This window comes from Papio anubis, chromosome 3 (genome assembly GCF_008728515.1).
Source record: "Papio anubis isolate 15944 chromosome 3, Panubis1.0, whole genome shotgun sequence".
In the NCBI taxonomy this organism is placed as follows: domain Eukaryota; kingdom Metazoa; phylum Chordata; class Mammalia; order Primates; family Cercopithecidae; genus Papio; species Papio anubis.
In genome coordinates this window covers 126,834,818-126,959,571 of record NC_044978.1, presented here as the reverse complement: position 1 = coordinate 126,959,571, position 124,754 = coordinate 126,834,818, and the positions used below count along the sequence as shown (strand labels likewise).

Here is a 124,754-nt window from a genome sequence, read left to right as displayed (position 1 = left end):
TGTATCACCTTATTTCCACACCCAGAATCCTGGTTCACAGCACATGAGGAATATTCCACAATTACTCATTTTATTCATCCATGTTATACACACAACAGCCTCAGAATAACAATACTTATACTACCATCCCCAATATGATTACTGATAACAATTAAATATTTTCCCACATTTCCTATTATAATAGCCATATTGTAAGCACATATAGCCATTACAAACTATATTGTCTTCCTTTTTTTATTTTTTGAGATAGGGTCTCACTCTGTTGTCCCAACTGGAGTTCAGTGCCATGATCTCAGGTCACGGTAGCCTTGACCACCTGGGCTCAAGTGATCCTTCCACCTCAGCCTCCCGAGTAGCTGCGACTACAGGCACGCCTCACCCATCACCATGCCTGGCTAATGTTTCAACTTTTTGTAGAGACAGGGTTTCACCACGTTGCCCAGGCTGGTCTCAAACTCTTGAGTTCAAGCAATCCACCTGCCTTTCTTCCCCAAATGCTGGGATTACAGGTGTGAGCCATGGCACCTGGCCTTATTTTCTTCCTTTTAATCATCATGTATTCTTTCCTTTTTCTTTTTTTTTTTTTTTTTTTTTTTTGAGACAGAGTCTCACTGTGTCTCCAGGCTGGAGTGCAGTGGTGTGATCTCGGCTCACTGCAACCTCCACCTCTCAGGTTCAAGCAATTCTCCTGCCTCAGCCTCCCAAGTAGCTGGGACTACAGGCTCCTGCCACCACACCCAGCTAATTTTTGTATTTTTAGTAGAGACGAGGTTTCACCATGTTGGCCAGAATGGTCTCGATCTTGACCTCATGATCTGCCCGCCTTGACCTCCCAAAATGCTGGGATTACAGGCGTGAGCCACCACGCCCAGCTAATCTTCATGTATTCTTAGGTCAGTAAGCACTACATATTGAATGTTCACCATCAGCTCTTTTATTGATATATCGCTAGTCTTTGGTTTTCTGTTAAAGAAGGCAGTTCTTTAATAGGTTGTTCAGACAGGACTCAGAATCCATATTCTTGCATGTTCTTGAATGTTGGTAACATCTTGTGCCTTTTATGTTTGTATCAGTCTTGTTGGATATAATAAACTTTGATTCACTTTTCTTAAGAACTTTAAGTAGGGTGCTTCATTTTTTTTTTTTTTTTTTTTTTGGCATAAAGCACCACTAAGAAATATCTGATGAGAGTCTAATTTTCTATCTCTGTGTTTTTTAAGAGACAGGGTCTTACTCTGTCACCCAGGCATTACCCCATTAATGTATTAATCCATTAATGAGGACAGACACCTCATGATCTCAGTTACCTCTTAAAGGTCCACCTCTCAATAATGCCACATTGGGGATTAAGTTTCAATATGAGTTTTGGAGGGGATAAACATTCAAATAATAGCATTATATGAGTGCAGTGGCATGATCATAGTCACTACAGCCTTGAACTTCTGGGCTCAAGCAGTCCTCCCACCTCAGCCTTCCAAGTAGCTGGGACTACAGGCATGCTGGCCACTACATCCAGCTAATTCTTTAAATTTTTTGTAAGGGTAGGGTCTTGTTTTGTTGCCCAGGCTGGCCTTGAATGCTTGGGCTCAAGCAGTTCTCCCACCTCAGCCCCCCAGAGCTCTGGGATTACAGTCATGAGCTACTGCACTCAGTTTTCTTTCTCTTATAAATCACTTACTCTTTTTGCTTAGATGCGTTAAGATTTTTTTCTCATGCCTGTAATCCCAGCACTTTGGGAGGCTGAGGCAGGCAGATTGCTTGATTTCAGGAGGTCAAGACCAGCCTGGGCAATGTGGCAAGACTCTATCTCTACAAAAAAATACAAAAATTAGCCAGGCATGGTGGCATGCACCTGTAGTCCCAGCTACTCGGGAGGCTGAGGTGGGAGGATGGCTTGAGCCTAGGAGGTTGATGCTGCAGTGAGCTGTGATCATGCCACTGCAGTCCAGCTTGGGCAACAGAGTGAGACCCTGTCTCTAAAAATAAAAAACAAAGATGTTGGGACTATCCAACAGGGAATTTAAGATAATTATGATACTGTGTTAAAGTTTCAATAAAAAATGTAGGCCAGGCACGGTGGCTCACACCAGTAATTCCAGCACTTTGGGAGGCCAAGGCAGGTGAATTGCTTGAGCTCAGGAGTTTGAGACCAACCTGGGAAACATGGCAAAACCCCATCTCTACAAAAAGTACACACATACACACAAAAAATTTAGTCAGTGTAGTGGCACGTGCATGTAGTCCCAGGTACTTGGAAGGCTGAGGTGAGAGGACCCTCTTAGCCCAGAAAGTTTGAGGATGCAGTGAGCCATGATTGTGCCACTGTACTCCAGCCTGGGCAACAGAGTGAGACCTTGTCTCAATAAAAAAAAAAAAAGAAAAAAAAAAGGAAAATGTATACAACATGAATGAACAGATGAGGAATTAAAACAGATGGTAGAAATGAAAAGAAAATGTTAAAAAGAAATGCTAAAAATACAAAGACGTGTCAACAGAGACAAAGAATGTTTTCAATGTGCTCATGAGTAGACTCAGCACAGCCAAAGAAAGAATTAGGGAACTTAAAGAAGGTCAAGAGAAAGAGCCCGGCCGGGTGCGGTGGCTCAAGCCTGTAATCTCAGCACTTTGGGAGGCCAAGACGGGGGAACACGAGGTCAGGAGATCGAGACCATCCTGGCGAACATGGTGAAACCCCGTCTCTACTAAAAAAAAAAAAATACAAAAAACTAGCCGGGCGAGGTGGCGGGTGCCTGTAGTCCCAGCTACTCGGGAGGCTGAGGCAGGAGAATGGCGTGAACCCGGGAGGCAGAGCTTGCAGTGAGCTGAGATCTGGCCACTGCACTCCAGCTCGGGAGAGAGAGCGAGACTCCGTCTCAAAAAAAAAAAAAAAAAAAAAGAGAAAGATCCCAAACTAAAAGAACTAAACTTCAAAAAAAGAAAAGTGGGAGCAGGTAGAGAAGGGAAAGTGCTGTGGTTTGGATGTTTGACTCCTTCAAACTTCATGTTGAAATCTGATCTCCATTGCTGAAGGTGGGGCCTAATGGCAACAGATCCTTCATGACTGGCGTGGTGTTGTCCTCATGGTAATGAGTGAGTTCTTGTTCTAGTAGTTTCCATTAGAGCTGGTTGTTAAAAAGAACCTGGCACCTCCCCGCTTCAGTCTCTTGTGTCTCCTCTTGCCATGTGATCTCTGCACATGCTGGCTTCCCTCCCCTTTCTTCCATGAGTGGAAGCAGCCTGAAGCCCTCACCAGGAGCAGATGCTGGTTCACTGTTTCTTATACAATCTGCAGAACTGTGAGTAAATCAGCCTTTTTTCTTTATGAATTACCCAGCCTTGGGTATTTCTTTTTTTTTTTTTTTTTTTTTTTTTTGAGATGGAGTCTCACTCTGTCGCCTAGGCTAGAGTGCAGTGGTGCAATCTCAGCTCACTGCAAGCTCCACCTCCCAGGTTCACACCATTCTCCTGCCTCAGCCTCCCTAGTAGCTGGGACTACAGGCACCAACTACCACGCCCGGCTAATTTTTTGTGTTTTTAGTAGGGATGGGGTTTCACTGTGTTAGCCAGGATGGTCTCGATCTCCTGACTTCGTGATCCACCTGCCTCAGCCTCTCAAAGTGCTGGGATTACAGGCAGGAGCCCCACACCCGGCTGGGTATTTCTTTATAGCAACACTAAGACAGACTAAGAAAGAAAGTATCTCCAAGAGCTGTGGAACAAAATGATTCAACATACGTATAATTGGAATCCAAGAAAGAAAAGAGAGGAAAAATGATGCAGAAAAAAAGATTTGAAGAGACAGTAGCAAAGAATTATCCAAAAACTTTTTTTTGAGATGGAGTCTCACTCTGTCGCCCAGGCTGGAGTGCAGTGGCACAATCTCAGCTCACTGCAAGCTCCGCCTCCCAGGTTCAAGGGATTCTCTTGCCTCAGCCTCCTGAGTAGCTGGATTACAGGTGCCCACCACCGTGCCCATCTAATTTTTGTATTTTTAGTAGAGATGGGGTTTCACCATGTTGGCCAGGCTGGTCTCAGACTCCTGACCTCAAGTGATCTGCCCACCTCAGCCTCCCAAATTGCTGGGATTACAGGCATGAGTCACTGTGTCCAGCCAAAAAGAAAATCTTAAAGGCAGTCAGAAAAAAAAAAAAAAAAAAAAAAAAAAAAAAGGCACATTACTTACAGAGGAATTACAACAGACTTCTGGTCACAAATTACAACAGAGTTCTGGTCACAAATTATACACCTCAGAAGGTAATGGAGTGACATGCTAGCAGTGGAAGGGAAGGCTTCTGGACCTTACATTCTGATGGTTCTCCCTTGAAATGTCCCTTCCATTTGGGGATTATTCACTTAAACATTATTGCCCCCATAAACAGAAACTAATGGCCATGGTTCTCTCATAACATTCTGACACACATGTGGACATTAACTCTTCCTTTAATTTACCTGAGCAGCAGTGAATAACAGTTTATTAGTCCATTTTCATATGGCTATAAAGAACTGCCTGAAACTGGGTTATTTATTTATTTATTTATTTTTAAATTTTACTTTAAGTTCTGGGATACACGTGCTGAATGTGCAGGTTAGATACATAGGTATACATGTGCCATAGTGGTTTGCTGCACCTATCAACCCGTCATCTATGTTTAAGCATGCATTAGGTATTTCTTCTGATGCTATCCCTCCCCTTGCCCCCCACCTCCTGACAGGCCCCGGTATGTGATATTCCCCTCCCTATGTCCATGTGTTTTCATTGTTCAACTCCCACTATGAGTGAGAACATGCAGTGTTTGGTTTTCTGTTCCTGTGTTAATTTGCTGAGAATGATGGTTTCCAGCTTCATCCATGTCCCTGCAAAGGAAATGAACTCATTCTTTTTTATGGTTACATAGTATTCCATGGTGTAAATGTGCCACATTTCATTTATCCAGTCTATCACTGATGGGCATTTGGGTTGGTTCCAAGTCTTTGCTATTGTAAATAGTGCTGCAATAAACACACGTGTACATGTGTCTTTATAGTAGAATGATTTATAATCCTTTGGGTATATACCCAGTAATGGGATTGCTGGGTCAAATGGTATTTCTGGTTCTAGATCCTTGAGGAATCACCACACTGTCTTCCACAATGGTTGAACTAATTTACACTCCCACCAACAGTGTAAAAGCATTCCTCTTTTCCTCTTTCTCTGCATCCTCACCAGCATCTGTTGTTTCCAGATTTTTAATGATCGCCATTCTAACTGGCGTGAGATGGTATCTCATTGTGGTTTTCATTTTCTCTAATGACTGAGACTGGGTAATTTATAAAGGAAAGAGGTTTCATTTATTCAGTTCAGCACGACTAGGGAGGCCTCAGGAAAATTACAATCAAAGGCAAAGGGGAAGCAAAGCACCTACTTCACAAGGTGGCAGCAAGGAGCAGTGCAGAGCAAAGAGGGAAGAGCCTCTTATGAAACCATCAGATCTCGTGAGAACTCACTCACTATTATGAGAACAGCATGGGGGAGCTGCTCCCATGATTCAGTTACCTCCCACCTGGTCTCTCCCTTGACACGTGGGGATTATGGGGATTATGGGGATTACAATTCAAGATGAGATTTGGGTGGGGACACAAAGCCTAATCATATCAAACAGGATCATTGAGCAGTGGTTAAGATTTTCCTCAGGGTTAGGGAAAGCAAAAGGAAATTACACACATATGATGTGGCTGACCCAATGCTGGCAATAGCCTTTCCTCACCTCCCAGGTGAATCATGACAGTTTACGCCAGAGACTGCAAACATTTTCTATAAAAGGCCAAATAAAAAATGTAGACTTTAGGCCACATGTGGTCTCTGTGGCTGCTGCTTCTTTTTCTTCTACAGTCCTTTCAACGTGTAAAAATCAAAACCAAAAATGTTTTTAGCTTATGGGCTGGACAAAAATCTAAGATTTTTATTTAGGCCACATATGGTCTCTTTAGTGTTGCAACAACTGCAGCAGTTGCTGCTATTGCTTTTTCCTCTATAATCCTTTAAAAATGTAAAACATACGTTCTTAGCTTGCAGTCTGGACAAAAATAGGCAATGAGCTGGATTTGGCCTGTGGGCCTTCCTTTGCTGACTCTTGCTCTAGGCCTTTTTTTTTTTTTTTTTTTTTTTGGCTACTGAATGATTTGAGAACACATATATGGTCCAGGTTTGACCAGCACATCATGATAGAGAGCCTTCTGGGGAGCAGGTTTAACTTGCTTATAGAAAGAAGCACATGGGATGAATACTCTTCCTCTGAGGCTGATATCTGTGTATTGTGTGTAGTATTTTTTCTTTCTTTCTTTCTTTTTGAGACAGAGTTTGCTTTGTTGCCCAGGCTGGAGTGCAGGGGCACAATCTGGGCTCACTGCAACCTCCCTCCCAGGTTCAAGCAATTCTCGTGCCTCAGCCTCCTGAGTAGTTGGGATTACAGGTGACCGCCACCATGCCCTGTTGATTTTTTGCATTTTAGTAGAGATGGGGTTTCACCATGTTGCCCAGGCTGGTCTCAAACTCTTGAGCTCAGGAAGTCTGCCTGTCTCGGCCTCCCAAAGTGCTAGGCATGAGCCAATGCACCTGGCTGTATGTAGTATTTCTATGTATGATACTAGATGACAACCATGAGAAAGCAAGCCTAAGAACGAAGGGAAAACCTTGAGGATGGTGGCATGCAAAGGAAGTCAATGTCTTTGATGACATCTTTTCTCTGTAGAACTATCTTAGAAAAGCCTATTTCTATGCTATTCATTTTATGAGATATAAAGTATAAGCTACTGAAAGCAGGTTAGTTACTATAGTTAGGAAGTTACAATTTTGTAGCAGAGAGTTTTGTGGGTAGCTTTGTGAGTTCCAGGCCCCAGAAGTTTTACACTGGAGGAGCAAAGAGCAGCAGTTTGATTGGATAAGAAAATTAATGCTATATAGGCATAGCAGTTTACATAAGACCAGTTACTTTTCTATGTCAAAGAAACGGGTGTTTTCATGGAGAGTTTAAGATGTCGGGCTGGGCGCGGTGGCTCAAGCCTGTAATCCCAGAACTTTGGGAGGCTGAGGTGGGCGGATCACGAGGTCAGGTGATCAAGACCATCCTGGATAACACGGTGAAACCCCGTCTCTACTAAAAATACTAAAATTAGCCAAAAGTGGTGGCACGTGCCTGTAGTCCCAGCTACTCAGGAGGCTGAGGCAGAAGAATTGCTTGAATCTGGGAGGTGGAGGTTGCAGTGAGCTGAGATCACGCCATTGCCCTCAGCCTGGGCAACAGAGTGAGACTCCGTCTCAAAAAAAAAAAAAAGAGATGTTAACATATTCTAATCCTCTCCTATCATGCAACACACCCAAGGGTCTTTATAGTTATCTTTTGTGGTTTGGATCTTTGCTCCCAAATCTTTATTTCCTCTCTGTGCTAGAATGATATATCTACACATTTTGCATGTACCTTTGCAGTACCTTTCAATAGAGTAGAAAGAATATATTTTTTCCACCTCACTGATGTTAGGCTTTGGACATAGGACTTGTTTTGGCCAATGTAATGTGGACCGAAGTTACGGTGCACCAGTTGGTTGGAGATAGGGTAGCCTTAAAAAGGACATCATGGGCAAGGTTTGGTGGCTTATGCCTGTAATCCCAGCACTTTGGGAGGCTGAGGCAGCGAGTGGATTGCTTGAGGACAGGACTTCAAGACCAGCCTGGCCAATAGGGTGAAACTCTGTCTCTACAAAAAGTAAAAAATTAGCCGGGCATGGTGGTGCACACCTATAGTCCCAGCAACTTGGCAGGCTGAGGCAGGAGAATCACTTGAATCCAGGAGGCAGAGATTGCAGTGAACTGAGATTGTACCACTGCACTCCAGCCTGGGTGACAGAGCGAGACTCTGTCTCAAAAAACAAAAATAAAAAAAATAAAAAGGACATCATATTTCCATTCACTGCTATGTTCTTGGGAACCACTAGAAGAAAGCATACCCCAGGTTGCTAATGCCCTATCAGCTTGGGCCCCAGAATTAAGATATGTGGAACCCAACCATAAGTCTGGATTCTAACCTGGCCTAGCTGAGCCCAGCCTAGATCTGTGAACCTAGCCAATTCATGAGAAAAATAAATGCTTGTGTTTATAAGCCATGAAGAATTTTAAGGTGTTTTGTAATAAAGCCTCTACCTAGTTTCCAGTCTCTCTAGGGGCAGATATCTTCTTCTCCTGCTGGGTAAAAAGATGGGCACATTATCAAGTCAGCTGATTAGCAAACTAAAAAAAAAAAAAAAGGTACATTCTTTCAAACACATTACATGCTTTGTGTCCAGATCCAGATAACCAAGGCTTACAGAGAGTAACCATTTTCCTCTCAGTCTGAGCTCCTGTATCATATCTCAAAATGTGTTTCTCTCTTCCCAGGATGACTGACATTAACCATATCTACTTCCTTCAAGGGAACCCACTCCTAACCACAGAAGTGGTTATACCCCTAGTAGCACAAGTACATCAGAACATTACAGAGAATCCTCTACTTCTATCCTTCTAATTAGAAAAACAAGCAAACAAAAACCTCTATTACATAGACAAATAAATCTTATTGTGAGAGGAAAAGCAAATGAATCCTACCTGCCATCAACAGATTATTTTAGTGGTTGATTTTATTTTTTGGGTGGCTTGACATTACTAATCACATTATATTACACAAAGTGAAAAACTTGGGGTATGTTCAAAGTGATACCAGTCTGCATTCCCTTATTCAAAACCTTTGGGGGCAAATGTGCTTTGGAATTGAAAATATTTTGGATTTTAGAGAAGAACATGCAGAAACCATTTTAACGTTCTCATTTTTTAAATCTTAAAACCAGTTTTAATGGGGTATAATTTATATGCTAAAATGCATCCATTTAAGTATATGCAATGAATTTAGGCCATTGTATACCCCAACACCCCAGAAAGTTCCTTCCAATCCCTTTGGTCATAATCAAATCCCACAATTAAACACACTGAGATTTCTACACTAACATATGTGAATATTGACACTAAATGGAATTAAGAATATTAATGCCTTATGTCATATTGGACCAGGTTTTCCCAATAAATAAGCTTGCCATAAGCTTTCAGAAACCTTTTAGTTTTCAAAACATCTTGGATCTTGAAATCATTGGTAAGAAATTATGGGCCTGTTGTAAAAAGAGTTATATCATAATGAAAAAGAAACAAAGGTGATAATTACTCTTACTTATACATGTTAACTGCTTGTATTAGAGACATCTGGGATTTATGAAAAACAAACTCAAGAACAAAGGACCTTCTGAATAATCTTTTGAAAACTAACCTATTTTAAGAAAATTTTATTAGTGTATACTATGTACCTAACAGTATACCTGGCACATAATAGATACCCAGTGATACCTTTTTATTTTTTTTCTGATGATTCTACCCAGCTCATTTCTCCATACTCCTGTCTTTATTTATTTATTATTATTTTTTTTGAGACAGAGTTTTGCTCTTGTCACCCAGGCTGGAGTGCAATGGCGCCATCTCTGCTCACTGCAACCTTCACTTTCCAGGTTCAAGTGATTCTCCTGTCTCAGCCTCCCGAGTAGCTGGGATTACAGGCATGCGCCACCACGCCCAGTTAATGTTTGTATTTTTAGTAGAGACGGGGTTTTACCATGTTGGTCAGGCTTGTCTCAAACTCCTGACCTCAGGTGATCTACCTGCCTTGGCCTCCTAAAGTGCTAGGATTACAGGTGTGATCCACTGTGCCCGGCCTCCTGTCTTTTTTAATATTAATATTTTCCTCAGAAACCTCCTCTGTTTATTTAAAAAGCTCTGATTTTTTTCTTGTTTATTATCTGTCACATCTTCTAGAACTGTCCAATACTGTCTATTTATTTTTTATAGAGACAGGGTCTCATTCTGTTATCCAGGTTGGAGTACAATGGTGTGATCATGGCTCACTGTAATCTTGAACTCCTGGGCTCAAGCCATCCTCTCACCTCAGCCTCCCAAGTAGCTAGGACTTTAGGCATGTGCCACCATGCCTGGCTAATTTTTTTATATCACTTTTTTTTTGTAGAGAGTGCTTCTCACTATGTTGCCGAGACTGGTCTTGAACTCCTGGGCTCAAGTGATCCTCCAGCCTCAGCCTCCCAGAGTGCTGGGATTATGGACGTAAACCACCATTCTGGCCATATGTGGCTATTTAAATTTAAATTAATGGCAATTAAAATGAAAAAGTCAGTTCTTTTAGCCACGCTAGCCACATTTCAGTTGCTTGATAGCCACATGTGGCTAGTGGCTACAGTATCAGATAGTGCAGAATAGTTCCACCATTGCAGAATGTTCCATTGGACAGAATTGTGCTGTCTTGTTCACCACATTATTTTTAGTGCCTTGCACAGACGTTGGGATCCAGTAGATAATCAACAAATATTTGCTGAATAAATGTTTTTAGTTCATCTGGAAACACCATCATGCAAATGTAAAGCACAGAGTTTCTTCTGAAATAGATGTTTGAATAGCAGAGGTTTTTGGTGTTTGTTTGTTTTTTGTTTGTTTGTTTGTTTGTTTGGGACAGAGTCTCGCTGTTGCCCAGGCTGGAGTTCTGTGGTGCAATTATAGTTCACTGCAACCTTAAACTGCTGGGTTCAAGCAATCTTCTGTCTTAGCTGCCACGTAGCTGGGACTACAGGTATGATTCACCATGGCCAACTAATTTTTTTTTTTTTTTTTTTTTTTTGAGACGGAGTTTCGCTCTGTCCCCCAGGCTGGAGTGCAGTGACCGGATCTCAGCTCACTGCAAGCTCCGCCTCCCGGGTTTACGCTATTCTCCTGCCTCAGCCTCCCGAGTAGCTGGGACTACAGGCGCCCGCCACCTCGCCCGGCTAGTTTTTTGTATTTTTTTAGTAGAGACGGGGTTTCACCGTGTAAGCCAGGGTGGTCTCGATCTCCTGACCCCGTGATCCGCCCGTCTCGGCCTCCCAAAGTGCTGGGATTACAGGCTTGAGCCACCGCGCCCGGCCAGGCCAACTAATTTTTAAATGTTTATTTTGTAGAGACAAGGTCTTGCTATGTTGAACAGGCTTTTTTTTTTTTTTTTTTTTTGAGACAGAGTCTTACTCTGTCGCCCAGGCTGGAGTGCAGTGGTGGGATCTCGGCTCATGGCAACCTCTGCCTTCCAGGTTCAAGTGATTCTCCTGCCTCAGCCTCCCTAGTAGCTGGGATTACAGGCACGCACCACCATGCCCAGCTAATATTTTGTATTTTAGTAGAGACAGGGTTTCACCATATTGGGCAGGCTGGTCTGGAATTCCTGACCTCAGGTGATCCACTTGCCTCGGCCTCCCAAAGTGCTGGGATTATAGGCATGAGCCACTGCATCTGATCTAAAATTATTTATTTGAGAAAGTAAGGCCGGTCGCAGTGTCTCACGCCTGTAATCCCAGCACTTTGGGAGGCTGAGGCAGGTGGATCATGAGGTCAGAAGACAGAGGTCATCCTGGCTAACGCAGTGAAACCCCATTTCTACTAAAAACACAAAAATTAGCCGGATGTGGTGGCACGCCCCTGTAGTCCCAGCTACTTGGAAGGCTGAGGCAGGAGAATCACTTGAACCCGGAAGGTGGAGGTTGCAGTGAGCCAAGATTGCGCCACTGCACTCCAGCTTGGGCGACAGAGAGAGACTCTGTTTGGAAAAAAAAAAAAAAAGTAAAAGATTAGATTAGATTTAGACTCTATTTAGTTTTGATTATTAATAGCTTTCACACATTGGGCGCTCACTATATGCCAGGCACTGTTCTCAGTGTTTTACACACATTACCTCATTAATTTTCACAATAACCTTGTGATGTATGCACTATTCTCAATTTACAGATAAGGACACTAAGACACAAGAGGAAAGTACACAAGAGGAAAGTTGCCCAAGTTCACAGAGCTATTATGTGGAGGGCCAGGATTTAAGCCTAGGCCGTCTGGCTCCAGGTGCCATGCAATTTACTGTAACACTTTGAACTCTTTATGATTATTTTTAATAAGGGCTTTTAAAATGAACGCTTTATGAGGCCGGATGCGGTGGCTCACACCTGAAATCCCAACACTTTGGGAGGCTGAGGAGGGTGGATCATGTGAGGTCAGGAGTTTGTGACCAACCTGGCCAACATGGTGAAACCCCATCTCTACTAAAAATATGAAAAAAAAAAAAAATTAGCTGTGTGTGGTGGCCCCTGAGCCTGTAATCCCAGCTACTTGGGACTCTGCCTGAGGCAGGAGAATCACTTGAACCCGGGAGGCGAAAGTTGCAGTGGGCCGAGATCGAAGAACTGCCTTCCAGCCTGGCCAGAGCAAGACTCAAAAAACAAAACAATACCATACAAAAACAGGAAAAATAACTATTTATGATTATTTTTATTTATTTATTTTTATTTTTAGATGGAATCTTGCTCTGTCCCAGGCTAGAGTGCAACGGTGTGATCTTAGCTCACTGCAACCTCTGCCTCCTGGATTCAAGCTATTCTCCTGCCTCAGCCACCTGAGTGGCTGGGATTACAGGAGCCTGCCACCACACCCGGATAATTTTTGTATTTTTAGTAGAGATGGGGTTTCACCATGTTGGCCAGGCTGGTCTTGAACTCCTGACCTCATGATCCACCTACCCCGGCCTCTCAAAGTGTTGGGATTACAGCGTCAGCCACCGCGCCTGGCCTCTATGATTATTATTTTTATTTTTATTTTTTGAGACAGAGTCTCACTCTGTCACCCAGGCTGGAATGCAGTGGCACCATCTTGGCTCACTGCAAACTTCACCTCCCGGGTTCAAGTAATTCTCCTGCCTCAGCCTCCCGAGTAGCTGGGATTACAGGTGTCCGTCACCACGCCTAGCTAATTTTTGTATTTTTAGTAGAGGCAGGGTTTCACTGTGTTGGTCAGGCTGGTCTGGAACCCCTGACCTCGTGATCCACCCGCCTCGGCCTCTCGGCCTCCCAAAGTGCTGGGATTACAGGCCTGAGCCACCGCCCCCGGCCTGATTGTTTTTAATAAGGACCATTTAGTCTCCTTCTTCCCATATATTACACCTCTTCTTTCTTTTTTTCTTATTTAACTTAGCTAGGATACCCTCAAAAATGGTAAATAATAGCTACTATATCCCTGCCTCCTTGTTGAGTCTCTGATTTTAAGGTGAATGCCTCTGCCATTTCACTGAAATGTATGGTGTTGCTCTCTGATGATTATCTTGCTCCAATTAAGGAAACATTCTTTTATTTCTAGTTTACTAAGAATTTTAAAAATTCAGAGTGGTTGCCGGGCGCGGTGGCTCACGCTTGTAATCCCAGCACTTTGGGAGGCCAAGGTGGGCAGATCACGAGGTCAGGAGATCAAGGCCATTCTGGCTAACACAGTGAAACCCCGTCTCTACTAAAAATACAAAAAAATTAGCTGGGCATGGTGGCGGGCGCCTGTAGTCCCAGCTACTCCGGAGACTGAGGCAGGAGAATGGCGTGAACCCGGGAGGCGGAGGTTCCAGTGAGCCGAGATCGCGCCACTGCACTCCAGCCTGGGTGAAAGGGTGAGACTCTGTCTCAAAAAAAAAAAAAAAAAAAAAAAAAAAAATTCAGAGTGGTTGTTGAATGTTATACAGTGTATCTCTAGAGACTATCATTTGGGTTTTCTCCTTCAGTCTAATAAATTATACTTGTAGATTTCTTAATGTTAGATCACTGTTTATGTTAAACCACATACTTTGTCATGATGTAAATTCTTTTTTTTTTTTGAGACGGAGTCTGGCTCTGTTGCCCAGGCTGGAGTGCAGTGGCGCTATCTCGGCTCACTGCAACCTCTGCCTCCCAGGTTCACGCCATTCTCCTGCCTCAGCCTCCCGAGTAGCTGGGACTACAGGCGCCCGACACCACGCCCAGCTAATTTTTTTTTATGTGTTTAGTAGATACGGGGTTTCACCGTGTTAGCCAGGATGGTCTCAATCTCCTGACCTCGTGATCCACCTGCCTCAGACTCCCAAAGTGCCCGGATTACAGGCATGAGCCACCGTGCCCAGCTTGTAAATTCTTTTTACTACCACATTGCTGGAATTTGATAACATTTTTTTTTTTTTTGAGAGTCTCACTCTGTTACCCAGGCTGGAGTGCACTGGTATGACCTCGGCTCACTGCAAACTCTGCTTCTCGGGTTCAAGTGATTCTCCTGCCTCAGCCTCCTGAGTAGCTGGTACTACAGGCGCATGCCACCATGCCCGGCTAATTTTTGTATTTTTAGTAGAGACAGGGTTTCCCCATGTTGGCCAGGCTGGTCTCAAACTCCTGACCTCAGGTGATCCACCTGCCTCAGCCTCCCAAAGCGCTGGGATTACAGGTGTGAGCCACTGCACCTGGTCTGATAACATCTTAATTCTTTTTATTTAAAAAAAATTATTTTGTAGAGATGGAATCTCACTACGTTGCCCAGGCTGGTCTCAAACTCCTGGCCTCAACCTATCCTCCTGCTTCGGTCTCCCAGAGTCCTGCGATTACAGGTGTGAGCCACAGCAGCAGACCAATAACATCTAAATAATCAATTTTCCCTTCATAACAAAATCATAGTGAGAAAGGAAGTTTCTCTTCTCTTTTTTGGGCACTGTTTGTCTTGGGTTTTAGTATGAGAGTTATGCTGCCTTGTAGAATAAACTGGGAAAGGGTCTCCCTTTTTTGAGATTTGTTTGGTCTCTCTAAAATCTAGCCAGTTTTGGGTACCCCATCGCACTCTCTTCTTCCTTCCAGTGGTGTGCCAACAGTACTATCAATCATTTTACCATGAGGATTTCTCACACTAGCTCTCAAGGTTGCTCATAAAGTGGGCTCACAATGCTGATCTCCAACAAAGCCTTTGTGTCTTTCAACTTTATCACATTCCTTGCACATGTCACAGACCTTACCATTTTCAAGGCTTTGCTAATTTCATGACATCTGCCTTGTTAAATCCTGACTATTAGTGTTTGGGCTGGTACTGGGTGTTGATTATGGCACAACGGAACTAACATTTTAGGCAGAGATAGTGTACCTGCTTAGCACCCTTCATTTTATTTAATCATCAGAATTCTGGGAAGTTTTGTTATTTTTATTTGCTGGATAGGAAAATAAACGTTATACACTAATAAACGGAGGTGCCACTAAATACCAGTACCTCTTGATTCCAAAGTGATTGCTGCCTCCACTAGTTTCACCTCCTCCATTGTGTTCCCTAGGTAGTCTCTGATGCTGACCTGTATGTCCTCCGTGCTCCATTAGCAAATTATACACTGTACCGCACCATCTTACATTTACACTCTTGTATTTTCTATTTTTTCATATCTGTAGTGCTTGTCTCACACACAGCAGTTAATAATCTCTCAGAATAATTTTTCTTTTTCCCCTCAGAATGATCTCTCAGCGTCTGGTCATCCGACTCCGTATTTGGATATCATATAAATCGCGGGAAAAAATAAAAGGTGATTAAATACAAATAATTTTGACTGTGTTAGTCTTAGCTGTGTGTTGCAAGAAAAAAACAAAAGGTCTCTTTCAAAATAAGTTTAACTCTCAATGATCTCCCTGGGGCTTTTTAGCGACCCCTGCAAAATTAGTGCCTAAAAACACAGTGACTTGGCATTTGTGACTACTGATCACCTCCTCACTCAAGCACATGAAACAGCGGGATATCCTGGAAGTCGCACCTACAGCTCACACTTCCTAACAAGGAAAGCTAGACGAAGGGACGGTCTTTCCCAACAGCAACGCGATGCGGGTCCTCCCCCCACCAGCTTCAGTGGGATGGAACATTCCGTGCGATCGCTTTGACCGGGCGCCACTCGGAGTCACGTGGAGCTGTAGCGCCCCGGCGGAGCCGGGCGGAATAGCGCGGGCTCGGGTTGCCAAGGGGAGGGGCGAGGCACCGCGGAAGAGGCGGAGCGAAGGAAGCCGGCCGTGGGGCGGGGTGCTGAGCGCAGGGGCGGGCAGAGAGGGGCGCGCGGGCGGGGAGGGCCCGGCGTATTATGGGATGCGGCGGTGGAATGGCGCTGGGCGCGTGATTTTGAACAAACCCTGGTCTGTGTCTCGGAGGCGCCGCCGCCGCCGCTGCTGCTGGGAGCCCAGGGAGCGCCGCGCGACCAGGAGGCGGCGGCGCCGCCGGCTTTGGTGAGTGTCAGCCGCCGGGATGGGGGCTACTGGGCGGGCGGGCGGGAAGGGGGTACCGGCCCCCGCTGCGAGTGGCTGCGCGGGCGGAGAGCGCTGGACCGCTCCCTCCGGGAGCCCGGGCCGGTGGGCCTTGGCGGGGAGCGGGAACCCGCCAGCGGGGTCAGCCGCGCCCCTTCCCTGGGCTGCGGGGGGCGGAGGATCCTCGGGGCTCCGTCTCTTCCCGCCGGCTCCCGGGAGGGTGGCTGTCACCCGGCAGGGCCAGCGCTCGGCCAGCCGCCTGCCTGACGGTCTGGAGGAAGGGCTCCCGCGGCTGTTGACACGCACACTGCGCGACCCAACAAGCCGGCCGTGGCGGCCCCGGGTTTCTGGGAACCGGTTTTGCTGCTGTGTCATTTGTGCCAGTCCCTCCTCTCCCTACTGCTCGCCGCCGCGTTCTTCCTATGCCCCTTTGTACAGGCTCTTGTTCGTGCGTGTCCGTTTTCCTCGCGAAGCCCACCAGCCAAATGTCATAATGTTCCCGAGGTGCACGGGGGAAGGGAGCGGGCCGGGACTTAGCTTGGCCAGCAACGGTAAACAACCAAGCAGAGTGCGGATGGACGGGGCCGTCAGTGGGGAAATGAAGTTTAAAGATGAAGTAACTGATAACACTTTATACTCTCAGCATCTGGCAGTCTGCATATAAAAACAGCAATTGGGGTGGGTGGTAGACAGCCCTTGTTGAAGGCTGAATCTACCGACTTTTATATGGAGTTGCCATTGAAACAAGGTAGGGAAATGAAATGACTTTTTCAACTTCAACCTTAATCTTCTTACACTAACTTAGACAGTAGAGTGGCCCTGTTCGCAGCCTTGAAATTCAGTTTGCCCAGAGCTTATATTGTAGTTGAATGATAAAGAATTAAGTTTTTGGTTGGTTAACTCTTTCTGAAATTGACAAAGGCAGCCAGTTTCCTTTTTTTTTTTTAAGTGTTGGTCTCAGAAGAAGCCTTGCAGCTTATGTTTTGTTATTTTTTAAATGATTAAGAATTACCTCTGTTCTCTTTTGGTTACTTATTCAACTGACTGATGACAGGAGCTGGTAACTCTTACTTAACCTAGTAGGTAACTCTAGGGTCTTGTTCTGAAGCAAGCTGTTTATTTTCACTGTATTGAACAAATATATCAGCAGCAGATGGTTTGTTTTTTTTTTAATTTGATGACTTAGATCCTAAAAACATTTGGCAAATACTTTTAGCTTAGAGTTGTATTTTCAATATTTTAGAAATTGATCATTCATGAATGTTTCTACAATTAGTTCAATACATTTTAAATCTAGTTGCGCTTTGACGTCTTAAACCGATGACAGATTGGAAGTCACAGTGTTCATGGACAGAAATGACCAGGTAAAATTAAGTTGGAGAGGAAGACAGCTCAGAACTTTATTTTTTAAAATGAAGTGTTTTGACCACCTCACCTGCATGAGGATTGCTGCCTGTAATTGACAAAAGTGTCAAAGGTCGAACATGCATATGGAAATAGCTCATCCTGTCAAAGTAGTTCCGCGGGTGGGGTAAAATGTCAAAGTTGGTGAATGACATTAAGGGTCTTCACAGTGTTTTTGGTACCTGAGATAGCCACAGTGAATAAAACGCATTCCACCATCTCTCTCAAGTTGCTGCTCTGAAAATAAAAGAGTTTGGGTTCTTTATTGTCCTTATGCCACCCTCCGCATGGCTTTTGGTCTTGCAAACAAAAATATGCCGGACTTGGGACCCCGCAGGTGGCGCGACTTCCTTTGGCGTCCCTGCGGGGGCCCGTGCTCCGCCCGGGGGTGAAAGGTCTCGGCGTAGCCGGTGTGCACTTGCACGGCCCTTGTGCGTTTGAAGGTTGGCGGGGCGGCGGGAGGCTTCCCCGGATATGTGGGTGTGCGCCTCCCGGGAGGGGCGGGCGGGGAGGGGAGGAGGAAGGGGGAGGTTACTGGTGGTGGCGGCGGCGGCGGCGGCCCGGGCTCCGGCTGTCGGGGAAGCTGCTGAGCTGTGATGGTGATGACGAGGTGAAAATGGCGGATCTTTCGAAATACAATCCCGGCCCCTGACATACCAGAGGCGGCGGCGGCGGCGACGTCGCCACCCCGGCTCCCTTCTCGGGCCCCGGGTACCCTGAAGCGCTCCAGTTTGGACAAACTGGGAAAGGAAGCTGTTGGCCAGAGCTATCGTGCACGGGCAAAACAAGCCCCGCCGGGGCTCGGGATTGCCCAGGACCTTCTGGAGCCCCCACCTCGGAGCCCGAGGGAGGAGAAAGCGGCAGCCGCTGGAGGTAGAGGATGAGGGGGTACCCGAGGGCTTCTCTGTCTGGAGATCTCTTTATTTGGGGGGATGGGGGTGGTTGGGGAAAGAACTGCGCTGTGGATCAAGGAATGACTTGTCCGGAGTGCGAAGAATCAGTAGCCTCGTCATGACATCAACATTATTCTTTGAGTGTTAAGAGGGCTCCAGTTTGCTCTTATACCTAAGGCTGCTGCTGAGGCCTAGAGGAACCGCTAGCACTTAGCATGATTTCCTGATACAATTTTTAAAACAGCCACTCTGGCGGGTGTTGCTTTGATGGTGTTCAGCAGTTCTTGGTGTTGTATGTTTCTTTAGGGAGGCGGAGCATTGGCATTTTATTCTGCATTTAAGGTCTGTGTCTTAGATCCTAGTCTGTAACTTGTTGGGGTGTGGATGTTCACATTTTATAGAATAGGGACCAGTTTTGTAAGAATTAGAAAAAAAATTTTTAATGCTCTGTTATCCATAGAGTAACCTCTTTGCCCCTGCCATTTGGCAAATAACAATTGAGATACTGTCAGTCATATTTTATACCCACGCTTTTCAGGGAAGTTCTTCTCTATACCCACCCTCCTGCCCCCGCCACTCTAGTTCATGAATTCAGAGAGTAAAGTTATGAAAAATTTTGCGGTAGATTTTATAATGCAAATGAAATACAGCTTTAGGAGCTCTCTTTTGGTCCTGAGTTTTACCTTCATTGTTAGGGAGAGTTGTGATGGCGTGACACAAGCATTTGTTGTGAGTACATTAAGTTGGTAAAGATAAATTGAGACCTCTGTTATTTCTAAATGCTGGAGTGTTTAGCCTAGCCCTTTTAGAGAGCTGTATTGATTGACTATAACAGCCACTGTTTTATTAGGTTATCTAAAGACCCATGTAAGTTTTAGGTTATGCTGAAAGATCCCTAAGGAGTCTGTGTCCTTGCACACAACACTAGTGTTACGGAAAAGTTACATGTGAAACAAATGTTTAGGCTGGGCAAAAAAATTTTTGTTTGTTAATTTGGACCCTATGCTTTTCCCCAAGCTTTTTTGAGTCAATGACATTGAGTGTATAATGAACAGAGAGATTAGTATTTGAGGAATGCCCATGGGTAATGTTTATGATTAGCCCTAAATTTCCTTATTCAAATTGTCTTCAGAGAGTATATGTGATATTATTTCCTTATTCAAATTGTCTACAGAGAGTATATGTGAACACACTATGCCATAGTGTGTCATTTATCACAAATTTTGTAGTGTACTTAGAGGGGAAAATTTTGTGTGAATGGATGTGTATAGTTTGGATGTCTGGCTTTCACTTACTAGAAGAATAAGAGACCCAAAAAATTTTTTAGGACAAATACCTGAGAGGTACTCAGAAGATTTAATGATAATGATAATGATTATTTTTTAAAAATAATTTGTCTGATGCTGTATTATTCAGTAGGTATTTGGTTTTGTCTTTTTAAAATTACAGTTTTTATGTTGCAGTTATTTAACCCATGCCTTATAGCTGCTGACTTAGTAGCAAGACTAAGAATTTTAAAAGTAATTAAAATAGGGGGATTAAAAAGCTTTTTCATTGACTTTCTTTTAATCACAGAGGGCTATTGTCTCTTTGTGATTCTTTGTGATTGTCTTTAAAGACCAGTTTTCATATTGTCCTGGTTAGAACAATTGTGTATTAATAATTAAAAATGTGTTAGAAAGAAATGAAGCAAGAATTATACCACCAGAGATAGTCCAGTGTTCATTTTTGGGGGAAGAGTATTACAGATTTTCACTACTTTTTCTTTTTTTTTTTTTATTTCGAGACAGAGTTTCGCTGTGTTGCCCAGGCTAGAGGGCAGTGGCGAGATCTCAGCTCACTGCAAGCTCCGCCTCCCGGGTTCAGCCATTCTCCTGCCTCAGCCTCCTGAGTAGCTGGGACTACAGGCGCCCACGACTGCACTTGGCTAATTTTTTGTATTTTTAGTAGAGATGATGTTTCACCATGTTAGCCAGGATGGTCTCGATCTCCTCACCTCATGATCCACCTGCCTCAGCCTCCCAAAGTGCTGGGATTACAGGCGTGAGCCACCGCGCCCGGCCGATTTTCACTGCTTTTTCAAACATTATTATTGGGTGTCTATTATGTGTCATATAGTATGCTAGGGATAGTGGATAAAATAACCTAAATATCATTACCTCAGGGAACTTACAGTTTAAGAATCACTGGAGGTGAAGTTGGAAGGATCTATTCAGTGGGGCGTTGCTGCAAAAGGCCTTAAGAGTTACAGAAAATGTAACTTAGTGTAGGAGAATGACAACCTCAGAGATATACTTCAGAAGATAAATCCTGTACATATAGCTTTTATGTAGAATGCATTACAGGTGAGAGGAGATGGAGGTAAAAACACCATAGTAGGCTTCAGGATTTAGAGATTTAGACACGATTGCTTACAGGCGGATAGAGTCATGGTGAAGGTGTAATCTGCATAATATATGACAGATTAATATTTCTATGGAAAGAAGAGATGTCAACGACCATACAATCGTAAGCCCTGGTGTTTGATATAATTTTTTTTTTTTTTTTTTTTAATGAGATGGGGTCTTACTCTGTCACCCAGGTGAGGGTGCAGTGGATCTCAGCTCACTGCAACCTCTGCCTCCCAGGCTCAAGAGATACTCCCACCTCAGCTTCATGAGTATTTGGGACCACAGGCATGGGCCACCACGCTCGGCTAATTTTTTGTATTTTTGGTAGAGACAGGGTTTCACCATGTTGGCCAGGCTGGTCTCAAACTCCTGAGCTCAGGCTATCTACCTGACTCACCCTCCCAAAGTGCTGGAATTACAGGCGTTAGCTACCACGTCCGGCCATTTGGTAGATTATTGAATGCTGTAAAACAATAGAGAAATCAGAAGGAGAAGCTAATTTAGATAAACAGGAAAATAACTTTGAGTTACAGCATACCTCATAACTATCTTCACAGTAGCCCTGTAAGTAAACTGAAGCTCAGAGATGTTATTATTGACTCGGATTACGTGATAAAGCAACTAGGAGAGCCATGATTTGGAAACAGATCTTTTCTGATTTTGAATCTCCATGTTTTTTCCATCATGTTAATCATAAGCATGAATAATATAGAGTTCCCTTTTTTATTTTTATATATTTGTTCAGTTTTATAGGCTGTGTTATTCTCATTCTTGGGTACGATGCCTATCCCTTGGTACATAACCCTATTCATTGAGTATGTGAATAAATGAATAGCATTTATTTGTTATTTCACTCAATTATATAATCTTTTTTTAAAATTTATTTTTATGTATTTATTTTTTGAGACGGAGTCTCATTCTGTTGCCCAGGCTGGAGGGTAGTGGTGTGATCTCTACTCACTGCAGCCTCTACCTCCTGGGTTCAAGCGATTCTCTTGCCTCAGCCTCTTGAGTAGCTGGGATTACAGGCACCCGCCACCATGCCCGGCTACTTTTTGTATTTTTACTAGAGATGGGGTTTCACCATGTTGGCCAGGCTGGTCTTGAACTCCTGACCTAAGGTGATCCACCAACCTCAGCCTCCCAAAGTGGTAGGATGTGAGCCATCATGCCTGGCCCATTTCTTTTTTTTATTATGGTGTTAATTCACACCCTTTGAAATACATTGTGAAATTCATGTAATTATCATGTAGCAAAGACTTTATGGAAAGTAAGTTACAAAGTTAAGGAAGCTCACCTAAATAGAATGGGAGTAGTGCAGCAGATACTTCATATACATTTAAATATGAGTGGCAGAAGCTCAAATTTAAATACTATATACTTGAACATAGTCTTTAAAGGTATGTGACTAATTTGGAATTCACCTTTTTTTCCAGCTTTTATTTTAGGTTCAAGGGGTACATGTGCAGTTCTGTTACCTGGGTATATTGCATGATACTGAGGTTTGCAGTATGAATGGTCCTGTCACCCAGGCACTGAGCATAGTATCCAATAGTTTTTCTTTTATTCTTTTTTTTTTTTTTTTTTTTTTTTTGAGACGGAGTCTCACTCTGTCGATTGCAGTGGTGCAATCTTGGCTCACTGTAACTTCTGCCTCCCAGGTCCGAGCTATTCTCCTGCCTCAGCCTCCGGAGTAGCTGGGACTACAGGTGCATGCCATCACGTCTGGCTAATTTTTTGTATTTTTAGTAGAGATGGGGTTTCACCATGTTAGCTGGGATGATCCTGATCTCCTGACCTCGTGATCCACCCGCGTCAGCCTCCCAAAGTGCTGGGGTTACAGGTGTGAGCCACTGTGCCCAGCCAATAGTTTTTCAACCCTTGACCCCCTCCCTATGTCCCCAGTAGTCCTCAGTTTCTTTTTTTTTTTTTTTTTTTTTTGGAGACGGAGTCTCGCTCTGTCGCCCGGGCTGGAGTGCAGTGGCCGGATCTCAGCTCACTGCCAGCTCCGCCTCCCGGGTTTACGCCATTCTCCTGCCTCAGCCTCCCAAGTAACTGGGACTACAGGCGCCCGCCATCTCGCCCGGCTAGTTTTTTGTATTTTTTAGTAGAGACGGGGTTTCACCGTGTTCGCCAGGATGGTCTCGATCTTCTGACCTCGTGATCCACCCGTCTCGGCCTCCCAAAGTGCTGGGATTACAGGCTTGAGCCACCGCGCCCGGCCTGTCCTCAGTTTCCATTGTTGCCATCTTTATGTTCATGAGTACCCAATGTTTAGCTCCCACTTATAAGTGAGAATTTGTGGTATTTAGTTTTCTGTTTCTATGTTAATTTGCTTAGGATAATGGCCTCCAGCTACATCCATGTTGCTGCAAAGGACGTGGTTTCTTTCATTTTTTTTTTTTTTTTTTTGAGACGGTGTCTTGCTCTGTCTCCCAGGCTGGAGTGCAGTGGCGCGATCTCGGCTCACTGCAAGCTCCGCCTCCCAGGTTCAGGCCGTTCTCCTGCCTCAGCCTCCCCAGTAGCTGGGACTACAGGCGCCCGCCACCATGCCCGGCTAATTTTTTTGTATTTTTAGTAGAGATGGGGTTTCACCGTGTTAGCCAGGATGGTCTTGATCTCCTGACCTCGTGATCCACCTGCCTCGGCCTCCCAAAGTGCTGGGATTACAGGCATGAGCCACCGCACCTGGCGGTTTCTTTCATTTTTATGGCTACGTAGTATTTCATATTGTATATGTACCACATTTTCCTTATCCAGTCACCATTGATGGGCACCCAGCTTGATTCCATGTCTTTGATGCTGTGAGTAGTGCTGCGATGACCATGCAGGTGCATGTGTCTTTCTGGTGTAAACATTTATTTTCTTTTAGGTATGTACCCAGTAATGTGATTGCTGGGTCAAACGGTAGTTCTCTTTCAAATTCTTTGAGAAGTCACCAAGCTGCTTTCTACAGTGGCTGAACTAATTTACATTTTCACCAACAGTGTGTAAGTGTTCCCATGACCTCTCCAGCATCTATTTTTTGACTTTTTTTTTTTCTGAGATGGAGTCTCACCCTGTTGCCCAGGCTGGCGTGCAGTGGTGTGATTTCAACTCACTGCAACCTCTGCCTCCCGTGTTCAAGTGATTGTCCTAGCTCAGCCCCCTGAGTAGTTGGGACTATAGGTCCGCTCCACCATGCCCAGCTAATTTTTGTAGAGGCGGACTTTCCCCATGTTGGCCAGGCTGTTCGCAAACTCCTGGCCTCAAGTGATCCGCCTGCCTTAGTCCTCCAAAGTGTTGGGATTACAAGCGTGAGTCACCATGCCTGGCCCCTGTTTTTTGATTTTTTAATAATAGCGATTTACAATTCCCTTTTAAAGGAAACAAAAATTGTGAATCCCCAGTATTTTATTAAAATATTTTATTAAAATATTTACTAACTTATTTTATTAAAATATTAAAATATTTACTTTCTAAGCTAGATATAAATATATAAAACCAGGATAAATCAAAAGTAAATTTATAGGCCAGGTGCGATGGCTCATGCCTGTAATCCCAGCACTTTGGAAGGCCAAGGTGAGCCGATCATCTGAGGTCAGGAGTTCGAGACCAGCCTGGCCAACATGGCAAAACCTCATCTCTACTAAAAGATACAAACATGAACTGGGTGTGGTGGTGGGTTCCTGTACGAAAATGCCAGCTGCTTCGGAGGCTGAGGCAGGAGAATCGTTTGAACCTGGAAGGCAGAGGTTGCAGAGAGCTGAGATTGTGCCACTGCACTCCAGCCTGGGCGACAGAGCCAGACTCTGTCTCAAAAACAAATGAACAAAAAGTAAATTTATGAATCTAGTATAAACAAAACTGTAAAACCAATGTAAAATAATTAAACTTAGGTGATGTTGTTTTGCTTAAACAGTCTTTAGGTCAGGCACAGTGGCTCACACCTGTAATCCCAGCACTTTGGGAGTCCAAAATGGGGGGAAAACTTGTGTCCACAAGTTCAAGACCAGCCTGGGCGACGTAGCAAGACCTTGTCTCTACAACAAATGTAAAGAAAATTGGCCAGAGTGTGATGGCTTGTGCCTGTTCTGTAGTCCCAGCTACTCGGGAGGCTGAGGTGGGAGGATCACTTGAGCCTAGGTGTCCAAGACTGCAGTGAGCCATGATCTTGGCGTTGCACTGTAGCCTGATGACAGAGCAAGACAGTCTCAATACAAAACAAAACAAAAATATATTTCTTTCCATAGTGAGTATACTAGGTTCTGCCTTAGTGCAGATGTGCAGTTTCTTTCTTTCTTTTTCTTCCTTTCCTGTCCTGTCCTGTCCTTTCCTGTCCAGTTTCCGACAGTCTCACTCTGTCACCCACACTGGAGTACAGTGGCGCGATCTTGGCTCGCTGCAACCTCTGCCTCCCAGGTTCAAGCGATTTTCCTGCCGCAGCCTCCCAAGTAGCTGGGACTACAGGCGCCCGCCACCATGCCTGGCTAATTTTTTTGTATTTTTAGTGGAGACGGGGTTTCACTATATTGGCCAGGCTGGTCTCGAACTCCTGACCTCGCAATCTGTCCCCCTCAGCCTCTGCAAAGTGCTGGGATTGCAGGCGTGAGCCACTGCACCCGGCCTGTTTTCTACATACTCTGTATCCTATGATGACTCAATTTCTACGCCACTCTTCTGTGTTTGAATGCTGCAAGGCTTTCCTTCTTAAATCTCAGGTTAAGTGGTTTGGCTTTTATTTGGCATAAATATGTCATTTATTTTATAAGTCCATTTTGTGCTTTTTTCTTTAGCTCATATGAATTCTTGTACATTGATTTTGGATGTGATGTGGTTATTCAAATGATCCAGAATGTACTTTATAAAAATACTATTGAAATGAAAATATAAACCTTTCTTTTTTTAAAAAAATTTAGGCCGAGTGCGGTAGCTCACGCCTGTAATTCCAGCACTCTGTGAGGCCGAGGTGGGTGGATGGCTTGAGCTCAGGAGTTTGAGACTAGCCTGGGCAATATGGTGAGACCCTGTCTCTAGAAAAACGAGACAAATTAGCTAGTTGTGGTGGCGCACACCTGTAGTCCCAGCTACTCCAGTGGCTGAGGTGGGAGGATAACTTGAGCCCCCAGGTGGAGGTTGCTGTAAGCCAAGATTGCGCCACTGCATTCCAGCCTGGGCAACAGAGTGAGACTCTGTCTCAAAAAAAAAATTTGTGTATTTAATTTGTTTTTTTCATGGAACACTTCACAAATTTGTATGTCGTCCTTGCACAGGGGCCATACCAGTCTTCTCTGGGAAATACAAACCTTTCAAACCTTCATCAGAACTCATGGGTTATAGTCTACTGCTCCCAGTTTAGTTTGAGAAATGTAGTTCTATAACTGGTTTTTTAGTTGATGTTTGATTTTAGAAATAAAAGCTAAAATCTGGCCAAGCGAGGTGGCTTACACCTTTAATCCCAGCACTTTGGGAGACCGAGGTGGTGGATCATTTGAGGTCAGGAGTTCAAGACCAGCCTGGCCAACATGGTGAAATCCCATGTCTACTAAAAATACAAAAAATCAGTCTAGTGTGGTGGCATACCTCTGTAATCCCAGCTATTCAGGAGGCTGAGGCGGGAGAATCACTGAAACTTGGGAGGCGGAGGTTGCAGTGAGCGGAGATCGTGCCACTGCACTCCAACCTGGGTGACAGAGCAAGACTCCATCTCACACACAAAAAGAAAAGCTAAAATCTAAGTGGTATAGTTAACCAGTTAATGCTGGTAGTAAGCTCTAGGTACAAAAAATACAGTTGACCCTTGAACAACATGGGAATTAGGGACACCAACCCCAAGCAGTCATATCCACATCCACATATGACTTTTGAATCCCCAAAAACTTGTTGTCCAAGCCTTACTGATAACATAGTTGATTAACACATATTTTATGTATTTATTACGTAGCATATTATTACAATAAAGTATGCTAGAGAAAAAATGTTATTACAAAAATTGTGAGGGAGAGAAAATATAGTTACTGTTCATGAACTGAAGTGGATCGAGGAAGAGCAGCGATGGGTCTTGCTGTCTGGAGTGTCAGAGGCAGAAGAGGTGGAGAAGGTAGATGAGGAGACAGGAGAGGCAGGGACACCTGATGTAACTTTATGGAAATACATTGTAATTTCTGTCTGACTTTTTTTCCCTCCCTCCCTCCTTCCCTTCCTCCCTCCCTTCCTCCCTCCTTCCCTCCCTTCCTCCCTCCCTTCCTCCCTCCTTCCCTCCCTTCCTTCCTCCCCTCCTCCCTTCCTTCCTCCCTCCCTTTCTTCCTTCTATCCCTCCTTCCTTCTCTCCTTCCTTCCTTCCTCCCTCACCCTCACTTTTTTTTTTTTTTTCTTAAAGAGGTGATATCTCGCTATGTTGCTGGTCTTGAACTCCGCCTGGGCTCAGGCGATCCTCCTGCCTCAGTCTCCCAAGTAGCTGGGATTAAAGGCGTGCACCACTGTGCTTGATTTCTCTAACAATATTTCCCTATGGTAGCAAGCTTTTTTTCACTGTTTGCTTTAGCTTCATTGTGTGTATCGTAGAAGGGTCCACGTCAAAAGCAGTCTTGAATAATGCCGATCGTCTACTGTCAATTTGTTTTCTGTGCTTCTTCTACATCTTCTTTCTCATTGTCTGGCACTAGTTCAGAAGCAGTCATCTCCGTCAAGTTGTCCCCCGTTAATTCCTCTGGTATGGTATCTGTTAGCTCTTGAATATCTCCAAGATCCTTTCTTTTTCTTTTTCTTTTTCTTTTCTTTTCGGCAGGATTTCACTCCTGCTCAGGCTGGGGTGAAGTGGTGTGATCATAGCTCACAGCATCCTTGACCTCCTGGGCTCAAGTGATCCTTCCACCTCAGCCTCCTGAGTAGCTGGGACTACAGGTGCACACCACCACATCTGGCTAACTTTTAAATTTTTTGTAGAGTTGGAGTCTCACTAGGTTGCCCAGGTTGCTCTCAAACTGCTGGGCTCAAGTGATCCCCTCACCTTGGCCTCCCGAAGTGTTGGGATTACAGGCATGAGCCACTGTGCCTTACCCAAGATGCATATCTTGAAACCCTTCACCTCTCACCATTTTTGTCATATCCACAATTTATTTCATGATTTTCTTCATTGGTTATGTCGTAAATCCTGTGAAGTCGTGCACAATGTCTAGACGCAGTTTTCTCTGTAAGAATTTATTGCTTTTGGGCCGGGCCTGGAGGCTTTGCCTGTAATCCCAGCACTTTGGGAGGCCAAGGTGGGGGGATCACCTGAGGTTAGGAGTTTGAGCCCAGCCTGGCCAACATGGCAGAACCCTGTCTCTACTAAAAATACAAAAATTAGCTGGGTGTGGTGGCGCGTGCCTTTAATCCCAGCTATTTGGGAGGCTGAGGCAGGAGAATCAGTTGAACCTGGGAGGCAGAGGTTGCAGTGAGCCGAGATTCAGATTGTGCCACTGCACTTCACCCTGGGGGACAAAGTGAGACTCCATCTACAAAAAAACAAAACAAAACAAAAAAAGAATTTATTGCCTTGGGCTTGATGGCTTTCATGGCTTTGTCTATAACAATGACGGCATCTTCAGTGGTGTAATCCTTTCTGATTTCCATAATGTTCTCTCAGCTGGGTTCTCTTCCATAGACTTGATGTTCATTCCATAGAGTACCATATATAATGAGCCTTAAAGGGCCTTAGAGGCCAAATTAAAGATGCTGTATCTGGGGGCAAGTAGACCATGTTGATGCCTTCGATGTTGAACACATGGTGTTCTGAGTGGCTGGGAGCATTGTCCAATATCAAAGGAATTTTAAAAGGCAGTTCCTTACTGGCAAGGTACTTCTGTCTTCAGGGACAAAACACTGATGGACCCAATCCAGAAAAAGAGTTCTCATTGTCCAGGCCTTCTTGTTGTACATTTGAAAGAGTGGCAACTGGTGTTTATCCTTTCCCTTCAAGGCTCAGGGTTTAGCAGCTTAATAGATAAGGGCAGTTCTGATCATGAACCCAACTACATTTGCACAAAACAATAGACTTAGCCTATCCTTTCCTGCCTTAAAAATTCTGGTGCTGCCTTCTCTTCCTTACTAATAAATGTCTTTTATGGCATTCTTTTCCAGAATAAGGCACTTTCATCCGCATCGAAAACCTGTTTGGGCTGGGCATGGTGGCTCATACCTGTAATCCTAGCACTTTGGAGAGCTGAGGCAGGAGGATCACTTGAGCCTAGGAGTTCGAGACCAGCCTGGGCAACATAATGAGACTCTATCTCTATAAAAATTTTAAAAATTTAGCCAGATGTGGTGGCATGCACCTGTGGTCCCAGCTACTCAGGAGGCTGAGGTATGAGGATCACTTGAGCCCAGGAGGTCGAGGCTGCAGTAAGCTCTGATTATGCCACTGCACTCCAGTCTGGGTGACAGAATGAGACCCTGTCTCAAAAAACAACAAAACAAAAAACCTGTTTGGGCATATATCCATTCTCCTCAATGATTTTCTTAATGGCACCTGGGAATTCTTGGTCACCAGAAGCTGCTTCTCCTGTTTTCTTGACCTTTTTTTTTGTTTTGTTTTTTTGAGACAGTCTCACTCTATCACCTAGGCTGGAGTGCAGTGGTGCAATCTCAGCTCACTAGAGCCTCCACCTCCCGGGTTCAAGCTATTCTCCCACCTCTGCCTCCCAAGTAGCTGGGACCACAGGCACGTACCACCATACACAGCTAATTTTTGTATTATTTGGTAGAGATGGGGTTTTACCGTATTGGCCAGGCTGGTCTAAAACTCCTGATCTCAAATGATCTGCCTGCCTCATCCTCCCAAAGTGCTGGGATTATAGGCATGAGCCAAATCCCAGCACTTTGGCCACACCTGGCCAAAGGCTGCATTTTCAATGTTAGACAAAAAAATATTTTGCTAAAAGTGCAAGGTTTTTGTATCTGCTGGTGCAACTGCAGTGATGTCTTAACAGATTTCCTTTTTTATAATGGTCTTTACACTGGATTCATTTATCTTGAAATGTTGGGCAACTGCAGCTGTAGACCTCAATCTATAGTACATATCAAGCAGTTAAATTTTTGCTTGTAATGTCATACTTTTCTCTGCTTCTTGGGAGCACTTCCAGCATCATTAGTGGCACTTCATATGGGTCTCCTAGTGTTATTCAAGTTTTACAGTATTGCACTAAGCACGATGAAAAATATGGGAGATCACCTTTTACTGCAATACACAATTTACTGGAGGGAGGAACTGCTCTTGTGGAAACTGACAATTAGTGGCAACATTTGAGCTCACCACAGTAGCAACAGGAGGTGGCTACAAAAATGTTACAATAGTATAGTATGTACTACAGTTACTTTTTTGTGGTTTTGATTTAATAGTGCATCTTTGTTTACATTTCTCTCCACTGCAAATGATACAATGTGTTTGTGTGGGTAAGTTTTTATACATTTTAACTTTTTATAATTTATATATTTTATGGTAGTAAATTATAAAACACAATGTTTACATATGTTTTATGCATTCATGACATATCAAACTTTTTCTTAAATCTTTTTGATATTTCTAAGTGGTGACATGGTTCATCAGCAAGTTTTTTCAAATTGCCACAAATTTCCAAAAAATATTTAATATATTTATGGAAAAAAAATGTGTGTAAGTGGACCCTGTTGTTCAAAGGTCAACTAAACACTCAGATTCTCTTTCTTGTCTTGTCTTGTCTTGTCTTGTCTTGTCTTTTCTTTGAGACAGAGTCTCGCACTGTTGCCAGAGTTGGAGTGCAATGCCGCTATCTCTGCTCACTGCACCCTCCACCTCCCGGGTTCGAGCAATTCTCCTGCCTTAGCCTCCTGAGTAGCCAGGACTACAGGCATGCAGCACCACGCCCAGCTGATTTTTGTAGTTTTAGTGGAGACGTGGTTTCACTATGTTGGCCAGGCTGGTCTTGAACTCCTGACCTTCTGAGATTACACTTTCCTCCTGTCTCAGCCTCTCGAGTAGCTAGGACTTTAGACATGCTCCACCATGCCCGGCTAATTTTTAAAAATTATTTTTTTGTAGAGAAGAGGATCTTACCATGTTATGCCCAGGCTGGTCTCCAACTCCTGGACTTAAGCAGTCCTCTTGCCTCGGCCTCCCAGAGTGTTGGGATTACAGTTGTGAGCCACTGAACCCGGCCCAGACCTTTTCTTGTTAGAAGTTAGGACTTTGCTCCTAGTTCAAAGGGCGAGTCCCACTCCTGTAATTTTCAGTGTCTTTTAACAGGACAGGTAAAAATCTATGTTCTTCCGACAACAGAACTTCAAAATATATGAAGCAAAAATGTGCAGAGGAGGAGACATGGACAAATCCACCATCATATTTGGGAATTTTAACAGCCTAAAAATTTATTAAGGATATCAAGGATCTGAATAACACTATAAACCAGCTTTTGCTAACTGACATAAATGGAATACTACCCTCAGCAACTATTAAGAAAAAAATGTTCTTGGCCAGGTGCGGTGGCTCTCGCCTGTAATCCCAGCACTTCGGGAGGCTGAGGAGGGCGGATTGCCTGAGTTCAGGAGTTCAAGACCAGTCTGGCCAACATGGCGAAACCCTGTCTACTAAAAATACAAAAAAAGTAACTGGGCGTGGTGCCATGCACCTGTAATCCCAGCTGCTCGGGAGGCTGAGGCAGTGGAATTGTGTGAACCAGGGAGATGGAGGTTGCAGTCAGCCCAGATTACATCACTGCACTCCAGCCTGGGTGACAGAGTGAGACTCTGTCTCAAAAAAAACCCCAAAAAACTAAAAAAAAGTAAAAATTCTTTTCAAATGCACAAGGAACATTCACCAAGAGAGAATATACTGAGTCAAAATATAAGTCTCTAATTTCAAATGAGAATGTTGCAGAGCATTATGTTCTCTGACAATACTATAATTAAATTAGTAATCAATAATAATAGCATAGCTAGAAAATCTCCAAGTGCTTGGGAATTAAATGGCACACTTTATTAACCATGTGTCAGATGAAATCACAAGCAATATTAGAAAACATTTGAAGTGAATGATAATAAAAACATATTGAGGCCGGGCGTGGTGGCTCACGCCTGTAATCCCAGCACTTTGGGAGGCCAAGGCGGGCGGATCACGAGGTCAGGAGATCGAGACCATCCTGGCTAACACGGTGAAACCCCGTCTCTACTAAAAATACAAAAAATTAGCCGGGTGTGGTGGCGGGCGCCTGTAGTCCCAGCTACTTGGGAGGCTGAGGCAGGAGAATGGCGTGAACCCGGGAGGCAGAGCTTGCAGTGAGCTGAGATCGTGCCACTGCACTCTAGCCTGGGCGACACAGCGAGACTCCATCTCAAAAAAAATAAAATAAAATAAAATAAAAAATAAATAAAAACATATTGAAATTAATGGAATACATCTAAAGCAGCTTTGGGGAAAAGTTTTCATATTAAAGGCTTACTATAAAAAAGAAGAAAGTTTTAAAATCAATCAATCATTTAAACGAGGAGTTGACAGACTTTTTCTGTAAAGGTCCAGGTAGCAAATATTTGAGGCCTTTGTAAGTCATGTAAGTCTGTCACATATTCTCCCTCACCCCAACCATTTAAAAATGTAAATATCAGGCCGGGCGCAGTGGCTCATGCCTGTAATCCCAGCACTTTGGGAGGCTGAGGCGGGTGGATCAGTTGAGATCAGAAGTTCAAGACCAGCCTGACCAACATGGTGAAACCCCATCTCTACTAAAAATACAAAAGTAGCCAGCATGGTGGCATGCGCCTCTAATCCCAGCTACTTGGGAGGCTGAGGCAGGAGAGTCACTTGAACCCGGGGCGCAGAGGTTGCAGTGAGCCAAGATCGCACCACTGCACTCCAGCCTGGGTGACAGAGCAAGGCTCTGTCTCAAAAACAAACAAACAAACAAACAAACAAACAAACAACCATTCTTAGGTGGGAAGCAATACATAAAGACCATTGTCATGATTTAGTAGTTTGGTGAACACTGATCTGTGCTTCCTTCTTTTTTTTTTTTTTGAGACTGAGTCTGGCTCTGTCGCCCAGGCTGGAGTGCGGTGGCCGGATCTCAGCTCACTGCAAGCTCCGCCTCCCGGGTTCACGCCATTCTCCTGCCTCAGCCTCCCGAGTAGCTGGGACCACAGGCGCCCGCCGCTTCGCCCGGCTAGTTTTTTGTATTTCTTAGTAGAGACGGGGTTTCACCGTGTTAGCCAGGATGGTCTCGATCTCCTGACCTCGTGATCCGCCCGTCTCGGCCTCCCAAAGTGCTGGGATTACAGGCTTGAGCCACCGCGCCCGGCCTGTGCTTCCTTCTTAAGATTCTAGGTGGGTAGGCGCAGTGGCTCACCCCTGTAATCCCAGCACTTTGGGAGGCCGAGGCAGGCGGATCACCTGAGGTGTGGAGTTTGAGACCAGCTTGACCAACATGGAGAAACCCTGTCTCTACTAAAAATACAAAAAATTAGCCAGGCGTGGTGGCACATGCCTATAATCCCAGCTACTTGGGAGGCTGAGGCAGGAGACTCGCTTGAACCCGGGTGGCGGAGGTTGTGGTGGGCCGAGATTGCGCCGTTGCACTTCAGCCTGGGCAACAAGAATGAAACTCCATCTCAAAAAAAAAAAAAAAAAACCAGATTCTGGGAAAAGAAGAATAAATCAAACAGAAGGAAAGAGGTAAAAATAATAGTTAATTAAATAAAAAATGGGCCAGGCACAGTGGTGCATGCTGAGAGGCCAAGCTGGGCAGATCACTTGAGCTCAGGAGTTTGAGACCAGCCTAGGCAACGTGGTGAAACCTCATTTCTACAAAACAAAAGCCAGGCATTGTGGTGCATGCCTGTGGTCCCAGCTACTTGCAGGGCTGGGGCAGGAGGATTGCTTGAGCCTGGGAATTTGACGCTTCAGTGAGCCATGTTCATGCCACTGTGTCGTGGTTTGCTTGCTGCAGCCTCCAAGTCAAGGGAGTGTGAGCTAGGACTACAAGGAGGCCCTACCACACCCAGCTAATTTTTATCTTTATTTTGTTGAGGTGGGGTCTTGATATGTTGTCCAGACTGGTCTCAAACCTGTGGCCACAAGTGAGCCATCTTAACCTCTCGAAGTTCTGAGATTACAGGTGTGAGCCACCATGCCTGGTCCAAAAATGGTTCTTTGTAAAGGTCAATAAAATGGATAAATCTCTAGCTAATCAAGAATGAAAGGAGAGAAGACAATTTACCACTATGAGGAATGAAGAGAGGACATTTCTACAGATCCTGCAGATATTAAAAGAATATTACATGTAATTTTATGCTAATACATTTGGCAGCTTAGAGGAAATAGACAAATTCCTTCAAAGACACAAACTATCAAATATCCCAGGTTACTTGGGAAGAAAGATATCTGAATAGCCCTGCATCTGCTAAAGAAAGTGAATTTATATTTAAAAACCTTCCCACAAGGAAGCTTTATATCTAGATGGCTTTACTGGTGAATTTTAGCAAATATTTAAGGAGGAAATAGAGACAATTCTGTGCAAACTTTTCCCTGAAAAATAAGAACACACTCCAATTCATTTTATTAGCTAGCATTGTCTCCAGGCAGACACTATAAAATGAAAAGAAAACTACAGATCAATATCCCTCATGAACATAACAAAAATGTTTAACAAAATATTAGCACAATGTAATTTAGCAATATATATATAAATTATAAGATGTGATCAAGTGGGGTTTATATCAGGAATGCTAAATTAATGTAATCAAAAATTAATATAATTCACAGACTAAAAAAAGAAAAGCCATACGATTCACTAGTTACAGAAAAAGCATATGATAGAATTAAACATCCTTTTATGATTTTTTAAAAAACCTCATCAAATTGGGAAAGAAGTAAACTTTCTCAACCTGGTAAAGAAAATCTATGGAAACCTATAACTAACAGATAAAATTAGGAACAGGGCAAGGATGTCTGCTGTCACCACTTTCAGTCAACATTTTACTGGAGGTCCCAGCAAGGTGTAGTAAGGGAAAAGAAATATAAAACATGCAGATTGGAAAGGAGGAAATAAAGATGTTACAGACAACATGGACTGTATTTGTAGAAATTCGTAAGGAATCTATACTGAAAAACTATCAGAATTAACAAGTGAGTTTAGCTGGGTTGTAGGATACATGGACAGTATACAAAAATCAATTTTATTTGTACATACTCGTAAACAATTGGAAAACGGAAAAAAGCGCCATTTATAACAGCATCAAAAAACCATGAAATACTTAAGGATAAATTTAACAAAATACGTATAAGACCTATATACTTAAAGTGCACAACATTGCTAACATAAATAAGATACAGTTATTTGGGAGACAATTCTCCATGGGTTTTTTTTTTTTTTCCCTTAAGAGACAGGCTCTCACTGTGTTGCCCAGGCTGCAGTACAGTGGTGCACTGCAGCCTTGAACTTCTGGCATCAAGCGATCCTCCCATTTCATCCTCCTGAATAGCTGGGACTACAGGTGCACGCCATTGCACCTGGCTCTTCCATGGGTCCTTGCATTTCTGTACCTCTTACCAGTGAGGCAGTGACAGCCCTTTTGTTTTAAATGATCTTTTCAATGATATCTGTATAGCAAACAGCCTAGGATGATACAGCATCTCCCTCTGTAGCAAAGGGCAGATTTGCTTATTGTCCAGTATAATAAAGATAATATCTGCCTCTGGGCAAAGAGCAGGTTTGCTTTGGGTTCCCTGGCTGGGCGTGGTGGCTCACGTCTGTAATCCCAGCACTTTGGGAGGCTGAGGCGGGCGGATCACGAGGTCAGGAGATCGAGACCATCCTGGCTAACATAGTGAAACCCTGCCTCTACTAAAAATACAAAAAATTAGCCGGGCGTGGTGGCGGGCGCCGGTAGTCCCAGCTACTCAGGAGGCTGAGGCAGGAGAATGGCATGAACCTGGGAGGCGGAGCTTGCAGTGAGCGGAGATCGCGCCACTGCATTCCAGCATGGGCAACCGAGAGAGACTCTGTCTCAAAACAACAACAACAAAAAAAGATTTGGGTTCCCTAAGCTCAGGGTTCCTCAGCTACGATGCAAACCTACTGCATGTGCGGCATCTACCTGGACCCCCCTGTGTCTTCCCTGCGGGACTTGGAGGATATGGGGGAACTGATACACACATGATGCTCATGTTCCTTGCTGTACTGTGGGTCAAAAGTCCTTTTGTCTCTGACACAGGACTACTGTGTCTTCTGCCGGTATCCATGGAAGAGTACTAGGCTACTTTATTAGCTTTCGAAGAGAGTAGGAAGTCTCAGACCTCTCACAGTTCTTGATAGTTTTGGCCATGAGGATGGGGTACTGACAGGCATGGCATTCTGAAAGAGGAAGGATGAGAGCCTCTTGAGCTAGGTTAGGAGATATAAAAATTCTCTCTGGCATCTGTTAGTGAATGGTCTTACCCAGGTGGTGGGCAAGGGCAGTGGGGATAGGGAGAGTGAAAGTCCTCCACTGTTCTACCTGTTAATGAATAATTTAGAGGCTTAGTTGAGAGGCAGGATTGAAACATACCACCTGAATGGTGCTTTGGTTGTTGTACACTCAACTTCATGGCCCCTGCTCTGCTGAAAGGCAGTGTGGCTATAGCTGCTGAGTTAAGGAGCCCTCAAAGCGGAACATATGGTGTCCACAATAGGGATATAGAGCTTTAGGTGGATTCAAAACCTTAGAAGTTTGGTTTAGCTGCAAGGGTTAATGCTTGAAAATGAAAGTAAATGCAAGCTTTGCTTATTGCTGTAGAGCCACAGTCTTGCTCTGTGGCCTGACCTCTCCCTCCTCCTACTCTTTAATTTCAGGTGCTTTAAAGAGAAAGATTAAAAGGGGTTGGGCTGATGTCTGTGTGTCCTTAGGGGGACCAAAGGCCATACCCATATGTCTAAATATGCTGGAAGAACTTCAGGGAGAGGAAGGAGTCAAACTTTTATGGTTCTGTTGGATATAGGAACTAAATCATCATTCGGTGGGGATGGAGTATCCAGATTCAACTCTTGGGATTTGGGGAAGAAAGCTAGTGTGACATTGTGAGTGGAGCCCTTTGTTGTGTGTTGTTGTGATTATCATTGCCGATGTATATTTGATGTTGATATTTTTACATGCTTGTGCCGTGAATGCCCATAAGTGCCAGAGGGAATTCTTTGATCAGGAAGAGTCACATAAAGAAGTGCTAGTAGTTTGGGGTCCCAAAACCCTAGTGAGTCCTTTAAGATGTTATAAGTGACGGGTAACTTCGCAGTACATGTAACGAATTCATCCAATTAAGTAAGACTGTAAACCCGTTTTTTTTTTTTTCCCTTGAGACAGAGTCTCGCTCTGTCTCCCAGGCTGGAGTGCAGTGATGCGATCTCGGCTCACTGCAAGCTCCGCCTCCCGGGTTCACGCCATTCTCCTGCCTCAGCCTCCAGAGTAGCCAGGACTACAGGCACCCGCCACCTCGCCCGGCTAATTTTTTGTATTTTTAGTTGAGACAGGGTTTCACCATGTTAGCCAGGATGATCTCGATCTCCTGACCTCATGGTCCGCCCGCTTTGGCCTCCCAAAGTGCTAGGATTACAGGCATGAGCCACCATACCTGGCCAAACCAGGTATTTTTAAAAGAAAAAAAAAAAAATGACAGAGACTTTAACAGGAACTTGTCAAAGGAAGATATACAGATAGACAATATGCACATGAACAGAGGCTAGAGTCATTAATCATCTGGGAATTGCAAATTAAAAACACAATGAGATATCACTTCACATACACTAGAATGGCTGGAGTTAAAAAGACCAACAGAAGACTGACAATACCAATTGCTGGTGAGGCTGTGGAGCAGCTGGAACTCTCATACATTGCTGGTGGGTGTATAAAACGCTACAGTTAAGTTGGGAAATAGTTTAGCAGTTTCATGCAAAATTAAAAATAAACTTACCATGTGATTCACCTAGAAGGAATTGCAAGATCTCCTTTTAGATATTTACTCAAAAGAAATGAAAAATATATTTTCAGAAAAAACTTGAACCTAAATATTTATAGCAGTTTATAGTAGAATTATTCATCATAGTTCCAAACTGGAAACAGTCCAAATGTCCATTAACAGATGAATGCATATACAAATTGTCGTTGATTTATACAATGGAATATTACTCAGCAGTAAAAAGGAGTGGAACTACTAATAAGTAAAACAATGCAGATAAATCTCAAACGCATGCTGAGAGAAAAAACTCATACTATATGATTGCTTTATGTCGTAAGTACATATATTATTCAATGTATATGAATTTCTGGGATGAGCAAAAACACAAAACTAATCTTTAGTGATAGAACAGACCCACTTTTCAAAAGAAGACAAATGTGGCCAAAAAACATGAAAAAAAGCTCGACATCGTTTCATTGATCATCAGAGAAATGCAAATCAAAACCACAATGAGATACCATCTCATGCCAGTCAGAATGGCAATTATTAAAAAGTCAGGAAACAATAGATGCTGGCGAGGCTGTGGAGAAATAGGAACACTTTTAACTGTTTGTGAGAATGTAAATTAGTTCAACCATTGTGGAAGACAGTGTGGTGATTCCTCAAGGATCTAGAACCAGAAATACCATTTGACCCAGCAGTCCCATTACTGGGTATGTACCCAAAGGAATATAAATCATTCTGCTCTAAAGACACGTTCACACGTATGTTTATTGCAGCACTATTCACAATAGCAAAGACTTGGAACCAACCCAGATGTCCATCAGTGATAGACTGGATAAATAAAATGTGGCACATATACACCATGGAATACTATGCAGCCATAAAAAGGAATGCAATCATGTCCTTTGCAGGGACATGGATGAAGCTGGAAGCCATTATCCTCAGCAAACTCACACAGAAACAGAAAACCAAACACTGCATGTTCTCACTCCTAAGTGGAAGTTGAACAATGAGAACACATGGGCACAGAAAGGGGAACAACACACACTGTGGTCTGTTGGGGGGTGGAGGTCGAGGGGAGGGAACTTAGAGGATGGGTCAACAGGTGTAGCAAACCACCATGGCACACATACACCTGTGTAACAAACCTACATGTTCTGCACATGTATGTCGGTTTTTTGTTTGTTTGTTTGTCTTTTTGGAAAAGTAGACTTATTTTTTCCCTGTTTTAAAACACCAATGGTAAAATTTAAGGGAATATAATTTTGGGATTAAGATTATTAACTGTGGCATCTTTAAAAAAATTTTTTTTGAGACAGAGTCTCACTCTGTTGCCCAGGCTGGAGTGCAGTGGCACAATCTCGGCTCACTGCACCCTCCGCCTCCCGGCTTCAAGCGATTATTGTGCTTCAGCCGCCTGAGTAGCTGGAATTACAAGCGCCTGCCACCGCCGCGGCTAATTTTTGTATTTTTAGTAGAGATGGAGTTTTGCCATGTTGGCCAGACTGGTCTCGAACACCTGACCTCAGGTGATCTGCCCACCTCGGCCTCCCAAAGTGCTGGGATTACAGGCAAAAGCCACTGTGCCCAGCCAAGATTATTAACTGTGGCATCTTAAAAACCTGAGCTGGAGTCCTGGCTCTGCCATTCACTAGCTATGTGACCTTAGGCAAATTAACCTTTCTAAATGACCTCATCTATAAAACAGAGATAATGATGATTCCCATCTCTGAGTTGTTGTGAGGATAAATTAAATTATGTCATCACTGTTGTATAGTAAGCACTCAATAATGATGGTTTATTTTGGCAGTAGTAGTATTTGCCAGTGCTAATAGTCATAATTTGCTACTTTTGTGTTAATTTTATATGTGTGGTGTATCTTTTTTTTTTTTTTGAGATGGAGTCTTGCTCTGTCGCCAGGCTGGAGTGCAGTGGCACGATCTCGGCTCACTGTAACCTCAGCCTCCCGGGTTCAAGCGATTCTCCTGCCTCAGCCTCCTGAGTAGCTGGTACTGTAGGTGTACGCCACCATGCCCAGCTAATTTTTGTATTTTTAGTTGAGACGGGGTTTCACCATGTTGGCCAGGATGGTCTCTATCTCTTGACCTCGTGATCCACCCACCTTGGCCTCCCAAAGTGCTGGGATTACAGGCGTGAGCCATTACGCCCAGCCGGGTGGTGTATTTTTATATTTAAAAAAAGGGGGCCGAGCATGGTGGCTCACGCCTATAATCCCAGCACTTTGGGAGGCCAACGTGGGCAGATCACCTGAGGTCGGGAGTTTGAGACCAGCCTTACCAACATGGAGAAACTCGGTCTCTACTAAAAATACAAAAAATTAGCTGGGCGTGGTGGCGCATGCCTGTAATCCTAGCTACTTGGGAGGGTGAGGCAGGAGAATCGCTTGAACCTGGGAGGTGGAGGTTGCAGTGAGCCAAGATTGCACCATTGCACTCCGGTCTGGGTAACAAGAGCAAGACTCCATCTCAAAAAAAAAAAAAAGGAAGAGAAGAAAGTTGCTGATTAGGTTCCTATGGATCTGATGTTCTCTGGGCGAATAACTCACTGCAATTTAAACATGATTTACTGTCTTTTATACATGAAGATAATAGAATTGATTCCTTTATTGGAAGTTCTGCAGACCTTTGGCTAAAAGTACCACAGCTCGAGGTTTTTCATAATCTGCTTTATGACTATTACTTTTTTTTCTTCATGGGGACTGAAATGGTTCTTTTTGACACTTTAAATGGCTGAGGATGGCCAGGCATGGTGGCTCATGCCTGTAATCCCGGCACTTTGGGAAGCTGAGGCAGGTGGATCACCCGAGGTCAGGAGTTCAAGACCAGTCTGGCCAACATGACAAAACCCTGTTTCTACTAAAAATACAAAAATTAGCCTGGCATGGTGGCAGGCACCTGTAATTCCAGCTACTCAGGAGGCTGAGGCAGGAGAATCGCTTGAACCCAGGAGGCGGAGGTTGCAGTGAGCCGAGATTGTGCCACTGTACTTCAGCCTTGCCAACAGAGTGAGACTCCGTCTCAATAAATAAATAAATAAATAAATGGCTGAGGAGGGTTTGAGAATCTTCTTTCCAAATAAAAGTTTCCTTGGTATGAAGCTAGTTGATCAAAGTTGGACCACAAATGCTATTTGATCTGCAATTGCTGAGATGGATTACTCTAGAAACTCCTTTAACATTAATTTTGGTATTTAATGGATTTTTAAAATGGGATAGTACACTCATATTAGGACCTAGCTCATTGGAGATTTGAATATATTTTACAATATGTTAATATTTAAATCTTTATTTCCTTGTGTGAATCAGCAGTTTTCAAGTCTGTCAATGAGAGGAAAAAAAACTGGGAAGAAATAAGATCAGATACGTCAAAGATTACAAGTTTTATTAGAGGGCATTAGAAAGGAGTTTCATGTGATTATGTGACTTAGTGTTGCCTGAGTGCGAGATACTTGTGGATTGAGACAAGGAGAGTAAGAATGTTTGCTCCTAGTTTTGTGTTCTATATGACTTAGATTACAGATTCTTGCAGGTTGAAGATCTGTTAACATGATTTAGCCCAGATAAGCATCAGGAATGTTCTTCATTCAATTATATATCAATTTAAAAATTGTCATTTTGCCAGTTGCATTTTTCTTGGATTTTTTTTCTTACATCTTTTGAAACCTAGTAACTTGTTCATTTTTCAACTTTTATTACAGTGCCTGATCAACTTTCTAGCGGGAGAACGATCATGGAGGTGGTGCCAGCCGAGGTGAATAGTTTGCTTCCAGAGGAAATAATGGACACTGGTATAACTTTAGTGGATGATGATAGTATTGAGGCTGTTATTGTTTCATCCCCAATTCCCATGGAGACAGAACTGGAAGAAATTGTCAACATAAATTCTACTGGTGACTCTGCAGCCACGCCCATTTCCACGGAACCAATCACAGTGTACAGTAACCACACTAACCAAGTTGCAGTGAATACCACAATTACTAAAGCAGATTCTAATACCACAGTGAAACCAGCTTTTCCAAGTGGCCTTCAAAAACTTGGTGCTCAGACTCCTGTGACTATATCAGCCAATCAGATTATTTTAAACAAAGTATCACAGACATCTGATCTTAAACTTGGCAATCAGACCCTTAAACCAGATGGACAGAAGTTAATTTTAACAACTTTGGGCAAGTCTGGTTCACCAATTGTTTTAGCACTACCCCATAGCCAACTACCCCAGGCTCAGAAAGTTACAACTCAGGCCCAGTCAGGAGATGCTAAGTTACCACCGCAGCAAATTAAAGTAGTTACCATTGGAGGGAGGCCAGAGGTGAAACCTGTCATTGGTGTCTCAGCATTGACCCCAGGAAGTCAACTGATTAATACTACAACTCAGCCCTCTGTGTTACAGACCCAACAGTTAAAAACAGTACAGGTAAAAGAAAAAAGGGGGCTTACTAATTAAAATGCATGTTAAAAAAATTTAACTGGTTCATAGTTGTGTTTGTAGGGTTACTAAATACATAGTTGTTACTGAATTCTTTTGAATGTTGTTTTACGTAATTGTGTGTGTGTTTTTTAAGTTTGATATGTCTAATGCTTATGAAAATTTTTACCAGATAACTTAGAAAGCAAACTTAATTTTGGTTAAATTCCAAATTAGTATTTTATAGCCTTTTACTAATCTTAAAATGCATTTTATTCTTAGTGGTAGTTTGATTACAAGGATGTTTTGCTGGTATAAAGATGCCAGACTTGCTGCTGGGCTATCAAAAAATCATTTAGACAACATTGTTTTTTGTTTGTTTGTTTTTTTCCAGTTAACAGATGGCCAAAGGCTAGGTTCACAGAACTTTGTTGCTCTGAGAAACCCTCAGAGCCAGTAATAGTGCATGTTAGCCAACGTGTGCCTTTTATTTGGAGTTTACTATTCATTGCCATTATTTATGTTTGTACTATGGAAAAGACAGTGACATGTGATGGAAGATAACATATAGGCTTTAGAGTTGTACCAGCTGGGTTTGAGTTGCCTCTACGTTATCCTACCAGTTATGGAAAACTTTTGTAGGTTACTTATCTTCTCTGAGTTTTTGACTTTTTCTTAAGAATACTTTTTGATCATGATGAAATGTGTAGTATAATTCTCAAAATATTGAGGATGTTTCATAATGGTACCTATTATTAGTATGAACAGGACCCTAAGAAAGAAGGTTACTGGAATATCTATTAAGTGATTTCCAGTTTATCAAGCCCAGATAGGCTTTCTTAGGCCACCACTGCTCTTAGAAATGCGGTGATCGGCTGGGCATGATGGCTTAAGCCTGTAATCCCAGCACTTTGGCAGGCTGAGGTGGGCGGATTCCCTGAGGTCAGGAGTTTGAGACTAGCCTGCCCAACATGGTGAAACCCCATCTCTACTAAAAATACAAAAAATTAGCCGGGTCTGGTGGCGAGTGCTTATAATCCCAGCTACTCGGGAGGCTGAGACAGGAGAATTGGTTGAACTCGGGAGGCAGAGGTTGCAGTGAGCCGAGATCGCGCCATTGCACTCCAGCCTGGGCGACAAGAGTGAAACTCCATCTCAAAAAAAAAAAAAAAAAAAAAAAAGAAAAAGAAAAAAGAAATACAATGATCTAGTTATGACCAGGAAACAAAAATGTATCCTCTCTTTGAAAGAGCTATCTTTGAGAAAAGAGGAGAATGCATAGAAATAAAGGAAATGTATAAGAAGGAAGTAGGAAGGTTTTGGGAAACTACACTCAGCTGATACTAGAAGTAATGTTTTGGTTACTGTGTTGACAGTAGAATTAGAAACCACTTTTCATGGGCTTTGCATTTAAGAACTTTGTAGAATTTCTTAAATCTTATAACTTGCCTGTGTCCCCTTTGCTACTATTAAATGTTTAGTGCTCTTTCTTGTTCATTATTCTCACTTATCTATGACTTCCTTTTACTTCTTATTTTTGCTAAGAATCTCTTGGATGAGATATCCTATCAAGCATCTTGTCCTCAGTTTTGAAGCTGGTGTTGATTAGTTTACCAAAGTTTATTTGGCTTTGGCAATATGGATCATAATTATGTTCAAAAGAAACTGATACCAGGTGTGGTGGCTCACACCTGTAAGCCCAACACTTTGGGAGGCCAAGGTGGGCAGATTCTGTGAGGCCAGGAGTTTGAGACCAGTCTGGGCAACATAGTGAAACCCTGTTTCTACCAAAAATACAAAAAATTAGCCCGGCATGGTGGTGCACACCTGTGTTCCCAGGTACTCAGGAGGCTGAGGTGAGAGGATCGCTTGAGCCAGGGAGGTCTAGGCTGCTGTGAGCTGTGGTCGCACCACTGCACCTCAGCCTGGGCTACGGGAAGACCCTGTCTCAAAAATAAAAAAAAAAAAAGGAAAAGAACATAAATTAGAATGGCATTTTTTTTTTTAAATTTATGAGAGCAAGGCATATGTGCCATTTCACTGACCAGTGTTGCTTGTCTCTATTATTTCTCTAATTCCCTAAGTAATGATGATAAAAGCGAAGACTGGGGTCTAATTCTTATAACTTGTTTTATTGTAACTTTTCTCTTCTGTTTTGTTTTTGAGAAAGGTCTTGCTGTCACCCAGTCTGGAGTGCAGCGTGTAATCTTGACTCACTGCACCCTTGACCTCCCAGGCTCAAATGATTCTCCCATCTCAGCCTCCCAAGTAGCTGGGACTACAGATGCAAGCCACCATACCTGGCCAATTTTTGTATTTTTTTTTTGTAGCGATGGGGCTTCGCCATGTTGCCCACGCTGGTCTCAAACTCCTGGATGCAAGCAATCCACCTGCCTTGGCCTCTCAAAAGTGCTGGGATTACAAGCATCAGCCACTGCACCCAGGCTACTGTTAGTTTTCTAAAGCCTGACTCTATTTAATAAAAAAGAATTCTATTTTAAAAAACACAGTAAAAACAAAAGAATTACATTTAGAATATTTTTTTACTTGTACGGTCCGTTATTTTTAGGCGTCTTAAGTCTTTCCAACTCAGAAGTAACCTAAAAAGCTCTGAAGCACAAAAGACAAATTAAAAACTATGCATCTATATTTTTCCTTTTTCAACACCAGAATATTTGGTTTAGTATTACAAAGATTATATCATTTTCTGGTTTTTTTTCCCCCTAGGTAGTTGTCAGTGTTGTCTTAAGTTTAATCAGAGTATTAAGACTGTTAGGGTATAGTTAGCAGGCAAGGGTGGAAGATGGAGGCCATCTTGAAAAATGAAGAAAAGACGTGACCTTTGAAGCCAGGGGCAGTAACAGAGGTATAATTATATGTAATAACAGATATATAAACACTTTCCCATGTTTCCTGTGCATAGTTTATAAGAGTAGTAAATAACTAGCAGTCTGGGACAACAGAACTCCTTACTAGTTCCTGAATCTATCCAACACAGTGCCAAAAATTACTTATATGTATTACTTGATGACATATTTTACTACCTTATTTGTAAGATTTTTTTTCATTTTTGTCTTAAGCTGCTGATTTTATAAACTTGTTAAAGTGATCTTTGATGCTTTGTTTTACTTAATAATTTTGTTCCAGGATACTTTAGAATTCATAGTGCAAAAAATTCATAGTTCTTTTAATGAAACCAAAAGTTATTATTTTCAGCACCACTAAAGAAACATAACCACAAGGGCAAGATGAGATTGTTTATTTGAATAATTAATGTGCTTTTGGTTGTACTGTTTATATTTTTTTCCTCACTGATAAGTATTCATATATTCATGATTGTGAAAAATCAGTTTAAAATGGGGAAATACTTTAAGCCCATAATTGTTTTAGCGAAGGTTATTTATTGTTAATATGGCTTTCTAAGAATAGCAATACTTCTACCTCTAGAGATCCTTAATATTATAGATACAATAGATACAATTTTGACTGACTTTAGGGTTTTAGGTCTGTAAACATACTTGGGAAATTTGTATTTCTCTAAATTTCATTAGCTTTCTAGAGTATAATTATGGATTTATTTGAGTATGTTATAGTTTTGCAAGTTGGCTGTTTTTAAATACAATAATGGGTATCTTTTTTAAGTAATTTGTATTGTATGTACAGTTGGTTTTGTCAGTAATGTGTTCTGAGTATAAAAAAGTAATATATTGTGAGTATGTTGTGTTATTTAGTTTAATTTATAATTTGAGCACAAAGAGCTAGTATTTGCCTAGTTCTGTGATCTATTAGAGCCTCCGGTGTATTTCAGTTATTCACGTTGGTCATATATTTTCATTTGAGTCACTATTTCCTATAATAAATAGTACTTTTATGGTCTCAATTTTCATTGCCAAAAGATATAATTAATATTTAATGTTCTTCACACTCTAAAATTCTTTGATTTTTATCCTAGGTAAATTTCTTCTTTTAACTTTCAGAAGAAGCTGTGTCTTTGTATATGGTGATAATTGCAATATAAAAATTTGATAATTCTACACTCCTTGACTTGCGGAGAATTATAATTCAGGTCAACAGTGTGCCAATATATAACTTCAAGTTGGAGATGAATTAAATATAGATTCCCTCTTCAAGGAATTTAAAATATAGTAAACAGTTGCTGTAGCCCAGGAGTTTCAGGCTGCAGTGAACTATGATTGCACCACTGCACTCCAGCCTGGGTGACAAGATGAGACCCCATTTTTTTTTTGTTTTTTTTTTTTTGAGACAGAGTCTCACTCACTCTGTCATCCAGGCTGGAGTGCAGTGGTGCAATCTCGACTCCCTGCAACCTCTGCTCCTGGGTTCAAGCAATTCTCCTGCCTCAGCCTCCCGAGTAACTAAGATTATAGGCGTGAGCCACCACACCCTGGTAATTTTTGTATTTTTGCAGAGACAGGGTTTCACCATTTTGGCCCGGCTGGGCTTGAACTCCTGACCTCAAGTGATCCTCCTGCCTCAGCCTCCCAAAGGGCTGGAATTACAGGCGTGAGCCACTGCACCTGGCCCGGGACCGCATCTTTAAAACAAGAAAAGTATAGTACCTAATAGTTTAGTAAATAATATTTCACAGCTATTGCCCTTAAAATAGTTTTTGTTCTACCAAATTTTTCTGTTTTGTACCCTAGGGCTTTACCTTACTCAGTTCTCCCTTAATCTACTCCTCATATTTAGATCTAAAGTTGAAAATCTAGTCATAAGCCTACCTTTAATGTGTATGTATTTATATTTTGCATCCAAAGGCCAATGTAATTGCATATATAGGTGGCTTCGTCATTCGCACTATACTTTCTTTACTTACTCTTTTTATTATTGAGTAATTTGTTATTTTGAACAAGAATATTACTGTGCCATAGTTTTATTTTTTCATTAAGCATTATTAATTTTGTTTTCATCATATGCATATATCCAAGACATGAAAATAAGGAATTGTATTAAAATGCAAAGGTATTATTATATATGGGATTAAGGATATGATCATATTAATATTTTGATGAATGTCTGCATTTTAAATGTTCTTAACATTAATATTAATACATAGATATAGTCTGTTAAGTGTGAGTTGGTTTTACATGTACTACTTTGTATGAATCTTTGGTATAATTTTGATTTAATAGGCATTTTATAGAAACAGATGGTCTTCATAGTTATTTATATGTTTCAGATTGCTAAGAAGCCTCGAACGCCAACCTCTGGTCCAGTAATCACGAAGCTGATCTTTGCAAAACCAATTAATAGTAAAGCAGTTACAGGACAGACAACTCAAGTTTCACCACCAGTCATTGCAGGTTATATTTCTTTATAGTTTATTAAGCTAAATATTTATCTTCCTTTTAGATTTAAAAAGGCTGTTCTGCCAACTTAAAATGTTTTAGTGTAACGAACATAGCTTATTATTATAAACCAGACTAGTTAATAAGAAATGTTTGCTTCAAGCAAAATGCCTTATCTGAAAATCAGTTCATTACTTTAGTCTCTTTAGTTTTTGGTAGAAATTTACCATGATACTAGCAAAGTCTCAAACTCCAATAATACTAGCTAATATTTATATAGTGTTCACTGTGTGCCAGGCGCCATTCTTAGCCCTTTACATGTGGTGACTATATCATTCCCCAGCAATCCTATGAGGTAGGTACTAATAACATCCCCATTTTGCCAGTGTGGAAGTGGAAGCACTCAGCTAGTAAATGGCTGAGCTGGAATTTGAACCCAGGCAATTTGACTCTGGAGCACATATGCTAAGTTTAATAAATTTAAATTAATATACACAAGAGTATAGTATTTCATGGTTTCTGTTTGAATTTTTGGTTTCACTATTTTAGTATACTCTATATGGAGTTATCTGTAAACAGAAAATTGTCACAATGATAGTAATTACTTAAGTGATAACAGAATTTTAGCTGAATTACTTTTATTAGAACACTCCTTAGTGTAGCCCAGTTCTCTTTTATTTTATACTTTAATATGTGTCATCACCAGTCACTATATCACCTCAGAAATCTTGACTTCAAGTGTTCGTTCTCTTTATTCTTTTAGTTTACTTGCCTTTCTACTCCCAATCCAGCAATTGACTTTGAAATTTCTGGTCCATTTATTTTTCTACTTTCTCAATAATCATTCCTTTCCTGTCCTCAAATTCTTCCTTCCTCAAGATGAAGTCCATGACCCATCCTATTGCTCTCTTGTAGACACCATTGATTCTCTTTTTCCGGTCTCTTTCTCTGACGGCTTGGCTAAGTCCAACCCTCCCATTCCTTGTTTGGCTAGCAGCTCAAGGTTTTTAGAGAAGAATCACACAGCCATATTGATCTTTAATCCAGAGCCATACTAAATGACTCTTTAACTAGTTATAGGATCATTTCTAATTTCTACTGTGCTAAAGGCTTATATGAAAGCACCTCTGGATGGTAAACTTTTGACTAGAGACTTTCATATCCTAATTACCCATCCCTAGACTGTGTATTCTTGATGAGGGTACTCAAATATTAACTGATCATTCCTAGCATGTATATTAAAACCATCTGTCTTTAATACATTTACAACATAGCGGTAGGCAACTCGGAAGTCAATGGCAGTGACTTGTCATTTTCCTGAGGCTTTGATTTGTACGTAGGCTTGATTTGTATTTGTATGTAGAGAGGCTTCTCATTTTAGCTAATGAAAAGAGATGGAAAAATTGTAATGTGAAAGCAGTGTTAGGTGAGTGACTATTCTCTTTCTCTTGGTGCTCAGTAGAGATTTGTGACAGTATAGGAAGCTGATGTCTTGAGACGTCATGGGAGGCAGATGTGGCCCCAAAGAAAAGACTGGAAAGGGTTTGGGTTTGGAGCTGGTTTAGGAAGTGGGCTGCAATTGGCTATAAGTAAGCAAGGGTTGGAAGTATTGATTAAAAAGAAAACACCTGTCCCCTTGGAGATTTTGTATAGGTAGAGGGGCTTAACCAGGAGTGTTTTAATGGGATATTCTTTACTGTTTTGAGTCTCTGAAGAGACTCTGAGAGAGTCCCTGAAAAGTTTTAGTTAATGGGAAGGAGGAGGTATGGGTTGTATGGTACACAATTGTAGTGTTTGAGGAAGTGTCTGAATGAATTTTTGGTTAATGTCAAGAGTTCACCCTATCATAGACATTTGTATATGTCATTGCTTGGTCTTTGGGTTGTTTATAATGTGTTGCAGACTGATTGTAACTTTATTTTTTAATTGCACACGGACTTAATAGCCCTACCAGAATACATAGAGATATACTTCTGTAAAATTTTACTAGCATTGTTGGCATTAAGTTCAGTTTGGATAGATAATTTCTACTTTTAACTGGTTCTTTATAACCTTTAAAAATTCATATATGCTAAATTTTAAACCATCCAAGTGCCTTTCTGTTGAATTGTATCACAAGGAGATTCCATCATCTTTATGTTTACATTGCAGCTAAGACTGCAGTCTTTTTCCATGCAGCTAGTCTTTATATTGCAGCTAATGCTTTTTTTTTTGAGACAGTCTCGCCCTGTTGCCCAGGCTGGAGTACAATGGCACGATCTTGGCTCACTGCAACCTCCGCCTCCCGGGTTCAAGCGATTCTCCTGCCTCAGCCTCCCGAGTAACTGGGATTACAGGCGCCCGCCACCACAACCAGCTAATTTTTGTATTTTTAGTAGAGACGGGGTTTCACCATGTTGGCCAGGCTGGTCTCGAACTCCTAACCTTGTGATCCACCCGTCTTGGCCTCCCAAAGTGCTGGGACTACAGGCATGCGCCACTGCGCCCTGCCAGCTAATGCTCTTTCAAAGTACCTTGAGATTTTTTTTTTTTTAATGGTTTTTGGGCTTCTCATTAAAGATGACTATCTTTTTCTGTGTTTCAGTCAAGATGATTTTTTATTTGTGTATAAGTGAGTTTTCTAAAATGCATATCTGAACTTGTCACACCCTTGCTTAAAATTTTCTTGGCCTTGTTCATTTCTTCAGCTGGACCCATCAGGATTAAGTTCAAATGCCAGTGCTTTCTTAGCATTAAAGGCATTTATGATCTAATGCATGCCTTTTTATTTTCACCTCCAAAATAGTAGCTCCAAACCTACTGATTTAACTTATTGTAAGAAATCACCAAATAGATTGAAACTAAGTTGTAGGACTAAGGGTCTTGGCAAAGTTCCTTTTACATGGAATGCCTTTCTTTGCTGTTCCTCGAGGCTGACTCATCCATTTTATCTCTTAGATTACCCATGTCGGAAGTTTTTGACTTCTAGGTTTAGTCAGGTATTCTTTCTCTGATCATTTCCTATTTATTTCCATAAAAATTGGTTATACTTACCAAGTACTTATCTTAAACTTCTGATAAATTTCACACTGGTTTTCAGTTATCCATTAGTCATACTATATTATAAATGTTGGTTTTCTTGTCTGTCTCCCCATAACCCTTATAATTTTTCATGATGGTAGTTTTTTTGTTTGTTTTTGTTTTTTTGTTTATCATCTAGCTCTCTCTCTCTTTTTTTTTTTTTTTTGAACGGAGTTTTCGCTCTTGTTGCCCAAGCTAGAGTGCAATGGCGCGATCTTGGCTTACTGCAACCTCCGCCTCCCGGGTTCAAGCGATTCTCCTATCTCAGCCTCCTGAGTAGCTGGGATTACAGGTGCTTGGCACTATGCCTGGCTAATTTTTTGTATTTTTAGTGGAGACGAGGTTTCACCATGTTGGCCAGGCTGGTCTCGAACTCCTGACCTTAGGTAATCCTCCCGCCTCAGCCTCCCAAAGTGCTGGGATTACAGGCATGAGCCACTGTGCCTGGCCTCATCATCTAGTTCTTTTAAAAAACTTATTTTTAAAAAATTGTGGTGAGATATACATAACATAAAATTTACCATCTTAACTTTTTTTTTTTTTTTTTGAGATGGAGTTTCACTCTGTCACCCAGGCTGGAGTGCAGTGACATGATCTTAACTCACTGCAGCCTCTACCTCCCAGGGTCAAGTGATTTTCCTGCCTCAGCTTCCTGAATTGCTGAGACTACAGGCATGCTCCACCACATCTGGCTAATTTTTGTATTTTTAGTAGAGAAGGGGTTTCACCATGTTGATCAGGCTGGTCTTGAACTTATGACCTCAAGTGATCCACCCGCCTCAGCCTTCCAAAGTGCTGGGATTACAGATGTGAGCCACTGCACCCAGCCTCATCTTAACTGTTTTAAGTGTATAGTTCATTGGCATTAGGCACATTCACATTGTTATACAACCATCACCACCATCCCATCTCTAAAACTTTTTCTTTTTGCAAAACTGAAATCTTCTACCCATTAAGCAAAAACTCCTTATTCTTTCTTCCCCAGTCCAGCATCTGGCAACTAGCATCCCACTTTTATCTCTCCATGGTTTTTTTTTTGAGACAGTCTGTCACTCTGTCACTCAGGCTGGAGTGCAGTGGCACGATCTTGGCTCACTGCAACCTGTGCCTTCCCGGGTTCAAATGATCCTCCTGCTTCAGCCTCCCAAGTAGCTGGGATTTAAGATGGAGTCTCAGTCTGTTGCCCAGGTTGGAATGCAGTGGTACGATCTTGGCTCACTGCAACCTCTGTCTCCTGGGTTCAAGTGATTCTCTTGCTTCAGCCTCCCAAGTAGCTGGGATTACAGATGTGTGCCATCACGCCTGGCCAATTTTTGTATTTTTAGTAGAGATGGTGTTTCACCATGTTGGCCAGGCTGTTCTCAAACTCCTTACCTCAGGTGATCTGCCCACCTCAGCCTCCCAAAGTGCTGGGATTACAGGTGTGAGCCACCATGCCCATCCATTGCCCTTTTTTTTTTGATTGGCTTATTTCACTTAGCATAATGTCCTTAAGGTGCATTTGTGTTGTAGTATATATCAGAATTTTCTTTTTAAGGCAGAATCATGTTCCATTGTAGTTATGTATGTACTGTATTGATGGTTCTTTTATCTTGTTTCTCTCGCTCTTTCACTTTCTCCTCTGTCTCCACCTCCCCAGAACCTAGCACAATTTTTGACACTTTTTTTTTTTTTTTTTTTTTGAGATGAAGTTTTGCTCTGTCGCCCAGGCTGAGTGCGATTTCGGCTCACTGCAAGCTCCGCCTCGAGGGTTCACGCCATTCTCTTGCCTCAGCCTCCTGAGTAGCTGGGACTACAGGCGCCTGCCACCACGCCCGGCTAATTTTTTGTATTTTTAATAGAGACAGGGTTTCACCGTGTTAACCAAGATGGTCTCGATCTCCTGTCCTCGTGATCCACCCGCTTTGGCCTCCTGAAGTGCTGGGATTACAGGCGTGAGCCACTGTGCCCGGCCCCTATTTTTGGCACTTTGATGTAGTTCTGTGAATGCGTATTGTTGCATGAATATGTATATCATGGAGGTACTATAGTGATACAGTAGGAGCTATTGGGAAACTTGGGTTTTTAGTCATGGGTCTTCTATTGATTTTCTCTGTGATCTTAGGTAAATACATTATTTTGTTCATCTTAGTTGAGTAAAATGTAGATACCAACCACCTGACAAGACTTGAGGTAGTTCCATGAGATAATAGAGGTTCCCATTATCACAGCTCTCACAGTAGAAGGTTGCTTCATGGGAGCAAGTTTCATCACAATGTGAAATTAATCTCTTATAGAATTTGGCCTTACTCAAATATTCTAGCTTCCTGCCCCAGCCTATCCAGTCTGTGGCTTTAAGGAGTGTGTCTCTTTTGATTCTTGGAGAATACCTGACAACAGAAATTGATTTCAAGGTGAAATTATGTAACTTGCATGCTTGCTTGAATCTGTGGAACTAAGGATAAATAGGGATTTGGAGGTTAGATTAGATCATCAGAAATGCCATCAGGATAAAAGCCAAGTGGACCCTCAAAAAGAGTAACTTGAATTTCAAAGGATATCAAGGTTCTTGGGAACATTGATGAAATCTAGAAATATTTTGGTAGAAATGACCTGCTTTATGAGTATGTCGTTCCCATTTATCATTATCAACATAATTTATCCTTTTGGTGTCATCCAGATTTTCAGAAGCAATCTCTCTCCCTGAAACTCAACAGCTGATTTTTTTCTTTGTTCATCCTAAGAGTTAATATAGTTGCAATTATAAACGGAATTTTTAAAAAATATAGGCCACAAAAAGAAAGTAAAAGTTTTATTACTTTTAGTTTTGTAATTTATATTGAAGTTTTTGTTCCTGTTTTAAGTTAATTAATATTAAGTTGCCTTTTTCTGATATCAGTTATCCTCAGGAATTGAGGATTTTCTATGTGAATTTTTTTTTTTTTTTTAAGAGGGATTCTTCCTCTTGTTGCCCAGGCTGGAGTGCAATGGTGCAATCTCAGCTCACCGCAACCTCTGCCTCCCAAGTAACTGGGATTACAGACACATGCCACCACGCCCGGCTAATTTTTGTAGTTTTAGTAGAGACGGGGTTTCACCATGTTGGCCAGGCTGGTCTCGAATTCCTGACCTCGTGATCCACCCGCCTCGGCCTCCCAAAGTGCTGGGATTACAGGTGTGAGCCACTGTCCCCGGCTCTTTATGAATATTATCTGAAAGATGTGTAATTCCTAACAAATATGAAATTATAGCAGTGGCTATAAATATTGAATATTTTATGAAACTGTGTCTTTACTGGTAATTTCTTTTCTTAACATAATGGTTGTTGGGGCTTCACACTTATCCCACAAGTATTAGCTTTGGAAACCAGAGTAGACAAACATATTACTTTAGACAGGCTCGATACTTTAGAGCAGCTCTCTAAACATTGGATGTAGATTCATTTGGTTTATTTAGAATTGACTTTATGTAGTTATGATGTATTCAGGTTTTTTTAAAACCTGGCAGAATGTCATTAAAATTAATCTATATACTACAAAGAAATTTTGAAAATTGTATTAAAAATACTTTAAAAATTCATAGATGGGGAAAAAACTTGATTCACTTTTTAAAAAAGAAACTGTGCCAGCCTGGGCAACATGACAAAACTCCATGTCTAAAAACATTTTTTAAATAGCTGAGAATGGTGGCATGTGCCTGTGGCCCCAGCTACTCAGAAGGCTGAGGTGGGAGGATCATTTGAGCCCAGAAGATCGAGGCTGCAGTGAGCTATGATCACACCACTGCTTTCTAGCCTGGGTAACTGAGCGAGACCCTTGTCTCAGGGAAAAAAAAAAAAAAAAAAAAAGGCACACTTTGGCATTGTTATCAGGAAAAATGGCCCAGAAGCTGCTAAGCATTAGTTCTTTATTTTTGTCTAAAGTGAAAGTCCTTTCTTTCTCTCTTACCCTTTCTCCCTCACTGTCATGCTCTCTCCTTCATCTCTATAGCTGGATCTATGAGTTTAATCATAGTATCTAAAGGTTAGAGCAGATTCTAGAGATAATTTAGTTATCAGTCTTCTCTACTTCTTAGATGCTTGACTGTCTTCTTTAGCCAGTGTATTTGATTATCCAGCATCTGCTTGGGATACCTTTAGTGACTAGAAACTCACTTGTGTTGAAATAGTCATTTCAATTGGAAATTTTTGTTAGAAGTTATTTCTTAGTGCTGAGCTGAAGTATTTTCTGTTTCTCTGCATTTGATGTGATACAGATTGGTTCTAAGCCTTTAACCTGACAGCCTGGATTAGTTAGGATAATCTTGGTTTTTCTGCCAAAATAATCTCCAAATCTCTGAAGGGTAAAAAACCTGTTTTGTTTTTTTTTTTTTGAGACGGAGTCTCGCTCTGTAGCCCGGCTGGAGTGCAGTGGCCGGATCTCGGCTCACTGCAAGCTCCGCCTCCCGGGTCTACGCCATTCTCCTGCCTCAGCCTCCCGAGTAGCTGGGACTACAGGCGCCCGCCACCTCACCCGGCTAGTTTTTTGTATTTTTTTAGTAGAGACGGGGTTTCACCGTGTTAGCCAGGATGGTCTCGATCTCCTGACCTCGTGATCCGCCCGTCTCGACCTCCCAAAGTGCTGGGATTACAGGCTTGAGCCACCGCGCCCGGCCCAAAACCTGTTTTTTAAAAAATTCATACTTCATGATTATCTATATGACCATTGTGGGTTCAAAAAGTATCTTCTCTTCATAGTCACTCAGGGACACAGGCTAACCGAGGAGCTGCCATCTCAGATGGTGGAAGAAAATAAACTTTGGAAGGTCTTGCATAGGCAGTAATAAATGCTATGACCCAAGAATGACACACATCACTTCTACTCATAACTCATCTGCCAGGAGTAGTGTCATGACTCTAACTACAAGATGGGGTGGGAGTGGTAGGAAGTGCAAGTGCAGTTCTACCGTGTGCCCAGAATGGGAGAAAGCTGGAATACTTGGTGAATGGGAATAACGGCTATCACACAGTCTTCAAGAATTTGAAGATCTGTTATGTCTGTAGTCTCTTCTTGCCTAGGATAAAAATTCCTGATATTTCAACTCAATATAATATGATTTTCAGTTCCCCAAGCATCCAGACACTAGAGTTTTTCATTGTTGTTTCTGAAGGGTCCTATCCAGAAGGGAACGCAGTATGGAATCTGGCTGGGGTGGATAGAAAAAACATTTTTTTTATCCTGTTTGGCTGTCTAAAATCAGATAGTATTAAATCTGTCAGTGTTTAAATTAGTCCAGTAACTATCTGTTTTATAAGTGTGGATATCAGTTGTACCTTCATGGCTTAAGTTCAAATGGGAAGACAGCTATAGATAGTAGAATACAGAGATGGAAGTTTTAAGACTTGGGTTCATGTCCTGACTTTCAGGAGCTGTGTTACACAGGGCACGTTGCTTAGTTGCCCTGAGCTTTCTCTCTGATGGATATAGCAACAGTATTGATGAACACATGAGTTAAACTGTTTTTGTAGAGTTTAATGTAGGCTAATATTAAGTATTGCTAAGAAGTAGTGTTTTGTTTAGTTCTGCCTAGGGCTACCACAGTTCATTAGTGGCTCATTAAGTGTTGAACATGAAATGACGAACATACATTCTGCAGTCCTTGTGAGTGTAGAGCATCATCACATAAATTTTTATACTATTATTGAAAAAAGTCAAACTGATGTGCTGCCTCTCATTTGCAGGTAGGGTTCTTTCACAGTCTACTCCCGGAACTCCATCAAAGACCATAACAATATCTGAAAGTGGTGTTATTGGATCAACTTTAAATTCTACAACACAGACACCAAATAAAATAGCCATCTCACCTTTGAAATCGCCAAATAAGGTAAAAAATCAATTAGCCACAAATACCAAATATTGTGGTTGATGCCTTTATTTTCTTACTAGTCACTTCAGATACTTCAGTTTTAATACATTCCCAAGCAAGTAATAGGCATTCAGTGAAGACTGGATTAATTTAGTAATCAAGGATGTCTGACAGATTAAAAAACTTACTTTAAACACATAGTAATCATTTTGCATGTGAATATAATTTCCATAGCCCATATGAATGTGGGTACAACAAAATCTTTTGAATAAAGTCGATAATGTAAGTGTTTAGTTCTTCTTTAGTTAATATTTTAGCAAAATTACTGTATTTGTGGAAGGTACATATAGACTTAACAATATAAATATAAAATATTGAATGTAACTTTAAAAAAATGGAGATCTGAACTTCTGCTTGGTAACAGGACCCAGAGTACTAGAAATTGCCATCAGATGCTGGTAGCCATATTATCAGTGTTGTTTAAACTTGAGTACATTTTATTGGAAGCGTTCAAATGCTTTCTCATTTTGTTGTCAGGTAAAGTAAGTCATCTAACTCACTTTCCTAAAACATACAGTTGTTATACCAGCATAACATTTTGAAAAAGATATGTTTTAAAGGACATATTATTCAGATAGAAAGCCAAACATTATTATTCTGTCAGGTTTCACGCTTGTGACTCTGGAAACATACTGCCCTTTGCACCTGCTTTCTTTGATTTGTTACTGTTCATAAATAGAACAAACATTAAACATTTGCCTTACATTTTTTAAAAGTCTGGGTGTTGGTTTCTTTAATGAACCTTGAATATAATGTACAAATATGATATCTCATATAGTTTATTAAGGTCAAATTCTTCCTTCATAAGGTTGCCCTAAATCGAATGAATTTGGCAGAAATTTGAGGGTAACTGTGCCATGCATAGTGATAGGCACTGGGGATAAAACATGGATGAGGTTTTTCATTTCAAGGAGTTCAATAAGGTAGTTAGACTGAAACATTAAAAATTTTCCTACAGAATTACAGTGGTCACAGATGGATTAATGACTGCTGTGTGTTTGGCAGGGAAGGTTTATACAAAGGAGCTTATTCTTGAAAGGTGTTAACCTTAAAGGTGGGTTGGACTTAGCTCTGGATGAGCAGAAGGGGCTTTCAGGATTGAGGTGATACTTTACATAAAGGTGTAAAAGTATGGCCTTTCAGGGAGCCTCACTGATTTTTGCAGTGTGAGAGCCGAGGGTGCTAAGGTTAGATGGGACGTTTTCATTGTCTTCAGGGGAGTTTGGACTTCTGTGACTTCTCATTGCTTCTAGGACAGTGATTCTCATCCTTATCTGCTTATTGGGATCACCTGGAGAGGTTAATAAATATTGATGCCTGGTTCTCATCCCCAGAGATTCTGTTTTCATTTCTCTAGACTTGACCTGGTACCAGGATTTTACAAAGCTCTCTAAGTGATTCTACTGGGTAGCCTAGATTGGGAACCACTGCTATAAATAATACGAAATTTGCGTTTTTAAAAATACGACTCTTGTGGCATTATGAGAGATAGTTTGGGGGAAGGTAAGCCTGTATTGTGGGAGAGATCAGTTAGGTTAGTGATTCTCAACCTTGGCTGCAGTTAGTACTGAGGACCTCTTGAGAAAACTAATGGCAGGCCCCTACCTGACCCCATTTAAGTCAGAATCTCTAGGCTGGGGCCTGTGTGTTAAATTTAATCTTTTAAAAGTGTAGGCCAGGGTAGAGAATCACCAAGAGATTATTACAGCGCTTCATGTTTGAACTACACTAGTAGCTCAGGGGCAGGAGAAAGAGATGTGTTGAAAGAGGTTCAGTATCTTAGGGGGAGAATCTAGGATGACTCCTGTATTTCTGACTTGAATAATGGGGTAGATGGTAGCCCTGTGGACTAATTTGACTGGTATATAGTTTATACCTGATGACATATGAATAGGAACTGGCTTTATTGTTTTCCCATCCTTGACTTTAGCCCTGCCATATTGGATCTTCCTTTCTTGCCTCTTGGCAAGATTTTACACTTAACTGTAAGAACAAGCTTGTTTTATTTCGAGACCAGCCTGACCAACATGGAGAAACCCCATCTCTACTAAAAATACAAAATTAGCTGGGCGTGGTGGCGCATGCCTGTAATCCCAGCTACTTGGGAGGCTGAGGCAGGAGAAATGCTTGAACCCGGGAGGTGGAGGTTGCAGTGAGTCGAGATCGTGCCATTGCTCTCCAGCCTGGGCAACAAAAGCAAAACTCCGTCTCCAGAAAAAAAAACAAAACAAAACAGAAAAACAAAAACAAGCTTGTTCTGGCGATTAAAATTCACAGGTGTGAAATGTACAGTCAAAAGCTTACATCCAGTTGAAAGCTTATTTACCTCTCAGGTGAGATCTAACCATGGCTCAGGGATCTACGGTGGAGAAGAGGCGCATGATCTGTTTCTTCACTCTTCAACCTCCTCTCCCTTTCTGATTTGTCTTCTGATCAGAAGGAAGATTAGAGGAGAAAGGACAAGGTTTTGTTTGACTGAGACTATTGTACTCCAGCTTCTGGTGCCTTCTGTGTAACAGGTGTCCAAATGTAGACTTACGGAGATGTTCACTCAGGATGGTTTTTTGGAACCCTCCTGTGGGCTATGTCCACATTGCCAAGTTCCCTGTCAGGGGTACAGTGTACCCTCCAGCTGCCTTTTGCAGCCTCCCTTTAGCTCTTGATTCCTGTAGTCTACGCCTGGCACTCCTGAGTGCCTTTACTCCACAAGGTACATGGCTTTGGCAGGGTTCCATCAAGATGTCTTAGCCCTTCTGCAGCATCTGCGTGGCCAGTGGGAAACCTCTACAACTCAGTGGTAAAAGTGCAGCTTGCCCAACTGCTGTCCTCTAAATCTTTGTCCTACCATTGTGACAGCTGCAGCCATCTTCTTTCTTGCAGAATTTTCCAGGCTGGGACCAGTTTCTGTGTTCACATATTCTCTGAATAAACTCTTGAGGCTATCTGTCAGGTTATCCCAGGAACTCTCGCTGCATTTAGTTCTGGTGTTTAAAACAAGATACAGCTCAGTTTCTTTTTTTCTTTTCTTTTTCTTTTTTTTTTTTTTTTTTTTGAGATGGAGTCTTGCTCTGTCACCAGGCTGGAGTGCAGTGGCGCCATCTCTGCTCACTGCAACCTCCGCCTCCTGAGTAGCTGGGATTACAGGCATGTGCCACCACACGCAGCTCATTTTTCTATTTTTAGTAGAGACGGGTTTTCGCCATGTCATCCAGGAGGGTCTCAATCTCCTGACCTCATGATCCGCCCGCCTTGGCCTCCCAGTGCTGGGATTACAGGTGTAACAGCTGAGTTTCTTTATCTTAATAAGTTGATAGCCAAAAAAGATTCAGATGTCAGGGCTGGGTCTAGTGACTCATGGCTGTAATCCCAGCACTTTGGTAGGTTGAGGTGGGCAGATCACCTGAGATCAGGAGTTCGAGACCAGCCTGGCTAACATGGTGAAACCCTGTCTCTACTAAAAATACAAAAACTAGCTGGGTGTGGTAGCACATCCTAGCTACTTGGGAGGCTGAGGCAGGAGAATTGCTTGAACTGGGGAGGCAGAGGTTGCAGCGAGCTGAGATTGTGCCACTGCACTCCAGCCTGGGTGACAGAATGAGACTCTGTCTCAAAATGTAAACAAACAAAACCAAAAAACCCCAAAGATTCAGATATCAGTTTCTCCTTGCAGTTGTTACCTAGTCTGTCTCAGAGGTTTTTTTTTTTTCCTTTCCCCTCACTGAGATGTAAAGCCCTAGCATTCTCCATGTTTGCAAATTTTCTTCTATCTTTTTTTTTTTTTTTTTTTTTTAATAGGAGGTGGATAATAGGGATACCATCTTTTGGTAAGTCTGGCATGGATGTCCTTTTTAGAGTGTGGGGGAGTTTGTCATTTTTCGTTTAGCTTTGCGGCCTCACTTCAGCCAGATTCTGAGATAGTAGAAAGTATCCCATCCTATCTCATACTAAAATATAGCAGTACTATAGGCTTGGGCAGAGAGATGTTTTTAGAACTTTTTTTTTTTTTTTGTCATTGAAGTACCCACGGATTATCTAGATGAGGATGTCCATTGTGAAACTGAATGTAGGCAGTGACTGAAACTATGGATATAGATGAAATCATCTGGGGAGCATCAGATTGTATGTAGAGAGAAAAGAAAAGCAGGACTGAACCATAAAATATTAAGTGTTAGTAGAAGAAAAGGAGCCAATGGGAGAGAGTAAATGATAAGGGAGGTAGTAGTAGAAACTAAACAAAATGTGAAGGGAGGATGATTTCAAAAAGGATACTAGACCCCAATTTCAAATGTCAGAGAAAAGTCAATTACGAAAATGACTAAAAAGTGAGGATTTGCTGGAGATCTCCTTGTTTCTACTGATAGAGGCCAAAAGGAAAGCTGAACCACTCACCCTTCCCTACCCACCAGCACTCAACATTCTGACCGCTATCTGCCTTGAGTCAGTTGAGACTCCTCTCATTATTTATCTTTGTTGATATTGGGTACCCTCAACCCCCCGACTCTTAGATCACCTTTCATCTCCTGAATCTAATCTCCTTAAGGCTCTTGCTGTCTTCTGACCCCGTTTCCACCCATGCCTCTCTTGAAATCCTTCCACTGTGCCTTCTCTGGAGTTCATAATCAAAATAATAATTCCCTAAATTCACAACCTTTTCATTGAATGTTCCTTTTATCTCCTTGCTCTAATGGATACCTGGGTCTCCCTGAGGACACTGCTTCTCCTGCAGACCTATTAAGTGATGACTCTTTTTCTCCTTCAGCTCTTATACCTCTGGGCCTGGAAGCCTAGGTATTTCCCGTGATTATTCTCTTTACAATTTCAGAACGTTTTCACCCCCTCCTCCAGCTTTAAATCTAATGTTACTAGGTTTGTTGTTGGGAAATCAAGCATGGCTAGTGTTTTCTCAATTTATATTGTAGTTGTCTCCTATTGCAGGACAGATTTCTTCCATTATATTTATTTTCTAAAGTAATCCTCAGTTTTCTTCAATATTTATTAGATATACAACTAAGCATTAAACTAATAAAAATGTGATTCTGCTTGGTTTACTTTATTCTTGGTTAGACAATGCTGTTATCTTTTACTTTAATGTGACTTTAATGTGACTTTTGTAATCTTATTCTTAGACTTTCAGTATCATTTTTTACATGGCCCTTTTCAGTTTATCTCAGAAATACAAGGTAGCTTTCTTCAAAATTTTTCTTTTAAAAAAACATTATTTTTTCTTGAAGACGGAGTCTCACTCTATTGCCCACGCTGGAGTGCAGTGGCACGATCTTGGCTCACTCCAACCTCTGCCTCCCGGGTTCAGGCGATTCTCCTGCCTCAGCTTCCCGAGTAGCTATGCCATCATGCCTGGCTAATTTATATATTTTTAGTAGACATGTAGTTTCGCCATGTTGACTAGGCTGGCCTCAAGTGATCCACCCAACTCAGCCTCCGAAAGTGCTAGGATTATAGGCATGAGCCACTGCACCGGCCTTTTAAATTTTTTTCTTTTTTTTTTTTTGAGCAATAAAGCTTTTTAATCATCTGGGTTAAATTTTTTTCTTATTCACTTAACAGCAAGCTCATCCTTAACAAAGTAGCTTAATAGCCAAAAATCTATCCATCTAATTTACAATAATAGAAAAAGAATTTTATGACAGTCTTAATACATGCAGAAGAATCCTGATAATATCCAACCTCCATTTTGATTGAAATACTTGAACCCACAAAAATAGAAGGACACTTTGATAATTTGAAAAGGGAGAAAAATATATCAAACTTTATGTAATGGTGCAGTGTTGATCAGGGATTCCCACTTTCAATACTTGTTTAATTCTACTGCAGGTCTGAGTTAATGCAGTAAGGCAAGAAAAAAGAATAAGTGGCTGGTGGGCGTGGTGGCTCACACCTGTAATCCCAACACTTTGGGAGGCCAAGGTGGGAGGATCATTTGAGGTCAGGAGTTTGAGGCTAGTGTGGCTAACATGGTGAAACCCTGTCTCTATTAAAAATACAAAAATTACCCAGGCGTGGTGGCAAGCGCCTGTAGTCCCAGCTACTCGGGAGGCTGAGGCATGAGAATTGCTTGAACCTGGGAGGCAGAGGTTGCAGTGAGCTGAGATTGTGCCACTGCATTTCAGCCTGGCGACAGAGCAAGACTCTGTCTCAAAAAAAAGAAAAGAGGAAGGGAGGGGAGGGGAGCGGAGGGAGGGGAGGTGGAGTGAGGGAGGGAGGGAGGGAAGGAAGGAAGAGGAAGGGAGGGAGGAAGGAAGGAAGGAAAAGTGTATAGAGGTTCAAAAGAAAGTTAAAAAAAGTCATAATTCACATATTACATTATTATATACATATAAAATTAAGAAATTTACTATTGAACTCTTAGAATTAGTACATAAATTATAAATTTAGCACAGTGATTGGATACATGGTCAATATAAAATATTTTAAACCCTTTATATTTAATGTAATTGTTGATATGATTGAATTTAAATCTTCCACCTTACTAGTTTTCTGTTTGTCTCATCTTTATGTTCTTTCTTTAACTGTTTTCCTGCCCTTTTTTGGTTAATTGAAGTTTTTCATGATTCTATTTTATTTCCATGATTGGCTTGTTATAAGTACAAAGAGTTTTTTTTTAGTGGTTGCTGTACAGTCAAATATACATTTTGATTTATCACAGTCTACTTTCCAGTTTATATTACTTAATGTAGAGTAAGAACCTTACAATAGAGTGTTTCCAATTTCTCCCTCCTGTTCTGTATGCTATTGTTGTTAAACATTTTATTTTTACCTGTTATAAATTCCATAACCCATTTTAGTGTTTTAGCTTTAGGCAAAATTACCTCATGAAGCAACTGCAAATAAGAAAAACAAGTCCTTTATTTGCTTTTATTTTAACCATATCCTATATACTTCCTTGCTTTGGGTAGGTCCAAATCTCAGACTGGTGTCGAATTCATCTCTAAAGAACTTTTAAAAATATTTCTTTTAATGAAAGACTACTGACAATAGATTCTCTCAGCTTTTGCTTGTTTGAAAAATTTGTATCTTTTTTTTTTTTTTTTTTTTGAGACGGAGTCTCGCTCTGTCACCCAGGCTGGAGTGCAGTGGCCGGATCTCAGCTCACTGCAAGCTCTGCCTCCTGGGTTTACGCCATTCTCCTGCCTCAGCCTCCCGAGTAGCTGGGACTACAGGCGCCCGCCACCTCGCCCGGCTAGTTTTTTGTATTTTTTAGTAGAGACGGAGTTTCACCGTATTAGCCAGGATGGCCTCGATCTCCTGACCTCGTGATCCACCCTTCTCGGCCTCCCAAAGTGCTGGGATTACAGGCTTGAGCCACCGCGCCCGGCCCGAAAAATTTGTATCTTGACATTATTTTTTAAAGATATTTTAATTGGGTAAGGAATTGATAGTTTTTCTGCTAGTACTTTAAAGATGTCATTTATTGCCTTCTGGGTTGCATTGTTTCTAGCAAGAATTATACTGTAATTTTTAATACCTTTTTCTATGTATACAATGTCTTTTTTTTCCTGTTTTCAAGATTTTCTCTTTATATTTGGATTTCTGCGGTTGGACTATTGTGTGTCTAAATGTGTGTTGTGTGTTTTGTTGTTGCTCATTTCTTTTTTAAATATATATTCTGATTTGAAGTCTTCTTGGATTTATGATTTGATGTCTTTACTTTCAGAAAACTTGGGCCATTTTTCTTCAAATAGTTCTTAAACTGATCTTCTCTTCTCATTTTAAGACTTCAGTTTCAAAGATGTTAGACTATTTAATAGAGTTCCATAGCTCTTGGATGCTCAATTCTGTTTTTCTCCCTAGTTTTTTTTTCTTTGTGTTTCAATTAAGATAATTTTGATTGACATATCTTTAAATTTATTGATTATTTTCTTAGTTGTGTGGAGTCTACAAATATGCTTATTAAAGACTTCTTCACTTCTGGTGGTTTTTTTTTTATTTTTAGCATTTTCATTTGGCCCTTTTTTTATTTACACCACCTACTCATCTGTCAAGTTACCATTTGACTCTTAGAGTTCTCATCTCTCTGCTGAAATTCCTTTTATATTCATTATCTGTTGTCCCTCTTTTCTACTAGCTTAATTAATTAATCATAAAGTCCTTATATCATGGTTGTAACATCTGGATCATCTCTGAGTCTGGCTCTCATTTTATTACTAGAATGTCCATCTGGACTTTAAGTTTAAAAATAAATTTTTTAAAGTTTATACCACTATGGTAGAGAAACCATATTCTATTAAAAGTAGGTGACTTAGTGCAAAGAGTGAATCCAGGTCAGTGATTTATACCAAAACTGATTAGAAAAAGTTGAACTTTTAGAGCCGAAATTCAAGGGAATATAAAGTTCTGCTTTGGTTCTGTGGGATTGGGTCAAATAAATGAGAGTTAAGCCAGATGGAATGGCACACACATGCAGTTCCAGCTACGTGGAAGGCCGGGGTGGGAAGATTGCTTGAGTCCAGGAGTTAAAGGCCAGCCTGGGTAACATAGCAAGACTCCATATCCAAAAAGAGAAATAAGGGTTAGGTTCCTAGAGAACTCTTTCTTTCCCATTAATAATTATTTATGGCTAATTATTAATAAAAATAACTTTTATTAATAAATTAATTAAAAAAATAAAAAACTCTACCCACCATTTATGGTGGGTAAATATTCCTAAAATGTAAGGCCTGGTCACACTTCATGTAATGTTGATGAATAAATTTTTTTTTTTTTTTTTGAGACAGAGTCTCATTCTGTCGCCCAGGCTGGAGTGCAGTGGCGTGATCTTAGCTCACTGCAACCTCCGCCTCTGGGGTTCAGGTGATTCTCCTGCCTCAGCCTCCCAAGGAGCTGGGACTACAGGCATGCACCACTAAAGCCTGGCTAATTTTTTTGTATTTTTGGTAGAGATGGGGTTTCACCATGTTGACCAGACTGGTCTTGAACTCCTGAACTCAGGTGATCCACCCGCTTCGGCCTCTCACAGTGCTGGGATTACAAGCGTGAGCCACCACGTCTGGCCTTCTTAATGTTTTTATGGTGAAGAGAAATGCATCTTTATCCTTCTTTTTACTTTTGAGAGTCTATGCAAATTTTACTGGACATCCTTACATATGCTTCATATTAGTTTTGCTCTCCTACCCAGGGGAGCACTCTTTTTTTTCAGCCTTTATTTTTGCAACAAATCTTTCCTGTTTGTCCGGCCTGTGGTAAGTAATGAAACGTCACATAGCCATTTTGAATGAAGAATGTACTTGACTGCCATGTGAAGAATTTCAGGGCATAAGCTGTGTGCAGATGGTTAAGTAAAAGTTTTTTACTTTTCTGATTTCTGTGACCAGTATATCTTCTTGAACTCCTCCTATTCTAGGTCTTATAGCTTGAGTAGAATTCTTTGAAGCTTCTGTAACATTTGGCTATAGTTGCATTATCATGTGTCTATCCATACTTCATCTATTAATCATCTTTTGTTAAAATGCACTTCAAAGTAAGTTGCACGTATTTAATATACTTCTCTCCAAATAACCCATCAAGCATATCAACTAGACTTTACTATTTGTTTAAAGGGATTTTTTTTTTTTTAGGTTCAAAAGAAAATTTTTAAAAAATTTTATTTGAAACAGGATTGCACTGTGTCACCCAGGCTGGAATGCAGTGGCGTGATTGTGGCTCTCTGCGACCTTGACCTCCTGGTCTGAAGTGATCCTTCTGCCTCGGCCTCCTGAGTAGCTGGGAATACACGCGCATGCCTCACACCCAGCTAGTATTTCTATTTTTTGTAGAGATGGGTTTTTACCATGTTGCCCAGGCTGGTCTTTAAATCCTGGGCTCAAGCGATCCACCTGCCTCGGCCTCCCCAAAGTGCTGGGATTACATGTGTGAGCTGGGATTACCCACACCACCACGTCTGGCTGGTAAAATTTACTTATACTGAAATACGCTAATCTTAAAGGTGCCATGGGATGAATTCAGATAAAATGTATACATCTGTGTAAACCAAAACTTTATTAAGACACAGATTGGGCACCAGGAGTTTGACACCAGCCTGGGGAACATGATGAGACCCCACCCCTGTACAAAAATAAAAACTTAGTCAGGCGTGGTGGTGTGGGCCTGTAGTCCTAGCTACTCGGGAGGCTGAAGCAGGAGAATGGCTTGAGCCCAGGAGGTTGAGGCTCTATTGAGCCACAGTTGTATCACTTCACTCCAACCTGGGTGATGGAGTGAAACCTTGTCTCAAAAAAAAAAAAAAAAAAAGGACAATCCAGGTGCAGTGGCTTATACCTGTAGTCCCAATGCTTTGGGAGGCTGAGGTGGTAGGATTGTGAGAGGCCGAGATCATCTTAAGCAACATAGTGAGATCCCAACTCTACAAAAAATTTAAAAATTAGCCAAGTGTGCTGGTGTGTGCCTGTAGTGTCCTAGCTACTCGTGAGTCTGAGGCAGGGGGATGGCTTGGTCCCAGCAGTTTGAGGTTACAGTGAGCTGTGATCATGCCATTGCACTCCAGTCTGGGTGACACAGCAAGACTGTCTCAAAAAAAAAGAAAGTGATTTCACCCAGGTAGTGAACAATTAAAAAACATTTTTCCTAACCATTTCTGAATGTATCAGGATAAAAAAGGCACCTATCATTTGATATGTTTTGATAAAAAAGCTTTTTTGATAAATTTCCTAGAAATTGAGAAAATGAATGACTCTGCAGATTATTATAGCTCAGATAGGATTCAATCTTTATCTTTTACCAAGTTGAAAGAGGACTTAAGTGAGTTCTCACATAATTAAAAATAATTTTTTTCAACTTCTTAAAAATAATTTTTTTTTTTTTTTTTTTTTTTTGAGGCGGAGTCTCGCTCTGTCACCCAGGCTGGAGTGCAGTGGCCGGATCTCGGCTCACTGCAAGCTCCGCCTCCCGGGTTTACGCCATTCTCCTGCCTCAGCCTCCTGAGTAGCTGGGACTACAGGCGCCCACCACCTCGCCCGGCTAGCTTTTTGTATTTTTTTAGTAGAGACGGGGTTTCACTGTGTTAGCCAGGATGGTCTCGATCTCCTGACCTCGTGATCCGCCCGTCTCGGCCTCCCAAAGTGCTGGGATTACAGGCTTGAGCCACCGCGCCCGGCCTTAAAAATAATTTTTGATGGTAGAACATAATGTAATTTTTGGTATAGGACTCAAGGAATTAAAAATGTTAATATATTATTATAATAAAAATCCTGTTCATACATACTTATCTGTGAGAACAATGTTTTTCAATGTTTATAATGATGAAAAATAGGAATATAATTGTTATTCAGCTCTGTCTGACTCTAGTTACATGTAATATCTATGGACACAAGAAGTAATTTTTAAAAAATGAGTCCTATCTATCTAGTAAGATGCATTTCAATAACATTTTTAATGTAATATATTTGTACAAATTGTTATTTGCATTGCTTTGGTTAATTGCGTACAGTAATTGTATTGTTAACTCCATCAGATGAAATAACTTTGAGCAACATTTTGTTTTTTGGTTTTGGGTTTTTTTTTTTTCCCAAGATTGGGTCTTGCTTTGTCACCCAGGCAGGGCAGTGGTGTGATCATAGCTAATTATAGCCTTAGACTCCTGGGTTGAAGCAATCCTCTTGCCTCAGCCTCCTGAATAGCTAGGACTACAGGTTGTGCACCACCACACCCAGCTAATTTTGAAAAAATTTTTTTTGGAATCTCGGTCTTGTGATGTTGCCCAGGCTGGTCTCAAATTCTTGGCCTCTAGTATCCCACCTCAACCTCCTGAGTTGCTGGGATTACAGACATGAGCCACCACCATCAGCTCTAAAGCAATGTTTTGATTTTAAAAAATTTTCAATTTATGTACTTTTTTTTGTTTCAGGGAAGTATGATAAAAGAATTTCAAGCATAAGAATGTTACATTAAGATAAAATTTTTAGATGAAATGGAATTCAAATACAAGTTCACAAAAAAGGAAAAATATAAATTTCCAACTGTTAGAGAATGGTTTATTTTTAAAAACATAGTAAATAGGCTGGGCACAGTGGCTCACGCCTGCAATCCCAGTACTTTGGGAGGCTGAGGCAGGAGGATCACCCGAGGTCGGGAGTTCATGACCAGCTTGACCAACATGGTGAAACCCTGTCTCTACTAAAAATACAAAATTAGCCAGGCATAGTGGCACATGCTTGTTATCCCAGCTACTTGGGAGGCTGAGTCAGGAGAATCACTTGAACCCAGGAGGTGGAGGTTGCAGTAAACCGAGATTGCGCCACTGCCTTCCAGCGTGGGCAGTGGAGCCAGAGCAAGACTCTGTCTCAAAAAAAATAATAATAATAAAATTTAAAAAATCAAAAATAAATTAAAAAAATTAAAAACGTAGTAAATAATGGTGGGCATCAAATCACTATGTTGATTTGATTCTGTTGACTGCACTTTAAAAAGTAGTGTAGCAGTTTTATTTTTAAATGCTAGTATTTACAGTAGGCTGGAGATTACAGTTGGATAAGTGTTATTTCCAGTCTCCCTGATGTTTATCACCATTCCAGTGAACTGGAAGGGGAAAAGACATGGAAAAGGCACATACAGGAAGCTTTTGTGAACCAGAAGCTTTTAAGGGAGACTAAGAAATACAATCTGGCTGTTAAGCCTAGGAAGCAGAAGAGAATATGGATTTTGGTTAACAGCAAGCAGTCTGTGGAATAGTCATCTGTATATATACTTAATAATGCTACATAAACACAGGTAAATTGGCATTAGTTGCACAGTGAACTGGGAGTCTGAACACTGATGAAGACTTCCTGTTACAAAGAGACACTGTTCCATTTCGTAATTATCAGTGGCTATCAAGTATTTATTGAGGTCTCTGTGTGCCCTGTGCTTAGGTTGAACAGCTTGCAGTCGTTCAGCAGACAAAATTGAATGCAAGTAAAACAATGATGAGATAGGTGCTAAGTTGTGTAGTATAGACTAGGTGATATACAAGTGCAGAGGAAAGAGGAAGAGAGAAGTCCTGGTATTCCTTCTTTCACCATTCAACAAGTATTTATTGAGTGCTTACTATGTAGTAGGGGCATTTTCTGTGGTCTTTTTGGGGAAACAGTAGAAAGAAAAAAATAGATACACAGAACCTAAAGTCTAGGGGTTGGGAAGGGAGTATGACAGAAATGAATCAAATAATTACACAAACATATAAACTTACAAAACCAAGAAAAGATACATTATGTCGTGAGATCCTACATAAGGGGATTCAGCTCCAGTTGGGATGGTTAGAGAGGGCATCCTAAGCTAAGGTTTTCTGTGGGTATGGTTTAGAATGGATGTCAGCCACAAGAGTGAAGGACTGGAGCTGAAACAGGTGTGTACACATGGGACAGGAAGATCACTACTCTGATTGGAAATATGAATTGGAAATATTGGAAATGCTTTGGAGGGAATGGAGAGAAAATAAACATAGGGTCAGATTAGGGCTAATCTTCAAAACGAAGAAAATTTAGGCTTAATTTTGTCATTAAATGGAGACTCTTGGGATGTTTCTGAGACGAGATTTAATAAAAACATGAAAGTAAAGTTTGCAAAATATTAGTTAGGCAATGTCTGTGTGGTGGATTCAAGCTTTATGAATCAATGTCTGTCAGAAATTGTGTGGTGGGCAGGTAGAGACTGGAATCATAAAGCTTACTTTCAGTGTGTTTTGCAAATATCCCGGCAGGAAGTGATGTGACCAGTGACAGTATTGCCAAGTTGAAAATGAGAACAGATTTGGAGAAATGGTTTCAGATGTTGATTGCTTTTGCTTTTAGCTGTAAAGCTGTTACGTAATTGAATTGTGGTGGTAATGAATACAATTTGAAAAGAATGGGATCCATTTTCCTAATATATTGACCAATTATTGTAAGATTAGTAAGAATTGTAGAATTGAGGTGACTACAAGTCGTAGGTTCTATTGATTGTGTTACCCAAATTTTTGTCTTATATATAGGTCTTTATACCAGTGCCCATTAGCCAGGATAAAGAAGGAGAAATGGCTGGGCACGGTGGCTCACACCTGTAATCTCAGCACTTTTTGGGAGGCTGAAGTGGGAGAATCACTTGAGCTCAGGAGTTTGAGACCAGCCTGGGCAACATAGTGAGACCCTGTATCTATGTTTTTTTAAGAAAGAGAAGAAAGACTCCTCCCGCACCTCCCAAAGAAAAAAGAGGCAGAAAGAATAAATGAATGAGAAATTCTTCTTTTTACCGTGTTATATATATTGGTTTCGTTTCATGCATTTATATATTATGTTGATTAAATACCTGTGGGGTCCTGTTACCTTTTTAAAAATTGTTATTTAAATGAAATGGTCTTACTCTGTCACCCCGGCAGGAGTGCAGTGGTGCGATCACAGCTCACTGCAGCCTTGACTTCCCAGGCTCAGGTGATTCTCCCACCTCAGCCTCCCAGGTAGTTGGGGCTGCAGGAGCACAACCCCACGCCCAGCTAATTTTTTGTATTTTTTGTAGAGACAGGGTTTTACCATGTTGCCCCAGGTTGGCGTTGAACTCCTGGGCTCAAATGATTTGTCTGCCTTGGACTTCCAAAGTGCTGGGATTACAGACATGAGCCTTCATGGCCAGCCATTATTGCCATATTTTAAAAAACACTTTTTTTTTTTTTTAAAGTTGAGATGGGGTTTCAACATGTTGACCAGGCAAGACTAAGTCTCAAAAAATAAAAAAACACTCTTACTATAGAAGTTTAAAATGTAGGCTGGGCACGGTGGCTCACACCTGTAATCCCAGCACTTTGGGAGGCTGAGGCAGGTGGATCTCCTGAGGTCAGGAGTTCGAGACTAGCCTGGCCAACATGGTAAAATCCCATTTCTACTAAAAATACTAAAAAAATTAGCTGGGTGTGGTAGCAGGTGCTACTTGGGAGGCTAAGGCAGGAGAATCGCTTGAACTCGGGAGGTGGAGGTTGCAGTGAGCTGAGATTATGCCACTGCACTCCAGCCTGGGTGACAGAGCAAGACTCTATCTCAAAAAAATTCAAATATATTAAAAGGTTCAAATAGCAGTTAACTCCCATGTACCTTTCATCCAACTTTGGAATTACCAACTTGCCTGTTTTTTGTCACCCTGCTTCTTATTTTTAAGTTAATCATGTCATTTCATCTGTAGATGTGTCTTTATGTATAGAAAAGATAGGGACACTTTTGGGAAAAAAACTTACCCACAGTCTTTTAATTTTTTTTTTTTTTAAATGAGATGAGGGTCTTGCTGTGTTGCCTAGGCTGGTCTCGAACTCCTGAGTTCAAGCTTTCCTCCCACCTTGGCCTCCCAAAGTGCTGAGATTACAGGCATGAGCCACCATGCCCAGCCCCTTTAATGTTCTTAAATACCTAGTTAGTGTTCACATTTCCCCAGTCATCATATTTTTTTCACTATGTTTGAATTGAGATCCAGTTCTATGTCTGTCTTTGTAAGTTTGGAAATGATTGGTATTTCTCTTAGTTTTATGATCTCCTTTATCTTGTTGCCTTTTACCATGTGTTTTGCAGATATTTTCTCTCAATCTATGGCTTGTCTGTTCTTTATTTTATTTTATTTATTTATGTTTTTGAGATGGAGTCTCGCTCTGTCGCCCAGGCTGGAGTGCAGTGACGCAATCTTGACTCACTGCAACCTCCACCTCCCAGGTTCAAGCGATTCTCCTGCCTCAGCCTCCCAAGCAGCTGGAATTACAAGTGGATGCCACCAAGCCCGGATAATTTTTGTATTTTTAGTAGAGATGGGGTTTCAACGTATTGGCTAGGCCGGTCCTGACCTCGAGTGATCCACCTCCCTCGGCCTCTTTAAGTGCTAGGATTACAGGCGTGAGCCACCGTACCCGACCTGTTCATTCTTTTAACAGTGTATTTTTAAAAAATCATGTTCTTGAATCATATTAACAGTGGTTTTTGCAGAGCAGTTTTTAATTTTAATGAAGTTTGACTTACCAGTTTTTTCTTTCATGGATTGTGCTTTTCGTAGTGTATCTAAAAAGACAGAGCTAAACTCAAGGTTATCAAATGTTATCTTCTAGGAGTTGTTTGTATAGTTTTGTACTTTATGTTTAAAGTGTAAAGTCTGTGTCTAGATTCCTTTTTTGCATGTGGACCTTCTGTTATATCAGCACCGTTTGTTGAAAAGACTATCCTTTCTTCATTAAATTGCTTCTGGTGCTTTGTTAGAGGTCAGTTGATAGTGTTGGGTGTGGTCTGTTTTTATGTTCTCCTGTTAATTAGTCATTTTCAGTCTTTGCCAATTTAACTGATTAAAAAATCTCATATACCAGCCTTGCCACATGGTGAAATCCGTCTTTGTTAAAAATACAAAAACTAGCCAAGCATGGTGGTGTGCGCCTGTATGTCCTACTACTTGGGAGGCTGAAGTGGGAGAGTCGCCTGACCTGGGGAGGCAAAGGTTGCAGTGAACTGAGATTGCACCCCTGAACTCCAGCCTGGAAGACAGAGCGAGACTCCGTCTTAAAAATAAATAAATAAACTCATATAAATTTGTATTTTAAAAAAACTATTCATATCCGTGTCTTCTGGACTCATTTTCTGTGAACTCCATGCCTGTTAAATTGTCTTTTTTCCCTTGTGGTCTTAAAAATGTCTGTGGTATGTTAAGGAACTTATTTCTTTATTATTAATGTGTTTACAAATATTTTTCTCCGTGGCTTGTTCTATATAATATTTTTCTTTGGAGAAATTTCACATTAAATTAGTCAAAATTTAGTCTCTTCATGTGTGAATTTTTAGTTTTTGAATCACACTTAGATAAGTCTTCCTTACTCCTGTTTATCCATTTTGAAAATCGTCATTCAGTTTTATGTTATTTTTTACATGTACTATATTCCTTTAGTACAAATTAAGTATAGGAATAGACTTTTTTTTTTAAACTATATGAAATGGTTAAATTGGTATTTGATTCTATATCATTTTGATCCTGATTTTTTTGTTTTTGAGATAGGGTCTCACTCTGTCACCCAGGCTGGAGTGCAGTGGTGCGATCATGGCTCACCACAGCCTTCACCTCTCAGGCTGAGACGATCCTCCCACCTCAGGGCTGGGACTATAGGCACATGCCACTGTGCCTGGATAATTTTTTCAGTGTTTGTAGAGATAGGGTTTTGCCATGTTGCCCATGCTGGTCTTGAGCTCCCTGGCTCAAGTGATCTGTTCACCTTGGCCTCCCAAATTGCTGGGATTACAGATGTGAGCCATTGCCATCATGCACCTGGGCGATCCTGACTGATTTTCATAACTTAACCTTGCAAAGTGGATATCTCTTTCTTTCTTTCTTTTTTTAAAGACAGAGTCTTGCTATGTTGCCCAGGCTGGTCTTAAAGACCTGGCCTTAAATGATCCTCCCATCTCAGCCTCCCAAGTAGCTGTGATTACAGGTGTGAGTCACTGTACCCAGCTATTTTTTCAATTTTTAAAAATTGTGGCAAAATATATGTAATAAAGGATTTATCATCTTTTAAAATTATACAGTTCAGTGATATGAAGTACATTCATATTGTTCTGTAGGTATCACCACCATCCATCTCCAAAACTGTTTTCTTCTTGTGAAACTGAATTTCTATATCCATTTAACGAAAACTCCCCATTCCAGTCTGGCGTGCTGGCACAAGCCTATAATCTCAGCACTTTGTGAGGCTAAGGTGGGAGGGTTGCTTGAGCCCAGGAGTTCAAGACCAGTCTGGGCAACATGGCGAGACCCCATCTCTATAAAAATTTAAAAATTAGCTGGGTGTGGTGATGTGTGCCTGTAGGCCCACCTACTTGGAGGCTGAGATGGGAGGATCCCTTGAGCCCAGAAAGTCAAGGCAGCGATTACTGCCTCGCAAGTGCCTAAGCTATCGCATCACTGCTGTCCAGGCTGGGCCACAAAGCAACATCTTATCTCTAAAGAGATTAAAAATAACCCCGCGTCTTTTCTCTCTCCAGTCCCTGAAAGTCACTATTCTACTAATGTCTCCATAATTTTGACTATAGTACTTCATATAAGTATAAACATACAATATTTGTCTTTTTGCGATGGGCATATTTTACTTAGCATAATGTCCTGAAGGTCCATTGGTGTTGTAGCATATACATCAGAATACCCTTCCTTTTTAGGGCTGAATAATATTCCATTGGATATATATACCGCATTTTGATGAGGCATTCATCTGTCTGTGGACACTTGGGTTGTTTCCGCCTTTTGGCTGTTGTGGATAGCACTGCTGTGAATGTGAGTTTACAAATATCTCTTCAAGACCCTACTTTTAATTCTTTTGAGTACAGTATGTACCCAGAAGTAGAATTGCTGGATCATATAGTACTTCTGTTTTTACTTTTTTGAGGAACTATCATACTGTTTTCCACAGTGTACTATTTTATATTCCCATCAACAGTGCATAAAGATTCCAATTTCTCTACATCCTTACCAACAGTTGTTTTTGATAGTAGCCATCCTAATGGGTGTGAGATAGTATCTTACTGTAGTTTTGACTTGTATTTCCTTAATAATTAGTAATGCTGAGCACCATGTTATGTGCTTATTGGCCATTTCTATGTCTTATTTGGAGAAAAATCTATCCAAGTTCTTTGCTCATTTTAAAATTGGATTGTTTATTTTTTGTTATTACATTTAGGAGTTCTTTGTATATTCTAAATGTTAATCACTTATCGATATACCATTTGCTAATGTTTTCTCCCATTCTGTGGGTTGCCTTTTTACTCTGTTGATAGTGTTTTCTGATGCACAAAATTTAAAAAATTTTATGATATCCATTTCTCTATTTTTCTTTGATTGTCTGCACCTTTGGTGTCATATCCAGTAAATCATTGCCAGACCCAATGTTGTGAAGCTTTGCCCTGTGTTTTCTTCTAAGAGTTTTTTTTGTTTGTTTGTTTTAGCTTGTGCATTTTGGTCATGGATCTCTTTTGAGTTTATTTGTGTGTAATTTGTTAGGTAGGTGAGGGTCCAACTTCACTGTTTTGCACATGGACATTCAGTTTTCCCAGCACCATTTGTTAAAAAGTATGTCTTTTCCCTGTTGAACGATCTCAGCACCCTTGCTGAAAATCATTTGATCATAAATGGGAATTTTTTTTTTTTCCTTAGGGCTCTTTATTCTGTTCTGTTGGTCTATATATTTTAATACCAGTTCTGGTTTTACTTTTTAGGTTAAATCTTAAATCCATTTGGAATTTGTTAAAAGGAATGAGGTATAGGGTTCAGCTTTTTTCTTCAGATCATGTAGCTAATCCACATTATTATCACTCTCCATGATTCGAGATGCCCACTTTTATCATAAACTTTTTTATATATAGATTTTTTTTTAAAGTATTCCTTTGATCTTTAGCATTCTGTTCCTAGGCTAATCCCATACTATTTTATTTTCCCTATCTTGATAGATATGTTTTAATCCTTAGTAGGGCTGGTTTGTGGTCCTGATACCTTATAGTTTGTCTAATTTTGCTTCATATCATCATTGGACTCCTTCTATGACTGCTACCATGGATACTAATAAACCACATATAAATTACTCATCCATGTCACTATAACTCATAACTATGAATAAAACATAAGTTGGATTAATATCCATGGAAAAATAGCAAATGAATGGCTTATACTTCTTTTGTAATATTTCACCAGTCAATAAATCAGTACTGAATGTTCTCGTGCATCTCAAGGTTCACTCTGTCATTGGTCATGTAATACATTTAATATTTATCTTTTCTTACTTTATCATTTGTCTCTTTTAGCTTGAAAGTATTTTAAAGCTTGCAAATTTGTTTCTTGCCAGATTTATTTATTTTAATAACCTACGATTTGGGAATCAGGATAATGTAAACATAGCTTTTCCATGAGGATAAGCTCTATAAACATTGTTACAAATTTTTAAAAACTGTATTAATATGTATCTATGCAAATTCAGTGTTTTTGGATATTAGTTAAGCCATATCTCTATATTTTCATATCTACATATCTACACATAAGTATCAAAATCACCAAGTAAAAGAGAATAGTCATTTGTGAGGACAAAAGAAGAATGTTTTATTCCTCTTTTTCTTTTAGGTAAATCTGCAATTTTAAGTAAGGACTTTTGGTGTTTAGTAATAGGAAACTAATGATCCAAGAAATTATCTTATATATAATTATATTAATCTGTAAAAAGAAATGGCTTAGGAAATAGTACAAATAGAAATGTCTTGCAAGTCTGTCCGCGTTTTTGAGGGCAGACACTTATACACGTTAAACATAGCTATTTTGAATCTAAATTAAGATATTTGCTTTTTAGCCCAACTCTTAAAGATGTTATTCAGGAAACAGAGATAACTCCAAATGAAGATTTTTATTGAACACACATGAACTGTTTTATGTAATGGGTATTTTCAGAGAGACGTTCACATGTAGTTCTTTGCAGGCCACTGTAATTGAAGGAAGGGGCCAATTTGTGAATTCTCTCAAGCAATGAAATGTATATAATCCTTCTGTTTTTTTCAGTTTTTAAGTAGTAACTTTTATATGTTACTTAGTTTTTTAAATGCTAAGAAATGTGGTTTAATAAGTGGTTGCTAAGGGTTAGGGCTGGGGAGAGAGTGTTACTATAAAGGATGGTGCAAGGGAGATTGCGGTGAAGGAAGAATTTTATATATCTTCATGGTGGTGTTGATTACATGAATCTCTACAAGTGATACCATTACATGGACTAACACATCAAAAAAGTGCGCATAAAAACTGGTGAAATCGGAATATGATCTGTTCTGTAGTTTAGTTAATAGTTTTGTGCTGGCCGGGCACTGTGGCTCACACCTGTAATCCCAGCACTTTGGGAGGCCGAGGCAGGTGGATCACCTGAGGTTAGGAGTTCAAGACCAGCCTGACCAACATGGTGAAACCCCATCTCTACTAAAGATACAAAAAAAAAATTAGGTATGGTGGTGGGCACCTGTAATCCCAGCTACTTGGGAGGCTGAGGCAGGAGAATTGCTTTAGCTGGGAAGGTGGAGGCTTCAGTGAGCCGAGATTGCGCCATTGTACTCTAGCCTGGGTGACAGGACTGAGACTCCATCTAAAAAAAAAGTTTTGTGCCAATTGTCAATTTCCTGGTTTTAATAATGTCCAGTGGTTAGTAAGATTTTATTCTGTTTGGGGAAGGATGCATCAGAACTCTGTGTTAGTTTTACACCTTCTTGTGAGTCTGAAACTATTGTAAAGTGAAGTTCTTTAAAATGCAGTGTATACTTCTATTTCGTATACTAACTAATACTTTTGTGTGTCTTAGAGGCAGATGTGTGACTTGACTTCTTAGAGTTCTTGAGGACTGGATGTTGTCTACATTTATTCAATCATTTAATTACTATTAATCAAGCATCTACAGTAAGAGGCAGTATAATGTTTTGGTTAAGCAAATAGTCTTTTGAGTTAGATCTGTTTCACATCCTTTCTCTGCTACTTTTTAGTTGCGTGACCTTGGAGAATTTACTTAATCTCTCTGAGCTTTTCTATCTAAATTGGGCATTGTTGATAATCTGTTTCAATAATGATGATAGGAATAGTGACTCATATTTACTGAACATGCACTATGTGACATGTTATTGTTTGCACTTTGTATAATTTAACTCATTTAATCCTCACAATTCTATGAGAAAGGTACCATTTTCACACTTTCAGAAGTTTAGTCACTTAACCAATATCACACAAGTAGGAAATGGAGATGCCTAGAATAAAACCCCAGCAGTCTAGATTTTCTGTTTTTGACTATATAGAACTAGCTTGTTGTACTAACCCTTCTACCAAGAATAACTAAAAAGCAGAATGAAATATATTTCACTTTGGGAGGCTGAGGCAGGAGGATCACTTGAGGCCAGGAGGTTGAGCCCAGCCTGGGCAACACAGTGAGACTTGGTCTCTACAAAAAATAAAAATAAAATTAGGCAGGCAAGATGATGAGCACATAGTCTAGCTACTTGGGAGGCTGAGGCAGGAGGATCGCTTGAGCCCAGGAGTTTGAGGCTGCAGTGAGCTATGATCATGCCACTGCACTCCAGCCTGGGTGACAGGCTGCATGTGGATATTCTGTTGTACCAGTACCATTTGTTGAAAAGACTGTCCTTTCCTCATTGAATTGCTTCTGGTGCATTGTCAGAGGTCAGCTGATTGCGTTGGGTGTGGTCTGTTTTTATGTTCTCCTGTTAATCAGTCATTTTCAGTCTTTGCCAATCTGATTAAAAGCTCTCATATACCAGCCTGACCAACATGGTGAAACCCCATCTCTACTAAAAACACAAAAATTAGCTGGGTTTGGTGGCACACGCCTGTAAATCCCAGCTACTTGGGAGGCTGAGGTGGGAGAGTCGTTTGAACTGGGGAAGTGGAGGTTGCAGTGAGCCGAGATTGCACCACTGCACTTCAGCCTTGTTTTGGTGATTAAATGATACCACTTCCAGCCAATATTGGGCTTTTGAACCATATATAAAAATCAACTCAAAATGAATAAAAGACCTAAATGTAAGACCTGAAACTATAAAACTTCTAGAAGAGAACATAGAGGAAAGGTTCCTGGATATCGGTCTTGGAAATTTATTTATTTATTTTTTGATATCAGACCAAAAACTCAGGCTACAAAAGCTAAAATAGAGGCCAGGCATGGTGGCTCACGCCTGTAATCTCAGCACTTTGGGAGGCCGAGGCAGGCAGATCACTTGAGGTCGGAAGTTAAAGACCAGCCTGGCCAACATGGTGAAACCTCGTGTCTACTAAAAGTACAAAAAATAGCCAGTTGTGGTGGCACACTCTTGTAATCCCAGCTACTTGGGAGGCTGAGGTAGGAGAATCACTTGAACCTGGGAGGCAGAGGTTGCAGCAAGCCAAGATCACGCCACTGCACTCCAGCCTGGGTGACAGAGCAAGACTCCATCTGGAAAAAAAAAAAAAAAGCAAAAATAAACGGACTGCATTAAACAAAAAAGCTGCTGCACAAAAAGGAAATGATAAAATGAAGTGGCAGCCTATGGATTGAGGAAAAAACATTTGCAAACCGTATATCTGATAAGAGGTTAAAATCTACAATTTAGAAAGAACTCAGGCTGGGTGCAGTGGCTCATGCCTGTAATCCCGGCACTTTGGGAGGCTGAGGGAGGCCAATCACTTGAGGTTAGGAGTTCGAGACCAGCCTGGCCAACATGATGAAACCCCGCCTCTATTCAAAATACAAAAATTAGCCGGGCATGGTGGCACGCACCTGATTTCCCAGCTACTTGGGAGGCTGAAGCAGGAGCATCACGTGAACCCAAGAGACAGAGGTTGCAGTGAGTGGAGATGGCACCACTGCACTCCAGCTTCGGTGGCAGAGTGAAACTCCATCTCAACAACAGCATCAACAACAAAAGAACTCATACATCTTAGTAGAAAAACAACCCAATTAAAAAATACACAAAGTACCTGAATAGACATTTCTGCAAAGATACAAAAATGGCCAACAGACATATGAAAATGTATTCAACATCATTAATCATCAGGGAAATGGAAATGAGAGCCACTATGAGATGCCATTTCACACCCATTAGGATGGCTATTATCAAAAGTTAACATAATAAATGTGGTGAGGATGTGCAGAAAATAGAACTCTTGTGTATTGATTGTGGGGATGTAGATTGGTGCAGCCATTATGGAAAACAGTGTGGAGGTTTCTAAAGAAATTCAAAATAGAACTGCCACATGACCCAGCAATCCCTCTTCTGGGATTGTTCAGAAGAAATGAGATCACCACCTCATGAGGATATCTGCACTTCCATGTTTATTATAGCACTATTCACAATAACCAGGATATGAAAACAACCTGTTGACAGACGAATGAGTAAAGAAACTGTAGTATATACATAAAATAAAATATTATTCAGCCTTGAAAAATAAGATCTTGCCATTTGCCACAACATGGATGAATCTGGTGGGCATTATGCTAAGAGAAACAGAAAGAAAAATATTGCATGATCTCACTTATATGTGGAATCTGGAAAAAAAATGGTCAAATATACAGAGATAGAAAATAAAACTGGTTTACTGGGTGGGGGTAGCAGAGGAACCAGGTCAGAGGTTGTAGAATAATAGATATGTAGGATGAACAAGTGTTAATATACAGTGTTAAGACTGTAAGTAACGAAATTGTACAGTATTTGGGATTCCTGCTAAATAAGTAGATTTTAACTGCCCTTGCCACAAAAACAAAATGGAAAACTATGCAAGATGATGGATATATTGATTTGCTTCATTATAGTAACATTGATACACATTTTGCTATATGTATCCCATACATCATGTGATACACCTTAAATATACACAATCAAATGTACTTTTAGAAGAAGAGAAAAATCTATACTAAACAAACTTAGTTAAACCAGTCCCTGTACTATGCCATGCCATAACTACCTCATAATGTGGTTGTTAGATCAGATAGTCTTCTATAGAATTTTTAGTACTATCCTCCATGCATATTAAGTACCCAATAAATGTAACTCTTATGTTTCAAGCACCTTGTTTCCTAATATACTTAGTGTTTTTCCTCCATGTTGAGCAGATATAGTAAGGACTATGTCCTTTGCACTATTGTATGTATTGGTCTTTTAGGTTGCTTGATTTTTCAGTAGCTTCCATATTTATACATTTAATCCTTTTTTTATGCTTTCCATTTTCATTTAATTCACTGCTATGGCTGCTGTTATCTCTTATTTTGAATCTGGTTTTTGCTTATGATAATATGTGAATTATTTTATGCAGAAGTAATGTCTTTTGTAATGTTTCTGAACTAAATGGCATTATTTTTGTTTTCTCCTGGACTTTTATGAAAGTATTTAGAATTCTTGTTTCATAATTATCCATGTAGTGAATACAGATTTCCTCCATCATACATCAGTTGTCTTTTAGCATGAGAGCTTTTTATAGAATAGGTGGGGATGTAATTATTTATAAAATAATGCTATATATCTGGTTAGAGAATCTTTGATCCTTTGCATTGTATGACAGTGTGTTGTACATTGGTTAAACAGCAGTTAGGGACTTGTCAAAAGACTGTTGTGTTCTGCTCTGCCTATGATGTTTCATTTAGCTTTTGGGGAATTCCCATTGCCTTTTGTTGGACTAAAGAAAAGGATTAGTATCAGTCTTTAATTTTTAAAATAATTAAATCATTTTAATCAATTAAAATGATGTGGCTCCCACCCTTTGGGAAGCTGAGGTAGGAGGATTGCTTGAGCCCAGGAGTTAAAGACCAGCCTGGGCAGCAAAGTGAGACCCTGTCTCTACTACCCCATCATCACACACAAATTAACTGGGCATGGTACCTGCAGTCCTACTTGCTCAGGAGGCTGAGGCAGGAGGATGGCTTGAGCCCAGGAGGTCGAGGCTGTAGTGAGCTGTTACTGCACCACTGCACTCCAGCCTGGGTGACAGAATGAGACCCTATGTATATACATACACACACGCACACAGATACACACTTAGGGAATACAAAACTAGTTTCCCTAGACAAACAAAATTGGTAATTTTGGACGGAATTTGGCCTCCTGCCCATATGCTAGTGGGTACTTTTATATCTAGGGAGTATTATGCCTTTCAGAATTTACTAAACTTCGTAAGGGTATCAGGTAGGCTTTTCTTTTGGGAAAATGCAGCACTTTGGGAGGCCAAGGCAGGTGGATCACCTGAGGTCAGGAGTTCAAGACCAGTCTGACCAATATGGTGAAACCCCATCTCTACTAAAAATACAAAACATACAGAACATGGGAATATAAAATTTGTTGTAGTTATTTTGGTGGGTAGCAATAATGACAACTATCTGTATCATCTTTTCTCTATATTGAATATGGGGCTTAATTCTGGGAATTTTAAAATAATTCTTTTCTTATAAATTTTACCTGATAGTAACAAAATTGTGTAAGTACTTGCAAATTAAGTAATAATTTCTTCATAGCAAGTTATCTGAAATGAACTACCAAGGAAGTTAACTACTAGAGATGGAAGGTAGAACTCATTAATTTTTGTTTTATTTCTGTATTTATTACCATTCTTTTCATTTCTCTTTGAACAGGTTGTTCCTTTCAGCAGCTTTTGATGCAATACAGGAGCATACTTTATAACTTGAGCAATTGTTATAAATTAAAAATAGTAGGAAAGTTACATCCCAGATTAATGACAGCCATGTTGTATTGTTTAATAGGCAGTGAAATCAACTGTGCAGACCATCACTGTTGGAGGAGTGAGCACATCACAGTTTAAGACAATTATTCCTCTGGCAACTGCTCCCAATGTCCAGCAGATTCAAGTGCCTGGAAGCAAGTTTCATTATGTCCGACTTGTTACTGCCACATCAGCCAGTAGCTCAACCCAGCCAGTTAGTCAGAATCCCAGTACAAACACTCAGCCTCTTCAGCAAGGTTAGTAACCATTTTTTAAAAACAGTAATTCTTGATTTTAACATGATTAAAGAACATTTGTCCATTTCTTGCTGAAATCCTGATGAAGAGTGGCATTTCAACTGAGTATGAGCCAGTAACTGGTGCAGAAGGCAGTGAAATAGAATGAGAGTTGCGTATAACTGTAGTATTCTTTCTGCTGGAAGTTGGTACACAGTGTGCTGTTATACCAGATAATAGTAATTATTTGTTAATTTGTGGTTAGCCATTTTATTGCTGGTTTTAAAACCTGACATTTATGCCAGTGGGATACACTTAGATGGAACCGAATTATGTATTTTATTTGCTGAACTATAAAGCCCCTTGATAGGGTTTGGGTCAGTTGAAATGACAAATAGGCAAGGTAAATATAAGTAAGAACTTAATGTCACTTTTTACTTATTTTGAATCTATAATTGCTACTAAAATAGTGATTAAAAGGCCAGGCACGGTGGCTCACACCTGTAATCCCAGCACCTTGGGAGGCCGAGGCAGGCGGATCACCTGAGGTCAGGAGTTCAAGACCAGCCTGGCCAATATGGTGAAACCCCCTGTCAACTAAAAATACAAAAATTAGCCAGGTGTGGTGATGTGCGCCTGTAGTCCCAGCTACTCGGGAGGCTGAGACAGGAGAAGTGCTCGAACCCGGGAGGTGGAGGTTGCAGTGAGCCGAGATCATGCCACTGCACTCCAGACAGAGTGAGACTCCATCTCAAAAAAAAAAAAAAGTGATTAAAATGTTTTATTTTGCTTAGTTGTATTTTCCCTAAAGGATATTCCTGTTTGTTGTCCTACTATTTTGTGTTTGTGTTTAACTCTTTTTACCACCTGATATACATCCATAGACACGTAAATGACCTTTTTCATATTTATCTACTTTTCTAAAAATTAAAGGATATGAAAGGATCAGGATAGTTTATAGTTTAGGGCTTACGTGTTTCCTTGTTTTATATTCTAACAATGTCAAGAAGCAGTTGATGGCAATTGAATGATATATTGTTTATCGAAAGTAAGTAGAAGAATTAAAGACTAGTTGGTTACTCTTTTTTATTAAGAGATCAAAGGGTAGGTCAGACGCTGTGGCTCACTCCTGTAATCCCAGCACTTTGGGAGGCCAAGGATCACCTGAGGTCAGGAGTTTGTGGCCAGTCTGGCCAACATGGCGAAACCCCATCTCTACTAAAAATATAAAAATTAGCTGGGTGTGATGTCACATGCCTGTGATCCCAGCTACCCAGGAGTTTGAGGCAGGAGAATCGCTTCAACCTGGGCGGAGGAGGTTGCTGTGAACTGAGATTGCACCACTGCACTCCAGCCTGGGTGACAGAGCGAGACTCCATCTCAAAACAAAACAGAACAAAACAAAACAAAACAGATCAGAGGGTAGTCTGAAGGTCGTGAATTATCTTGATTGATTCTTCACAGTTACAGTTGGAACTCCTTGTTCTACCTTTTTCCCCTTCTTACTGCTATACTTGAGTAGTCTAAAAAAAAAAAAAAAAAAAAAAAGATCAGAGATTTGGAGCTATCTGTTGCCAATAGCTGGTTCACCTGAGGGAACCTATAGAAGAATAAAACCTATTTATTTCTCTTTCAAATTACTGAAGGGAGAAAACAGTAAGCAGTATTTTAGTACATATTCTATTAAATTAGACACAGCAAGCAGTTATATTTTCTAATTCTTTTTAAAACTGATTTTGGAATAAAATCATTATCATAATCTTAGTGAGGGGAAAACTGAAACATCCATATTATTGACTAAGGGAGTCAAATTTTATATTCTCTCAATACTTAGACTTAGCAGGGTACTGAGAGAAGTGCTGTAAGTCCAATCTACTTAGGTAGTACGATGATGATGATGATAGAAAGTGGTCATTAGATACAACTGGTTGTATTTTATGTGTGTGTGTGTATGTGTATAATAGTATGCTGAGAATCCATATAATGGATTAAACCTAATTAATGTTAACATTAATTTATTCATTAGGAAGAGTATGACTTTCATATAAGGAAGATCCAGGGAGAGTGGAGGAATGGGATGGACATTTCAAAATAGAGTATTGGCTGGGCACGGTGGTGCACACCTGTAATCCCAGCACTTGGGGAGGCCGAGGCGGGCGGATCACTTGAGGTTGAGAGTTTGAGAACAGCCTGGCCAACATGGTGAAATCCTGTCTCTGCTAAAAAAATACAAAAATTAGCTGGGCGTGGTGGCGCACACCTGTAATCCCAGCTACTTGGGAGGCTGAGGCAGGAGAATCACTTGAACCTGGGAGGCAGAGGTTGCAGTGAGCTGAGATCGCACCACTACACCCCAGCCTGGGCAACAGAGCAAGACTCTGTCTCAAAAAATAATAATAATAAATAAGTAAAATTCAGTATTGACTGGTGCCTCCATTTCCAGCTTTATATCTGTCTTTCTGCCTGTCTCTACTTCTCTTTTTCTCCTTGCCACCTGGCAATCCCTCACCACTCTTCTGCTTCCCTTCAGGTTCCTTTTTTGCTTTCCACCTTGAACATTGCCTCTCTGTTCTCCCCTATATCTCTCTGCCTTCTTCACCTCACTCTATACCCTCTTCCCACCCAGCCACATACATATACTGCCCATGTTATTTCCCTTATATCCATCTATATTTTTCTGTTTTTGTCTTTCTCTCCTGTCCCATAAAAGATCTGGATATATATAATATATATTATTTCACAGGAATAACAAATGCAATTTTTATTAGAGTTACACTAAATAGTTGCTCTAGTTCATCAAATATATTAATGTCTCTTTATGAAGAATTTACTTAAATGCCAAAGGGGCTTATCTTGTACATTTTTCCCCAAAAGTTGTACAAGAACTAATGTTCAAAGGCTCCACCATGTTAATCACTAGTTCAGTGGTGGGCAGCATAGTAGAAGAACTCAGGAAAGTGCTTGGTTATGCTTTTCAGAATACAGCCTATCATCTCGGTGAGGGAGGAAACCAATTTAAGAAGTTAAAAAGCCTCAAACACTTGCAGGTATGGTTTCTGAAGTTTGGAAGGAGGATATTCTAAAGGATTGTTCAGAGTTCCTGCCAAAGACTAAACACTAAACAATTATGCCAGCCTCTATGAAAACTGAAGTAGTAGTTAGTAATGTGCGCTAAGGTAAGGAGGAGAAGAAATGCAGACAGTTGACTTAGTTATATAACATCCCCTTCCATAGGTATTTTATAGTATTCTGTTTTATGACCACTTGATTTTATATTTTCTACATTCCCCAGGCTTCAGTTAAAACTCAGCATGCAAGTGTCAAACCTATGTAAATTTGAGTTTCTAAGTTTTTTTTACCGGGCCAGGGAGGGTGTGTGTGTGTCTGTGTGTGTGTGACTGTGTGTGCACACACACATTTGTGCATGTGTATGAGGAGAGGGCAGGGATAGTCCCCATTTAATGTGATGGAGGGCAGGTCACTCTCCTTCCCAGTTATTTCTCAGGACCACCAGGATGTTTTTGGATTCCACTGGTCATTGCTCTCACTTCAGAATCACTGCACTGTGCTCATGAACAGCGACTGTCATCTCTCCCAGGAGCAGGCTCTGCTGTGTCCTAAGCGGGAATTCAGGCTCTCTTTTTAATTCCTTCTAGCATTGCTGAGACCAATCTACAATGGTTATTATAACCTTGCTAATGCTTCAGTATAATTGAGGAAAATTCAAACAGAACAGAAACAACTTCAAACTAGGTATCAGATGTCACACTGCTCCAGTATTTCATACAGGAAGAGAGTCATACACTCTTTGTATAACAACCTTACTGAGATGTAATTCACATATACCATAAAGTTCACCCTTTCAAAGCATACAATTGACTGGTTTTTAGTATATTCACAAAATTGTGCGACCATCACCACTAATCATATACTCTCTCTAGACATCTCCTCCTCTCCCTCCTTCCCCCTAGTTTGTCACCTTGCTGCAGTGGCCTGCTGCCTTTTAAATCAGAGTGCCTACTCTAAGATTCTCTTCTAGGACTCTCAGCTTTTTGGTCTTTAGCCATCACCCTTCCAGTCCCCACCAAAAGCAAAAAAAAACAAAAAAACAAAAAAAAAAACCAAAACTGCTGATATCATAGTAGCCTTTCTATCTAAGGAAATTTATTCTTTTTTGTTTTGTTGAGAATTGTCTCAACCTCTCTTTCAGACCAGGCTCTAGGCCTTACTTTTACATCAATGAAACCTGAAGAGATGTCATTTCTATCTTCTTAAATGTCTGCTTTTAACAGTGGAAATGGCAGTAGGCAGTTTTTAAAACTGCACTTCTTGTTGGTCCAAACGTATATGTCTAGTGCCAATGTCTTTCCTGAATTTCATCCCAGTATTTCTCCATGTCAAGTTTCATCCTCCCTTTAAAACAGCTCATTCTTGAGTTTTTAGTTCTAATAACTGTCATTTTCCTGGTCACTTGAAAGCTCTGCAGTGGTTACATTTTCTTCGCTTATACCTACAGTTCCTACCATTCAGTGGTTGGTTGGTAAGTCATGATCCTTTCACCTACACCAGGTCTCCTGCATCTGCTCTCTCTGTTTTATTCCCATTGCTGTCACTCCAGATCAGACCCTCATTTTTGTGCACTCTTCTGACTTGTCTCTTGCAACTCCATTCTGTTTTATGCACTGCTGCCAAATACAATTAATTTTTCTTTATTTCAATATAATTTCTGTATTTAAAAATCCCTAGAAACTTCTCATTGCATACTGAATTAAAAATACAGATTAAATATAGAGTCCTACCCTAACATTCAAGGTCCTCAATAAATGTCTGCAATCTGCCTTTTTGCCTGTGTTTGTCTACGTTAATCCCAGGTATTAGCCAGATGGTTTGTTCATCAACATTTGTGACTATGCTTTGCAGCTTCCCAAGATTAAGCCTCCACTTCTCATGTTTCTGTCTCTGCGTGAAATGCCCTTCTCCAGTCTGTGTGCCCTCCATGCGGCCGGCCTATTGATTGGGGCCCATCTCAGTACTCTGTCCTCCATGTGCTTTTTCTATATTTCCATCCTCTGCAAATTATATATCCTCTTTCCTCTAAACTCCCACAGCTCTTCATGTATCTTCTTTAATAATATTTATCTTGGCCGGGCGCGGTGGCTCACGCCTGTAATCCCAGCACTGTGGGAGGCCAAGGCGGGCGGATCACGAGGTCAGGAGATTGAGATCATCCTGGCTAACACGGTGAAATCCTGTCTCTACTAAAAATACAAAAAAATTAGCTGGGTGTGGTGACAGGTGCCTGTAGTCCCAGCTACTCGGGAGGCTGAGGCAGGAGAATGGCGTGAACCTGGGAGGCGGAGCTTACAGTGAGCCGAGATCATGCCACTGCACTCCAGCCTGGGTGACACAGGGAGACTCCATCTACAAAAAAAAAAAAAAAAAAAAAAAAAAAAACTATATATATTTATATTTATTTGTCTTATTTGGGCACCTGCCTAATCTGCTGAACTAGATTGTAATCTCCCTGACAGCAGAGGTCTAGTGCTTTAGGTTTCCTGAAACAATGTCCACAGTGCCATTTATATAGTAGCAGCAGTTGTAACAACAATGATGGCAGCTAATATTTAGTGAGCATTTACTGTTTGTTGGGCAGTGTTCCGATCAATTTTCATGAATTATCATATACTTAACCCTCATATGCCATAAGGTAGATGCTCCCCATATTGCAGATGAGGATACAGGCAAAGAGAGCTTAAGTGCTTAGAAGACAGCAGAACTGGGATTTTAATGCCCTGGGTCTTATGACTTTAGAGCCCATGTTCTTATCCTTTTTGCTGTGCTGCCTTTTAGTATGTATTCCATAAATATTGAATTACACTGGCTGGGTGCAGTGGCTCACGCCCATAATCCCAGCACTTTGGGTGGCCGAGGCGGGTGGATCACCTGAGGTCAGGAGTTCGAGACCATTCTGGCCAACATGGCAGAACCCAGTCTCTACTAAAAATACAAAAATTAGCCGGATGTGGTGGCGTGCGCCTGTAATTTTAGGTACTTGGGAGGCTGAGGTATGAGAATCGCTCGAACCTGGGAGGCGGAGGTTGCAGTGAGCTGAGATTGCACCACTGCACTCCAGCCTGGGTGATAGACAGAGCGAGTCTCCGTCTCAAAAAAAAAAAAAAAGAGAGAGAAAAAAAAAAAAGACCCAAGAATGACATATTCTGTGGTTTGAATAGAAACAGCAATTAGAAATAGTAGTATAGAGTGCTGTTGTTACTCAAGCTTATAAATGACAGTTCTTTTATTTATACATTTCATTTGACTGGATTAGGTACTGAATGTATAAATCATCTGAATACAGATTGAGGTATTTTCATTTGAATGTCTTGAACCTACAAATATTCCTTCATAAAGTGGATAGACTGTAGTCACCTTAGATATAAGTTCTCTGGTAGATGGGGTAAGCGATTTTGAAAGGTAACTATCCTGATTAAAGATTGCTCAAATTAGGAATCAGATGGAATTCTTTAAGCTCTTTTATGAGAAAAACTTGGGAGAGCTAAGTATTCTTAAGTGTTTTAAATACTATTTTCTGTAAATAACTTGTTCACCCTTTTTTTGTTTTTTAAAAAGCAAAGCCAGTGGTTGTTAATACAACCCCAGTGCGGATGTCAGTTCCAATTGTCTCAGCTCAGGCTGTCAAACAAGTGAGTATCACATAACTTCTTTCTGAGTCTTTCCCAAATAGACGAGTTACTTTTTAAATAGAACGTTAAGATTTAGGTGCAAGAGATTTATACTGAATTGAACAGCTGTAAAATTTATTTTGTGGTCATTGATGTATGTCCCTTCTTTTTAGGTTGTTCCAAAACCAATCAATCCAACTTCACAAATAGTAACTACTAGCCAGCCACAGCAACGGCTTATCATGCCTGCCACACCACTGCCACAGATCCAGCCCAACCTCACTAACCTGCCACCAGGCACTGTCCTGGCACCGGCTCCGGGAACAGGGAATGTGGGTTATGCAGTGCTTCCAGCTCAGTATGTTACTCAGGTATGTGGAAAAAATGAAGTCATTGTATTGCAAAAGTGATAACGGGGTCCAAGATGTCTAGTGCTATCACAGAAACTACTCAAACACATCTAACTCAGTATTGAAGTGGCACTTTCCAAAATCTTAAAATGTTAACCCAAACCTTTAAGTTTATTTCTATGTACCTTTAGCATTTAGAAATATATAACAGAGGTCAGATATACAAGTCAGACAATTTGGAGCTGAGAGCAGCTTGGCAAGAGCACAAGGCTGTGGCGGTATGATAGAAAATAGACTGAAGTTAAAATCGGCAGAGTCCAAATGAATTTAGAAAAGACCGTGGCTGTTACAAAGCTCTTCCTCACACATCAGTTTGATGCCACTGACTTGGAAAATAAGTCCAAGTTTATTTATTGGAAAATAAACTGTGAGATGCATTTCCAGGTGACGTATCTTTAGCGATCTGTCTACTCTTACTGGTCATCTTTAGAATGAAAGACAGGGAAACAAACCCACACGTGTACTTTTTAATGAAATATACTTTGGAATATGTTTTGTGGCTATTGATAAAAAGAATAATGTTCAGTATTTTTGTCATAAGCATTTCTAATGTTTAGAAGTTGGTGTAAAATAGAAACTCAACTATTGTGCCTGTAACTTATTCTCTGTAATTTGTAGTGTGATAAATGATCAATATAGTACCTGTTTTATTTGTAAGTAGGCACATTGCATTTTTCTAGCCAAAACAAGTTATTACAGTACTTCGAGGGCATTCATCTAGAATTTCCTATCATTCTGACATACTTAACTCTTCTGTGAAATACTTTCTTTATATTTGTACTATGTAGTACTATAAAATGTTCACATTATTTTCACCTATAGTATTGGTTTGAGTCTTTAAAAGAGCTCTGTGAAGTATGTGTTTGTATGAAATTCTCCATTGTGTTTTTCTTATTTTAATAGATGAATTTGTATTGCTTACCTTATCATACCTGAGAATATTGTCCGTTTTTGGAAATATGATCTAAAATTAATTTTCTTTACATGTAGCTACAGCAGTCTTCATATGTATCAATAGCAAGCAACTCTACCTTTACTGGAACATCTGGTATCCAGACCCAGGCACGGCTTCCATTCAATGGGTGAGTATTTTGAAAATAGGTACATAAGTTGTTAGATCAGCTTAAATGCAACAATAAATATATATATTCCAAACTACATCCTCTTTGACTTTTTTCCCCTCAAAGCTATGTGAGCATGCCTCTAAAATACTTGTTGAAATATTTCAAACAGAAAAATTACAGAAATAGTCAATTCCCAAATACTCTATTCAGGTTCACCAATTTTGCTACATTGGTTTTATTATTCTCTTTCATTCTGAGTATGTTTCCAAAATGATGATGCTAACTATTTTTTATCTTTATTTTTCGAGACAAGGTCTTGCTCTGTTGCCCGGGCTGGAGTGCAGTGCTGTGATCTCAGCTCACTGCAACCTCCACCTCCCAGGCTCAAGCAATCCTCCTGCTTCAGCCTCCTGAGTAGCTGGAACTGTATGCGCAGGCCACCATGCTCTCCTAATTTTTAAATTTTTTGGTAGCGATGCAGTCTCACTATATTGCCCAGGCTAATCTCCAAGTCGGGCTCAAGTGATCCTCCTGGCTCAGTCTCCCAAAGTGCTGGGATTCCAGGCTTGAGCCACTGCACCTGCCCAACTATTTTAAAAATTATGTTAGGTCCTTGTTTTTTGTTGATGTTTATTTATCTGTTAATTACTGCCTTTGCAATATCAGCTTAGAAGCAGTGCTTAATTACCCGGAATCAGTCCACATCCCACTTCCATTTCCTCCTCCACACACTCCTTTTCCTCACTGCCTTTTTATACTTGAATCCCAAGAGTTTTGAGGCAATCTCAACTTTGTTTTCTTAGAAGGGACAGTGTTTGTGGAGTGTTCTTTAGCAGCTATTGATAACTTCTTTTTAAGAAATTATTCCATATCTTGTCTTTACCTCTTTTCATGTTACAACTTGCCTTTGGACCTAATGTAAACAGAACAACATAGCAAACTTTTTATTTTAGATGGACACATTTAACATTGGTTAAAACTTTATTTCTGGAACGATTTATAGATTGGAGACTTTTCTAATCTTAAATTAGTTTTAGGTCTAATTTTTAAAATTTTAAATTAATTGTAGCAACTAAATTAATTTTAGTTACTATTAATTGATTAAATGTATATATTTTTTCTATCTGTACAGCATAATCCCATCAGAGTCTGCCAGTCGGCCCCGAAAGCCCTGTAATTGTACAAAATCACTGTGTTTGAAATTGTAAGTGTTGTTGCCACTCTTTGCTCATTTAATATAATTAGAAATGCTCTTAAAAGTAAATGGAGTTAACTAAAAATTTTTAACAGACCAAAGCTTGTAAGTCTAAGTAATTTAAATAAACATATAAGTCAATGTTTGCACATATATGGCAGTATAAAAATATTTCATTCATTTTAGAAAGGAATATTAGAGTCCTTACTATACATGAATCACTGGAGTAGGGGTTAGGGACATAGCAGCATGAGACAGACATAGCTTCTGCCCTTAATAATGTTTGATCTTATTCATGACTTTTGTATTTGGTCTACTATGTGAAGAGATGATACTCTAGGTAGTTTTAAAAATCATTGAATGGTTAATTTGCTTATTAGCATTATAAAGATTTGACATGAACTAGTTAAATGAAAAGCATTAGTCTTATTGGGGCATAGAATCCAAAGAAGTACTACTATAACTCAAATGAGCCAGCTCAACTATTAGAATATAGCCAGTGTTCTTCCTTTTTCAGAATTGTGAAATGCCTGACTTTGGGGGCACATAAAATTATATAGCTCTTGTGCGATAGCTGTTACTGGTTGGACTAAGTTTTTTAGGTCAAAATTCTAGGACTTGGTGATTTAAACTTTGAGCCTTAGTATGCGGTTGACAATATATGTTGTTAACTCTTCAACTGGGTAGCTGAGTAGATTTCTGAAATGATTTACCACATATGTAGTACATGTACAATATATATATAATGTATGCATATATAATCAGGTAATTAGTAGTTTTCCTTAATAATGACTTTTTACTTATACTGACTTTTACCTTTCAGATATTGTGATTGCTTTGCAAATGGTGAATTTTGCAACAACTGCAATTGTACTAATTGTTATAACAATTTGGAACATGAAAATGAAAGGCAAAAAGCAATAAAGGTGATTATTTTTTATTTCATTTAACTGACAGAAATATCCAGTTTCACCAATTTTTTAAATAACTCAGTTGTCTTGCAAAGAAACATTTCAATTCCTTTTGCAGTGTTTAAATTTCATCTACTGTGATTTAACTCTGATATTTGATCTGTTTTGCTAGGCATGCCTTGACAGAAATCCAGAAGCCTTTAAGCCTAAGATTGGGAAAGGAAAGGAGGGAGAATCTGATCGACGTCATAGCAAAGGATGTAATTGCAAACGATCAGGATGTCTTAAAAACTACTGTGAATGCTATGAGGTGAGATGCTGGGTGGTGAAAATAATATCTTTTAAGATATTTTAGAAAGGACATACTACAAAAATTTACTTGAAAATTGGGAAATCACCTTGCTATTGCAGTTTGAATATATGCGCAGTTGGCACAGAGGCCCTTGTTTGAGGAGATATGAGGCAGGCTTTCGAGCCTCCTTAGCAGGGCTTCGGAGGAATACCTTGGGTTTACTGTTACAGCCTGGGGTCTTATTGGGTGATTTACCATAACTTCTTGGCCATTATGCCCAGAAATATGCATGCAGATCAGAACACCAATATACTGATTTTCAATAAAAATAATAGTATCAAAGTGGATTGGAAACTCTCCAGCAGTGATTCTCACCTGAGGTGCAGTTCTTATTGTTCTTCACAGGCTTCTTAGAAATATATGGCCGGGCACGGTGGCTCACACCTGTAATCCCAGCACTTTGGGAGGCAGAGGCGGGCAGATCACTTGAGGTCAGGAGTTCGAGACCAGCCTGGCCAACATGGTGAAACCCCGTCTGTACTAAAATACAAAAATTAGCTGGGCATGGTGGCGGGCGCCTGTAATCCCAGCTACTCAGGAGGCTGAGGCACGAGAATCGCTTGAACCCGGGAGGTGGAGGCTGCAGTGAGCCGAGATCATGTCACTGCACTCTAACATGGGCAACAGAGCAAGACTCTGTCTCAGATAGATAGATAGATAGACAGACAGACAGACAGACAGACAGACACAAACAAAATAGCCTGCATCCCACGGTACAGTCTGGAAATTAAAGGATTATCTTGACCAAAATGCTGGTTATGCCCACTCGAAAAGCACACTGCTCTGTGGAAAACCAAAGTTTGCTTTGTGAGCATAAAAATAGGAAAGGGGGATCTGGCACATTGCCGGATGAGGTTACTGGTCACGGCAGGCGATTGTCTCCATTTTCACCGTTTTGTTGTTCCACTGAGCTGGTTCTTTTTACTTCTGGGTCAGGCATCTTCTCTGGAAGATGTAGTTGAAACTCTGCTTTGACAAAAGGCATGTAAATCTTCCCCTTCTTGCTTTAGACACAGTTCTATATAGTTTTATTTTAGAAGCTTATGTGTAACAATCTAGTGATTGAGATTAACCCTAGATTACCATAATTGGTTTCTAGGTATGCCTGAAACTTTACTGACAGTGTTTTGGGTGGTTGTGTTATTCCTGTTCTTGGCTCTTCTCATACTCTCATATATTTCCATTCTTTCTTATTCTCAAGAGAGAATTAATTAATTAGTTTATTTATTTATTGGCAGAAAGCCTAGCTTTGCACTTGCTGAAGGTCTGCCCTGCCACAGGAGCATGTCCTCCAGTTCAATGCCCTCTCCTATGCAGCATGTGTCACATGAAAGATTTTGTGTATTGCATTTGCTGTGAATGCAAATGAATTCTTTCCTAATCTACTTATTTACAAAGTCAAATACTACTCTCAGGAAGTAAAGTAGGAGAGTAACATCTTGTTAGTTCTGCAGATGATCTGAATGAAAATTGCATAGAGAGACAAGTTTTTTGTTGTTGTTGTTTTTTTGCGATGGAGTCTCGCCCTGTCGCCCAGGCTGGAGTACAGTGGTGCGATCTTGGCTCACTGTAATCTCCGCCTCCTGGGTTCAAGTGATTCTCCTGCCTCAGCTTCCCAAGTAGCTGGGATTACTGGCGCCTGCCACCATGCCCAGGTAAGTTTTGTATTTTTTTTTTTTTTTTTTTTAAATAGAGACAGGGTTTCACCACGTTGGCCAGGTTGGTCTCGAACTCAAGTGATCTACCCACTCATCAGCCTCCCAAAGTGTTGGGATTACAGGCGTAAGCCACCGTCACAACTTGATTTTTTAAACTGTCTTAAGGAACATCTCCAAATCCAACAAGCCAGTTTCATCCAGTGTTGGAATCTTTTTTAGTCTTTCTTCTTTTGAATACCTGATGAAATAGCTAGCTTGCGTTTAGAAGCCATACAAAAGTTGTCATGAATATGTATGTAAAAATTAACACTTTTTTTTTTTTTTTTTTTTTGAGCCGGTGTCTCACTCTGTTGCCAAGGCTGAAGTGCAGTGGTGCGATCTCGGTTCACTGCAAGCTCCGCCTCCTGGGTTCACACCATTCTCCTGCCTCAGCCTCCCGAGTAGCTGGGACTACAGGCACCCGCCACCACGCCTGGCTAATGTTTTTGTATTTTTTAGTAGAAACGGGGCTTCACCGTGTTAGCCAGGATGGTCTTGATCTCCTGACCTTGTAATCCGGCCGCCTCGGCCTCCCAAAGTGCTGGGATTACAGGCGTCAGCCACTGCACCTGGCCAACATTTCTTTTGAGAACGTGGAAATTTATGTAAAGTTGGATCAGAAGGGCAAAGTGACCCTTTCATGTATATGGCATTGAATAATCAATACATGCTGGGCATATGAAATTCAGACATATATGAACTAACCATTTAATTGAACTGGTTAACAAATCTGTGAATTAATAGAAGTAGAAAAGGTACTGGACTGGTTGAAAAGCTGGAATAGAGAGCCCTGCCCTACCTATTCTAATGAAGTTTTGTCAGGACAGATACACTGTCTAGTAACAAATTTATCATTCCAAAAGTTATGTACCAAAAAATGGAGAAACTTAGAATATACTGAACTATGAATAGCAGCGGCTAATTGGCTGTAAATTAGCTGTGGGCTTATCTGACATTTTGTGTTGAATTGTTCTTTTGACACCTTTTTCTTCAGCTGAATTGGCTTTTTAATCCCGTTGGTTTGCATCTGGACAACACATTCATGTTTCCTTTCAATGCCTATAGGCTTGCTGATTGGATGAATGGCTACCCACCTTATTTCATGGTTGTGTCTTTTCTTGTGACCTTTTTCCTCCCGTCCACGTCTTTTTTTTTTTTTTTTTTTGTACAGGGGAAGTTAAATTAGCCAAGCTAAGTGTCATTGTAATTTCTCCATCCTGAGCTCCGGTTAGACACTATTAATGTCTTTCTTATGGTTCTTAAAATATAAAGAGAATTAAAAAAAAAAAAAAAATATATATATATATATATATATAATCTAAATTACCATTATTGGTATGTTTTCCCCACTCTGAGGTCAGGAATTTTCTCTCTTCATCACTAGATGCTTATTAAGTATTGCTTTAGTTAGATTACTAGTCAGGCTCACAGTAACCCAGTTAACACAAACTTATATCCATTTATTCCTTTGGTAAATGGAATTTATTGGTGTCTTATAAGAAAGGAGCAGAGTAAATGTGTTTATAATGCAGTCCATTTATCTTACTAGGTGGTATAGAGAGAAAGGACAGTTTTATTTATTTATATAGACATGGGTTCACTGAAGAAAATGCAGCTAACAAAAACATACTCAAATTCATTAGAAATCAGGGAAATATAAATTAAAGAACAGTGAAATCTCACTTTATCACCCACACCATCAGATTATAAATTTTTTTTTTTTTTTTTTTTTTTTTGAGACGGAGTTTCATTCTTGTTGCCCAGGCTGGAGTGCAGTGGCGTGATCTCGGCTCACCACAACCTCCACACCTCCAGGGTTCAAGCGATTCTCCTGCCTCAGCCTCCCGAGTAGCTGAGATTACAGGCATGTGCCACTGGCTAATTTTTTTTTCTCTTTAGTAGAGACGGGGTTTCTCCATGTTGGTCAGGCTGGTCTTGAACTCCCGACCTCAGGTGATCCTCCCACCTCAGCCTCCCAAAGTGCTGGGATTACAGGCATGAGCCACCGTGCCTGGCATAAAATGTTAAAAGGAATTATAATATCCATTGTTGGAGGGAATGTGGGAAATCCTTCCTTTACACGTCGCTGATGAGATGTGAGGTATTACAGCCGTTTGAAAAAGCAATCTGGCCGGGCACGGTGGCTCACACCTGTAATCCCAGCACTTTGGGAGGCCAAGGCAGGCGGATCACTAGGTCAGGAGATCGAGACCATCCTGGCTAACACAGTGAAACCCCTCTCTACTAAAAATGCAAAAAATTAGCTGGGCGTGGCGGTGGGAGCCTGTAGTCCCAGCTACTTGGGAGGCTGAGGCAGGAGAATGGTGTGAACCCAGGAGGCGGAGCTTGCAGTGAGCTGAGATCGTGTCACTGCACTCCAGCCTGGGTGACTGAGCGAGACTCCGTCTCAAAAAAGAAAAAAAATTAAAATACACGACCTGTTATCCAGTGAGCCCAATTCTAGAAATCTAACTCAGATAAATAAAAAGGCATAATGTATACCAAAAAAAATACTCTTTATGCATCATTTGTGGTACCCAAGAACTGGAAACAAAAATAAACACCCATCAACAGGGAAAATGAAAGGCCAAAAAAATAGACACATCATACCAGGGATTTACACTTAGCCATTAAATACAATGAATTCAAGCTATGCCAGATGACTTTGGAGGGATTCCATGAGTTGTAGTATAAGAAAAGCAAGATGCAGAAAAGCAGGTATATGATTTTGAAAAACTAAAAAGTGAAAGTTCTGTATTTGTGTATATACATAAGGTCTACGGTTTTATATAAATATATGACATTTTTACATGAAAATATATATTTATATAAAATGTAAAACACACCCTAGTTTCATATGGGTTATTGAAGGGTTTTGGGAATCTGAAGTCCCTCCCGAACTCCCTCTTCAGATTAAAATAGCATCCATGAAATCCCTTTAATATGAAATTATATACATATGCATAAATGGGAGGTCATCTACATGTTAGTGATGATTTGATTGAGGTGGCTGGATTCTGGATGACCCTTATTTTTGATATTTTAATGTATCATTCATGTTATGAAAAACATGTGTTATTCATATCTGAGGAAAATCTATATCCATAGTGGGGGGAAACTGACATGGAAGGACACAGCCACAAATGTTATACAGCCACTGTCAGACTTAAGAATACCTAACCTAGCTAGCCACATGTGTAGTTACTGTTTGTCAGCCAGAGATGCTTCCATCTAATCTTATTATCAGTTGACCAGGTAATGCTATTAGCTGTTGATTTGATCATGGCATCTACTTCCAGTAATGTATTTTGGTTTTGATTTGGAAACTTTTCTTTTGTAAATCTTTTAGGCAAAAATAATGTGTTCCTCAATATGCAAATGTATTGGCTGTAAGAATTTTGAAGAAAGCCCGGAAAGGAAGACATTGATGCATTTGGCAGATGCAGCTGAAGTAAGGGTACAGCAACAAACAGCAGCCAAGACGAAGTTATCCTCTCAAATTTCAGACTTGCTTACTAGGCCAACACCAGCTTTAAATAGTGGAGGCGGAAAGTAAGTCAGTATTTTAATCTTTTTATAGTATTTCCCAAATACTCACTTTTGATAAAGTTTCTTTTCAGGGGGCAAAGTTGAGTTTATACTTTTGGTTGTTGCAAACCTGATTTTTGCATTTTCTTTCCATCTTTAGTTACTTGTAAAGGAATTTAAAGGTAACAGAAGCCACTGTCAGATTATTGGGCAGTTCGAAAATGCACAGTAATGATTTAGTCCACTGTGCTTAATTCCTACTAAGATGAGGTAATTATGTAATTTGAGGAATCCCAAAGAAAACCAGATGTTTCATATGTCTCGCTGAACGTGTAATTATTTATGCTTTTGCATTTTCTTACCTTCTCTTGCCTCTTCCATTTCTTGGAGCAGTTTTCCCATCCTATTGGGCCACCCATCACACTGTAATAGTGCAGCTCCTTATTGTTATCTCTTATCTGCTGAGTTCTGGAGTAGAAAAGCTTGACCTCTAAAGTCAGGTAGACTTGAGTTTATACTATCTGTGCTGCTTAGTAGTTTGTGAATTTCTTTGAGCCTCAGTTTTCTTGTCCTTAAAATAGCCTATACCGGGTGGCTGTGAGAAATAAGGCATGTCTGTAATATCTCCAGTGTCTGTCAAGACCTGATAAAACATAGTTTGTGATTTGGACTGGACTGGTATTAGAAAGTTTGTTAGAGGTTAATTTGAGGAATTATTAAATGGAATGCACCTTGCAAATGGCATATGATTTAAAATGCCTAAGTAGGCCAGGCACGGTGACTCACGCCTATAATCCTTGCACTTTGGGAGGCCGCGGTGGGCGCATCACCTGAGGTCAAGGGTTTGAGACCAGCCTGGCCAACATGGTGAAACCCCATCTCTACTAAAAATACAAAAAGTTAGCTGAGTGTGTGGTGCACGCTTGTAATCCCAGCTACTTGGGAGGCTAACACAGGAGAATCGCTTGGGCCCGGGAGGCAGAGGTTGCAGTGAGCCGAGATCGCACAATTGCACTCCAGACTAGGCAATGAGAACAAAACTCCATCTCAAAAATAAAATGCCTAAGTTGAAAAGGAGATCCAGTGCTTATAAAAATAAGGGCTTTTTTTTTTTTTTTTTTTTTTACAAACATTTAAGATACTAGTTTTTTGTTTTGTTTTTTTCTGTTTTCTTTTTGAGAGATAGTCTCACTCTGTTGCCCAGGCTGGTGTGCAGTGTCATGATCTCAGCTCAGTGCAACTCCGCCTCCTGGGTTTAAGCAATTCTCCTGCCTCAGCCTCCTAAGTAGCTGGGAATTCAGGCATACACCACCACGCCCAGCTAATTTTATGTATTTTTAGTAGAGATGAAGTCTGTGTTGGCCAGCCTGGTCTTGAATACCTGACCTCAGGTGATCTGTCCATCTCAGCTTCCCAAAGTGCTGGGATTACAGGAGTGAGCCACTGCACCTGGCCTTAAGATATTAAGTCTCAATAACTCTTATGACTGGAATATAAGCAGCAAATAGTTTTTGACTGAATAAAGTGGAAATGGTCAGACACCTTAATGAGGCTTATAACCTGGGATTCTGGTCTTTAGAGTACTGAATATAATCTCCACGTGGAGATTAAAGATACTGCCACAGTAAAATATTTATAGTTTTTTTAAATTGGGAAGATGTTTATGATATGAAAACAAAATTATAAAATTATACATTATAATCAAAACTACGTATTAAAAACTTGTATAAAAAAAGTTATGCTAGCATGTTAACAAGCTTGTTTCAAGTGACCAAAACCTTAAATTAATATTTTCTAGTTTAAAATGCTGGTTTGTATGTTAAAGATTCCTATACAGCTGCATGGCAGCCTGAATTCTCAATTACCCTTTCTTGCCATAGTGAGCTTTAATTTCAGACTTCATCGTTTAGTATACTTGTTAGTGACCGCTTACTCACAGGTTGTTGAGTTCGTGGTTAGATTATGTTGCTTGACTTAATCTGTCACAGGCTTTAAGACCTGAGTTGGCTGCAAATATAGCAAGCCTCACGATGGGCTGCTCCAATTTAATACTCAGTAGCTCAGGTCTTCATGAATGCAACTCTGTGTAGAACGGCATTTGGTTTCCCCATTTTGTTTTGTTGTGATAGAACAATGCAGAATTTTGGAATGTTTTCTACAAACAGTATCAGTGACTATGGTAAAGTGCTTTATTTTTCATTTTGCTCAAGAGATAGTGCTGTCAATTCCCAATATTATTCATTTAGCAACTATACATGTAGTGTCTCTATGTCATGCACTATTCTAGGCACTGGAGCAACAGCAGTAAATAAAAATTGAACTTTTGGAGCGTACATTCATGATTTGGGAGGATTTTAGTTAAATTCTAGTCTTCATGTAGACTATTATCTTTTAGTTAACCACATAACCTTGCCTAGGTAGTAAGTCATGTGTTTTATATGTTAAATTTTCTGAACAATATTCTTACAGTATGTGAATAATAAAACCAAATCTAACTTTTTAAAGCCCTTTTTAGGATGTGCTTGTGCTCACTGTGTCAATTGTGATGCTCATCCTGCTGGTGAATTGTGAAAGTGTCAGTAGAGATTTCCAGATGAAAGAATGTATCCACTTTTGCTGTTATTTAACACCACCATCATCTTTCTCTTTCAAAAATCATTTCAGATTGCCATTTACATTTGTAACTAAGGAAGTAGCTGAAGCCACATGTAATTGCCTCCTTGCCCAGGCAGAGCAGGCAGACAAGAAGGGAAAATCAAAGGCAGCAGCGGAACGGATGATACTCGAGGAATTCGGACGATGTTTGATGAGTGTCATCAACTCTGCAGGAAAGGCAAAAAGTGACCCTTGTGCCATGAATTGCTAACTCTTGCACAAAAGACTGATAAATGGAACTGTACAGAAAATTTAAGGTGCAGGGACACTTGATTTTCTGCAAGAAAAACAATTACTGTATTTTAATTCAGTCCTTGTTTTAAAAGACCTGAAATTATAATACTGAAGAGGAAGAAATTTTAAATGAGGAAATTAGTACATTTTAAATCTTAGTTAAATCTGCTTATGCCCCTTCTAAATTGAATTTTTCTTTATTATATAGATTTTTAAATTTGCTTGGGTTTCTTAAGAATTAGATGTTCTCTTTCTGATACCTTTAACAAAAAATGTTTATAAATTCATATAATTTATAATGTATGGTGTTGTATGACTTTGTTAGTAGAAAAGCCAAAGCAGCAATGGTTAGCACCCATTCTTTGGGACTTGATCTAGAATATATGCAGACAGAATGTTACATAAACAAGTTCTTATGAAACACATTCAAATGACATTTTGTATTTAGAATAGGACTATCTTTTAAAGAAAAATCAGCCTTTCTGGGCAGATTCTGGAATAATATCCTGTTGTCACTTTGGGAATGTCAGAAGGGGAAATAATCCCCAGGCACACTTTAAAAAATTTTTAAAGTTATTTAAAAAAAAACATATAAAATATTAAAGGACAGTAAATAATTCTCAGAGGATGGACAATGTGTTTCTGTCATAAGGAATGGCTAACAGATGCTCTGGGCTGTCTCCCTTTTCTTTCAAAGAGGTGGTATGTATTTGAAGAAATAAATTGTCAAAGTGATTACTGGGTACTACTAAAATGATAGGTGGATATAAATAGAAGTAAACATATTATGTAGTGATAATATAGAACCTAACATAGTAATCAAGTATAAAATTTGGCATGGGTGGAGAAACAAAGACTAGGGAAGCTACAAAAGATGAATTTAGAGAAGTTTTCATCTATACAATCAGTCATTTTTATAGACTTTTTTTTTTTTTTTTTTTTTGAGACAGAGTCTCACTGTGTAGCCCAGGCTGGAGTGCAATAGTGCGATCTCAGCTCACTGCAACCCTGCCTCCCGGGTTCAAGCGATTCTTCTGCCTCAGCCTCCCGAGTAGCTGGGACTACAGGCACCCGCCAGCATGCCCGGCTAATTTTTTGTATTTTTAGTAGAGACGGGGTTTCACCGTGTTAGCCAGGATGGTCTCAATCTCCTGACCTCGCAATCCGCCCGCCTCGGCCTCCTAAAGTGCTGGGATTACAGGCGTGAGCCACCATGCCCGGCCCTTTTTATAGATTTTGGAACTAAGAGGTTTCAGATCAATTCACAACTCTTACTTGATTTGCAGAAATGGGCCTGCTAACAAAATTTTCAAAATTGCAGTGGGATTTCTTTTTATAAGGGAAGTTTAATATGACATTATTTTCAGCCAGTGATTTGGAAGGTCTGTTTTCCTATAATTACTAAAATAACCTAAATCATTTTCAGTAATTCAAAAACTATGAATTTAAGAGCCTGTTGTAACAGGACTCTTGATTTTATGACAAGAAAAAACCATGTTGGAATTCAGGCATTTTGTTAGGTACCTTAATTGTCAGTAATTAGTATATGATTATTGCATTTCCTACAAGGACTCTATAGTTGTATGTATTAAGTGTGTATATATGTTCATATGAACACACAAGATATAGGCAATAGAAATTAAGTAATCTAAAAGAGGATTCCGTTATTCACTAAAGTATCTTCCTTTTAAATTTGGATTTATAAAATCATAGTGCAGTAACTTTAAATGTAGATAGTGCAAACATTCTTAGCACCTCAATCTAGTATGTTTAATTAAAATTTGTATAAATGTAAATTAGTGTAAGAGGGTAAAATAATCAAGTTATTTTTCAAAAGACTGCAATAAGTTTTTGGTCTAAACTTAAACTTTGTTCATTTTGTACATACTCTGTGTTAATTCTAATTGCACCTTTGTGATGTGTATTTATATACAGTGTGCAGAAAATGTTCGTGAAATTTTGATTACAATTGTAGATTATGTATGATGGCATTGCTTACGAATGTTTTGCTTGTAAAAAAATTTCAAGGTGCAATCAAATGCTACTAGTTTTTCTGATTTTCAAAAATCTATCTAAAATATTAAGCCTTTTCCTTCCTGTGTAGTACTTACTAAACAACTTTTTGTATTCAGGCATTTGCATCAAATTGCTGAACAAGATGAACAGCCACATTAATTCAGTGATTTTAAAAGACTATTTGGGGAGGGTTGGGTATATAATTTTTTAGCTCTATTTACATCCCAAAGTAGAAAGATTAAATTTATATTTACTAGAGCTATTCAAAGAATACACTTTTCTATATTGTAAAAACAGGACAGCAAAGTAAATCATACAGAAAATAAACATTTATACTATTCTGTAAAAAAAAAGGTTTTGCATTTTTTCTTTAGTTTAATAACACCACTTTAACCATTTAATATGCAAGAAACCTTTTAAATTATCTGAAGTAAATTTGACATTACTTCTGAAAACACACAACTAAAATATTCTACCATTTTGCTCAGTTATTACTAACATAAATTGCTTTGAAATGAGAATATGTCTTCTCTTTCTTCCCTACTGTTTAACAACAGAAATTCAGCTGGGCATGGTGGCTCACGCCTGTAATCCCAGCACTTTGGGAGGCCAAGGCGGGTGAATCACTTGAGTCCAGGAGTTCTAGACCAGCCTGGGCAACATGGTGAAACTCTGTCTCTACTAAAAATACAAAAAATTAACTGGGTGTGGTGGCACACGCCTGTAGTCCCTGCTAATTGGGAGGCTGAGGTGGGAGGATCACCTGAGCCTGGGGAGGGTGAGGCTGTAGTGAGTCAAAATTATACCGCTGTACTCTAGCCTAGCAATCAGAGCGAGACCTTGTCTCAAAAACAAAAACAAAAATACCCAGGAAATCAATCTACTCTGTCTTTTAATGTGAGATGTTCTTATGATAGCCATCTTTCTCAGTTTCCTTTTTTCTGAAGCACTAAACACAACCTGTAGGTCTTATCTCTGGGGTCTGGGAAACAGAACCTTAATGTTACAGGTACAGGTACAAAAGCAAACAGAGTGATTGGGGAGGTGGGAAGGACATACTCCTTAGTTCCCCATTTTCTGGTAGTGGACAACTGACATTTTTTCAATCTTATGTAAAATGTGAATAAAAATACTTTTAGAAAAGTTATCTATTTTTATTGTTCTGTAACACAAATAGTTAAGAAAATGAATACCAGTTATGTAAATGAAGCTTCACAGCAGGACCTCCAGCCTAACTCTGATCATATTGTATCTCTTAAGCATTTTCTATAGGAATTCTGGTGTGGCCACCCAAAGCAGAGGGAAGGCAATCAGCTAAAAATCCCTTACTATTGGAGTTATTTTCATCGTGTAAATTACTTAAGGCTTTTCTTGTAAGGGCTTCTTGAATGCACATTTTGTCATTATCTGTAGACCAAAGGTGACCTTTTTTTTTTTAATCCATGTGATTTTATAAGTTGAAAGCTATAAGGTATTTTTTTAATTAAAAATTTCCTTCTAAATGGCAAATTTTATGAGAGCATTTAAGACACTCTTAGTTTCTATTCAAAAGCAATAAGAAAACAATTGTATGTTTAGGGTAATGTTTATTATAAGGTCACAGGGATTTTATAAAACTGTCATTTGTCATACTCGCATATGAAATCTGATCCTAATATTATAAAAAGAATACATCACGACCAAGTAGGGTTTATCCCAGGAATAAAAGGCTGATCCAATGTTTAAAAAAAAATCAACGTAGTTCACTGTATCAGCATACAAATAAGAAAAGCCAAATGATCATCTCAAAAGTTGCAGAAAATGACTGTGGATATAGGAAAAACTGCTAAATTGTATGTTTGTTTGTTTCTTGAGATGGAGTCTCACTCTGTCGCCCAGGCTGGAGTGCAGTGGTGCGATCTCAGCTCACTGCAACCTCTGCCTCCCGGGTTCAAGCAATTCTCACGTCTCAGTCACCTAAGTAGCTGGGACTACAGGCGCACGCCACCATGCCTGGCTAATTTTGTATTTTTAGTAGTGATGGGGTTTCACTATATTGATCAGGCTAGTCTCCAACTCCTGACCTCAGGTGATCCACCCTCTTTGGCCTCCCAAAGTGCTGGGATTACAGGCGTGAGCCACTGTGCCCAGCCACTATATGCTTATTTAAGAGGGTGAATATTATGGTTACGTCAGTTTGATCTCAAAAATTGTTTTTACCCAAAAGGTGCAGAAAAAAGTATCTGGTAAAATTCAACAGCCACATATGATTCAATAAACAAAAAAATAAAGTCTTCAGAGAACTAAGACTAAACCTGATGAAGACCATTTGCAAAAAAAGCCTGAGCTAACATACAAATGGTGAAGAATGCTTTCCTGTAAGACTGGGAGCAAGGCATTCTTATTCAACACGGTAGCGCACTGTGCAATAAGGCAGGTGGGAAAAAGGCCCACAGATTGGAAATAAATAAATAAGACAGTATTTATTTGATGATATGAATCCCTATACAGAAAAACCAAAGAATCTAAAAAGTACTAGAATAATTTAGCAAAATCAGTATGCAAAAGTTGACTACTGCGTAGTAGCAATGAATGTTTAGAAACTGAAATTTTTAAATCACCACTTACAGATTTCAGAAAACATGAAATCTAACAAAAATATGTAAGATCTGTGCTGAAAAGTAAAAAACTGATGAAAAAAATCAAAGAACTTACAAAAAGAAGATGAAAAAAATCAAAGAACCTACAAAAAGAAGATATACCATGTTTCATGGATTTGAAGATTCTATATTAAGATGTCAATTCTCTCCACATTGATCTATAGATTTAACACAACTTCAGTCAAAATCCCAGCAGGAATTTTTATAGAAATCAACAAGCTGATGATAAAACTTATATGGAAAGGGGCAACCAGAACAGCCAAAATATTTTTGAAAAAAGAACAAAGTTGGAGAACTCCCACCTAATTTCAAGACAGATAAAACTAGAGTAATTAAGACAGTGTGGTAGTGGATAGATCCTATTTATCAGTGGAAGAGAATAGAGACCCCATATATATATAGTTGGTTTTTTATAATTGCACAAAAGTAGTTCAATGGGGATAGTTTTTTAAACAAATGGGGCTGGCATATCCATATGTAAAAATATGAACTTCATGGCTAGGCGCCGTGACTCATGCCTGTAATCCCAGCAGTTTGGGAGGCCGAGGCAGGTGGATCACTTAAGGTCAGGAGTTCAGACTATCCTGGCCAACATGGCAAAACCCATCTCTACTAAAAACACAAAAATTAGCCAGGTGTGGTGGCACACACTTGTAGTCTCAGCTACTCAGGAGGCACAGGAATCACTTGAACCCAGGAGGTGGAGTTGCAGTGAGCCAAGATCATGTCACACTGCTCTCCAGCCTGGGCAAAAGAGCGAGACTCGGTCTCAAAAAAAAAAAGAACCTCAACTCATATACCAAAGTTAACTGAGAATGAATGATAGCTTACATGTAAAACCTAAAACTACTAAATATTGAGAAGAAAACCTAAGAAAAATCTGTGACCTTGGGTTAGGCAAAGATTTTAGTATAAAACTAAGATTCCCAAAAAGAAAAAAATTGAAAAACTGGACTTACCAAAATTAATTACATCTGCTTTTCAAAAGACACTGTTAAGAAAATAAAAAAAGCCACAGACTGAGAAAAAAATAATTGCAAAACACATCTGATAATGCACTTATATCCAGAATATGTAACTAATGCTCAGTAAGAAAAGAGCCAATCTTCCAAATATGAACAAAAGACTTGAGCAGACCTTTCACCTAAGATGATACGTGATGGCAAAGAAGCATATGAAAAGGTGCCCCACATCATTGGTTATTAGGAAAATGCAAGTGAAAACTACAATGAAATAGCACTAGACACCTATTAGAATGGCTACTTTAAAACAGACCAAAATCCTGACAATATCAAGTACTAAGAAGTAGTGCAATGGGAACATTGATATATTGCTGGCCAGAATGCAAAATGATACTCATTTTGCAAGTTTTGGCGGTTTGTTATAAGGTTAAACATATACTTACCCATCTTGTGGTTATAGCACATTTTGTTGTTTTCATTAATCAGTCGATGGACATTTAGGCTTTTTCCCACTTTTTGGCTACTATCAATGAAGTTCACGTACACATTTTTGTGTGGACGTTTTCATTTCTCTTGGGTATATGCCTAGGAGTACAATTTGCTAGGTCATAGGTAACTCTAAGCTTTTGAGGAACTGCCAGGCTATTTTCCAAAGCTGCTGCACTAGCTGGACTATTTTACATTCTCACCAACAAAAGTGTATGAGGGTTCTAATTTCTCCACATTCTTGCCAATACTATGTCTTTCCTTTTTTTTTTCCTTTCAGAGATGGGGGTCTCACTCTTTATATTGTCCAGGCTGGTTTTAAACTCCTGGGTTCAAGCAATCCTCCTGCCTCAGCTTCCCAAATGCTGGGAGCTGAGGCATGAGCTACTATGCCTAGCCATGTCTTATTTTTTTTTGAGACGGAATCTTGCTCGTTGCCCAGGCGGGAGTGCAGTGGCATGATCTCAGCTCACTGCAACCTCCGCCTCCCGAGTTCAAACGCTTCTCCTGCCTCAGCCTCCTGAGTAGCTGGGATTACAGGGTTTCATCATGTTGCCAGGCTGATCTCAAACTCCTGACCTCAGGTGATCCACCCGCCTCAGCCTCGCAAAGTGCAAGGATTACAGGCATGGGCCACTGCACCCGGCCTCGATGTCTTCCTTATAATAGCTGTCCTAACAGGTGCGATGTGATATTTCATTGTCATATTGATTTGCATTTTCCGGATAGCTGATGTGAACATATATTCGTGTGTTTTATGGCCTTCTGTATATCTCCTTTGGAGAAAAATTCATATTCTTTACCCATTTAAAAATTTTGGTTATTTGTCCTTTTGAGTCATAGGAATTCTTTGTAGATTCTAGATATAACTTTATTAGATAAATGATTTGCAAACATTTTTTTCCATTCAGTGGGTTGTCTTTCACTTTCTTGATGGTATCCCTTCAAAGCACAAGTTAATTTTGATGAAGTACAATTATTTTCCTTTGCTGTGCTTTAAGTGTCTTAAGAAACCACTACCTGGCCAGGCACAGTGGCTCACACCAGTAATCCCACCACTTTGGGAGGCTGAGGTGGGTGGATCATGAGGTCAGGAGTTCAATATCAGCCTGGCCAACACAGTGAAATCCCGTCTCTACTAAAAATACAAAAATTAGCCGGGCATGGTGGTGCATGCCTGTAGTCCCAGCTACTTGGGAGGCTGAGGCAGGAGAATCGCTTACACCCGGGAGGTGGAGGTTGTGGTGACCCAAGATCCCTCCACTGCGCTCCAGCCTGGGCAACAGAGCGAGACTCTGCCTCAAAAAAAAGAAAAAAAGAAAAAGAAACCACCACCTAATCCAAATCTCAAAGTTTAACTCTATATTTTCTACAAGTTGTATAGCCTTACCTCTTCTATTCAGGTCTTTGCTTCATTTCAAGTTAATTTTTTTGCATGTAAATAACCATTTCTCCTAGCACTAGTTATTGGAAAGTAGGATAAATTTTTTTTTTTTTTTTGAGACGGAGTCTCGCTCTGTCGCGCAGGCTGGAATGCAGTGGCCGGATCTCAGCTCACTGCAAGCTCTGCCTCCTGCGTTTACGCCATTCTCCTGCCTCAGCCTCCCGAGTAGCTGGGACTACAGGCGCCCGCCACCTTGCCCGGCTAGTTTTTTGTATTTTTTAGTAGAGATGGAGTTTCACCAAGTTAGCCAGGATGGTCTCAATCTCCTGACCTCGTGATCCACCCGTCTCGGCCTCCCAAAGTGCTGGGATTACAGGCTTGAGCCACCACGCCCGGCTGAGGATAAATTTTTAAAGGGAATGCTTTTCTCTGAAGAAAAATATGGCCAAGATGCAAAGTCGAAATTATAACCAAACTGCCCTAAATCAAAAATGAATGAATAATTTATTTCACTGTAAAGTGTATCATATCAAGTAAATCTGGTATAAGACTCCAAGCCCTTTCACAAGTGCAGGAGCAATTAACTGGGCTAAAAGTAGTGATGAGACTATTCTTATCTTCTTATCTAAGAGAATTCTGTGACCTTCAGATTCTTCAATATTCATTGTCTCCAATTTATCGACCATCTCTTTCCAATTTATCTAGCACTTAAAGTAATGCAAAACACTAAAATACAGACATCTGCACATCAGTCAAATGTAACACCAAAGGGCATTAGATAACTACACATATAAATCTTGCTTTACATAAAGATCAGGTACAGAGCTTGGATTTATATAAGCAATAAGTTAAAGTTGGTGATTTACAAACAGGCTTCCTTTAAATAAGATTTATCCTGGTGTATTTAATTCAATTCTATTTACAAACAAAGCACAATATTCAGACTTTTCAGCAATAGGTTCTGTATAAAATGAAGTATAAATTGGTTACACTTCAAAACTTAAGCCTTTGTTTGAGGTAGAATAAACAAACATATCAAAATATACTTTGTAAGGGGAATTTTAATTAATATACTTTTACGTTATCATTAATCTTTTACAATTCTAAGTTTTCATATTAGGATTAACTGTACTTTGCAAACACTTAGTGACAAAAAAAGAGATGTTTTATAACACAGGTGAATAATGTGCTTGTTTCTTCTATCCATTAAACTATTCTCATTTGTGAAAGCAGAGTTACCTATGTTTTTCTGTTTCTCTTTTCAAATGTGGATGTGAGTGGAGAAAATTGTCCTTAGTATGCTTCCATCTTCAAATTAGGTTCCCCCTGTTTTCTGATGAGCAGTGAGCTTTTTCAAGTCAAACTAAGTCTCCAGCCTTTTATTCAAAAGTAATATTTCAAAGTTCTGAGATAATGGATAGTGAAAAACACATTAGGTATGTTCTTTCCAGACTGCACTCCCCAGTGTGGCTGTAGCACAAGGAAGAATCTCATGGCTCATGTCCTTTACCTTCTGCCTGACGAAGTTTAAGCACTTCTATTTTAGGTATCCTGGGACAAGGGGATTTTTGCAGTATTTGATATTTGAGCCTAATTTTCAAACTACAATTTAATTTTCATATTTAAGTAAAAGTTATCTTCAAGGTTTTATAGGTATTGTTAATATTTTTAAGAATTGTAATCCAAAGATCTTTTAGAAATGCAGTGTAGTCATAAAAGTAGTCAATGTTTTGATAACTCATAGTTGTTGTTTTTCTTGTTTTTGAAGCAGATTGAACAAGTTAAAACTGTGTCCAGTAACACTGCTTAGTCTTACAGTGGTAAATTCAAAGACAGTACCTGTTGGCCAGTCTGCTCCTACTGACTTACTGCTTTCTACATTTTGGAAAACTCATAAATGCTACAAGCCATACCAAAAGTATAAGCAGATTTTGTGATATGCAGAATTTGAAATTTTAGTAAGTCAGAATTGCAAATTTGTCCACTGTGCAGAATGATCAATTTATAAAATATGGTAAATTGAACTTTAAAAAATGTTGACCAAGTGTTCTTAATTAAAATGTTAATATATTTTAGGTCTCTCATTTGAATGGATATCCATCATTACTCAGCAAATGCCTGAATTTACTACTGGTATTAGCAAAACTTGAACATTTATAATCCTGTAGAGATGACCAGTGTTTCCTTGATAAAGTTTTCATATCAGTTCTCTCTGACTGTTTTAAAGGGTTCTGTGCAACATTTTTAGCTCTGATATTTAAGAAACAGATTATTATATCCTTTAGCAACTTGACAAAGTGATTGATGGCACACACTTCTCCATCAAAGAGATGCTTATTCAAATCTACAAAAAGATAAATATGCCCAGAAAGCTCACATAATATTTTCTGTTGAAGATACAATTCCCTTTGTTTAGGAACTAGTTCAAAAATTGCCATTCTTGAATGGGTTCTTACAACTCGCTCACAAATATTTATGACCCGACACAGACCTTCTGAAGGAAAATGCAAACCATTCTTCTTTTTAACAAATAATAGTGACCCAATTTTAGAGGCTTTGAGATCCGATGCATACAGTGCAGTGATGCAGTCCTCACAAGTTAAAAGAGCTGATAACTTGTTTGCAACATAACCAGCATAACAGATGAGATTTCGCCTATGATCTGACAGGTCTAATAATGCCTCACTTAGTGAACAATTAGACCAGTCTTGACAAATACCCTCTTCGTGAAAGAGAGTCTTTGTAACGCTGACACCATACTGACGTTGAACTGTCCAAAGTGCCAAGTCTTTCCTTCGAGCAATTGAAATGTCAAAGATGCTTACTTTGCTTAGAAAAACTTCATCTTGAAATTTGTATCTGGTCTCCAAATTATGGTAAGCTTTCTGGAATGCCATGCAGGTAGGGCTAGAACTTGTTACTAATACCTGCCTAAGCATATTTAGAAATAATTCCAGATGATCGTGACTGAATTTGTAAGTCAGAAGATAAGGAAAAGGCATGACCTTTGGGAAAACATAATTTTGGTAGAGCCATTTTAAGCTCTCAGCATTGAGCAAAAATCCCAGGAATCCTAGTTTTTGCTTACCCTTAATTATTTGATTATTGCTAGTGTCAGATAATGTAACAAAAATAGTCTTGGCTTCAATTAACACGTGGTTTATTTTACCGTAAGTTTCAGGCAACAGAGGTCCTTTAAGTCCCTTTCCATAACAGTTCCTACTGTTAAAGATGTCAAATAGATTGTTAATTAAACGTAAAAAATGGATGGTACCAATACAGTTTTGAAAAGGTGGCAGGTCTAAGGATAGCAAATATTCTAATGCACTGGCTACACTCTCACTAAAGAGTTGGGCGGCACAATTCACTTTCAGTACATGATTTTTCAAATTTGCAAGTGTACTTGGTATTCTTTCCATATTTGATAATTCCTGTTCCTCCAGTGCCACTAACTCCACAAGGTGCTGCCAATGTGCTATGCCATTAATAAACTGAATGCTTTGAAAATTCTGAAATGCATTTCTTATTAATCTTAGCAAGTGGCAAGAGTCAAAGAAGTATGCAATCTGTTGACTAGATGATGAAGGATGCTGAAATGTACATTTCATGTCGTCTCCATCAATATGTATCCCCAATGCTTTTGCCATCTGAACACTATGTGCTGTGGCATCAGATGTAACAGCCAGAACTGTGATTCCTATGTCACTCAGTTTACCAATAGTCAGACGAAGCAGCTGAGCTTGCAAATATCCAGATGCTCTGTTAACAAAAAAATAACCAAGAGGTGTTCTCCAATGGCCAAAAATACCCACTGCCATTAACAAAACAGTTTCTGAAGCAAGTGGCGTTTCATCAGCATCAAGTTTTCCAAGACCAAAGTCCATAAACCCCTGCAAACTGTGACTGCTAGGATCCCAGTGAAGCTGTTGCTTGAGAGGTATACTTTTTATTAACAATGAACAGTATTGATAGAGCTGATCTCCATTCTCTACTCTTCGTTGAAGAAAAGAAAAAATGTTGCTGTTGAAACCTGGACTGGGTTGGCATTTGGATAACCACCTAGAATATATAAAAAGTGAAAAACAGAAAACTTAAAGAGAAATAAAAAGATAAATGGGAAAATGCCTTAAGCAGTACTAAAGTAGTCTCCTATCCCTGTAGAAATAAAGCCAAGTATATAAGCGGCCAAACTGTATAAATATTTTCAATGGTAAATTCGTTACAATAAAATAGTAAGATAAGAGAAACTTAGAAACACAAAGTAGTATTTTAAGATGCAAATATACAACATATTTTTAATTCCTCATTTATTCTTTAAAAAGTAAACAACTAACCAGTTTGTTCTAACTGATCTTTTTATATTGTAAATCATAAACAAGTCTTACCTGTAAATTCACTGAAATGAGAAAATTGCTGAATGTGAAGGAACCTTTGAGAACATCTAGTACCTCTACCTCATTTTACAGATTAGGAAACTGGGACAGAGGGAGAGGTTAAGCGACTTGGCCCATAATGTACTGTTAGTTATGAATGAATGTGAAACCTGGCTTTCCTGATGCCCAGGGGTTTAGTGCATTTCTCACTCTTTACAGCCTCAAAATTACACCCTTAAAGGCATATAACAAGTGTGCATCTGCACCCCTATACAACCTACCTGCGCTACTGTTCTTTCATAGTATCCCTGCTCTTCTCAGACTGCTAAGTATTTTCTTCCTATTACGGTGTCTATCTTTGGAATTCTTCTTACTTCTAGTTTACTCTAACTTGTTATAGCCAGGAAAGAAAACAGCCACATTTAATAATTGTCTAAAACTAAAGGGATTCTGAGGCAGAGACTAGGATGTTCACCTGTAACTAACATATACTTTTGTAACTCAAATGTCTGTTAAGTTAAATTTCTGATTTTCTGGCTATATTCTAAGGCAACCAAGGCTTCTTCTTGGACAGCTGACCTCTACTTAATTGTGAGTTTAATGTTCTTCCCTAAGTATTTTGGGATAGGGCTTTCCAAATATTTTAAGTGTCACCTAGGAGTTTCATAAACAAAATTCACCTTTAGTACATACTATGAACTTTCACATATATGAAATATATATACTAAAAACACACACACACACACACATATATACACACACAGAGTTGACTTCTGAACTAAATGGCATGGGTACACTTATACCAGAATTTTTTTTTTTTTTCAAACAAATGCATGGAGAGAAAATACAGTATTAATAGGATGCAAAACTTGCGTATACGGCCAGCCAACTTTTCATACACATAAGTACTGCAGGACTGTCTACAGGACTTGTGTATGCATGGATTTTGGTATACGGGCACAAGTGGGGGGTGTCCTAGAACCAATCCCCCCACATATACCAAGGGATGACTGTAATAGTTTAAATATATATATATGTGTGTTTATATATACTTAAATGGCAATTATGACCCACTAATTTCATGATCCATTAATAGGTTTTAAAAACACACTTATAGGCCAGGCATGGTGGCTCATGCCTATAATCTCAGCACTTTGGGAGGCTGAGGCAGGCAGATCACCTGAGGTCAGGAGTTTGAGACCAGCCTGGCCAACATGCTTAAACTTCATCTCTACTAAAAATACAAAAATTAGCTGGGCATGGTGGTGCGCACCTGTAATCCCAGCTACTCAGGAGGCTGAGGCAGGAGAAGTGCTTGAACCTGGGAGGTAGAGGTTGCAGTAAGCCGAGATTGCGCCACTGCACCCCAGCCTAGGTGACAGAGCAAAACTGTCTCAGAACAAAACAAAACAAAACAAAACAACATACTTACAGGATGGCAAAAGACATACCTTGACTATAAGTAGGTTATAATCTATTCAGAAGACAAAAGTATCTGTTGTTCGTATATTAAAATAGGCAAACCAGAAATAAGGCCACACACTTATGACAATCTGATCTTCTACAAAGCTGACAAAAACAAGCAAAAGGGAAAAGACTCCCTATTCAATAAATGGTGCTGGGGTAACTGGCCAGCCATACGCATCAGACTGAAGCTGGACCCTTACAAGCCACATACAAAAATTAACTCATGATGGATTAAAGACTTACATGTAAAACTCAAAACTATAAAAACCCTGGAAGGCAACTGAGGCAGTATTATCCTGGATATAGGAACAGTAAAAGATTTCATGACAAAGACACCAAAGCAATCATAACAAAAGCAAAAATTGACAGGTGGGATCTAATTAAGCTAAAGAGCTTCTGCACAGCAAAAGAAAATGTCAACAGTAAACAGACATCCTACAAAATGGGAGAAAATATTTGCAAACTGTGCATCTGACAAAAGTCTAATATCCAGCATCTATAAGGAACTTAAACAAATTTACAAGAGAAAAACAAGCCCATTAAAAAGTGGGCAAAGGATATGAACAGACACTTTTCAAGACATACATGCCACCAACAAGCATATGAAAAAAAGCTCAACATCACCGATCGTTAGAGAAATGCAAATCAAAACCACAATGAGACACTATCCCACACCAGTCAGAATGGCTATTATTAAAAAGTCAACAAATAACAGATGCTGGCAAGATTGCAGAGAAATGGGAAAACTTACTTATACACTGTTGGTGGGAGTGTAAATTAATTCAATTATTGTGGAAAGTGATTCCTCAAAGGGTTAAAAAAAGGATGATGATTTGATCCAGCAATCCCATTACTGGTTATATACCCAGAGGAATATAATTATTCTACCATAAAGACACACGCATGCAAATTTTCATTGCAGCACTATTCACAATAGCAAAGACATGGAATCAACTTGAATCTCCATCAATGGCACACTGAATAAAGAAAAAGTAGTACATACACACCATGGAATACTATGTAGCCATAAAAAAGAATGAGATCATGTCTTTCGCAGCAACATGGATGGAGCTAAAGGCTATTATCCTCAGCAAACTAACACAGGAACAGAAAACCAAATACTGCATGTTCTCACTTATAAGTGGGAGCTAAATGATGAAAACTTGGCTGGGCACAGTGGCTCACGCCTGTAATCCCAGCACTTTGGGAGGCCGAGGGAGGCAGATGACCTGATATCAGGAGTTTGAGGCCAGCCTGGCCAATATGGTGAAACCCCATCTCTACTAAAAATACACAAATTAGCCAGGCTCAGTGGTGTGTGCCTATAATCCCAGCTACTTGGTAGGCTGAGGCAGGAGAATCACTTGAACCCGGGAGGTGGAGGTTGCAGTGAGCGAAGATCATACCACTACACTCCAGTCTGGGCAACAGAGTGAAACTCTGTCTCAAAAAAAAAAAAAAAAGATAAGAACTCATACTCAAGGAAGAAAACAACAGACACTGGGGTCTACTCGAGGCTGGAGGTTGGGATGAAATAATCTGTACAACAAACCCCTGTGGCATGAGTTTACCTATGTAACAAACCTTCACATGTACCCCTGAACCTAAAATTAAAAGATAAAAAAAAAAAAGGAAAAAATAGTAAGACAATGACTAAGCAATATAGCAGTGCTACAGCACACTAGAATGTTGACAACTCTTTGCAAGTATGTCACCGAATTTTAATTGTTTAGTTTATTTCTTTTACATTAGGATTCTCAAATGAGCACCAAAGATGCTAACTGTGTTGCATATGTGGTACATACATAACAAAGCACTTAATGTCCCTATGTAATTTTATTTTAAATGGGTTAGGGTTAAAAAAACAACCAACTTATGTTCTGCTGAGTTTGATTTTTAAATGGAAATCTCAGTGGTATCTGAATATCTACAGCTACTAAAACAATGTCATGAACATGAAGCAGAATGGTATGTGGATTTGTTGATTTATTTTTTAAAGTTTTTACAAGAAAGAGTAGGCATACCCAAACCAAGTTCATGAGTTAGAACGGTAAGGAAGGAAACAATTTCTCCTTTAAATCTCTTTTCTTCTCTGAAAGTAAAACAATTTTCTTCTGATCATAAAAAAAGACATTCTTCTTTTTAAAAAAACTAAACACAAAAAGTATAAAGAAGAAAGTAAAAGTTACTGTTAATGTCTTTGTGTATACATACCTAGATATAATTTTCAAAATTGTATACTGAAACTATTTTTCACTTAATGGTAAGTAATGTTTCACATATTTTTATGCGCCCTTAAATATCAACCTACAGCAACATTTTAAATGTGTACACAGTATATACCACAGTATAGTTAAATGAAAAATAATTTAACCAACTCAAATCGAAGGACATCTTGATAATTTCAAATTTTAGATAATAGTACCACAATGTGTATGTGTATGCATGTGCACCCATACACATATACATATTTATGTCATTTGTGTAATTCCTAGGAATAACATACCGAGGTAAACTTACTTATATTTTAATAAGAAATTAAAGACAAAGTTTGGATTTCAGCTGCACATAAGTTGGTGGGTCAGTTTAAAATTCATATTCCCAAATTGTCCTTGCAAAAGTTCAAACCAATTTTCATTTATACTCTCATCAACATGATATTTCAAATTAACAAACCAATATCTAATAACTTAGTTATGGAATGATTATAGGGAGTCACTTGTGTGGCCTAAAATTCTGCCTGGGAAAAATATAGTCCTAGACAGTGCTAAGTGTTTTTCTGTTAAGACTTTTAGCTACTCCCACTGTTGTTACTTTTGATTCTCTCACAGCAGGTAATCTATAGAGGGAGTTGGTTTATTAAATTGCAGTGAATATAAACCAAAAATTAGAAACAGAGGAAATATAAATAAGAAGCAACTGTGCCAGCATTTTCTATCTATGACCAAGATCACACTAAACATTATCACTATTATAACAAGGAAAGTTGAGGATATTAAGACTTAGTTTCAAAGGATTTGTGAAAATAAATTACCTTAAAAGACCGCAAACACTGAAAATTATAAAAAAACACAGCTTTGGGAAAGTTTTGGACATAAAGAATCCAGGGAGAACTGAAAAAGGATCCAACATCAGTAAACAGAAAATTAGAGAAGTATCTGATGTAGCTAAGACTAGAGAAAGATATATGACAATCAGAAATTCATGAGGCACCCTATCTAACCAAACCAAGGGTTTTAAAAAAATTTAAGTCTAGTTTGGTCTGTCATCGTCCAATTCTTAACCATCTAATTGTTTCTCCATCATTATGGAGGGAAAGACAACAGTTTTGACCACAAATCTGGTACTGCATTTTTCTAGTTACTTACTTTTCCTGTTGGTGACTGGTCACATATTCTCCTTTCTTTCCAAATCTAAAGCCTTCCTCCTCAACTCTCAGTTAATAACTTTATTTCATTGAGAAAACAGAAGCAATGCAATAAAAACTCATTTTCCTGCTGAGTGTGGTGTTGCATGTCTATAGTTCTAGCTACTCCGGGATTGCTTAAGCCCGGAAGTTCAAGGCCAGTCTGGGCAACACAGTGAGACCCCATCTTTTTTTTTTCTTTTTGAGACGGAATCTCACTCTGTCACCCAGGCTGGAGTGCAGTGGTGCGATCTCAGCTCACTGCAAGCTTTGCCTCCCGGGTTCACGTCATTCTCCTGCCTCAGAATCCCGATACTCTGGGACTACAGGCGCCCGCCACCATGCCTGGCTAATTTTTTTGTATTTTTTTAGTAGAGACGGGGTTTCACCGTGTTAGCCAGGATGTTCTCGATCTCCTGACCTCGTGATCCGCCCGCCTCAGCCTCCCAAAGTGCTGGAATTACAGGTGTGAGCCACCGCGCCCAGCCAAGAACCCATCTTTGTAAAAGACAAAACTCATTTTCCTACTACCAAATCTGTTAACCTATTGTATCTGTACTTCTGCTTTTCTTCCTGTTTCAATGGATGAACTGTCCCAAAACCTTAAGGTCACATTTCCTTCCACAGTGGTGTTGGATATCATCCTCCTGCAATTATCATTTCTCTTATACGTCACGAATTTTCTTTTCTCTCTTGGATTATTCCCATAAACATGCAAACATGCTGGAACATCTGCCATCTCAACAAACACCCTCCCCTCAATGCATGTTCCTTTCTACCCACAGACCCATTTCTTTGCTCTCCTTCATAGCAAAACTCCATGGAAGAGTCCACAATCATTTTCTCTGCTTCTTCACTTTTAGTCTCTCTTAATCCCACTCCAGCCAGGTTTACCTCTCCACCACTCTACTGTAACTGCTTTTGTCATGGTCACCAATGACCTTCATCTTGCAAAATCCAATGGTCAATTCTCTGTCCTCATCTTACCTGATCTCCCAGCAGCATTTGACATAGTGGACTACTCCCTCCTTGAAATACTTTCTACACTTGGCTTCCAGGCCATCACAATCTCCTGGTTTTCCTCCTGCCTCACTGGCCGCTCCTGATCAATAAATATTTATTGAATAAATGAATATTAAATATAATGATTATAAAGATCTAATACTTAAGATAACTGTGTTAAAAACAGATCACTTTTTATATGGGAAAATAAATGGAAATGTATATACCATTAATATTAGAATCTTATATTAATATAATATAATCTTACATTAATATAAGAAAATAAACGGAAGCTCTATATACCATTAATATAACAGAACACTATATGGCCACTAAAACAAAATTTTATTGGTAGGTAAATAGTTTTTTGTTTTTTTTAACTCGGAGGATATACACAAAACTGCTAATTGTAGTTATCTTGTGGGATTAGGGGAAGGGAAGTACTGTGTTTTTCACTTTCTGGTATTTATGTACTTATATATGGTTTGAATGTTTTATAACAAACATGTATTACCATCATACTAAACAATATACCTTACTTATACGCAAAGTACCTAAAGAAATGAGCAACTGTTTGAATACTGGAATTATAAATCTAAATATATATATAATGTTACAGCAAAGGTCACAAAATGCCAAATGACATGAAGAGAGAAAAGATAAATGTGAGCTGGAATTACCAGGAAGATTTAATCTAGGAGTTGATGCAGCACTATGGGAAATGAAGAAAACCATGAAAAAGATGAGAAGTTACATGAAATATCTTATATAAACCACAGTGAAATATCATTAAGTAACACTTTAAAACCAGTGTAGAAGAGATTAAAAAGGTGTACGCTTCTCAACACAAAGAAAAGATAGATGTTTGGATTTATAAATGATGGATATTTTAATTACCCTGATTTGATCATTACAAATTATATAAATGTATCAAAATATCACATGTACCCCCAGAATATGTACAGCTATCAATCAGAAAACAAAAAAACCAAAAAGGTATAGGAGGAGAAATTAACATAGCACCTATAAAACTCTCTTGCTTAGCAAAAAGTGAACATTTATAAATAAGTATAATATCTAGCCTGAATGGTAAAATCATACTATAAAAGAGTAAAGCCTTATATACAAATGTTCATCTAAATATATGAAAAAACAATTATAACCGCAAAATGGAAACAATAGAAATGTCCAATAGCTGGAGAACGCCAGAGTTAGGTAGGGTAGGACTACCATGTATCATGCAGCTATTAAAACTTGTCTATAAAGAGTTCAAAATAATGTTATAGATAAAAGGCATATATAATAAAGTGATAAAAGGCTGGTTGGAAATTTATTTACAAAAGATCATAACTATGTAAACACTAGTAAATCTAAGTGCACACACACACACAGACAGGAAGGAAATACTCTAAAGGTTAACAGTAATTGTTTATATATATATACTGTGTATATATATACAGTATGAGATATACTGTATTATATATATAATATATATAGTATGGCATATACTGTATATATAAAATATATATATTTTGTTATATTACATATAATATATATTATATATAATATATATATAATGTATGGGAACAATAAATTTTTCGTCTTCTAAATTTTTTTAGAAGAGCAGCCCACTCTGAAGGTCAATTACTTTGAAATCTTTTATTAGTAGTATTATTGTAATAGTGTGTATACAGGAAAATCTACAATTTTTAAAAAAGGAATCTGGACTGGGCACAGTGGCTCATGTCTGTAATCCCAGCACTTTGGGAGGCTGAGGTGGGTGGATCATGAGATCAGGAGTTCGAGATCAGCCTGGCCAACATGATGAAACCCCACCTCTACTAAAAATATAAAAATTAGCTGGGCATGGTGGACGCCTGCAATCCCAGCTACTCGGGAGGCTGAGGCAGAAGAATGGGTTGAACCTGGGAGACTGAGACTGCAGTGAGCCAAGATCTTGCACCAGTGCACTCTAGCCTGAGCAACAGAGCAAGACTCCATCTCAAAAAAAAAGGAATCTGTAAAACTAGGCTGGGCATGGTGACTCATGCCTGTAATCCCAGCACTTTGGGAGGCCAAGGCGGGTAGATCGCTTGAGACCAGGGATTCGAGATCAGCCTGGCCAACAAAGCGAAACCCCATCTCTAGTAAAAATACAAAATAGTAGTTGGGTGTGGTGGCACATGCCTGCAATCCCAACTACTCAGTAGGAGGCTGAGGCATGAGAATTGCTTGAACCTGGGAGGCAAGGTTGCAGTGAACTGAGATCATGCCACTGTGCTGCATGCAACCTGGGCGACAGAGCAAGACTCAGTCTCAAAAATAAAAAAAGGAATCTGTAAAACTAGTGGTAAAAGCAGTAAAAATTAAGAATTCAGTATTAAATTTATAAGACATTACTAAAAAATCATTGTTTACTCCACACGAAGAGAATTATAAATATATCTATCCATTTTGATCACAAATCCTAAAAAATTATTTATCAAAATCTGTTCCCTGGACAACCTACATTGGCATCAACTGCAATGTTTATGAAAAATGCAGATTTTTTTTGTGCTTTGCCTAAGACCAATGGCGATCAATCCAGAACTGTTCTAGATTTTCCAGGATAGTCAGATATTAAACTACTGAAGTATACTGGAAATTCCAGTATTTCAGGATTCAAATTTTATCCACCCAGAGTGTCTGGGAGATGCAAAAAGCTTGTCACACTGTGTGTCTTCATTTTGTTAGTGAAAATATTGCTGTTGTGATAACAGGCAAATACCACCTAGAAGTTTTTGAAAAACAGAAAATGGGCTAATAATGGGAGTCCATTTTTTCATTAGTCCATGTTTTCTTTTTTTAATGGGAGTATGAGTACTAATAGCCTTAATAAGTAAAATGCGATAAAAGAATAATATGGTTTAACATCTAAAGAGTAATTCACATGTAATCAACAAGATGTGGTGACAAGAAAGACACTTTTAAAAAATAAAGTAATTCACTTACGTTCTGAGGATGGAAGAATGAGGCAGCTTAAGAATCTTTCTTACATAATCATAGACTTTGCTACTGCACAAGTAGAGTGTACATGCAAATTGTTTCATTTCTGTGGTGTACTCATCTGTTTCTCTCCAATTATATAACTCCCACTTAAAATCTGTTAAAATAAATTTTTTTATTCTTTGTGATGAATAGTAAAATTTTCAGGTACAGATTATAGCATTTGGATGTAAAATGCACTGGGCATCAAAATTCAAATACAAATATAGATACATTTTAATTAAGTCTATTCAGAGGTTAATATCCACGTAGGCCCCTTGACCAATTTATTCAGTTCATCTGGAATCATTTCACTAGAGGGAAAAAAATTTTTCAACTTGAATTATGTTTTACTATTCAGTGGCAGCCTGAGTGGAGAGATTTTTAGAGGAACAGGAAAGAAAATAAAATGAGGACATTTATTTATTTTATTTTGTTCCCTGATTAGTATTTATCTGAGGGTGAAAATTAGATATGAAAAACATTTCTGGGGATAGGGTACTATTCAGACTGAACAGACCATCTTGCCTAATATCGAGAAAGAAAAAAAAAATTCTTTTCCTGGTGGGGATTCCTATTTATGACCTCTAGTCCCCTCTTGGAAAAACATAAAATATTCTCCTCCTTTGGAGATACCCATTCTTTTCTAAAAACAGGACACGTTTCTCTTTTCCTAGAATGTAATCCAAATCTCTGCTGCTTTCATCAAAGAGTAAGTTGGCAATTTTTATTTTGCCCTTTTTCAAATATCTTAGTTCACAAAGAAGACTAGGTAGCCTTTCCGTGGGTTTACAGGTCTACTCTATAGAATATTTCAGAAAAAAATGTGGAGATACACAATTTCCAAGCTCAAAGAAATTCTGCAAACTAGTACAACTCCACTGCAAAAAAACTTTGGTAAAATTATGTAGCAGTTAAAACTGTTTATAATGAATTTGCAGTAGCAAATGGGTAAGAGCTACTATAAAAAGTGAAAAGTACAGAACAAAAAATGGTATAAACCATATGGTCTCATCTCTGGGTAGTGGGATTACACATTATTTTAATTACTTAAATATTTCTTTGCTTTCCTATAATAAATGTTACTTTTATAACTGGAAAACCATAAGATACAAAAGAATTTTGGTGATTTTCTTTCTTCTTGCTTAAGCTGAGACTTTCACTTCCCAACTAAAAGCATGTTTTCATAGGCAAGAACAAAATAAATATTTAATGGTATTTCAGAAAAACAGCTATTTTTGTAAATACTACAGGTTACCAAGGGGAAATACCTGAAAATTGAGCTCGTAGCAGACACTCTGTTTCTTCAGAAAGTAGTTTCTCTTCTACAAGTGCATCAATTAATCGTAAACCCTTTCTCTTCTTGATCATCCTGTAGTTCTTTACGGAGATAAGTCTTTTTTTGGACACTTGTAACATTTGTTGCACCTCAGCCAGTTTCTCTGCACCTATCATCAAAGGTGTCTTTAAACTATAGTTATGGTCCTCAGTGGCAACTTCTTGAGAATTATCTGGAAGAGGTTGTTTTAGGATTTTCTGTCTTGCTTTACCTTTAAGATGTACACCTTGAGGAATCTATGACAGACATATAAAATTAAAGTTATTTTAGAAATAATCACACAGAAGAGTATCTATAAAAATACCCTAGGTACAAAGCACTAATCTGGTTGCTGTGGAGAGTTAAGTTAGGAAAGAAAAGGTCAAAATCTCTGAATGTTTTAATGTATAGTTTATAGGGTAATATAAACAGTTTTTGGGTTTTTTTTTTTTTTTTTTTTTTTGCACTACACAGAAATATTAATGTGATGTTGAAAGTTTCTGAAATAAAATAACTAGAGAAAAGTGGTAGTAAACTGGGACGGCTTCATGGAAGTGAGTTTTAAGCAGTTTTTAGAAGGTACAATAACATGGTTAATGAAGGTGACAGAGAAGTTATTTGTGCAAAAAGGAAGGCATAGTGGACAGAGCATGGCTTTGGAATTAAGACTGACCTGGGTTTGAATCTTAGCTCCCTCAATTAGCTGTCACATAAGCTCTACAATCCCTTGTGTCCTCATCTGTAAAATGTGGATAATAATACAAGGTTGTTTTGAGGATACAATATAAGAATTTATGTAGATCTCCTAGTACAATGCCTGGACCATTGTAGCTCTCAATAATGGCAGCCATTATTGATTTTACACAAAAGTATGAAAGCAGGCAAATGTATCACATATATAGTAAGTATATACGGTTTGAAAAGAGAATTCAAGGCAGTTAAAAATGTACAAATCAGTTAACAGTAAGCTCTTGGAACTTGGTGAGTTTGAATTTGACACCAACTAAATACTTCTGAATAGGGGAATGAGATAAACCAATACTGAAAGAAGGAGACTCTGATGATTAAGAGGAAAGTAAGGCAAGTGTGAGG

At 39.8% G+C, this 124,754-nt stretch overlaps 2 protein-coding genes across 10 annotated transcripts in view; one reads left to right on the top strand and one right to left on the bottom strand.

Annotated features, from left to right (window-relative positions):
• The first annotated feature begins 15,984 nt into the window (after positions 1–15,984).
• LIN54 (lin-54 DREAM MuvB core complex component) lies at positions 15,985–103,954 on the top strand. Of its 7 annotated transcripts, none has more exons than XM_009206820.4 (13): positions 15,985–16,152; positions 41,490–42,205; positions 47,397–47,520; positions 56,264–56,406; positions 82,661–82,877; positions 89,487–89,560; positions 89,713–89,910; positions 90,940–91,031; positions 92,146–92,217; positions 93,032–93,134; positions 93,292–93,429; positions 98,518–98,720; positions 101,361–103,954. In XM_009206820.4, the coding sequence occupies exons 2-13, from the start codon at positions 41,522–41,524 to the stop codon at positions 101,560–101,562; spliced, it is 2,250 nt and encodes a 749-aa protein (XP_009205084.1). In that variant the 5' UTR covers positions 15,985–16,152; positions 41,490–41,521; the 3' UTR covers positions 101,563–103,954. The 7 variants fall into 7 exon arrangements, with proteins under 7 accessions (XP_009205084.1, XP_009205088.1, XP_009205083.1 ...); XM_009206824.4 differs by having other exon boundaries at positions 15,987–16,152; positions 41,490–41,542; XM_009206819.4 differs by lacking the exon at positions 15,985–16,152 and adding an exon at positions 16,805–16,918.
• Positions 103,955–109,557: 5,603 nt separating this feature from the next.
• Positions 109,558–124,754, bottom strand: part of THAP9 (THAP domain containing 9) — a 20,008-nt gene continuing 4,811 nt past the window's right edge. For 2 of the 3 annotated variants that reach the window (XM_003898685.4, XM_009206825.4), the window contains exons 3-5: positions 123,616–123,919; positions 122,312–122,462; positions 109,558–113,131 (exon numbers count right to left, since the gene is read on the bottom strand). In XM_003898685.4, the coding sequence (XP_003898734.1) occupies positions 111,154–113,131; positions 122,312–122,462; positions 123,616–123,919 (2,433 nt within the window). In that variant the 3' untranslated portion in view covers positions 109,558–111,153. Of the gene's footprint in view, positions 113,132–122,311; positions 122,463–123,615; positions 123,920–124,335 lie in introns of all 3 variants that reach the window. The other variant, XM_009206826.4, reaches the window with a different exon arrangement.

What these genes read in the sequence shown, in the direction of transcription:
- LIN54 (XM_009206819.4), top strand. Translation starts at nt 16,897, where the DNA reads ATGGAGTTGCCATTGAAACAAG. An exon ending in CACTCAGCCTCTTCAGCAAG is followed by an intron (nt 82,878 to 89,486) that starts GTTAGTAACCAT and finishes TTTTTTAAAAAG; the next exon opens with CAAAGCCAGTGGTTGTTAAT. An exon ending in AAAGGCAAAAAGCAATAAAG is followed by an intron (nt 93,135 to 93,291) that starts GTGATTATTTTT and finishes CTGTTTTGCTAG; the next exon opens with GCATGCCTTGACAGAAATCC.